General features: G+C 33.9%; 1 pseudogene; it reads right to left on the bottom strand.

The window, feature by feature from the left end:
- Positions 1-39,625: 39,625 nt before the first annotated feature.
- Positions 39,626-117,988, bottom strand: LOC124108825 (ran-specific GTPase-activating protein-like; annotated as a pseudogene).
- Positions 117,989-144,179: the final 26,191 nt, after the last annotated feature.

Raw genomic sequence — 144,179 nt, 5'->3', positions numbered from 1 at the left:
ATTTCATTTCTTTAAGCATTAATTTTGTTTTTTACATTATAATTAATAAATCTGATTAATCTACTATGTCACATTTGTATGAGTTTAAATGTTTATAAATACAAAAATATATAATTATATGAAATTAAATATAGTCTTTGAGCTTTAAGACATAATTAGATACAACTGCATATATTAAATTTTTAAATATTGCTCTATATTATATAATTCAATTTACCTTTCTCTAATTTCTTATATGATTCCATTATGAAACATATTTGTTCTAATGTGTCCATGTTTGTATTTCTCTGTTGCCATTTTATCTAGTATAGCATCAACCATTTGTATTCATTGTCACATGCAAAGTAGACAAATTTTGTCTCTTTTAGGAAAAACATAAAACACGGGGAAATCTTTACCTTGGAAGTAATATTTTTGAGTAAATATTTTCTATCACTTTAACAAATTTACCATGGTAAAATAACTTAAATAAAATCTTTCAATAACTTACAGATCTGTTTTAATTTCTTAACATATGAAAATAAGAAACAACTATAAATTATAAACATAGTTATTGACAAATATTTTCCTTATTTAGATAATAATGTCCAGGTGTGCAAATACAGTTTATCAATTAATATGATTTAATATTAACTTAAGGGCTGGGGATATAGCTCAGTTGGTATAGTGCCTGCCTTGCAGTACCACAAAAGAATAATAATAATAATAACTTAAAGAATTAAAATTAACTTAACTCTGGAAAAACAATTCAACTTAACATATTAAGGCTTTATGGTTTTTTCCTTTGGTATTATAAAATGTATCAAATGTAGTCAAAATTTAGGACATGTCATTAAACAAATTTACATATGATAGGAACCCTTACTTGATTCACCCAACTATTGTCCAAATATTAAAACTTTTAAACCTAAAAAAAATGAGTATTTCCTATTTATGTTTCCTTAAGTGTAGTGCTTTTTAAATTCTCATTACTACAAAAGCACTGGGAACAGCATTCCTATAACTTAACATCTTAAGTGGGGGTAGGACTAACAGAAACCTCATAAGTGGTTTCCCAGACTGAGTGTTTAGAAAAATCAAACATTTATATTTATATATAAATGATGTAGACTGTAATGAATTTGCTTATTTGAAACCTCTAATAATGTCAATGTCACAACCTTGAAGTGTGCCATGTAAGCAGCTTTGCATTAGAGCCATCTTGAATCAGATTGACCCTGCAGAAAGCAGGAGCACACAGCTCTATCTTAAGAAATCACTAGGAGTGAAAAATATGTTTGGGTGCTTTTCTGTAAAGATAAAGGCTTCAGTTTGATAGTACTAGATAGAAATAAACAAGTCAAAGCTTTGCTTTCTTAGTTTGCTTCAAATGTCTTGCTTTGGGAATGAACAGTACATTTCATGCTGGATACTATGACCCAAACCTCTTAAGGATTATATATATATAATATATTATATATAAAATATATAATGTATATAATATATAATAATGTGACTAACTTCCCAATGCATTTGATCACATTTGATAAAAAAACAAATTAATTTCCTATATTTATAACAAAAAGGAAGCTGAGTTATATACTAAAGATTTATAAACACCAAAAATCAGGGAATTAGGGAAAAGCTCTCCCTAGTGGATTCACTGGAGTATCTGTACTCTATGGCACAAGGCATAGGAAAGCAGCAGAGCTTGCCCTGGCTTCTTGAGTGGAATAACTTCCACGGTGGCATGAGCAAGAACTGAGACTGTAGCTGAAACTACATTTTGAAAGGATATTGCTTTTCTTCTTCAATATCTTCTTTTATCTCAATTAACTAAAGCTATGAATAATGCATACAGTTAGTGAAGAGTTGAGGTGCTGGTATCAATTAACATGGGCCATGATTAGGTTCTGCTAATTACTAGGTTAGATATTTCAAGCTGAGACTCAATTTAAGCATGAACTGAAAAGTAACAATGTTTACCTCACAGATTTAAAAAAAAAATAAGACCAGGTTTGTAAACTTCTTTTTTTTTTATTGGTTGTTCAAAACATTACAAAGCTCATGACATATCATCTTCCATATATTTGATTCAAGTGGGTTATGAACTCCCATTTTTTACCCCAAATACAAGTTGCAGAATCACATCAGTTACACATCCACATTTTTACATAATACCATATTAATGACTGTTGTATTCTGCTACCTTTCCTATCCCCTACTATCCCCCCTCCCCTTCCCTCTCATCTTCCCTCTCTACCCCATCTGCTGTTGTTTAATTCTCTCCCTTGTTTTTTTTTCCCCTTTCCCCTCACAAACTCTTATATGTAATTTTGTGTAACAATGAGGGTCTCCTTCCATTTCCATAGTTTCCCTTCTCTCTCCCTTTCTCTCCCCCCACTCGTCTCTATTTAATGTTAATCTTTTCCTCATGCTCTTCTTCCCTGTTCTGATCTTAGTTGCTCTCTTTATATCAAAGAAGACATTTGGCATTTGTTTTTTTAGGATTGGCTAGCTTCACTTAGCATAATCTGCTCTAATGCCATCCATTTCCCTGCAAAATCCATGATTTTGTCATTTTTTAGTGCTGCGTAATACTCCATTGTGTATAGATGCCACAGTTTTTTAATCCATTCATCTATTGAAGGGCATCTAGGTTGATTCCAAAGTCTAGCTATTGTGAATTGTGCTGCCATGATCACTGATGTGGCAGTATACCTATAGTATGCTCTTTTAAGGTCCTCAGGGAATAGACCGAGAAGGGCGATAGCTGGGTCAAATGGTGGTTCCATTCCCAGCTTTCCTAGGAATCTCCATACTGCTTTCCATATTGGCCGCACCAGTTTGCAGTTCCACTAGCAATGTACAAGTGTACCCTTTTCCCCACATCCTCGCCAGCACTTATTGTTGCTTGACTTCATAATGGCTGCCAATCTTACTGGAGTGAGATGGTATCTTAGGGTGGTTTTGATTTGCATTTCTCTGACTGCTAGAGATGGTGAGCATTTTTTCATGTACTTATTGATTGATTGTATGTCCTCCTCTGAGAAGTGTCTGTTCAGGTCCTTGGCCCATTTGTTGATAGGGTTGTTTGTTATCTTGTTGTTTAATTTTTTGAGTTCTTTGTATATTCTGGATATTAGGGCTCTATCTGAAGTGTGAGGAGTAAAACATTTGTTCCCAGGATGTAGGTTCCCTATTTACCTCTCTTATTGTTTCTCTTGCTGAGAAAAAACTTTTTAGTTTGAGTAAGTCCCATTTGTTGATTCTAGTTATTAACTTTTGTGCTATGGGCGTCCTATTAAGGAATTTGGAGCCCGACCCCACAATGTGTAGATCGGAGCCAACTTTTTCTTCTATCAGGTGCAGAGTCTCTGATTTGATATCTAGCTCCTTGATCCATTTTGAATTAACTTTTGTGCATGGCGAGAGAAAGGGGTTCAGCTTCATTTTGTTGCATATGGATTTCCAGTTTTCCCAGCACCATTTGTTGAAGATGCTATCCTTTCTCCATTGCATGCTTTTAGCGCCTTTATCAAATATAAGAAAGTTGTAATTTTGTGGATTGGTCTCTGTGTCCTCTATTCTGTACCATTGGTCCACCTGCCTGTTTTGGTACCAGTACCATGCTGTTTTTGTTACTATTGCTCTGTAGTACAGTTTGAAATCTGGTATCGCTATACCTCCCGATTCACACTTCCTGCTTAGAATTGCTTTTGCTATTCTGGGTCTTTTGTTTTTCCATATGAATTTCATGATAGCTTTATCTATTTCTACCAGAAATGCCGTTGGGATTTTGATTGGCATTGCGTTGAACCTGTAGAGAACTTTGGGTAATATCGCCATTTTGATGATGTTGGTTCTGCCTATCCATGAACAGGGTACATTTTTCCATCTTCTAAGATCTTCTTCTATCTCTTTAGGGTTCTGTAGTTTTCATTGTATAAATCTTTCACCTCTTTTGTTAGTTTGATTCCCAAGTATTTTATTTTTTTTGAGGATATTGTGAATGGGGTGGTTTTCCTCATTTCCATTTCAGAAGTTTTGTTGCTGATATACAGGAATGCCTCTGATTTATGCGTGTTGATTTTATATCCTGCCACTTTGCTGAATTCATTTATTAGTTCTAGTAGTTTCTTTGTAGACCCTTTTGGGTCTTCTAAGTACAGGATCATATCATCCGCAAATAGTGATATTTTAAGTTCTTCTTTTCCTATTTTTATGCCTTTAATTTCTTTTGTCTGTCTAACTGCTCTGGCTAGTATTTCAAGGACTAAATTAAATAGAAGTGGTGAGAGAGAGCATCCCTGTCTTGTTCCAGATTTTAGTGGGAATGCCTTCAGTTTTTCTCCATTTAGAATGATGCTAGCCTGAGGCTTAGCATATATAGCTTTTACAATGTTGAGGTAAGTTCCTGTTATCCCCAGTTTTTCTAGTGTTTTGAACATAAAAGGATGCTGTACTTTGTTGAATGCTTTTTCTGCATCTATCAAGACGATCATATGGTTCTTATCTTTAAGTCTATTGATGTGGTGAATAATATTTATTGATTTCCGTATATTGAACCAAACTTGCATCCCAGGGATGAATCCTACTTGATCATGGTGCACAATTTTTTTGATATGCTTTTGTATTCGATTCGCCAGGATTTTATTGAGAATTTTTGCATCTATGTTCATTAGAGATATTGGTCTGTAGTTTTCTTTCTTTGAAGTGTCTTTGTCTGGTTTCGGGATCAGGGTGATGTTGGCCTCATAGAATGAATTTGGAAGAGCTCCTTCTTTTTCTATTTCTTGAAATAGCTTGAAAAGTATTGGTATTAATTCTTCTTTGAAGGTTTTGTAAAACTCCGCTGTATACCCATCTGGCCCAGGGCTTTTCTTGGTTGGTAGTCTTTTGATGGCTTCTTCTATGTCTTCCTTTGTTATTGATCTGTTTAAATTGTGTGTGTCTTCCTGACTCAATCTGGGCAGCTCATATGACTTAAGAAATTTATCGATGTCTTCTATTTTATTAGAATATAGGGTTTCAAAATACTTTCTAATTATCTTCTATATTTCTGTAGTGTCTGTTGTGATATTGCCTTTTTCATCCCGTATGTTAGTGATTTGAGTTTTCTCTCTTCTTCTCTTCGTTAGCATGGCTAAGGGTCTGTCGATCTTTTTTATTTTTTCAAAGAACCAACTTTTAGTTTTATCAATTTTTTCAATGTTTTTTTTGTTTCAATTTCATTGATTTCCGCTCTGATTTTAATTATTTCTTGTCTTCTGCTATATTTGCTGTTGTTTTGCTCTTCCTTTTCTAGGGTTTTGAGATGTAGTGTGAGTTCGTTTATTTGTTGTTTTTTTCTTTTTTTGAGGAATGAACTCCAGGAAATGAATTTCCCTCTTAAAACTGCTTTCATTGTGTCCCATAGATTCCGGTATGTTGTGTCTGAATTGTCGTTTATCTCTAAGAATTTTTTGATTTCCTTCTTTATGTCTTCTATAACCCATTGATCATTCAGTAACATATTGTTTATTTTCCATGTGATGCAGGATTTTTCCTTCCTTCTTTTTTCATTGATTTCCAGTTTCATTCCATTGTGATCAGATATGGTGCATGGTATTATCTCCACTCCTTTATATTTACTAAGAGTTGCCCTATGGCATAATATATGATCTATCTTTGAGTAAGATCCATGTGCTGCTGAGAAGAACGTGTATCCACTTGATGATGGTTGATATATTCTATATATGTCGGTTAAGTCTAGGTTATTGATTGTGTCATTGAGTTCTATAGTTTCTTTATTCAGCTTTTGTCTGGAGGATCTGTCTAATGGCGAGAGCGGTGTGTTGAATTCACCCATAATTATTGTGTTGTGGTCAATTTGACTCTTGAACTTGAGGAGAATTTGTTTTATGAACATTGCTGCACCATTATTTGGTGCATATAAATTGATAATTGTTATGTCTTGTTGGTGAATAGTTCCTTTTAACAGGATATAGTGTCCTTCTTTATCCCTTTTGATTAACTTAGGTTTGAAGTTGATTTTATTCGATATGAGTATGGCCACTCCTGCTTGCTTCCGAGAGCCATGTGAGTGGTATGATTTTTCCCAACCTTTCACCTTCAGCCTGTGTATGTCTTTTCCTATCATATGAGTCTCCTGAAGGCAGCATATTGTTGGATTTGTTTTTTTGATCCAGGTTACCAGCCTGTGTCTCTTGATTGGTGAGTTTAGTCCATTAACATTTAAGGTTACAATTGAAATATGATTTGTACTTCCAGTCATGTTTATTTATTTATTTATTTTAGTTTGGCTAGTTTTTACTTTTTGGTTGTTTTCCTCCCCCTTTACTGAGATACCTCCCGCTGTTGGTTTTGGGCACTGTTTTTCCTTTCCTCTTCTTGTAGAATTTTTCCCAAAATGCTTTGCAGTGCTGGTTTTCTTGCTGCAAAATCTTTTAGCTTTTGTTTATCGTGAAAGATTTTAATTTCATTGTCAAATCTGAAGCTTAATTTTGCTGGATACAGTATTCTTGGTTGGAATCCATTATTTTTCAGCGTTTGAAATACATTGTTCCAGGATCTTCTCGCTTTCAAAGTCTGTGATGAAAAATCAGCCGTTAACCTAATTGGTTTACCCCTGAATGTAATCTGCCTCCTTTCCCTCGTAGCTTTTAATATTCTCTCCTTGTTCTGTATGTTGGCTATCTTCATAATTATATGTCTTGGAGTTGGCCTATTACAGTTTTGGATGTTTGGGGTCCTGTAGGCTTCCAGGATTTGGCAATCCATTCCATCTTTCATCTCTGGGAAGTTTTCTAGGATTATTTCATTCAATAGGTTGTCCATTCCTTTGGCTGGAATCTCTGTGCCTTCTTCTATCCCAATGACTCTCAAATTTGGTTTTTTGATGAGATCCCATATCTCTTGGATAGATTGCTCGTGAGATTTAAGCATCTTTTCAGTATTGACTATATTCTTTTCAAGGAGATAAACTTTGTCTTCATTATCTGATGTTCTGATTTCTACTTGATCTAGTCTATTTGTAATATTCTCGTTAAGAGTTTTTAATCTGGTTTATGGTTTCTTGCATTTCTAGGATTACTGTTTGGTTTTTTGTTTTTTTTTTTTTTTTAATCTCTATCTCCTGGTAAAGCTCATTCTTTGCAGTTTGAATTTGTTTGTTTAGTTCGTTTTCAAAATATACTTTCAATGCTTGGACTTGCTGTCTCATGTCTTCTCTAATATTCCGTTCCATCTGAGTTAGGTATGCCTTGATTTCTTTCCCTGTCCATGTTTCTGATGCTTCTAGGTCCTCCTGTAGATTTAAGTTGTCCTGCATTATCTGTACTCCTTTTTTCCCTGTTTTTTTTCATGTTGTTCACGTTACTTTCCAGCTCTGTTTGACTGCTTTGTAACTGCTTTCTCCTATACATTTGTTTTGGCTTTGTTTATCTCTGTTGTCTCTCCTTTGTGGTGGGAGATTATGCCTATAGATGTTGGGCTTTATTGTACTTTAGAGCTGATTCATTCAATTTATAAAGGGCTTCCGGATTTTGTATGCATATAGTGATTTGTTTTTTGTTCTTAGGACTTTAGGTTAGGTGCTATGAAGGTATAAGGGTTAGTATGTCTTGGCTACTTTAGAAGATTGCTCTACTGAAGGGGGATGCTAACCGTCAATTGGATCAGGGTGTTGGTAGTAGCTAGGTATTTAGGAGCACTATAGACGGCCTCGAAACATTCACCTGTTTGCATTTAGACAGTTACACGAAATGGAGGATGTAATGCTTGGGATGAAAGTTGGGGGGAAGGGGAAGGAAGGTGCTCTTGAAAAGAAAGAAGGAGAGGGAGTTAGATAGCATAGAGGAGAATGGAAAGAACAATAAAACTTGGAAGGGGAGAGAAAGAGGGAAAAAGGGAGAGAAAAAATAAAATAAAATAAGAAATAAAATTAGGTCTTAGAGATCCATTTTCTTCTCTTCCCGTAGGCAAAGCTGTGCCCTCCTGGATGAGATTTGCCCTCAATGTGTCAACAGCAATCCCTGTAAGGCGGCTCCTGGGAGCCTCTCAATCCTGTTGGTCCAGAGCTGTTTCACTTCTACGGCCCCTCCACCCCTTCCTCCTGCCAGCCAGCCAGGTCCTGTGCACCAGAGGAGGTTCTCCAAGGATTTGGTTACACTTTCAGCCCCTCTGAGTGCTCTATTTCCCTAATGACTGAGCACTCTCTCTGTCATTCATCTAAGCCCCAGTGCTGTGGAGCTGTGTTCTGGGAGTCAATAGTTTAATTTTTCAGGACCCCTTTGGTGGGCACACCTTCGGAATCTGGCGGCTAAGACCATTGGTGTCGCCACTGGTGGTAATGGGAGTTGGGGGTCGAGGATCCCCTCTGCTTCCCTCAGCCCCTACAATCACGACCACTCTGCTGGCGGTAGGAGGAGTTGGGGGTCTGGAGTGTCCTCTGTTTCCCTCCGCCCCTACCGTCACGCCCTCTCAGTTGGCGGTTGGGGGTGTTGGGGGTGGGGAGTCTTCTCTGCTTCCCTCCGCCCCTACAGTCATGCCCACGTCACTGGCAGTATTGGGAGTTGGGGGTCGAGAGTCCTTTGGCCCTTACGGTCACGCCCACGGAGAGATTTTGAAGTTTCCAGGTTGTTTGTATCTGATGCAGGTGGGAGTCACACACCTGCTAAAGTAGATTCCGCTGGGAAGGAATCTCTTTGGCCAAACTTTGGTGACTTCCCCTCTCTGCTATGGCGGGCCCCTGCCTCCTTGCTGGAGTGTCCGAAGGGAGGGGTGGAACTGGCTGTCTGACACAATCTCTGGTTTTAGTTCCCAGTTCGCTATGTCATAAAGGCTTGGTTAGATTCCCTTCACTTCGTCTCAGGGGGGGGAGCCGTTTGCCGGTGGGCGGGGCCGTTCGCAGTGGGGGCGGGGCCGTTTGCAGAGCCGGGAGGGCACAGGCCGTCTGCCGGGCCAGGCGGGGACCCTTCTTGCTGCGCAGGCCGCCAGGGGCCGCCTGCAGAGCCGGGCCTGCGCTGGCCGGGGGCGGGGCCGCCAGCAGAGGCGGGAGGGCGGGGGGGGGGCCGTTTGCCGGGTGGGCGGGGCCGTTAGCAGAGCCAGGAGGGCGCAGGCCGTTTGCCAGGCCAAGCGGGGACCCTTCTCGCCGCGCCGGCCGCTGGGGGCCGCTTGTAGAACCGGGTAGGCAGCGGCCTCGTGGCTAAGAGCAGGGCGGGCAGGGTGGCCAATCACAGAGCGAGCGGGGCCGCCAGGAGAGCCGGGATGGCGGGGGCCGTCTGCTGGGCCAGGCGGGGATCCTTCTTGCTGCCCCGGGCCACCAGGGGCCACTTGCAGAGCCGGTCGGGCGGTGGCTGCGGGATTGGACCTCTGCGCCCCCGTGGCCGGCCAAGATTCACTTGTCTGGGGCAAACTGTCACCTCTAATAAACTTACTAATTCCTGGCAGGTCTCCTTTCAGCGGAATTTTGCTAGAAGTTCCTCAGTAGGTAGAATGTCACTGTTTTAATGGGTGTTTCTGATCCGGTTAATGTGGAGATACTGAAAGTGCTGCTTCCTTGCTGGCCGCCATGTTGGATCCTCCTGTAAACTTCTTAATATGGTAAAATATGTGGCATGGTATGAAATACAAAACTGATAAATGTTATTCATGTTATTTATGTACATTATATATTTGGTAATAGTTATTATAAAAAGATGATCAGTTTTGAACCCACTTTTAGGTAGAACTAACAAAGACATTTAACAGAGACATTTAAAAAGAATTATACTGGATCTTTCAGATACTGCTAATTATCTAGGATGTACAATACAAAGGTTACTTTCACCATTTCAAGTCTCATTGGAGACTCTAAATATTGCACTATTGAGAAAAAGTTCCTCTTAGGGTTTCTCTCTAGTTGTCATGATGATCCTCATATTCTACCAATTATGAAAAAATAAATAACTATTAATCTCAGCATTTCAAAAGCTAAAGTACTTCTACTAAATGTACTGAATTAAAATATTGTAGGTGGATAATGCTCTGAGATTTCAAATCGATCTTGCTTTTCACTTCCCTTAAATTTTGTTAAATAATACCTTACCATTTCAGTATAAGATTTCAGATTTTAAAAAAAAGCAAAGTGAACCAATAAATAGGAGAAGGAAAGAAAACAAAAATCACAGCAGAAATATATGCACTAGAGGCTGAAAGGAACTGAATAAGATCAATGAAACAGAGTTGAATATTTTGACAAAATAAACAAAATTGATAATCTTTTAGCTGGGTTGAGGAAAAAAGAGAGTTAAATAATTAAACAGAGATGAAGAAGGAGACATTACAACTAATAGTACAGAATTACAAAGAATCACAAAAGATTAGATATTTCAGCTTGAAATTTCTAACCTAAGTAATTGGCAGAATCTAATCATGGCCCATGTTAATTGATACTAGCACCTGAACTCTTAACTAATTGTATACATATGAACCAACATAAGACTATGTTGACTACAAACAAATTTGAAGACTTGAAGAAACTGATGAATTTCTGGACCACATAACATATTGAAACCTAAAGAGATGAATAAAAACAAGTAGTGATATAATTAGTACTAAAATGTCTGCTGACAAAGGAAAGTTTAGGACTACATGGTTTCATGCTGAATTTTACAAAACTTTTTTTTTCGGTGTCAAGCATTAAACTCAGAGGTGTTTAATCATTGAGTCATATCCCCAGCCCTTTTTATTTATTTTTTTAAAATTTTTGAGACAGGATTACTTAGGGCCTTACTGATGAATTTCACCAAACATTTAAGAAAGAACTAATACTCATCCTTCTCCAACTATTCCAAAATATCAGAAGATAGGTGAAAGAAATCTTCCAAATTCCGTTCTATAAGAACAGCATATCCTTACATCAAAATGGCACAAAGACAAAAATACAATCATAGATAAAGAGCACTAATAAAAATTGATGCAAAAAATTATCAATAAAATAATTCCAGTATTAAGTCCAGTAGCATATTAAAAAAACTGATAATGATCAAGTGGGATTTCATTCCAATTTATGCATATCAATACATGTAATAAATCACTTTAAAAAACAAAAGAAAACTGGGTACATTGGTGTACTCCTATAATCATAATGACTAGAAACTGAAACAGGAAGATTGCAAGTTCTAGGCCAGGATCAGTAACTTGGGAAGACAGCCTCAAAAGCAGTAAAACGAGACTATTGAAAAAAATGAGCAAAGGACATTGGAATGGGCAAATATGTTTTGGAAAATACCCCAAAGCATAGGAAACAAAAGCAAAATTAGACAAATGGGAGTGCATCAAACTAAAAACCTGCTTGGCAAAGGAAACAGCATGAGGGGACTACATACAGAATGGAAGAAAATATTTGCAAACTATACACGAAATAAGAGGTTACTATCAAGAATCTATAAAGAATTCCAAAAAATGAACAGCAAAATAAATAATTAAAATAATTAAACACATAAATAAATAATTAAAAAATATATTAACCAGTGGCCAAAGAACCTGATTGAATAGTTTCCAAAAGAAGACACAAAAATAAATAGCCTATTATTCAACAGGTATATAAAATATAAATAAATGTTTAGTATCACCAATCATCAAGGAAATGCAAATCGAAACTACAGTGAGATATCAGTCCTTCCCAAGAAGAATGACTATTACCAAAATGACAAAATATAACAAGTGTTGAGGATGTAGGAGAAAGGGAATCTTTGATAGAAAACAGTATTTTAAATCTATTGATAGAAAACAGTAGGGAAGTTCCTCAAAAAATTTGAACTAGAACAACCATATGATCCAGCAATCCCACCACTATATATTCATGGAAAATTAAATCTATGTTGAAGAGACTTCTACACTCCCACATTTATTGTAGCTCCACTCAAAATAGCCAAGAAATGGAATCAACCAAAATGTCCATAAGGTAATTAATAGATACAGAGAAGGTGGTACACATACACAGTGGAATACTATTGAGCCATAAAAATAATGAAGTCAAGTTAAAGTCAAATAGGATCATAAAGTTTCACTGTGCTATTACACAGTAGGATGACTGTAGATTAAAAATAATAAACTGTATACATTTCAAAAAGCTAGAAGAAATTATTTCGAAAGTATTTACCATAAAGAAATGATAAGTGTTTCAAGAAATAAATATGTTTAACCTGATTTAAACATCATACAGTCTCTCTCTATATATATATATATTGAACATTACATGGTTCCCTATTAATATATGCATTTCATTTTTTGTTTGTATTTATCAGCTAACAGTACAAAAATAATTTAAAAATAAATATCTATATAATGAATAAATGATATAGGCACATATAAGCATTTATTTTATGAATAAATAAAACCAATTTAGTGCTCTTAAAAGAACATAAAAGTGACTTCTATAGTGTCTAGAAATAACTCTAAAAATATTTTTTTTAATTTTGGTACAAGGTCATAGATTACCTCATACATGCCTGACTATATGACAAGGAAATATAGTGTAGTGTAATTATCTGTGTTTTTTTGTTATCTTTACCAGAAGGCTGTGAAGTTTCAAACCAGAAATAAATGATTGCTTTTCTCTTTAAAATTTCAGGAGATGTTTGAGTATTTTTAAAAATGTATTTTATAACCTCAATAACGTTTGTCTTTTGAATAAATGCAAACAAGTCAATTCTGGATTGAAAAACTCCCAGAAATTAATTTAATAAAAGATAGGTACATTAATTCTTAAAGAGTGCTATAAAGAAAAATATTATGACAGATCAAGGCAGAATCTTGTTCTAAATGCAATACTATTGGCATGGGGGGTGGAATGTATTGTGGATTCAAAGCAGGAAGTCAGTATCTTGAGTTGAAAGCAGATTTGAAAAGAGCTCCATGCCTAGAAACTGGTGTCATGAAATAAAGAGAACACTGATTTATGGCAAGGATAGGCATACATTAAGGCTGGAAGGACTGAGTAGTGATTGCATCTTTATGAGAAGGAACAGATGCTATTGTTTCCTAAATGTCCGAATAGGTGGGAATAAGAAAACAAGGTTGAACAGGAAAATGGTCTAGTTTGACCTTGTCACTAATGGTATCACTTGAGGTCTTTAAAACCAGTTTTCTCTATTAATCATATTTATGAAACTGTTCAACTATCTATAGGTCACAGGGCAAGGAAAGAATTTAGGGACCTTTTGAATTCTATTAAAATTCTGTTTTTGGATATGAAGCCCTGGACTTAGGTGGTAATTTTAAGAACACCAAAGAAGGTATAGATATAGGAGGCAATGAATAAAATTAAGATTCAAGATCATTTGATAAAATAACAGCACAAAAATTATAAATATGATTTTATGTTAATTGGAAAAAAATTGGTCTTAATATAAATTTTATGAATTTTGAATTTATTAGGCTTATGCTGTCAAATATTTCTGCAAAATGCAAGTTTAGGGTAATAATAACAATTGCTATCTGAACACAATTACTTGGTTGAAAAAGCTTAAAATAGACAAGAAATAAAACCATAATCTTAACAGTTTTCACTGTGATATTCTAAGAACTTAATTTAACAATCATTATTTTTTAAAAGTTATTTGGTCACATAAAAAATGCCCCATTCTGCTCCTATATTTTTATGATATTTTGTATGACTTTAATTGGCATTTAGAAAATGTTGATCTACATCTAAAAGAATACATGTTTATAGCCTATTCTCAAATTGACAGTTTTACCCCAGTTGCTATTCATATCACTGCTGTTATTCATCTTATTTGTCTTGAGGATTTTCCCCAGTTTTTACTGGGAAACAAATCTGAGTCTGGAATTTGCATGAGTAAAAGAACCTAAACTTAGGAAACTAGTTTCCACATTGGTGTTTCTAACAGAAAGTTAATTGCTGAATTAAATCACTGCTATAATATTTTTTGGTGTTCCTATTTGTGTACATATGTAGTGGGTATATATTCATATTTTAAATGTAACAAGTAAATGGCATGTGCAAGTTGGTGTATTTCCATTGATACTTAATTAGTATTAAGTCACAAAATTAAATATGTAAATTTAAAATTAGTTATTGTTACTCTTATTTATTTTTTTCTTTTCTGGAAATATTGTATCATTTATTTGGGGGTTCTCTGACATTTTCAAACTCTACTCTATAAATTGTATTTTTCACTGTTCAGGTATTATCCCAAAGATGGTTGAGAATATAGTTTGGAAAGTCCCCTCTATGTACCCATTTTTTTTTCATCATGAGATAAAGCAGGAAATAAAGTAACTCTCTCAGCCAGGCTGCTCTGACATTTTTTCCAGCACTCAAACGACCTCATTCCTTAAGGGATACCCAAAGAACACAAAAGTCACATGTGCTGGCTATATATATTTTTATGCTAAATAGAATTTTAAATTCTTAAAGTGAAGAAAAACTGCTAGGACATCACAACCTAAAAGATGAATGATCTAAAATTGGTTTTCCAGTTCCCAAAAACATTAGCTTCAGAGTTAATCTCTGTGTACAGTTCTAACAGATCTACATACAATGCTACATTCCTTATGAAACCACAATATTGATTAAGAAATATTTTGTGAACTGTAAGTTATTTCTATACCTTCTGCCTTGGCTTTTCATCTTTTCCATTCCAGCAGCATTCAAGGCTTTCCCTATCCACAGGAGAAATGTTAAGTCTGATTCCTGACTTTTGGGGAGCACTTTAAATAGCAAAGGCTGGGTCAGTTCTTTAAGTTTCCATCTACTGTCAAGATCTACTAGTAGTCATTCAGAAGTTAGATCACTTAAACTTTATTTTTTTTTATGACATGCTAACCATTAATTTGGTAAACATATCCAAAAATTCAACCCAATCTAAAAAGTGGATATCTTACTCCTGTACATGACTCTAACACTGTCTTAAGATAATACAAACTTCTGCTTTCATTTCAAATAACTGATTTGAAATTGAAGTATTTTTTGTTCTTCTAATTAATGGTATTTTTGTGTTTTCTTTTATATTTTCAAACTTGGATTTAAAGGTCTTAAAACCATGGTTGCAATACAATTGCTAGGGGTGATAATGAATTATACTTTTCTCCTTTTTAATTTTATTTCATTTTTACATTTTGATAAAAGACCTTTATAAGCATTACATTTTAACACACAGCAATGGAAGAATATATTTTCTCTCAAGAACACCTTTACTTTGAATATTTGTTTAAGCTTTTGAGAGGGAAAGTCTACTGTACAATTGGTGGTGCCAGTAATTGTTAACCTCTCTTTTAAATTCATTTTTTGCCTTAAAAAGGAAATAAGCAGCATCCTTTTCCTGTCATTATACAGTTGTACAATAACAGAGGGAAACTTATTTGTAACATTTCATAATTCTCAGTTCCTTCAAGAGAGCCTGTGTACAAATATCCAGCGTTATACATATTGGCCTAGATCCAAAATATCATTGAGTCCATTAGCATCAGAAATAGATGCAGTAAACATCAAGTCACCACACACTAAGAACATTGGGACCATAGAAGGCATTGTACAAAGGCCACATGAGGGACTACACAGGTCTCTGATGGGCAATCATTTTCAAGGATTTGTGGAACTGTATTGAGAAAGGAATCAGAGCTTCAGAATACATATGCTGATAAAGACAAGTAGCCCTCCCGTGGTGCCCTGTCTGAGTTTGAAGCCTTCTGTGTTCATGAGACCTGAAATTGTAGACTGGAGAATAGGGACAAGCAGTAGCATATATCAGGATGTATGTCCTGATTTCTATATCACACTATTCTGAACTGATGTTAATACTTATCCTTTAGAGTGTGTGTCCATTTTTCTCCTTCATTATTTCATTCTTATTACTTCTTGCAGGATTATTGTTAACTTCCCTCATATGTCAAATGATTTTGGGGGACAGTATCATCCACCTTAAATGCTACATGTGTATTTTCCTCTTTAACATCTTTTCTTAACTACCACGTCCTGACTATCTGTCTCGAGGATGGTGCTTTATAGACACTTTGAACACAATAGTTCTAAAATAATCTTACCTCTAGACTCTAATCCCAAAATGTACTGTTTTCCTTTAAATTCTATAAAATGTAAGGCAAAGAAATCATTGATGTTGATAGTGTTTGCTTCTTTATACCATAGGTAACTACATTTTAGCCATCATACACTTTAAAATCGTTAATATATATCCCATCTCTGCTATCTTTACTTATCCTATTCCAATAACTCCTTATGGATAGTTCTTGACTTCATGTTGAAATTTCTTTTGTAATTGTTTTTCATTATTCTTGCAAAAAAAAATTGTACCTAGATTTTATTTTGCATTATTCCCTGCATATATGCTTCTAAGGTTTTCATCATTCATTCATTAATTTAAAATATTTACCCCATTCAGCACATAAAAGGTGGAACAGCAAAAATAAATTCAGTGTCTTTACTGAGCTGATTTTGCAGCGGAAAGAACGGGAATGACTTCATTTTTAGCTAAGATGATTTCATATTATGACAGTGATAGTAATTAATGCTAAAATAAAAACAAATCTGGGTAATAAAATAAGGTGGAGATAAGGGAGTTTAAAAGTATTACCACATGAAGCCCAAAGAAGAGATCTATAGGAAAGTGACTTTTCAATTAAAAACAAAAATGATGAAGATAAAGTCATAGAAAAGTGTGGTTAAAGAATGTTGCTAATAAAACAATAGAAAAAGCAAAGGTCCAGATAGAGTAAACTTGTATTCAAGTAATAGAAAGAGCCAGACATCATGAGGATAATGAAAAGCTGGAAGATTTAGGTCAGAGAGTGGCAGAGACTGCCTTCTTTAATCCTAGAAAAAACATGTGTTTACATTTTTTTTACTGTAACAGTAGACTTTTGCATACTTTGAAGTAAGGGAGAAGTAAGTTTTGACCTATACTTTATAAGAGTTATATCATTGTATGAAAACAAGAATAGACACGATTTTAGAGAACCATGACTGGGTGAATTAATTGCATGCTGCTATAGAAGTTTTGAATGTATTTATTAAGTTGACTCTGCAAGTACTTAGAGACCACTGGCCATATAATCAACATATGAAAGTTAAGCACTCCATTTATCTCATGATAATTACAGACAGATGAAGAATAAGCAGTGGAGATCTGCATAAATATCATTGCGAATGTAGTCACTAAGATAATGAGAAACGGCTTAATGGAGGGCAGGTCTCCACTGTAAAAACATAGTGGGAAGAACACATGAAAAATTAAATGGACAGTAAAAGAGGGGTTTTCAAAGAATTTCAAAGCAGGGTTTTTCAGTGTTATACAACAAAGCACTCTAGCAATAAATTGCCTTGGTTCAAATGTCAGGTCCTGTAATTAGTTGATGTGTAGTCTCTGTCAATCACTGAGTCCATGAACTTTGGTTTCCTCATCTATGAAATTAGTTAGTATGTTTACTAACTTACTAGCTCCTTTTAAAGATGAAATGCTCGTTTAGTGCATAGTGCACAACCTGGTAGAGACATGGCAATGAGTAGACAATAGGTATTACAGCTTATCATTATGGCTGATGTAGTGAGGTGTGTCTGTGGAAGAAGATAATTGAAATAAGTGGAAGGCTCAATCCAGGGATTGCTGTGTTTTCACTTCATTGTGATAGCAACTGGTAGCCATTCACAGTTTTCTATGCAAAAGCTATATATTGGAAACATTTCTTAGAGAAAGTTTGTGAGTTATATTGTGGAAAACAAGTTATATGGAAAATTTTATCAAAATATCCAGCTGGAAATCCATTCTAAAGAGATGACAAATGTTGAGAGTCTATACTAAGCAACAGATCATCAAGACAGAAAGAATGATATTCAGAGAAATGTTATGTATTTTACAGAGCATGGAATTTTATTGAATTTCTGGAATATGTGGGGGGTCAAGAAAAATAATAAAGAAGAGGTATGTTTTCACAGGAAAATTTGATTTACTTTGGGACATATGCAGTTAAAGATGCTACTGGGATATAAAAATGAAGAAGTTAATTATTTGTTGGAGCTGAGATATTTGCATGATATGCATGAGATGACTGAAATACCACAATTGTGCAATGGGTTAAAAGTTATTCAGGATGTAGAAGAACAAGGCTTTAACTTTGATCTGACTCCAGATTTATATTCATTACCATGTACCCTTTTTCATTGATAAGCTTGGCCATTAATATTTCTAGAAAGGATGTTTTTCATCCCTTGACTCTCACCAGAAAATTGTTTTTATTAATTCTGGCTGTAATTTGTACAAATGGCTGATAAAGCCCTAATCTCATTATGTTTCAACTCTTTGCTCAGTGTTTTTATTTTTATTTTTCCTGAATATTTTCTGTGTTACTTGGATTTTTTTTTCTGTGACTGAATTACCATATAAAAAGGAATTAGAGGAGGAAAAGTTTATTTTGGCTCACGATTTCAGAGTTTCAGTCAATGGTCAGCCAACTTCATTGCTTTGAACTCAAGGTGAGACAGAATATCATGGCATAAGGGTATGAAGAAGGCGACCTGCTTGGGATATGACATCCAGGAAGCAGAGAGAAACAAAGAGAGAGAGGGAGAGGGAGAGGGAGAGAGAGGGAGAGAGAGGGAGAGAGAGGGAGAGAGAGAGAGAGAGAGGGAGGGAGGGAGGAGCGGGTGAGAGATATGAGTAAGGAATGACATATATTATCCACCAGGCACCCCATGACCAACTTTCTCCAACCAGGCCCTACCTGCCTACAATTACCATCCCATAATCCATTCAAATTGTAATCGATCAAATGGATTAATCCACTTATTAGACTATATCTCTCATAATCTAATTATTTTACCTTCTACATTAACACAGGATCTTTTGAAGGACACCTCATGTTCAAATCATAATACTTTGGAAATGTCTAGAATTTTGGAGTTTGCACTCATAAGGACACAGAATAAGTAAAATTTACATATTCTGTTCCACACTGTGTTTTGTAGAAAAGATGAAGCTTGGACCCTTTATTGAATAAATTGAATAAAGACAGAATAAAGACAGAGTTAAACATATAGAGGACAGTAACTAAGAAAGTGGACTATTTTATAGAATCCTTTTGACAATGTCACCATTGTGTCCAACTATTCAAAGGACCGGTTGAGCTATCTGAATTCACAGCTCTGCCCTCATATATATATATATATATATATATATATATATATATATAGGTTTTACCCTGTAGAAAGAAAATCTCTTACATCTTAGAAGGCTGTGCTGAAGTTCATCGTATGCCATTCAATATCACAGCAGGAATATCACAGCCCATCACTTCTAAAAGTTAATGTACCATCCTTCACAAGATCCTCTGTAGACTAATATTGCCAAAGGTTAAATGACATTAATACAGAAGTTCATGACTGCATAATGCAGTTTATAATCCTGAGGATATACTTTAACAGCAACAACTATTCTTCTCATATTCCCCTTGTCTTTTAGATATAAAAACTGCTCTTGTGGAAAATTATCATTTCCCAGAGGTACAATTCTTGGTGATGGGGCTACATGGGGCACAGAATAGCTCAAACCTTCAGTAAGAAACAAAACAGAAGAAAACAACTATGATCTAACAACAATTCTATTCTAACCCTTTGTTTTCTTATGTTACAGTTTCTTTACAAAACAGAGCATGTGGAACCCTAGATTTTACTTATTTTTGAGTTACTGTGAGTGTATCCTGTTTGTGTGGCTTAAGTTTGTGTAACATTGTCTTTTGATATTCTTGTCATTCTATTCTACTGATGGTTGCAGATATTTGGTGTCTCCTATGTGGTTCTTGACCCCAAATGACCCCAAATGACTCTAAGACTTTGTTGATGCTTGCATTTGAGATATTTAAACTGCTTGAAATTCATTATTTCTGATAACATATATTAAAATTCTTGTGTACTCACCTACTTTCAAGAACTAGACTAGACATATAAAGACTTTAAGAAAGCTTTATTGAACTGATTGCAGAATCCTATGTCAGTGAGGAACTCTTCGGCATTCCAATCCTATGGATATTCCTTAGCATAGAATTGTGGTGGGTATTTTATTAACAGATGTTCTCTTTTATTAAAGTAATAGCTGGTGAAAAATAGAACCCTTCTACTATTAAAACTATAATTTCACTCTTCCTCCTAACAGCTTAACACTCTAGAATACCGACCTTAGTGAATGTTTTTAAACACAACTTAAAATTTTTATATATAGCAGTACATGCCAAGTTGAAGTTTGAAAATTTCCCTCCAAAATCTTTTATGTGCATTTGTACAATCCAAAAATCATGATTCCCAATTCAGACTATGACCGATAGTTACCAAGTATTAGAGTCAAGTGAATCATATAAATACAATTCTAGGGAATATTTAAAAGCAAACAATTCTCAACCTACTTGAATATTTTATTAATGCTCAATTTTTTCATGACAAGCGTTCTCAAATATTTAATGAAATTAAGTCACATAGAATTATGTTATGTTTTGGGTACCTTAAGGGAATTTTTGGTAACATGTTTCTTTAAAATAGAGTCCTATGGTCAAATGACTTCAGGAAAATCTGGATTTTCCTAGGAAAAAGTTACTCTTATGATTTCCTAGGCTAGGTTATAAAAGTCATTAGTCCTCCTTACTTCCTTTTTTCTCTTAGATTACTTGCTTAGAGAAATTCTAAATACTAGCTCATAAAGACATCTAAGCAGCTCCATAGAGAGAGCCAAATGACCAGAAACTGAATCCCTATGCTAATGATGTGACTGACTTACAGGACAAGTCAGCATACCACCTTGAAAGCAGATATACATCTTCAGTCAAGCCCCAGACAACATCCTTACTGAAAGCTCACAAGACACTGAGCCAGAAGCACCCAGCTAAACTGCTCCCATGTACTTGACCCAGAGAACCTTTGGTAAATAGTACGTGCTTATTTATTTATTTATTTAATTTAGGAATCTAAGTTTTGAGGTAGTTTTCTAGGCAGCAAAAAACAACAAATAAAAATTCTTCTATTTCAGAACTTCTCAGAGCTTTTAACATACTGATAAGTGTTTTCACTTAAAAGAAAGACCTAAAATATGGGTTTCACTTATATTGAGCACAAATATTTTTAACCCATGTGTCTATTTCTCAAGTATATTCCTTAGAATTATAATTTTATGGAACGTTCTTTGCATGGAAAAGTGCATGTATGAGAACAAATATATATGTTGGCAGCTGATATGTATCAAGAATCTTATTTTAACTACTAATCTACTTTCTGCCCTTATAGATTTTCCTATTTTAGATTATTTAAAATAAAGAAATCACACAATACATTGTCACTGGCTATTATTTCTTCAAACTTTTAACAGACCCATTTAAAATGATAAAAATGTTATGTAAAGCTTAGGATTGATTTCAGAATATTTTGCTTTAATGGTAACTAAGTATTCACAGATATAAAACTAGGAACAATTTCCTTGTAAACCAAACTTATGAATCAAATACAACATTACAAGAAAAACCTGGCTATTTGCAGTGTTGCTGTGGGTCCATTACATTGCTGTTCATTACAGGCAGGTTCCTGTGATTTCATCATGCCTGTAATACCATGTGCATTAAGGACTCAGGTCTCTCACAACCTTCCTATATGTATTTTTGAGAAATCCTGCTTCCTACAGCTAATGCTTCTCACATCTTCAGTTATTGTGATCATATTACACCTTGAGATTGCATCACCTTCCCTTTTCTCATCATCTGTTAAGATTCAAGTACCTACTGCTTATCTCCAATTCCCTCATAAGCCAATAGTAAGGGATAGTTTATGCAATAGTTTACCCCATAGTTTATGGGGTAACCAGATATTTGGGTAAATATTATGCTGCATGTTTCTCTAAGGGTAGTTTTGGGTGATATTAGCCTTTAAATCAGCAGACAGAGAAAGGCACATTGCTTCCCTGCTGTGGATGGGCTTCATCCAGTCAGTTGAAGCTTGACTTGAACAAGAAAGGCTAACCCTTCCTTGAGCAAGAAAATTCTGCCTCACTGCCTTCAAACTGGGAGACTGGCTTTTTTCTCTGTGTCTACAGCTTGTAGATGTTTGGATTGAAACAATATTATCAGCTGTCTTTGTTCTCAGGCCTTTGGAATTGGACTAGAAATAAACCATTATCTTTCCTGAGTTTCTAGCTTACTAATCTACTCTGAAAATATTGGGAGCTTGCTACTCTCCATAGTTGTGTGATCCAAATCTGTATATTATTTATATAATAAATATATTCACACAGTAAACCAATGATGTCATATAGCAATATAAGCATACTCTATGAAATATGCAAGATTTATTTATATTAAAAATGTATTCAATGTTTATCTGAAATCCAAGTTTAACTGGAAGCCCTATATTATATCTAGTAGCCCTATATCTAGATGATATAAAATAGGATTTTACTATTTGTTCAAATGCTCCCTAAAACTTGAGTATGGGCTTACAGACTCCAAGAGAGAAATTGCAATTACGTTTACATGAATGACTCTCCCAGGTCTTCTTCTCTAGCATCATTTTATCTGCTGATAATCTCTTTTGGTTCAAGGTTTGAGTATACTCTATGCAGTTGTGGCTTCTTAAACTCCCTCCAGCTCTATCCTACTTCTTGGGACTTTAGATTCATGTATATCATATATATCAAACCTCATATTTGATACTTCCACTTGTTGGTTGAATAAGTGCCCCATACTTACCTTCTTACAAATCTTGCTACTTTACCTGCCTGTAAACCTGTTCCTTCCTCAGTGTTCACCAACCTAGTAAATAACATTCATTCACACATAGGATCAGGCATAAATTTGGGGGCATATCTTGATTTCTTTATTTTCTCACCCCAAATACTCAAGTACTATTGAATGTCCCCCCCCAAAAAATCAATAATCTAAAACTTCTCTTCATTTTTACTATTCTACTTAGGAAGTATCCAACATCAGCTCCCTCCTAGATTAGCAGTAGCCTCTTAACTGGTCTCCCTGCTTCTATCCTGTTCTACTTTGTATTGTCCACTCAGCATCCAGACAGATTAGTACAGAATATAAATTAGATTGTGCTAACTGTGATGATTAATTTGATACATCAATTTGATTGGACTAAAGGATACCCAGATAGCCGACAAAATATTAATTCTAGATGTGTCTATGAGGGTGTTTTCAGAAGAAGTTAACATTTGACTCAGTAGGTAGTAAAATGAGTCTAAACTCAATCAAAGGAGGAACCAAATAGAAACAAAATGTAGAGGGAGGGTGAATTTAATTTCTTTTCTAGAACTGGGACAACCATGTTCTCCTGTCATTGAGCATCAGTACTCCTGGTTCTTGGGCCTCTGAACTTGGGCTTCCGCAATTGTCTTTTTAGATTTTCAGGCTCTATCAAAAATATTATATGTATAATATAATTTCTCTGTTGCCAAAACATTATAATACATTCTTAGCTCATTTAGCATTTACTAATGTGACTAAAGGAAAAAAATTCTATTCTTAGATAAGCTACAGTTGTTTACATGGTGGTGGGATGTAAATGTAGGATTTATTTAATATAATTATACAAGAGACAGAGGAGCTGGATTTGCAACTAACTAGATTTGGACATTGACTTTCTTAAGGTTAAAATGAAGAGACTGGATTTGTTGATATGTATAATATGTACATTCTTTTTTAGCATCACAATGTTGTAACTACACTATATAAACTAAAAATCAGAAAATATTGTATAAATATTTTTTAAATGTTTTTGTAGTTTTAGATGAACACAATACCTTTATTTTATTTGTTTATTTTTATGTGGTTCCCAGGATCAAACCCAGTGTCTCACACATGCTAGGCAAGCACTCTACCACTGAGCCACAACCCCGACCCTGTATAAATATTTCAATAGAGAAAACTCTTAAATTTTAAAATAATTTCAGATTTTAAAATGGCAAGAACCAACAAATTTGAATCAAAATTCATGGTTTTAAATTACTCTTCCAATCTACTATCTACATTAGATATTTCTATTAGAAAGTTAAAAAAAATCTGGTGATATAATGAAGATCCTATTATCCCATATTACCAAAGCAGATACAAGGTAATTTAGTGCTCCATGTGATGTAAAGGAGTCTCTTGACATGCTTCCTATGGCTGCTAGTTAGATATAGCAGCTGCCATCTTCACACTATAACAGAAATGCATAAAAAGGCTAGAAGCTGCTGATCTTCATCTTTACTAGAGCAAAGAACACATCTGCAGGATTCTACCTCCTATCTCATTAGTCTAAGTCATACCATCTCCATTATACCTAACCAAAATAGGAGAATTGCCAGGATTGGCTTATAAGTATTAACATTTAACATCCAGGTCTAGCCAGGTTACCATAAAATGTATATTATCTAATAACTGGATAAAATTAGAGGTATGATTTTTAAGCAAGTAATTTGGTTAGGCACTCAGGAATGCCTCATGAAATATAAATACAAATTATGAAGCATTGAATATTATATAATATCCTCTTTTTTCAGCTTCCTTATATGGTACATAAGAATAATACTTTAAAGGATTATTGTGATTATTACATGGGGTAGTGAGCTTTTAAACATGCTTATGAAGAAAATATATGAAGAATGAATTTATACACACACATGTATGTATAAATAATATTGGGCTTTTTATTTAATGGAGACTGGCTTTACTGTAATTTTTCTAAATTGGTAAAAAAAATTGACTCTATTTTGTTTGGCATAACAAACTCTCTTGTAATTTTCTGAATATATTTCTTCAATGTCTGTGATTTTCCTATATGCATAGTATCCGTTGGGTCCTTAAATACACCTAAAAGGTAAGTTAATCTCCATGCCAAATCTTATTCGCTTCCTTCGTTGCATTTTGAACAGCTGTGACGTGAAAGCACAGGTTGCTCCCTTGCTGCAAAAGTTCACTTGGGCATAGTTTCACAATGAGCTAGGAGGACAGGTGTTTTGAAAGTAGTCTGACACCTCTGTGCACCCAGGAGAATACATAGCAAATGCTCTACCATGTAGAGAGTAGGACATGAACTGAGCAGAGATCAGGGCCAACATTGGAAAGTGGCTGCTGTTGCTATTAGAAACACAATTATGAATTTCTGCCTTGAATAATAGAAATGCTGATTTAAAACTACTACATCTGATGAGAAGTCACATATTGTGGTTTTTAGCTCAGAGAAGAAAAGCAATCCTTAGTCTTGATAGTATTAAACCAGAAGGGAATATGTGAAGGACTGCTGGGTTATGGCATGAAAAGCATTGAAATGCCACTGTGTCATTAACTATCTTCCCAGTAGAAGAAATAGGAGATTGCTTTCAATTTTCTTATTTCTATTTTGCTTGTATATGTACTTAGTAATGCCTATAGAACAGAAATATAATCTATTTAGAAGTATTAGACCACATCAAGGTATGAAATAAATGTAACTTGACAAAGTAACTTACTAAAATATATGTATATATTCATTTAAAAGTAATTAGAAAGTGCTAAGTATTTAAATTGGTTTTGCTGAACCAACCCTTCTTTTCACACGATTCTCTTAAAACCAAGAAGCAGGAATGACCACAAGGTTCTATTTTCCAAATATATAAAAAAATGAATTTTTCAAGTGTTTTGGAAAATAAAACCTTTGTTATTGATTGTGGCCAGAAATGCTTACTTATATGTGTAGAATATATTTACATACTCTATTACATACTAAATTTCCCTATTTGCATATTTGGTCAGTTAAAGATAATTCAAAGAAAGATTGTTCAGTATTATGTAAAATAGTAATGCTCAAATTTATTTGACAAATCAATACCCTAAACTCCCTAAAAAAAAAGTTATACTCCAATTCTCTCTAATCAGACATATAAACTGCTTTTGTCAAAATCATAAGTGAATTTCAAATTATTACATTCAAGGTGTAATTTTTAGTATAACTTTCAGTGACACTTAAGCCTTATTTGATATAGTCACTTACTCCTTCCTCCATAAAAAAATAAAAATAAACTCATGATGTACCAAAACAAATCCTTCACTTTACTTCTGAGATTAACTTTCCTGATTTTCTTCTTTCCACCCTGGTTTCCCCTCAATCTCTTTTTCAGGTTTCTGATTTCTCACAAATAAACAAGTTTGGAATGACCCATGGATCAGTCATTTGTCTTTTTGTCTTATTTTTCTATGGTCATTGTAAACCTCATTTATGTTATTCATAGATTTAATTTCATACAATAAGGCAAACTAAAACTATTTTCTTATAAATTAATAAAAACACATACATAAAATGATGTATTTTGGAAACCTTTTATTTTGCGTCTATTTTATTTGTTTGTTTGTTTGTTTGTTTATACAACCAGTCTTTTCCTAAGAATTCAGCAGGAGAGTAAAAGCACAGAACTAATCTTATATAGAGTTTAGGAAAGAGGAGCTCTCAAGGGTTGGCAGATTTTGAAAAAGAGAGTGTTGAGAAATTGGTTGAACTTTAGATGTGAAATGAGTGTGCAACGAGAAGAATGTTTCTGATTAGCTGGCTTTTAGAAATCTGAGCAACAGAAAGAGACTGCTGCTCTCTGACTGATTTGAAGAAGTATACTACCGAAGGAAGTTGTCATTGACCAAATATGATGCGTTTAAAACTGACTCAGGTAGTTATTTATTGCTATGGTCAAAAACAATCAGTCTTTTCCCAGGAAGACAAGAGCTCATTTCTCTCAAGAGGAATAGAATACATATGTTTCCTTTTGTATTCAGCAGGTGCATACACATTTCCTTATATTTTCTTTTAAAAAAAAAAAAACCCTAAACCAAAACAAGGAATAGAATTCTGAACAAAAGTAAAAATGCATTTAATGCATGAATTCAGAAGAGGAGCTAAGTGCTATTGGTTAGTAGATTATTTCCACAAGGAATCCTGTAAGGAAAAGGGATATTTTTTTTAGTATTATTGAGAATAATCTCTGTGTGGGTGCTCACAGCACTTTTATTAATTTGACAATTTAAAGATTTAACAGACTACATATAAATAGATGAACGAGTATATATTGGTATCTGTATGTGTATTTATATTTATACATATGTATATATGCATATATACATAAATACTTATATGTATATATGCATATATATAAACATTGACAAAATATGAATTTTCAAAATTAGAAAAAAATGGCTTAGGAAAGAGTTTTTCAGTTATTGTGTATTTGCTTCATATATTTTACAAGTGTGGCTTAACCAAATTTTCATACCAAATTTTACCACTTATATTTTATTTTCTATTTAATTTGGGCATTTGAGCTTTTTTTTTTGTATTCAATGACAGTTGTGCTCTCATCATATATAAGGTTATCTAATACTAGTTTATTGTCATAATTATAATTCTAAAGAAATTCAATCCTTATTTTTTTATTATAAAAAGAATAATTTTCCATCAATAATATGAACAAAGAAAACATTTTTATATAATAGAGATACAGTGAAACACAGTATTTAAGTGTCTGGGCTATGCAGCCAAGATGCTTGGGTTGAAAGCTCAACTACACATTAATTTGCTATAGTACATTGGGCAGGGCACTTTATATATCTGAGCATTTGTGGCCACAAAAATAGAATAGGGTTAATACTGGCACCTATACACAAAAATTTTGGTGAGTACTAATGTGTGAGATTAATGCAAAATACTTTGCAATCTACTAGCACATAGTATGTAATCAGTACATAGTGGCTGTTTTTAAAACTACAATTGATTTTATTCATATTTAAATTTTTAACCAAGTTAAAATAAAAATGAAATGTGATTTCCCACCTATCCAATGGGCAACAATCCAAAAGTTGATAATAGTGTTCTGGGAAATTGTAATTCCTACGTTGCTGGTGAGAGTGTAGGTTGGTTAAAGGAAGTATTTTGTTCAAAAATTAGAAAATAATTTATTGAGGGTTCATTGGCTATATCAACAAATTGCTGTAACTGTTAACAGTAGTTTAGAGATTATTCATGGTCAGAACCATATGTAAAACATGTGGCAGAATCATGTTAGTGGGCATATAACTGCTCAAAACTCTGAACAGTAGTTGTAGATTCACCAGCATTAAGGACACAGGACTCCTATGGGCTCTGCTATAATCATTATGATATTGCCAAACTTAATACATTCTTGCCCTATAGACTGGTCGTGATCACCCCTCAATTTATTTCAAAATTTTCTGCCTTTTTACATTGCTTAGTCCTCATTCAAAGTCCCAAATAGGTCACAAACCCTCATATTAATACCATAAAAACCTAAAAATAAAGTTAACATTATATTTATTTCCTATACTGAGAAGTGCCCTGAGTTACATATAACATTTACTCTCCCTTTTCCCCTTGGCAATGTCCTTATCTGTAAGAAGCAGGGAGGAGACAGACCAAGAAAAACATAGCTGCTTAGGGCTTTTAATGGTATCATGGGGCCAAACACAAACAATGAAGTTCAGGGACAAACACTGAATTGCAGAGCTCCCAAAATAGTTAAAAGTTGAGAAGCTAAACTTCTGAAAGAAGGAGAACATAGAAGATATCCCAATATCCTATGTCACTATCTCAAGGCATTTTCATATTCTTTACTTGAGGTCAAGATAATAAGCAGAAAGCTGAAGCTGAGAGTTATCAAAAATGTGCAGAATCTTCATCTTACAATATTTGGGTTTTAAAAAGCAGAGTTTAGATCATGCCCTGCATAAGTAGCCCTAGTATGTATTCCAGGTTTCTAGTTGAGCCCACTGAAAAACTATATACTACTGATAAATATTTACTGGTCTCTATAAATTCTAAATCCTAGGCTCTACTATTCCTATTATAATTTAACAAAAGAAAAAAACTGATGAGAACTGAAATATAGGGAATAACAAAGTAGATAAAATAAAAAATTAAAACATGAAATATGGCAATTAATAATAAAAATTTTTACAGGACGGATGAACAAAAGAGAGATTTTGTAAACTATACCATAAACTAGTACAACATACAGAAAAGAAATGATGAAAAATAGATAAAACGACACCAAAAAAATTTGAGGCAAAAATGAAATTGACTATTATCCTAGTTAAAGCACAGACAGATAAGGTAAGGGGAGATGAGATAGGACAAAGGAAAGATTAAAAAGGGTTGTTAAACCCCAATGTTATGAATAAAAATAAAACTACAAATGGGAAAATCATTTGAAATTGACAAACAAATGAGAAAATCTAAAAAAAAAGAAAAAAGAAAAAAAGAAAACCAAAGCGAAAGCAACACTACCTCCAAATGAGCAATAATAAGTTGTCAGCTGAATTGTTTAAAAATAATCTGTGAATGGAATAATTATAATCATTGTTTATTATATTTACTTGAAACTGGCTCAGTAAATATTAATGTATTGCCTTATTAAAGCAACAAGTAATATTTCTTTTAGTAGCAGTGATGTTCACAATATCTTTATACCTCTTCAAGAACATGGCTTATTAATTCAACTACTGGGACTGTTATTGGTAAATAGAATTCAGCTGCCAACCTTCTCAAAAATTGCCTCCATTCCAGATCATGATGAAGATCCCTTGATCTTTCCTGATGAAGATTATTACCAAAGGTCATAAACTCATTATAGGTCGGGCTTCCTCCAGTAATTGTTAAACACAGGATTAAAATATTCAAATTGGGGTGTCTCTGGAGGGTTATCCCATATTTAGTACTTCCTGTAGAGATGGTGATTCCTTCCATTGAAATTGCACTATAGCTTAGCTCCTACCTCTGACTGATCCAACTTCCTCACTCATTCATAGCTCTTGAATATAGAACTCCCTAATAAACCACCTGCTCTCTACTTTCTATCTCAGCATCCATTTCTCAGGAAAACAGTTTGTGACAAGTAGGTTCCATGCTCTATTTCTCCATCTTTGGAGCAGGGTTTTATTATTTGTTAAATTGAAATAAATTACATCATGTTTTTCCCCTCTACCTATTTAAGGTATTTTATACCATCGTCTTTGTATAGAAATACAATAAAATTTGTATAGCCAAATGATAATACTAAATCAAATATTAATAAGAGAAAGTGTTAGAGAAACAGAAAGAAACATAAATAGAAAAAAAACCACATGATTTGATTGGAATTTCCCCAGATTCAATTCAATTTATTGATAAAGAGAAAATCAATTTCCAAGCATCCCCAAGAGAACTTTTAGGAGATTTTCAGTATCATTAAAAACGGCTGTATTTTACCAGTGATGTAGTTTTGAGCATCTGACCATCACTGTGACAGAGTATCAGAAATAATAAACTTGAAAAGAGGAAATGTTTATTTTGGACCAGTTTTTGAGTTTGCAGTCCATGGCCAGTTGACTCATTGCTTTGGGGGCTATGGTGAGGTGATTTATCATAGAAAGGATCATGTGGCAGGAAAAACTTGTGCATTCCATGGCAGTCAGCAAGAAAAAAAAAAATACAGAGAGAGAGACAGGTGCTGAGATCCCAATCTTCCCTTTAAGAGAAAACCCATAGAGATGTCAATTCCTTGGACTGGGCCCCATCTCTCAAAGGTTCTACCACTTCCTAATAAAGCTTGGACCGAGGACCAAGATTTCAACACATGAGCCTTTGGGGGGACATTGAATATACAAACTAAAACATCCCATCCCTTTCAACAAAAGCTTATCTCATAATACAAAATGCATTTAACCCATCTTAATGAGTCTCTGAATTTTTAACTGTTCCAGCATATGTCCAGGTCCAAATTTTCCTCAGAGACTCAAGGCAAACTCAGGTAAATAAATACATAAATTGCATACTTCTAAGACAAAATAAAGGATAAACATACCTATTCTGAAAAGAAGGAATAGGAAATTAATAGTACAAAGGAGTACTATAAGAACAAATCTCTACGGGGCAAACTTCTTACAGCTCCCTGTCTGGCACCCATGTCATTTAATGGTGTGATGTGAGCCTCAAAGTGTTTGGGTACCCTTGCCCCTGTCACCTTGCTTGTTTAGCTCACACAGCCACTCTCTTGGACTGGCTCTGCTTACTGCCTATAGCATTCCTCAATGGACAGTTCACATTATTCCTAGCATTTCTAATTTCCTGAAGTCTCCGTTGTACCTTCAATGTCACTCTCATAGTTTCACTATGCATTGTGCTGTCAAGGTTGGCTTGCCAGGATTCTAAAAGTTCCATATACTTTTTGGTCTTAAAGGCTTTCCTTGAAATCTTGGTGAAAGCCTCTTTGACCTGCTTATCTCTGATTCTGCATGCCTGCAAACTAGCATCAGACAGACAATGCCAATATTTTCTAACCAGCCTGAGCTATACCAGGTCTTTGTCTGAACCATAATTGCAGCAACTTCAAGTGACTTCCTGCCTGTAAAGAATCCCAAGGAAATGACATCTGAGGCAGTCTGGGATAGGGAATGCACTTTGTGCGTCTTTTATCAAAACTGTGATCTGGAAAATCTCTGACACAAGTTTGGATTTCCACGTCTTTGAACATACAATGGGTCAGGCCTTGCTAAATTCTGAGGTGAATTTATGGCATCTTTTCTCTTGCCTTGGTGCCAAGTGATTGGCTTCATTCTGATGGTGCTAATTTCTTTAGTAATTGCACCTTCCTTTGCAGCACCTTTAAGTGTGTTCCTTTACTGGCCAAACTGAAAGTTTCTGCCCTGAAACACTTTGCTCCTTGTTCTCAGAGGAAATTTTAATTCTAAGTAACCAGTAGTATTCATGCCACTTCCTAAAAGCTGTGCTGCCTTGAAATTTCGTCCACCAGATAAATTAGTCTATCACCTTAAATTCAACCTCCACATAGTCTCAGGTATGAAGAAAAAAAAAAAAAAAAAAAAAAAAAAAAAATATATATATATATATATATATATATATATATATATATGGGTGGGGATTGAACTCAGGGCTTTGAGCATGCAAGACAAGTATTCTACCAACTGAGCTATATCCCCAGACTTGCACCCATATTTTTTGCCAAAGTGTGACATGGATGGTCTTTATACTAATTTCCAATTAAGTCAAGTCTTTCCATTTGAAATCTCATGAGCATAACCTTTACTATCTGCAGTTTTATCAGCAACCCAGTCTTTTGTGTCCTTATCATAATTGCCTGTTAAGCTCCATTTACAGTATTCTAGACTTTCTTTAGTCAGTTTCTCCAATTTTTTTTCCAAAAGTATTCTTCAAACCAATGTAAGACTCTTCTATATCATTCAGGTGTATCATGGAAACAATACCACTTGTTAGCACCAATTTTCTATAGTAGTCAGCTTTCTATCACTGTGAAAAGTGACTGAGAGAATCAACATAAAAGGAGGAAACATTTATTTAGTATTATAGTTTCAGTCAATGATCACGTGACCCATTGCATTTGGGCCTGTAGTGAGGCAGAATATCCTAGAGGAGTAATTGGTGAAAAAGCTTCTTACCTCATGATGATCAACAAGTGAAAGACAAAGAAATGGTGGAAGAGACTGAGGTTTCAATATTTCCTTCAAGGGTATGGTACCAAGTCCTAACTTCCTCCTACTAGACTCTGCCTCTTAAGTTTCCCCACATATGATGATCAGAAGGTTCAGGGAGGTCTCTACTTGCCAGATAACAAATATATATCCCAAAGCCACGCCCCCAATACCCACCTTCTCCAGCCACACCCTACCACTTCAGTTACCACTCAGTTAATCCCTATCATCGGATTAATTCACTGATTGGGTTAAGTCTATCACAGCCCAATCATTACTCCTCTGAACCTTCTTACATTGCGTCACACATGAACTTTTGGGGGGACATCTCACATCTAAACCATAACAGCCAAGGATATTTAAGAAGTCTGAGCCATAATGTGATAAATGGATCATTAAAATTAAGATTGAGATGGCCAAAGATATATTTATGGGTGAGAAAGAGTAATAATGGAACATCATATCAATAGAAATAGATCTAGCAGCAAAGAGATTACACGGATTTTTTTTTAAGAAGAATCTGTAGAAGTGAGTTTGTATTATAATCTGTAGAAATGTGCAAGATGGGAAGCTCTTCTGCACACCATGAGTCAATAATTTGAGAAAAGGAATTAACTTTATTATCAAAAGCTAAGTTAAATTGATTTTTGGAGAGTTGTAGGGAAAATCCAAAAACATGAACATATATGAATATATATTTTATATATTATATAAATATATGTATATAATATTATATAATATATGTATATTTTGTAATTATAAAGTAGGAGAACCATATGGTAGGAGCAGCCTCATGATTTCAAAATTTATTCAATGATGGTTTATGAATGTTGACAAAAAGAATGACAGTTTATGTCACTAGGTAAAAAAAAGTAAAATAAAATATTAGATAATTTTCAAAATTCCTTCTAATGTTTATTTAATAATCTAGCATGGCAAAATATTATTTGTCAAAATCTCTATTGCTGAGTATGATAAAATAATGCTTGTCTTGATTGATGATTAGATTAGAAAATTTGAAAATTAAATTTTGAAATAGAAAATTTATATGCAAGTATAAAATACTTGGAGAAAAAGATTAATCACATTTTTAATGATTCAAAATTAGAAAAAATATATTTATCTTTTATTTAACCCCTAAAAAAGTTTAAAATAGGCAAAATAAGAATTTTCAATAATATTAAAATGAATTGTGATCCTAACAATCCTCAAATATTTATGAAAATAAAGCACAAAGACCTGAATATAAAAATAGTGTACAAGAAGGCAAATAAACAATTCATAAGTGGAGGAAGTAAATAAATAATACTTTGGGTACATCATATCAACAATTATTTAAAATGAAAATATTTGTCTGGAAAATAATGAAATAAATCCTCATTTTTTTCCCCTAACATTCAGAAACTAACAGTTTAGCATATTTTCCTCCTAGTTGGTTCTTATTATGCTGAATATTTTTTAAAATAACAGGAATTTGCGAGAGCTATCATGTGTTCAATTTAATGATTAAAGTTGTTGTTTTCTTTAAGGCTCTTGTATTTTGCTTTGTCATTTCATATTAAGATGAAGACATTTTAATATTTGTTTTCATATTTGCAATTTGATGTGTCAGGTATTAGAAGACAACATTAAATTGTGTTTTTTTCCTATTAACATTGTTCTTGTTTCTTCTTTTCTTTTGCTGTCATTCATTATCTTGAATCTTCTTTTAAGATGCAAATTTGGATTTATATGTATTCTATTCATTCTTCCTCAAGATATAATAAAGTTGTCATTAGGAGCTGGAAGTGTTATTTTCCGCATTTTTGTCATGTTATCAATGTACCATAAAAATTGCTTATTTGATGAAGATTGACAACAAAGATAGAGAATGCATTCTAGGAAATCAATGTAAAGGATCATCTTTTATTTGTTATCTGATTGCACAATGATTTAATGATATTATACATCATGTCAGTATCAAGTAAACAATGCAAATAACTCAACACTACTTTAAAGCATTTTACTAACTCCTTTTTAAAAAAATTATTCTCAACCATATGCAAATGAACTATAGCCAATGTTCAAGCTTAATGAATGAATAATTTATATTAACATGAATATGATATCCCTTATGCCAGGGGCATCTGAAAGTACACACATAACATCACTGCCACTTTTTGAAATCCATTTGAATGGATATGAATTATTCCTGTGGTATATAAGTAGTTAAGGAGTAATATGTGTATTGGAGAAGGAATGTATTTGAATGAAAGTGCTTATGTTTAAAGCTGATCTTAATCTTCGCCAATGATAGGCTATTTTAATTTTAACTTTTTTTAGTGGCTGCTTTCAGACTTGAGAGAATAGCAAGGATAACGGAATCCCAAGATGATAAACCTTCCTTAAGCTAGAATATGCGTACTGTGATAGATTGTCATCTGCATATCGGTTTCTTACCCTTCATCCTAAAAACTTATTTTATTGTAAACAATATTCCTTTAATGATTGATCTTATTTTTGTGATTTACATAGTATCCACTATTTTCAAGAAGTGACAAAATTCAGGATCTAGATTTAAATAGTGGAATTTAGTTTAAGGGACTTTCAAATTTATTATCAGCATCATTAAATTATGTTAAACAACTTGAGTTACACGTTAATAATCTTCATCTGAATATTATACCACTAGATGGAGTTTTGGGTTTTGTTTTAGAGTGTTTGATACATGCTATAGAATTTTAAAGAAAATGATTTTATATATTTATTTTAAATATTAGCAAGAATTTGATAGCAGGAATACCTTTCACTGGGCATTATTAGGATATAGAATAAAACTTAATTTCAAAATATACTTCTTTGGGTGACATACACTATTGATTTGAAGAACACTCACAAAACAGCATAGTGCTAACCTTGGAAAGGTGACACTAACTAAAATGTAAAACAGTATGAAAATATGTCAAGTTTAATGACAATCCAGAGCTAACAATCTGAAATGACATTTGCCTTTACTTAATAAATGTTTTAGTGAACACTGACCTCATGATTAAAAAAAATTAAAATAAAAAAAATAATAAAACCTTAACTGGTTAGTTATCAGGGCCAGCACATGGCCAAGTGAGTGCTGGTGACAGAAACCAGTAAATCACTTCATTTTCTTTCCTCACCAGAAATTGATGTAACTACAACTTGCTTGGTAGAATATCAAGAAGGAAGCTGTACTTAGTGCCTTCAACACAATATCGAGAATCCTTATTTCCTAGGAGAGATGGCGATAGATGACTGTTGCCTGCCATCATTCAAGAAAATCCATAATCAAAGTAAAAGGCAAGAAAATCTCCATGTAAGACTCTGTGCTTAGACGGAGAACATAGATACCAAAGTGTGAATAAGGATTTTAAATGAAAAACAAAATTGCTCCAAAAATTTAACCCAGTCCTGAAAATCTGAAAATTCTGTAAATCCCTAAATTTCTGTAATTGACCATGGCTAGTAATTTACATTTTTCTTACATAATTCTTTTGGGTAAGCCCACTCCCAGAGAGCAGGTAAATGAGACACCTGAGGTTTGCTGAAATCAAATTCTATTTGAAATGATTCATTTTTATCCTATTAATACACTTTTTTAGTAACACTCAGCCACATACAGCAAAAGCTTAAATGGTTATTTTAGAAATGTTTCAAGGACTGAACAAATGACTCAGGTGTCTATTCTGTTTTCATCAAAGCTGGAAAATGGATTCGGAGAGGAAAAGAAAGTTAAAAGCTGGCTAATCTGCTTCCTATCAGGACAGGGCAGAGGGGATTATAACTACTTGTGCTAAATGCCTGCAGGGCCATCTCTGCTTGAAATGACCTCTCCTACACACTTGATGATTTTTAATCTCTCAGACAGAAAGTCACTGACAACTTTGAGAAGAGTAAATGAGATGGCACCACACACAGCATATCACCCTAGACGGAGGTAATACTTTTTTTTTATATGTTTTAATGCAAAAAAAATGGACACATCAATTTTGGGCTAATATTTGTCTATTCATTCCTTCCTACTCTGTTCAATCCAATTGTTTCAAAATGTAATCTAGTATATTTTTGGCAAAAATTAAAACTAATAATGATAACATTCCATTAAACATAACTCAGTTTTTAAAAGAAACAAAAAAAATTTAAAAATTGAACATTAAAATTATAGAAGCCTTCTAAAACTTGTATTATAGTATTGCCTATTTTTACACTTTACTTTGGGATAGATTTTTCTAAAATACTGCTTTAACAAAATAGTATATAAAATAATAATGTATATATATATAGTATATGAAATAATTATATATATATAATTATATATATTATATATAAAATTATATATATATATAATATCTTTGGGAAAATAGTATGGTGAAACAGGTAACCCATACTATTTTATTCAACCTAGAAACTTCTAGACATTTCTTATATGCAGTCGCAAAACCAACTGAAACTTTCTTTCCTAAAATTTGCCTCCTTGAGATATAAGCAAACAAATAATGCTACCTCCTTTTAAGGAGAATAATTCAAAAATGCTCTACATAGAATACAAAGGAGTATTTACCTATAGAAAATGAGAAAGAAATGTGCATTATTAAATTTCCACAAAATCATATTATTTAAAAATGACTTTAAAATCCCATCAAACTAAGCATTAAAGCAAGTACTGAGACTCAAGATGCAAATACTTATAACTGAAGGATCTTTGTTTTATATGTATCTAAGTAGTATGCTTAGGATGACTTGAACTTATGATTAAAAGTATAACCAAGACGACCAATGCTAACATGATTGTGTCCAGTGAATTTTAGTAGGCTAATTCTTTCTTGAGTATAGTAATCCATATTGTTCGATTGTTTGTATCTCACTTCTATTTGTTAGATAATGGTTTTTCTATCTTTTTGTGACTGTTAATAACAAAAAAATAATTTTTGATGTTTTCAATAATAGGAAGAAACATTTTGGTCATTTAAACTCAGAAAAATTCAGTTTTATAAGTACTATATAAAACCAATAAAATTTTATTGGCCTATATTCATAACAAAATACTTATCAAACACCAATTTCATACTGGTAATTTAAGGGGTTCACATGTGAATACATACGTGACAGATTCAGAGTATTCTATGTAGTGATTTATTATTTTAAAAATCAGCAAAAAAAACTTGTTCAATAAACCCTTTTGTCAAATTAGTAGTCCTTCTATTAATAAAGCTCTATGGGGTGACGGCCAGCATCTCATTGGGAGGTTCTTCTTCCTGCCAAGGAGGGTTTACTGGAGCTAGACAATAAAGATGGCTCCAGCGGTTTATTGAAGGTGGTACATCAAAAGTAGGGGTAAGGTTTCAAGGGTGCAGTCAGCAGGTTGATTGGTCACCCCGATCTCAGAGAGGCTGTGCGACTATAGCAGATCACCCCATCTTGCATGCTGTGTGGGACATGACAGAGTGGAATAGGAATTCACAATGTCCCTGGGCAGTCATACACAGAAGAAATGTCCACTGGAAGTTCACAGAAACCATATGTTCCTATTCACTACGCTGTGATACATGGCGGCCCACATGTAGCCCATGGGTGGCTTGTGATATTTTGTATATTAAAGTCATTATGTTTGTTAATGAAGAGTTGAATTGTGAAATATGAAATCAGTCTCAATCATAAACAGAGCAGCCCAGTCACTTTTAGAAATAAATTGTAGTTGATATAGATCATTGACACATTTCCTTTTTCAAAACTTTGGTTTAAAATGCTATGAATAGCAGTGCTTGACAAAAAATAAAATAAAATAAATCCTTGTTTTCCAACTAAAATACCTTTGGAAATAAAGAAAATGAAGAAAACATACCAGTGCTGAAAAGTAGGTATGTGCATAAAATTACTGGTGGAATTGGCAAAAGATTTTTCAATAATTGGAAAACTGAGTGTCTAGATAGAAAATTAAAGACCAAATTATGCCAGATTGTAAGGAAGTATATCTGAAATAAGTAGAAGGAAATAAGTCTCAGATTTATAAATGCTGTTTGTAAGAAAAGGTTTGTTCAATTCTATGCAAACTTTTTGAGAATCTACATTAAGTGAATAATTTTCTAAGAAATTAGATTATATAAACACTGACCTTAAATTAACTTGAGTGATAAAAACCACACATAAAAGAAAATTCTTAAGGAATTTCAGCCTTCACCAGCTATAGACAATTGCATAGGAATAATTTATAGAACTTCTGAGAAACATTTCATTTCAGATAACAGTACTTTTTTTCTTTTTCATTTTTTAAATTTTTTTAGTTGTTGATAGACCTTTGTTTTATTTATTTATACACAGTGCTAAGAATCGAACCCAGTGCCTTACACATCCTGGGCAAGTGTGCTATAGCTGAAACAGCTCCAGCTCTTTTTTCTTTTTTTTATTGCACTGGGGATTGAACTCAGAGCATCACTCATGTTAGACAAGCGCTCTACTACTGCAATACACTCCTAATCCATTGAGTAGTCTGGAAGTTTTTTCTTTTTTAAGTTATTTTTTAAGAGAGAGAGAGAGAGAGAGAAAATTTTTAAATATTTATTTGGTGGACACAACATCTTTATATTTTATTTGTGTGTGGTACTGAGGGTGGAACCCAGCGCCCCGGGCGTGCATGCCAGCTGAGCGCTTACCGCTTGAGACACATCCCCAGCCCAGTCTTGAAGTTTTCTAAGAAAAAAAACTAGCGAACAGTTTCTAAATTTTTTTTGAAACTGTAAAATATTAATAATAATTTCATAAACTTAGTACAATGGGAGAAAATTAGAACTAATCTCATTATTTATATTGGTGAAAAATGATTAGTAAAAATTCAGTAAACAATTTTTTTTTTCAGGTTTCCAATGCATTTTTTATTCACTATCTTTGATGACTATAAATAAATTTTTCCACTATGGAAAAGAAAGTTAGCATAGTACATTTTCATGGCTGGGGAATGGATTTTCTCAAGTCATCTTCAATAAGGTAAAAACTTAAGGAAAAAACCCTGAATGTTGGAATTCAGTTCTTTATATAAAGTCCTAATGAAAACATAACAGAATAAAAATAGACCCAAAAGGAAAGACAGGGAAAAATTAAAAAAAAGAAAAAGAAGAAAAAGAAAAAGGAAAAGAAATTAAGACGACTCATTGCTTCTCGGATTTCTCCTCAGTTCCTTGTTCTCCTCCTTCACAGAAAGAGCTTCCAGCTTTTCGGTCACTTTTTCAGCATTATCATTTTTACCCAGTCCTTTCTTTTCTCTCTCTTCAATCGCTTTCCTGCGTTCTTCAAACTTTGTTTTGGATTTCTGTGCATTCTCAGCGTTTAGGAAGCGGATGGGGAGCAGCTCTGGCTTAGGGTACTCCTCAGCAAAGTCAGCATGGGTGTCCAAACCCAGGCACCATCACTGGCTTCAGTTCAATGTTGGCATGATATAGTGGTTGGCGCATATCTTCAGGGTCTTGTCCCTCCTCATGAGAAGGCGGATGGTTCCTTTCTCCTTATGTTTCAGGAGCTCCACATCACCAGTGCCTCGTTCCTTCCATTCTGGAAGATCATTCTCTGAAGCAAATCGAATTAGCTTTGCTGCATCTTAAGAAGTTCCTCTTCATCTTCCTCCAGCGTTTTAATTCCTTGCTCAGGGAACGAAACTATAGGCTCAAACTGGGGGTCGTGATTGGACTCATCTGCATTCTCAGTAGAGGTATCATGGTCCTGATGACCCAGGCCCCGCCCTCGCACTTGGGCTCCTAGCTCCACACGCCCAGAACGCACAGACTGGCCCGAGGTTGGTGGCAGAGGTGGTCCCAGTAAACAATTTTAATCCAAATTTAAAACATATTTCAGCATTAGAAAATATATTAATACAGCTCAACATAGTAATAGATCAATAGAAAACTCATACGATCATTCTTTGAAAATGTATTTGATAAAGTTAAAAATAATGCATTTTCAATTTAAAAGCTCTTAATCAATACAAATTAAGGAATACTTAATCATATCAACATACTAATTCATAAACCAAGACAGAGCTAGCTTAGAAAGGACCGTATTTAGATACTCATTTGAGTCCAGCAGATACTCAAGCTTTTATCTCACTCATAAGGGGCTATCAAATCCCTTCTATACATTCTTCAAGAAGGAGCCTTCTAATTCTACTCCTGAGTCCCTAATAGACCCTGAATGCTAGTCCTTCAAACTCTGGGCAGCTCTGACTCAGAAACACTAACTTGGGAAGTTAGTGTTTGAGTATAGAAGTAATAGGAGGCCAACACAGGGCAAGCTAAGGAAAAATTAGAGTGCCAATCCCACCAAGTACACTTTTACCAGGTTGAGACTGCTGGTTCTGAATGACTTCCTCTTATTACTCCTGGGGTGTCAGGCTTGGACATCATTGAAATTGTCTACTCTACATTGATCTTTAACTCAAAACAATATCAAGAAAGATTCCATTGAACCAGTGGGCAGATCAGGAAGGCCAAATGATCAATACCCTTCCAGATGCTGTATGTTCCCATCTACTTTTAGAGCCTGGATACAATTAAATAGTGACTGTGGAAGTGGCATTCATTAGTGCTAAGCTTAGTCTCTGTTTCCAGAATTTATCCCTATTCATAGTCTAAATTCTAGATAAGTTTGACCCGCAGACAGCTACTGCTAGAGGTGAAGTTGGAGGTTAACTAGGAGGCAGAGGCATTGAAATGGGTTTTAGGCTGAGGTTCTGCCTCTGGTAATCTATACACAATATAATAACTAAAATACTGATTTCAATGCAATTATTAGTGGACAGTGATGGCAGTTAATAGAGAGTCATCACGAGGCATTAGTGAACCTAACTCATTTAAAAATCCATAATATATTAATCCAGGTAAATCATGATAAAACAAATTTGCTATTAAATTGAAACGTATTTTATATAAAGGTAATGTGTGTTTATTATAGAGAAGTTAAAACACAAAGAAAACAATCATGAAAGCAGTTACTACTACCAGTCCTTTTGAATAATATTATTTTTAACAAATTTATTTCTTATCGCCTACTGTTATTTACTTTAGGTTACTTAGTATGTAGAAAATTGTTTAAACTAACCTAAAAAGTTTTTTTCTCAACGTATAATTTTAGATAGGTAAGATGATTCTATATACTCCAACTTCTAAGCATATGGAACACAAATATATTTCCCGATGTGAGTTTTCTATGATGATAAATGTGTGTCTGGTTGTTTACTGATAGTAAATAAGAAAAGAAGAAAAGATAAATATGCATCTGGTTATTTACTGATAGTAAATAATAAAATCAAATATAATTTAGGAATAGGCCATTCGAATTTCTTGAAAATTAAAATGACTATTTTAAACTTTAATTTTCATCTGTATAGCAATGATGTTGTCAATGACTATAAGAACCTGCTGCATGCACTGCAGCTTAGTTTAGTTGATTCTAGGAGAAAGCACAAGTTGTCATTCTAAGCAGGCATCAGGTAAGTGCACAGAATCTATCTACTGCACCCAACAAGGATGTGCTGATTGGAATACCTCCTGGTACCTGCAATGAAGCAAACACAAATAAGGAAGATAGAGACAGTCAAGCTTTCTTCTTGAAAATCCTAGTGGGTTTCACAGAAAAAGCTTCATAACACATATTAAAACTTGAAGTTTTACTAACAGGGATTTGGCAATTTTTCTTGCCATCAGTAACATTTCTTGTCAAGTGATAGGCATATTTTCCATGTTACAATTAGGAGGAACACAACCTTATCTATTTTTTAATATCTTCCTTTTTGGTTCAGTAGAGCGCTTGGTTCTAGCTTCACAAGAAATAAAGAATTATAGTTAGTTCTCTAGCAGTGAATATTTGTGTCAGTAATACAAACAAGTAAGAAAGAAACCTTACTGTTATGTTTCCATTTGTGTTTGATAAGTCAGTCAATCATTCTCTGCATCTATCTGTAACTGTTTGAATGATTGGGGAAAAATTTACATATATATATATATATATATATATATATATATATATATATATGTATTCATTCTCAGAATTCTGCATATCAAACACAAAATATAAACACACACACTTCCTATCTTTCTCCATTTCCTTTTTGTATTGCATTTATTATAATATAACTGGTTACATATTTTATCCTCTCATTGTTTCCCAACTAGATGTTAAGGTCTATGAAGGCAAAAATTCCTCTATTTTGTTACTACTTCAGCTTCCAGACCTAGACTATAACTAGTACACAGTAGGATACAATGATAATTCTTGATAGAATTATTACATGAGGAAAATTAAATTCTCAAATTATGAATAATACAGAAGCTAATTATTTAATAATTTGTACAATATCAAATAATTAGTAATAGGGCTAGAATTACACATATTCAGTAATCCAAAGTTTATGTTTTATTTCTAAACCATGATTCATTCCTGCAAAGGCGGAACTCTCCTGTACTTCATTTTCCTAAGGGTCCATAGTGAATTTAAAAATAGAAAGTGGGTATATTTGTAAGCCACATGCAAGAAAACTATTAGCTCTTCTTACTGTGTTATTCATTAGACTTTTTAGTATAACAGAGAGCCACTTCTAAATTTTTCTTTATGCTTAATAGTTTGAAAACAGTGATCAGCCCTATTTCTTATGCATATAGCTGCTAACAGGAAATTAAATATACATTGATACTAATTAGTCTATCCTGGCAGAAATTCTTTCACTGCTGCTCTTTTTATTTTACACTTACAATAAACTTAAAATGGTGAACAAATTCAGAGGTACAGATATAATGTGCCTAAAGACTCCCCCAACAGATTCTTAAATAGCATACTGATTCTTCTTTGCAAAAGCAGATACAAAATTGCAACCATTATGAGGCCATGAAAACAGGACAAAGAACTTAACAAACATTTAAATTTCCCCACAAAGCACTTCATCTTTGTCAGAATTTAATTTAAAACATTTTTGACATTCAATTATTCACTGTAGACAGACTCAGAATCAGATCATCTGCTGCCAAAGCTAAATTACCAAATAGAGAGACATAAACCTGAGTGTTTTCTGTGTAATGATAGCCCATAATGATAAAAAATTCTTCCTAAAGGCATCATGTACTGTAGATATTAATGCAGATTTCAAGAAGGAAATGAAAACCTAAACAAATATGCTTGCACACTCCGGAACACAGAAATATTTTGAGAAATAGGTTGAAACTCTTAGTAAAGATTTTAATTGGATCTAAGCTTGATTTAATAAATGTTATGCTGTTATTTTACCAGTGTCATCCATTTATTAACACCCTTTCAAAAACTGCCTTCTTATCTATTTGCCTTTTATCTTGTTGATAGGTTTTATTGAATATTCAAATGTGGTAGATTAAAATAGATTAACAACTAAATACAGCAATACTGCCACATATTAAGGGTGATATTATCATGCATTAAAATGGAAACTCTATTAACCACATGTGGCTTATCAACATCACAAAGGGATCAGATGTGTAACTGGGGTGTTTCCCAAACCCAAAAAGATACTAATCCCTTGTCCTTAACCTTCCTTTCATATGGATTGCATTTCCACAGTCTATCTACAGCATTTGTGTGTAAGATGGTACAATCCTAACTTTTGATCACTTGAAATATCTTGGGCACTTGATTTAATTTTGAATATCTTGGGCAGAGGTACCTGACTGCAGATAAAGTAATAATTGGTGTGAGGAATGCTTTCCTTGTCATTGGTAACTCATGGGTGTAATCATTAGGGCCAATCTTCCAGGCAGATCAATTTCTTCTATACCCACAACTCCTCACTAGTACAAACCCCGAAGTGACTTTTTATTTAAAGTCTGACCATATCACTTGCATTATTCAGCATTTTCTTCACATAAATAAAGTGTACATCTCATTTTTCATTTTTACACATACTTCTACACTTTAGTGCCATATTCATTTTCCATGGAAATGACTACCATATAACCTGAAAAAAAATAAAATGCTGATTTAAATTAAGATATACAAAAGAACAATTTAATTTGAAGGTATATGGTATCTCACAGAACTGAATGAAGAGATATGGCTGAGATTTAGGAATAAATAGATTCAGGAATTAAAATATTCTATAAATAACTCTCTTTCATCTCTGCTGTCTTTTAATATATTCATTCTTCCCCATCTCTATCAAATAAGCCAAAATTACAGCTGTCATCGTGTGTTAACCATTCTTTCTCATAGCCCACACCCAGAAATCACAAGATTTTAGTTATATTAACTCAACATTCTCCCTTATACTTCCATTTTTCTCAGCCTAATTCTTATTACTTGTACCATGGCAGCATGCTCTTACCTGAATTATTACAAGTCTTACAGTTGGTATCTTACCCTGGCCTTGCCCTCCTCCAATGTAGTTGCATGGAGCCCAGCAGCCAGGCCTAATATTTCTATTACAAATAACTGACCATATAACTCCACCACTTTAGATTGTCAATCATATTCCCATTCCTCGAATAACAGAGTAAATTTCATTTTCTAAGTTTCCTACTTAGTAAACCTATCCATTCTTCTCCTGTTATATACCTTGCCAGATTTGCTTTTTATAGTTTTAGACATCTTAATTTTATAATTTAAAAATATTTAATTATTGTCTCTTTATGATGTGTTATTCTACTAACTCCAGGACATTTGAGCACACTGTATGCTTTATTTGGACAGCTACGTTAGTTTCAATCTCTGCTATAACAAATTAACACAAACCACTTACTTGAAACAGCACAAAGATTGTCATAGTTCTGCAGTTAGTTGGTTCTGACTTTTTCAAATCAAGATGTTGGCAGGCTATATTTCATTCTGCAGGAACTAGGAAAGATGTGTTTCCTCATTTATTCAAGATGTTGGCAGAATATTTTTCTGTGGTTACAGAACAGAGAGCATGCTAAAAAACAATTAGTTGCACATTTTTAAAGAGTGAATTATACGGTTTTTGAATTATATTTCAATAGAGCTATTAATTAAAAATGGAAAATGTTGCTAAGTCACCTATTTATATATAGTAATCAATACTGACAAAAATATTTATAATACTAAGGAACCCCTTTGATGATTGATTTATTACTCTTGTTGCTTACTCACTACATTATCATTATCATTGAATTATTTATATGCTTTTTGTATAATCATTTAAAAGTATGCTACAACCTTCAAATGCTACTAAACTACTACTCAGCCCAGCATGTGATACAGGTTATATGAAGGTGATGGACTATAGGAGCTCAGAATATAGTATTTTTTTTAATGGGAAAGATATAGTTGGAGTGTGTCCCCCAAGTTATCTTGTGTTAAAATTCAACCCCCACTGTAAGGTACTAAGACAGTGAAAATGTAATGTGACTATGTTTTATAAGAGGGGATGAGAAATACATAAGGTCATTAGTATAGAGTCCCAATGATTGATTCCTGTGGCTTTGAAACTACAGAGACAGAGACCAGAAGACATACACATACACGTGACCCATTTCTTGCATGTGATGCCCCAAGTCACATCAGGACTCTGTGAGAAAGAAAAACATCAAAAGACATGACTCTGTAACCTTGCATTTGTAGAGTCATGAACCAAAACAAATATCTTTGTTTAAAATTTTCTCGTTTTGTGATCTTGTGTTATATGCAACAGAAGATAGACAAATAAAGCTTCCTAACCAGGGAGTCAGTGAAGCCCACATAGGAAGATACAATGGCTTCCAGGCAGAGTAAAGAATAATTCTCTGTCATGATATTTTTTTCAAACTGTGGAAGACTCTAACTTGTGAGGCATCGCAATGGTGAGTTTAATACATTGAAGGCAGAATAACCTAGAAACATGACACTCGAGTTTCTTTAGTAATCTCTGTGTGTCGGCAAAAAAGAGCACAATTAGGTTGGCAGCCTAAAGGTGGAAAATAAGTGATGCCTTCTAGAAATGTCAAAAAGAAATTATTGGCAACTTATCTACTCTCTACAATCAATTTCTATGCCTTTAATCAAGATTTATGAAATAAATTACACAATTGGCATAAAATATTGCCTCATGACTAATAAATTATACATTCTGGGTACATGCAATATTATAAATCACGTAGGGGAAAAATAGCTGTATTATTTTAATGTTATAACCTGGTCACATGGCAAATTTTCCTCAAGCAATATGGGAGTTTTGAAGTATTACAAAATGACTTTCCAAAGATTAAAGGGAAAAAGGACAAAGTGTGAAGGAGCATTACACCTGTGTGTCCTTAAGCTGGACAAGACAGGACCTAACTTGACCCTTCCCAGAATATAGTGCAGTATTCTACTTTATCACTTGTAAATCATTTGCAAAGCTTAAAATTTCCTCCCTAATTTATAGTTTAGAAACAAAGCTCTGAAATGTCACCCATATGGATGGCTGAAACAAAGAGGAACTTTATTTACATGGAGGGAACAAAGGAATATAAAAAATACAATATGAGCATACACTAAAATTTAGTGAAAACACATTGTTGTTTTAAAAAAAAATCACTACTGCACCAGGGAGAGGGTACAGAACATTAAGAAAAAAAAGACAAACTGTGCTTTTAGGTTGAAAGCAATGTTTGAAAAGGTATTTAAAAATGGAAGATCAGTTTAATACTTTTGAGTGGCCTATTCCTGTGGGCCAAGAAAAGAACAGGTCAGGTTGACAGATTTTCCAGGGATCAGAGTGAAATTGATGAAAATGTAACTGGTCATAATTGAATCTACAGTAGCAATTGACTGTAACTAGGAGTTCTGAGTATATAAAAGGAAAGCCTGTAGAATGGTGAAAAAGTTTAAAAATCTATCAGAAAAAAAAACCTAGGAGTTGACTCAGTGTCATGTTTTTCCTTACCATTTGCTCTAACAACAAAAATTTTGTGATTATCCTGCCTTTTATTCCTATTTTTAAGCAATACTATGAACAGAGGGAAGTGGTGAGCATGTTAATACTTTAAAGCCTCTGTGTAGTTAGTGTTTCTGTGTTTTTAATTCATAATTTCATTTTAAAAGTGATTTGGGAAACATCTATCTCATGACACTGGCTTTCATTTTTACTTATGCCATGGCCCTCTAGCTTGATACGATTCATAATCTCAATCAATCAGGAGAATTTTAAACAAGTTATTTAACTTCCATAGACCTCTGCTTCCCCAGTGGGAGATTAAATTTAATATGACTGCAAATGTTAACCATATTATCTCATGATTTGAATATGTATTACCCACCCAATGCCTGAATCCCCTCCAGAAATTCACTGTCATTGTGGTAAATTACTTTGTGAAAACTCTTACAAATATAAAATGCAGTCTATATTTGGATATTCTTAGTTGTAGTAGTAAATCATTTAAATTAATATAACATATAGATGAATAATTGATTGTAATAATTCTACATTGATACATTAGTAAAATGGATAATTTATCATTACTTATTGAAAAAAATTTTTCCAGTTCAATTTCTACTCCGCAGAGAAGGCATTTTTGTAACATATGAGAGAAAGGGCTATGAAAAATAAATGCCATTAACATGAAGGGTATTATGTTTAAATTCACTTCTGACAAATTAAATTAAAATGTCAAACTGATTTTAGACTGTGTAGTCTATTAGCCAATCTGCATATTAAAACCATATCCATTTTCTCAGGGAACAGATGTGAAGACCATGCTAAGCTTTTTCTTCTGACCCACTGACACTCAAGACAAGAATATGCCACCTCATTCTCTCTGTTCCTCTGAATTGTTCTCATTTATCTATGACTCTATTATTATATATTTTCTCTGCTAATATAGCTTTTCTACACATATAAAAAATCTTGATAGAGAAATTATCATATTTACTACTAAATTTTAGTTTATCTATTCTGCTTAGGAAGCTAACTAACATTTACACAACACTTCAATGACCTCCTTTATAGAAGTTAAAATATAAATATTCTTACTTCACTCTCACTAATAACATTGAGGATACAAAACAAGACAACATAAAAAAATTCAAGTTAATATAGCAAAACAAACAGAAAGCATTTTCTTCCTTAAATACAAGATCTGAATCTATAGATTTTAAAGAACAGATGTTTAAAGAAATGATGCTTAAAAATGATTAATGTAAAAATTTATTCTATTTTTTTTTATTTTGGAAGTTTATGGAAGACTTATACAGTAATCAAACCCAAGACAAATAATAAATATTTATAAGAATTAATAATTATGTTAACCTGTTCTTCTCTCCATAAAAAAAACAAACAAACAAACAAAACCTTTGTCTATATGCTAGTTCTGGGAAGACATTAAAGAATGAAAACAGAGAAAGAATAAAATTTTACCTGAGAAATGGATAGCAAGCTACATTAACTTTCTGCTGAGACCACACTGATTGCATTTTCCAATGTGTATAAGCATGAGGACTAGTACATCCATGATCCTGAACATGAACTTCAATTACATAAGGGTTGAAAGAGTATCCTAAAGAAAACTGACGCCTTTAAAAATAATTTAAAATATAGATTAAAGTACATAAACATTGTTATTTAATCACTGAGCAAAGGTAAGCAAATGTTAGATACACACACATGCATACATAAATAATGTAAACATTAAGCATTTGTGAATGAATAACAACTACAGTTTGGTGAAATTATTAGACTGTGGGAGGTATAAACTAATCCACTGACCTGGATTAACTGAGCAGTAACTGTAGGCAGGTAGAATGTGATTACAGAAGGTGAGTCACTGGGGGATATCCCTTTGGGGCTTATATTTTGTCCCTTGTGAGCAAAGCTATTTCCCTAATAAGACAAATTGGGTTTTAATTTTAGGTACTCTATGCCATAGTCTTTGACAAACTCCATGGTGAGTAGGTCAGTAGATCTTCTAATGTGTGTTAATAATTTATAATTTTGCTTCATTCTAGCAGGTGTATTTGTTTTAGCATCATTCAAGAGGTGGCAAAATAGCAAAATCAATGGATTGTTTTATGCTTAACATGCATATACTCTCACACCACACGTATCACACACTCACACATTTACACACACACACACACACAAAAAAAGACTGTTTTGTTCTCTTAAAATGATTAGCTGTCTCCTATAACATTTATTGACTGCTTTCCATTATCTGGATTAACTTTGAGTTTTAAAATGTATTCATCATTTCTCTTTTTGGTGCTAGGACTCCAAATATAAAATAAAAAATTCTCTATAACAGCTCTTAGTAAGAGCATCTTATTGAAGTCCAGAATGTGTGCAAATATTTATAAGATAAAGTTATATTCCAAAACAATAATTTTATATTCACTTTCCGAGAAAACCTTCCTCTGCTTCTATTGACACAAACCTGCTTTTATATTTTTGCAGTTATACATTCTATCATAATCATTATTTGTATCTGAGCTCACTATGGGTGCAACTAAGTTTATGTAGTCTCCTGATACAGCTTTCAAATACTAACAAAAATAAACTTGAAAAAAATAAACCTATACATATAAGATGATATGAATTTGGGGAGTTTGACTACTACACATTGCACTAAAATAGCAGTAATAATGTGCAAATCATTAAAGGAAAACACATATCCTCAAAAAACAGACCAATAACAAGGATAGAAATGAAAGAAGAAAGCAAGAAACTAAATTGCATAATCACATTTATGAAACATTGTAAGTTGGGAAGTTTTAACTAACAAGTGTTTATCCTGTTAAAAAATGTGACAAGAACAGGCCTTTATAATGGACATAATACAATCTGGATATGTGAGCTCTACCTAAGACCACCAAAGAATGAAAATGGAGAATGTGTTGGCCAGAATTCTTCAAATACCAGTTCTGACAGATTGGTATTGTTTACCTTGTGGAAACACTCTAAGGATGCATCCACAATAAAGTGCCATTACTAACATATAATTTTACCAGGATCAGAGAATGAGTCATAGTATTTATTATTCTTGCTATTCTATTAACAGGGGATATATAAAATAAACCAGTTGTGCCATTTAGTGAGACTGTAGTAGAATATGGGTAAGATTACTTAGTATTTAACTGGAAAAATTGTTATTATTCACAATAGTTAAGATATTAAATCAGTCAAAGCATTCATAAAGAAATAGATGGAGGGCTAGGGTTATGACTCAGTGGTAGAGCACTTGCTTTGCATGTGTGAGACACTGGGTTCGATCCTCAGGACCACATTAAAAAATAAATAAGTAAAAAATAAAGATATTGTGTCCATCTACAACTAAAAAAAATAAAAGAGAGGTAAAGGGATAAAGAAATGCAGCATCAATATACAATGGGAGAAAGAAAATTCTGCCATTTGAGAACATGGATATACCTGTAAGTGACATAAGCCAGGCAGAGGACAGAAAATACTATATGCTGTCAATTATACTTAGAATCAAAAATCTTTGACCCTACAGGTGCAAAATTAGAATGGTGGTTCTCAGGAACTGGGGAGATATTTTTCAAAGGGTGAAAAGTTTTAACTAGACAAGATGAATACATTTCTGATGTCTGCAGTATATCACAGTGACTAAAATTAATAATCATAATCATATATACTTAAAAATTTCTAAGACAGCAAATTATAAATATTCTCCCCACACACATGTGCCCATATAGGATAATGACCTAGGGTGATAAATATGTTAATTAGCTTGATTGAAGTAGTCATTTTACAATGCACATATATAAAAAAATATCATGTATGTCATAAATACATACAGTTTTGTCTATTATACAATAAATACAACTCTGTGACTCTGCTCTAGAAGATATGTTTCTCTTTTATATCTCTGGATTCCTGATAACCGACATGGTGAGTAGCTTGCTGAACTACTTTTTTGCTTAGAATGCACCCTCTTCCTTCCAAATCTTTCTCATAGGATAGTGCAAAGTAGATTTCCTAAGAAATTATGGGTGTGAAGGCAATTCAAAACTGCAAAACATTGTGAGGAGTCTCTGTGAATATTAGAGTTACTTAACCATTTAGCTGTTTCCTTTACAACTTTTCTGAAATTATTCACCAGAGTAGAAGTCATCAATTTGCAGACTTGTTGGCTCTCCTGAATGGGACATATGCAGTCTTGGTCCCATTATGAATTTCCATCAGTGCTACCTGAATACAAAGCATACCCAATATTAAGGGGGAGATCACCACCTTGATTAATTTACTCAAAATATTCATCTAACAATAGAAAGTGTTTATTTGGGATCATGTCTTATCTTCTCCATTTGCCTGCATCTTCAGGAATGTCTTCAAAAGGAGAATTTAGTGCATTGTTTAGGAGATGCAAAGTGAAACAGAGGCCTCTTACAAGTAACGGCAAAATATCATGGTACTTCATGTTATGCATGTTTTTTCCAATCATTTATTTCACTTAAAGCAGAAAAAAATATAACCCTTTGTCTAATTATGATGATTTTGTATGCAAAAGAAGTAAAGGAAAACAAAGGAAATTATATTTTTAGAAACAATGAAATGGTTTAAGGTGATTTAGGTTTCTGAAGCAAAGGTTTTCTATTAAGAAAAATAAGGGTCTATGTTCAGGTCTTTCTGCCTTACCTAGGTATGGCAGTACAATCTGTGACAGAGAGCTTCCTGATTACAACATGGGGACTAAGTAAGTAGATGTATCACATAAAATGATAAGCACTGAATCTTCAAATCATGTCAGCCCAACCTAAGAAACTGTGCACCTGCTTTCTTGCCTTCATTTTGAAAGGGGATTATTAAGCCTATCATATTTTTGAAGGAAATACATAGCTGGCTGAATAGTTCTTATGACAAATTTATTTAAGAGTACCAAGAATGGGCTGTTCTTCAAAATGATGTTTAATATCAGCTCAATATTCCAAAGAAAGCTGAAGTTACCTGAGCTCTTTTTTTTCTCTAAGATCTGAATGTCAGTAAGCCTGTTCACTTTTATTAAAGTACTTATTAGCTTCACTGTAATTACTGTCTCACTAACACAGAATTTCAAGTCTCACTAGAGCCAAACAGCCAACTGTGCAAGGAGGAGACCGATGTCAAACTAGCATCTCTGTAAGACTCCCCATTGTACCCAATTGTCCCTTTAATATTTCATAGGTCTATATGTAGCTTCTAAATTATTCAAGGCACCTTCGTTTCTTGAAAATCACATCTTTTTTTACATGGGTTTTGTCAAAGGACCTGAAATGTGGTCGTCTACAAGAAAACGTATGCCGTATTAAGATGCATGAGCTGAACTCAGGAGGAACTGACAGTCTTCCAGAGCACTAAACTGGCATTCTCTTGGTGTGCCTTTGCCAGCAAGGAGGATGCCTGCACTGGGAAAATAGCCTGTCCAACAAAGTATTGCTGTACTCAGAAAAAAGCAGAAAAGACTTCTCAATAAAATCATATAGGTGTTTGTCTTTTAAACATTCCTTCTAAAATATTTTCATTTATTTTATTCTAAATTATTAAATAAAAAGAGATATTTTGTATGGTAGTTGCTTTTGGTTTCCTTTTTTTTTATGGTTGTCTAAGGCTCATAAACAAGTTACATTGAATTATCAAGCCTGCTGTAACAATATATTTTTGAAGTATAGATAAACTAAAATCAAGGAAATCTTAGTCCTAAGTTTGGTCCCTGCATGAAAGAAGATAGCATCTGAACCAAATTTGATATGCTTAGTAAGCAGTCAGAAAGGATAAACCATATTCAATCAAATTGCATGGTGAAGTATTTCTCGAAACAATCTTCAGAAAGAGGATTATTCAAAATTATTACTTGATGCCTGAAGAAATTGAAGCTCAATGTAACAAATTTTCTTGATTAAGTCACAGTAAGTAAGTGGCAGAGATGGGAATAAAAATTATTCCCGCCTCCAGAAGAATATACATACATTTCTCCAGCTCTGATCTCTCTTATTTTTACCAGGATTACTGCAAATCAGCTACATAAAAAGGTAATTCAAACACTCCTAGCCAGGCACAGGGGCATACACCTGAAATCCCAGAGGCTGGGGAGGCTGAGACAGGAAGATAGCAACTTGAAAGTCAGCCTCAGCAACTTAGCAAGGGCCTAAGCAACTTAGTGAGACCCTGTCTGTAAATTATTTACACACACACACACACACACACACACACACACATATATATATGGCTGGAGATGTGGCTCAGTGGTTAAGTGCCCCTGGGTTCAATCCCCAGCACCAAGGTGGGACAGGGACAGGCTATTTCCTTATTGGGATAGGCTATTTCCTTATTGTGGGAATGGTCTGCCAAGACTCAGGTTCTACTGTAAATAATAAAATAGAAGTCTAAATCATAGTTGCAATAGGCAATGATCACTTGTGCTCTCAATTTATGCCCCAGTATTATTTATACAGGTCAGCATTGTCCTTCAATTTCAGTGGGTGTTTATTTTTTGGCAGGGGAGTACCAGGGATTGAACTCAGGGACACTCAACCACGGAGCCACATCCCAAATCCTATTTTATATTTTATTTAGAGACAGGGTCTCACTGAGTTGCTTAGCACCTCATTTTTGGTGACGCTGGCTTTGCACTCATGATCCTTATTCCTCAGCCTCCTGAGCTGCTGGGATTACAGGAGTGTGCCTCCGAGCCCAGCAGTGGGTGTTATTTTTGATGCAGGTTTAGTTTTTTGGGCCTGTGAAAGAATTAAGTTATATAGTTTATGTTAGGAGTTATTTGGAATTTTCAGAGCTTATTGTATCTAGTATATGAAATAAATATTTATTATAATTATAAAATACAGAACAATACCTTGAATCCTGCTGTCCATTGTTTGATATGTCATAGTCCAACTTCATTATTTAGCTAATAAATGTTCAATCAAGAGAAAGGAAAAGCAGATTTGAAAACCATAAGCAGAATAATTTTTGTTCCAATCATTTATTAACACAAATGCCTATACTGAAGAGCACTCCATGCAAGGTTTATGGTTAGAATGGTCATAATCTGCTAATGAAATTCATTGTCAATAAGTCAGTTTTCAAAAGAATGTTTACATCTTGGTAAATTCTCTAAGCCCATGTCCTTAGAAGCTAGTATTTTATTTGGGGCTTCTCATAGTAACTGTCATATTCTTTTAAGAGGAACTCCTTTTATTCTCACATATAAATCAAGTGCCTCCTATTTATGTTGAAGAAAGAATAATGGGTTTGAGATCAGGAGATCTTGATTTAAGTACAGATATCATGCCTTAAGTCACTTTCTCAGAATATTCACAGATATTCTGACGTTAGAATATTTAGAACTCATTCATTTTTAAAATTTATTCATAATATTCATAATCTGTAACTTATTCTTTAACAACTATGATGTTCTTTTCTGGGAAAACAAAAATTAGTTTCCAGAAATTTCCAAGAAATATGTCTATGGAAATCAGAAATTGTAGACTAATAGGTTAAATGGATTCAAATGCCAAAATGCTGCTCAGTGTCAAATTACTTATAAATTTGAGACAAGAAGTTTTATTACAGAGATCTGGTGAGGCTAAAAATCAACAAGCACTTTTTAAATCATAAGAGAACTATGCATTTAATATATGAAAGTTATCAAACAATAATTTTTACAATTTTAAATTCTGTAAGATTAATGACTAATGAAAATTACAAAATAATAAAATAAAATAAAATAAGAAAACAAAATAATAAAATAAAAAGTTCCAAGCACAGGGAGACTAGGTTTCAAGTATATAATCTATGAGAGTTTTTGAAAGAATTAATGAGCATATAATAACACCAGACTATAGGGTATCATTTAAATATTAATGTTAGCAGAAATTTTTATGTGATACTTGACATTAGTAAGCATGTCTAGAAAGTATAAGTAGACAGGTTTTTTTAAAGCAATTTATATTCAACATTTAGATAATTAAGAATGTCATTGTCCTTTGCCAATGTAAATTCAATTATAGGAATCTAGCATGAGTGACCAATTTTAAATGGAAAAAACATTTTATCCATATAACACTTCTTCAATGTTATATTTATAATAGAAAATGTCCAGTAATTTGAAATTAAAAGTCATATAATAGGAATATTTTTAGAAACTACATTAAATAAGAACCAAATTTATATAAATTATATATACACATACATAAGTCATGACAGCATCAATTTTAAGACTATAATACTTGTACATTAGTTTCATTAAAAAACTAAACAGGGGCTGGGGATGTGGCTCAGGCGGGCCTGGCATGCGTGCGGCCCGGGTTCGATCCTCAGTACCGCATACAGACAAAGATGTTGTGTCTGCCGAAGACTGAAAAATAAATATTGAAAAGTTCTCTCTCTCTCTTCTCTCTCTCTCTCTTCTCTTCTCTTAAGAGAAAAAAAAAACTAAACTAAATTTCTATTTTTAAATGCTATTGACTTTTCTATTGTCATTATTCATTCAACATATTTTTTGTGGGGGAGGGAGTTAGCAGGGATTGAACTCAGGGATCTCCACCTCTGAGTCACATCCTCAGCCCTATTTTGTATTTTATTTAGAGATAGGGTCTCACTGAGTTGCTTAGTGCTTCACCATTGCTGAGGCTAGCTTTGAACATGTGATCTTCCTGTTTCAGCCTCCCGAGCTTCTTGGATTATAGGCATAGGCCACTGGCCCAGCTCAACACATATTTTTGAGTATCAATCATGTACTAAGAGCTTAGCTATGGATATAGAAAGTTTTAGCAAAATTGGCAGGGTTATTTGATTACTTCCTATTTACCACCAACACAATGCAATCATGGGCATTGTGTTGGTGGTAAATAGGAAGTAATCAAATAAAAAAGTGAATAAAGATGCAAATAGGGATGAATATTACTGAATAAAATTATTCTATGTATTATTTGAGAAGGAGATTACTAGAGCATATATATAGGAAAGCTATTTTATATTGTATGATCAGGAAGGGCTCTACTGATTAAGTATTTTTAGGCACAAATTAATAAAATGAAAGAAGAAACCACACAGCTTACAGACAGAAGAAGCAGCAAGTTTAAAATCTCTGCTTTTAGATTCTACTTGTCCAAAGAAAGCAACAGCAAACCTGGAAGAGAATGAGGAAAGATATCACAATATCAGAGGAGTAGAGGAAACCCAGGTCATAAATATCCACTGAGTAGGATAAATAGCCACCAGAATATTTTGAATAAAACAATAACCTAATGCCTCTTGATTTTATAAGTGTGGCTTTGGGTTCTATGAGGATGAGGCCAGGAGACAAAATATGATCCCAAAATAGTCTACTGGCAGGTGCACAAGTTTGAAGAAAGAAACAGAAAGGTTCTGAGACTGTTTTAGTCAGCTTTTTTGCTGCTATGACTAAAATCCTGACCAGCACAAATATAGTAGAGGGAAAGATTTATTTAAGGGATCACAGATTCAGAAACCTTAGTTTACAGAAAGGCTGGCTCCATTCCTTGGGGCTCAAGGTGAAGCTGAACATCATGGAGGAAGAATGTGGCAGAGGGAAGCATCTCAAATAATGATCAGGAAGCAGAGATAGAGAAGTCTCCAACTGCCAGAAACAAATATACACCCCATAGTCACACCCCCAATGAACCAATTCCTCCAGCCTCATCCCAGCTGCCTCCAGTTACCACTCAGTTAATCCCTATCAGGAGATTAATCACTGATTGGGTTAAGACACACCCCAATCATTTCTCTTCTGAACGTTCTTGCATTGTCTCACACATGAACTTTTGGGGGACACCTCACATCCAAACCATAAGAGAGACTAAAATAATACACGTAGGAAATGATGGTGGCTTATACTGGGGTTGTAACAGTGGAGAAAATGAGAGATTTGCATATATTTGCAAGGAAAACTAAGTTAATTGACTTCATCTGAAATTCTTTTCTGATTATTATATGTTTTAGTTAGCTTTTTTGCTGCTGTGACTAAAAGATGTGACAAGAACAATTCTAGAGGAAGAAAAGTTTATTCTGGGCCTCTTGGTTTCAAAGGTCTTAGTCCAAAAATGGCTAGCTCCATTGTCTGAACCTGAAGTGAGGCAGAACATCATGGCAGAAGTGTGTGACACAGGAAAGCAGCTGGGGACATGGCCCCAGGAAGCAGAGAGAGGGAAGGAGAGGTCTTCTGAACAAGGAAAAAATATGTACCCCAAGAGCATGCTCCCAACTACCCACCTTCTCCACCCAAACCCTACCTGTCCACAGTTACCACACAGTGAATCCCTATCAGAGGATTAATTCACTGATTATATTAAGGCTTTCATAGCCAATCATTAATCATTTCACCTCTAAACTACCTGCATTGTCTCACATGTGAACATTTGAGGGTCACCTAATGTATAAACCATAACATTTCCCCACAGTGTATGTGAGATGTAAAGTTATTTGTAACTGAGATATTCTGGACCAGGTGCTTCAAAGTATTAGCTAAATTCTCTTTCCTTTGGCTCTCAGGATTATCTGCCTTAAATCATCATTTGCATGCAGTCTAGATAAGTCATGTAACTGAGATTTATCTGTTCAGATATAAGTGGAAATAATATATGTCACTTTTTGTTTTGTCCTAAACCCACAGAAATACAATTGTTAGCTCTTTCTTCCCCTCTCTAGATGACAAGTTACATAACGGAGGGAGACAGGTACACTTCATAGTCAAATGTTATAACTTTTGTGTGTTGGTTTTTTATCTCTATGACAAAATATCCAATAACAACAACTTAGAGGAGAAAAATTGTATTGGGGGCCCACAGTTGGTTTTAGAAGTTTAGTCCATGATGGGCTGGCTTTACCTTGAGGCCTAAGATGAAGAAGAACCTAATATTGGAAGGATGTGGCAGAGGAAATCTCAATTCATGATGGTCTGAAAGCAGAGAGAGAGAGAGAGAGAGAGAGAGAGGGAGAGGCCCAGGAGACAAGATATAATCCCCAAAGGAAAACTCCCAGAGAACAATTTCCTCTAGCCACACCCTACCTGCTTACTTTTACCACCCAAATATCTAAACTGACAGAAGAAGAGACAGAATATCCCTATATCAATTAAAAAAAAAAAACTATCTTTGAAATTTAAAATTCTCTCATTTTTTATCCCTTGTTTTTACTGGTGTATTCTACCAAATGGTTTTTTTTTTTTAAATGATGCCAATCCTACCCAACATTTTTTTTCCCAGAAAATAAAGAAGGATAAAATGCTACTCATTGCATTTCATGATGCCAGGATTTTCAGGCACATTTAATAGATAACATTTTTAATAAATCCTCAAAATCTCCAGTCCACTAAATACTAAGGTACCCAGATTAAGAAATTGGCCATTTATGAGTAAATGCAGATGCTCAGACAATTTAGTCACTAAAAATAAGAAGCTAAAATATATTAAATGCAACAAATACCAGGAGAGATATAAAAGTGGATCCAAGTTATTTAGTTGTGGATAATGTGACATTTGTGGACACTTTGTTTTATTCATAATAGAGGATTACAACAATCAAAATAGATGGATTGGCATAATAATAAATAATTCTCAATCTTGGAGTCTTCATATAACATGATTTCTGTTTTGGTTAGCTTTTTACTGCTATGACCAAAGGAACTGACAAGAACAATTTTAAGGAGGAAGAGTTTATTTGAGATTCATGGTTTCAGAGGTCTCAGCCCATAAACAGATGACTCCATTCATTGGAGGTGAGGCAGACCATCATGGCAAAAGATTGTGATGGAGCAAAGCAACTCAGGACATGGCCACCAGGAAGCAGTGAAAGAGACAGCTTCCCTCACCAGAGACAAAACATATACCTCAAAGACACACTGCCAATGACCCACTTCTCCAACTTCACCCCACCTGCCTATAGTTCCCACACAGTTAATCCCCATCCCTGGATGAATCCACTGGTTAGGTTAAGGATCTCATAACTCAATACTTTCACCTATAAATCCTCTTGCATTGTTTCACACATGAGCTTTCTGGGGACACCTCACATCTAAACAATAGCATTTTACCTCTCTCTTATGTCACAAAGTTATATAGATATATAAGTAGACATGTGTATTTGATGTGTGTGTGTGTGTGTATATATATATATATATGTGTGTGTGTGTGTGTGTGTGTGTGTGTGTGTGTGTGTTTTCCACATAAATATACTCCTTATAGTGTATTTTATATTAAACTAACAAGTTCAAAATTGAACATATTATTCCAATTTAGTGTGGTATATAATTCATTCTTACCTTTCCTACTTCCACATTTATAACCCCCTTATTTAAAGATGAGAATCCTGGCTCTCATTATCACATGGAGTATTTATGAAATAGTTTCATAACCCTTAGAATATGTACTCAACCGTTATGTTCAAAATTTACTTAATTTCTTCTTCCTAATTCTTAGTTTCATTTGCTTTTTTAATATACAATTTTCTTCCATCTCTTTTCTGTCCTTATTGATTTTCACTATTTTTAATTAAAGTTAAATTTGGTTTTCATCGATACCTAAAAACAAAATTTGTGCATATTAATGGGATACCATCTGATGTTTGATACTTGTATACATCATGTGATGCCTAATTTGGGTAAACATATCCTCAAACATTTATCATTACTTTATGGTAGTAGCTTTCAACATCCTTTCTCCTAGCTTTTTATAATATACAGTAATTATTTTTATTCATGTTCACTGTACTGTGCAATAGCACACCAGAACTTCTTGCTTTTTTAAAATTGCAGTTTAGTACCTGTTGATCATCCTTTCTCATTCCACTCTCTCCAATTCTCTTTTCCACCCCTGATAATCACTGTCCTTCTGTCCACGTCCATAAAATCAAAATTTAAGTCCCACATGAGTGACATCATGTGGTAATTTCTGTGTATCACTTTGCATAATAATCTCCAGTTTTTTCAGTGTCACAAAAGACAGAATTTTATTCTTTTTTATGACTGAATAGTATTCCATTCTGTATATATACCAGGATTTATTTATTCATTAATGGACATTCTGGTGATTCTACTTCGTGGCTACTGTGGATATTACTGCAGAAAGCAAGGGGATGTGGAAGTCTCTTCAGCATACTAATTACATTTCCTTTGTCTATACACCCATTAGTGTGATTACTGGATCAGGTGGTAGCTCTGCTTTTAATAGCATATCCACATTGTTGTCCATAATGACTATATTGATTTACATGCTCACCAATAGTTGGTAGGGAGTCACTTTTCTCCACATCCTCACCAATACTTGTTTTTTTTTTAATTTATATTTTTTATAGCCAGTTTTTCTCAGGTGATACATTGTCTCATTTTGGTTTCTGTTTGTATTTGTTGAGTTTTTTAGACTTTTTGTCCAATTGTACACCTTCTTTTGAGACATGTCTATTCAAGTCTATTGTACATTTCTTAATAGGATTGTTTATTCTTTACTATCAACATTTTTTTTAGCTTTGTCTATGTTCTAGATATTAACTTCTTGTCAAATTTATAGTTTGCAAATATTACCTCCCACTCTATAGGTATCTCTGCACTGTCTGATTGCTTCCTTTGCTATGCTGAGCTTTTGAATTTGATATAACCCCATTTGTTTGTTTTTTGCTTTGATTTCTTATGTTTTGGACTGTCCAGTAAATCTTTGCCGATTCCAATGCCCTGAAGTGATTTTTTCCATGTTTTCTTCTAGTAATGCCTTAGTTTCACATCTTAAATTAAGTCTCTAATCCACTTTTAGTTAAAGTTATACCGGGTGAGATATAAGAATCAAGTTTCATTAGTTTGCATGGGGCTATCCAGGGTTCCCAGCACCATTTATTGAAATAAATGTCTTTTCTTCAACACATGTTCTTAAAAACTTTGTGAAAAATCAGTTGGCCACGAATATGTGGTTTTACTTCTAGATTCTCTGTTCTGTTCCATTGGTCTATATGTATGTTTTTATGCAAAAACCATTTGTTTCTGTTTGATTACCACAGCTTTATGGTATGGTTTGAAGTTAGCTTTTATAATGCCTCCTGACAGTCTTTTTGCTCAAGATGGTAATGGTTATTAAGGTATTTCTTGGTTATCTATAAATTCTAAATTTGTTTTCTCTAGTTCTCTAGAAGAGTGATATATTGATAAGAATTACATTTAATCTGTAGATTCCTCTGGGTAGTATAAACATTTTAAAAATGTTGATTCTTTCAATCCATGAACATCAGTAGTCTTTCCATTCTTTTCTGTCTTTGATTGTGTTCATAAGTGTTTTATAAGTTTCATTGTAGAGATCGTTCACTTTTTTGGTTAAATTTATTCATAGGTATTTTATTTTTATAGTTATTGTAAATGAGATTGATTTCTTGGTTTCTGTTTCAGATAATATGCTATTGACATATAGCATCACTATTGACTTATTTATATTGTATTTTTATAGTGCATTTGTTTTATTGATAATATATTTATATATAATTATATATTTATACATCATACATACATATTTATTTATATTATACTATATTTATACTGATTTATTTATATAATGTTAGTTGTTGGCTTACTATCAATGATCTGTATTATGTTGAGGTACATTCTCTACCTAATCTGTTCAGCATTTTTATCATGACAGAAAGTTAAATTTTATGACATGATTTTTCTTCATCTATTTCAAAGATCTTATCATCTTTTGTTATTCATTTGGTTGTTGTGGTGCTTCTCATATCTTAATTTATGAAAGTTAAACAATTTGTGCATGCCTGGGATGAGTTATACTTTTATTATGTTGAATAATCTTGTTGAATAATCTTTTAAATCTCCTGTTGAACTTGGTTTGATTTTGGTATTCTATTGATGATTTTTGCATCTATATTCCTTTAGAATATTGGCATATAGTGTTTGTTTAGTTGCATATTTATTTGATTTTGGTTTGATGATGAGGAACATCACCATGATTGTAAAAATCAGAAATACATAAAAAGTTATACTTCAACAATGTCCTTCATTTCTTTCCTGGTCCCATCACCCTGTTCTTCCCTTTCTTTATACTTATTCCCATCTTATTTTATCAATGCCATTCCTTTTCATCATTTCAATGTAATATATTCATTATTTTTAAGTTCACCCTCTTCATGCTCTTTTAAGAGATGAGAAAACATTGCAAATTTTTCTAAATTTTCTTTTCTTTTTTTATTGGTTGCTCAAAATATTACAATGATCTTGACATATCATATACCATACATTTGATTCAATAATCCTATACTATAAATACACTTTAATTTTCAATTACTAAAATATCATTATGATGCCATTGGTGATATTTAAATATGATCTACATTTTAGTAGCATTATTGTTTTGTTATGTTTCCAACTGAAAAAAAATTCACACGGTTATGTAAAAAAGAAAATACTCACTTTAGGAAATATATATTTGATGATCAATATATGTTCAAAATAGCTGGCTCAGTGGTGCACACCTGGAATCCCAGTGCCTCAGTAGGCTGAGGCAGGAGGATCCTGAGTTCAAAGCCAGCCTCAGCAACAGCATGAGACCCTGTCTCTAAACGAAATACAAAATAGGGCTGGGGATGTGGCTCAGTGGTTGAGTGCCCCTGAGTTCAATCCCTGATACAAAAAAAAAAAAAAAAAAAAAAAAAATATATATATATATATATATATATATATATATATATATATATATATTAGATGGTAAATGTTTGTATGCACAATTTATAAAAATAATTAAGAAAAATAACATATAATTGTACACTTTATATAAATTTGTGTTTACAGTATACACAAAACTTTTTAAAACTTCATAACTAATATAAGATATAGCAAAAAATAAAATACACTATGAAGGACTAGACTGTTAAAATTTAATGGAAAAAATTATATAAATAATATCAACATATTAATAGGTCCCATTCATTCCATTAAAATAAAAATATTTTCAAAATGGAGAGTACACAAAATCATAACAAAAAAGTATAAGCAAAAGAAACTATAAATCATAATCTCTTTATTTGACTAATTTTTTTAAAATATTTATTTTTTAGTTTTAGGTGGACAGCATATCTTTATTTTATTTTTTTATGTGGTGTTGAGGATGAAACCCAGCGCCCCGCGCATGCCAGGCAAGCACACTACTGCTTGAGCCACATCCCCAACCCTATTTGACTAATTTTCAATCCAAAAAGCATTCAAAGAAACAAAGAAACACACTATAATATGATAGCTGTTAATTAATATTGAATGACATTATTAACTCAATAATACAACACTTCCATAAAACAAAGTACAGCTGATTCAAGAAAAATAGAAATACGGTAAAAAGAGAATTTGATTTAATTTCCTTGATGAAGACAGATGAAATAGAAAAATAAATTAGCAACTATAAGGAGGTTTAAACACCATAAATGATAGGAAGATTTTAACTGTCAAATTTTTAACTCTTTGGTTACATAATAATTTTCTTCAAGAGAATATGATGCATTTGGGAAAACTTACCCTACATATAAACCAACACATCTTAATAATTGTTATGCACTAGAAATAATAAAATGGCATTTTTATCATAATTTCTTAAAATAAAAGCAAATTAAGAGCAAAATTAAAAGTCCCTTTCACTTAATATGTTTTAATGTATAAATTTTTAAAACTTAGGTTAAAAGGAAATAAAAAGATGTATGATATCAGACATTTTAGAATGTACTGGCAATGAAAATATGACATATTGTCAAGCACGGTGGCTCATGCCTGTAATTCCAGTGACTCAGGACATTGAGGCAAAAGGATTGTAAGTTTAAAATCGGTTTGGGCAACTTAAAGAGGCCCCGAACAACTTAAAACTTGTTTCAAAATAACAATATAGGAAGTGCTGGGGATGTAGCTCAGGATGTAGCTCCTGTGTTTAATTCCCAGTACAAAAAAATAAATAATAATAATAATAATTTTAAAAATTATATATATATACACACACAGATGTAAAGCATCTGAGTAAATATTTGTTGCAGCAAAATAAAATAAAATACATGAATTAAATATCTAAATTTAAAATATGGGAAAAGAACATCATAGAAGAGAATATAGCAAAGATTTACTTAAGATAAAAATATCTTAAGCAAAAAGATTTAGAATTCAGGAAAGCAGTAGAACAAATAAATAGGCAAAGTTGCAATGTCAGGTATTTTAAGTTAAAATGTGGAATGCACAAATTAATTTGAATTTCAAAAAACAACACAAAATTTTTAATATAAAACTCAGAATTCAATATGTAGAATAAACTTATATTAAAAAATTACATGCTGTTTTCTTATGTGTCCTTTTTTTCTGAAAATCAGATTTAACTGAGACTCTTGCAATGTATCTAAGAAACCTAAAATAAATACAAAATACAATTTGTTGTTAAAAAGAAATTTACAAATGTCAAAAGCTGCTAGTAGAACCAACAAAGAAAAAAGATGAAACTTCAAAAACTTAAAATTGAAATTGACTTTGAAGAGTAACAACCAAAAAGAAGAAAGTGCAATATTGAAAGTTTACTTTGCCTAATTTTAAGTGAAAAATATACCTTTTTAGGGCTGGTAATACACTTCAAAATTTATTTCTGTAGAGACAAAAAATCTAAACAGACTTTAGTCATATCAAAAACCATACCAAAAAAAAAAAGGAATACCAAATAAACAACAAATTTAAATAAGCCCCAAACTCTAATAGAAATCATCTTTAAAAAAAGAAAGAAAGAAAGAAAGAAAGAAAGCAGCCCCCAACAGAAAGAGCCAAGCTCAGGCACTTTTCCAGAAAATTTTACCCATCTGTAAAAATAAGTTGTAAAGTCATTTATATTATTCCAGATTATGGAAATGGAAAAAAAAATTACATATGTTCTATGAAGCTACTACATATTGATTCCAAAACACAAAGAAAATAAAGTACCATAAAATAAAGTAGCAGGCAAACACATTTATGAATATTGATGCAAAACTCACATAAAATGTGTGCAAACTGAGAAGAGCACACTAACAAATAAAGCACTGTGACTAAACGAGGTTTATTCCAGGAAAGTGAAGTGTGGCTCCAAATAAGAAAGCATTAATATTATTTATTCCACTTTGAAAACTAAAGAAAAATCATTCTTCAATTGCATAGATATATTTCACATTGTTCTTCCTCCATAAATATTAGAAGCCTTTAAAAATGTAAAATTTGATAGAATTTCTTTAATAGGTGCATAATAAAATCATGAATACAAACTCACACAAATGGGTATGCAGAGTAATGCCAGATTAAGGACCAGTATATTTTATGTCACTGGATGTTTTTTGCTTAAATCAGACCTCAGCCAGAATTCCAACTATCTCCAATTCTCCTTCACATTATATTGTGGAAATTGATCAATGCTATTAGATCACATGAATCATTCCATCAACAACTCCAACTTTCAATATCTCCCCAATATTTAAAGAAAAATATTTCCTCCAGGTGTCGGAACAATTCCATGATTTCTAAATTTCTAGGCAAATGATGCATCACTTCATTTTATAATCTCCAAACAGTGATATTTCCATTCTCCAAACATTATCTCTCTATCTAACTACCTTTGTCCATAGTGTTTTCTCTGAAATCACTACTTCATCTTCACTCTATATTTGAGGAAATACTATGGATATGTTAAAGCCCAGTTTCCACAGAAAGGAAAATGACTCTTCCTTTGGTTAAATCACACAGTCTTTCTCTCTACTCTTTTTTGTGTTCTTATCATTTTTTGTAGATTCCAAAATTTGATTATCAACGTAGGTGATCCATCACCATGTGTTTTAAGATCCTTGCCTTACTTTGCCCACCAATCTACAGGTATATATCCTGAAGTCTACCCAACTCTCACCAGTTCCCCAACTTTTAAGACCTACTTGAAAATCATATAGCCAAGCCTTGAAAATATACAAATAGCACTCTAATTCCACTGTCTTCATAGACTACAAAGACACTCTCAGCATTGTATTTATTATTGAAATGACTTTAACTAGTTTCATGTAATTGATTTTCCAGTTATCTGTTAATATTACTGGAAAATTCTTAACATTCCAGGTACCTACCTGGCTATGCACTTCTGTAAATATTTTCTTAAATTCTAATGTCTCAGGAAAACTTTCCCTGACCACATTATTTCACAAGCCACGTTCTGACTCCTCCCCTACACCATTCAGCTCTCCTCCTCTCCTTATCAGGATAGTGTTTATGTGGCAGAACATCTATTTGTTTCTTCCTAAGGCCATATGGGTTTTGGTCTGAACTATGAAAACACTATTGAAATTCAAGCTTCATGACAGCAGGAACTATGATTGCTTTACTCACTAATCTGCATTCAGTTCCTGGAATAGGCCTCAACATTTAGAAAGTATTGAATTAATGTTTGGAGTTATCAGATTCTTTTACATAAATTAGATTTGGTAGCTAGTTACCAAGTCACCAAAGTTGTGTACTGAGCTATACTGGTAGAAAAAAAAGTTCTTTCCTCAGGCTTTTTTATCATGGAATCTAGAAAAACAAAACTCGTTTGTTGTTAGTCATATTTCTTCATACATGGAAAAAAGCCGAAAAGTGGTAGGAGAGACAAACACAACTGATAAAGAGAACAACAACAGAATGCACAAAGTTCATTGCTTGAATTCCCTGGTTTTATTCTTTCCTCAAATCTATTCTCATGAGTACATTTCTGACCATCCATAATACCAGTGCTCAAGACTTCTTAAATCTGTGAACAAATACACATTTCTTTATGCTTGAAATGTTTAAAGTTGTTTTTGTAGCTTGCAACTATACTCCTATAGGTACTAATTTAAAAGCAATTCACTTATAACTGTGCATAAACCAGATATACCTAAATGATGTTTTAGTCAAGAATCTGTTTCTGGAACTGGCATCCATGATATGGCAACAGCATGTGACCAGTTCTTTTCATGGTAAGTCAATAAATGTGCCAACTCTGGGCATTTGGTGAACATTTGCTGGTTCATATATTCTGATATTAATATTTCAAAGACTGCTCATGTTTTAAAACCACTTATAAGTATTTATATAAGATTTAACAATAATTTTGTTGATTTTAAAAATTTCTACTGTTTATATTATAAATGACGGAAAAGATGAAAAAAGCTTTCAGAGCCAGAGACATAACTGTACTCTATGTTAAAGTAGGTGCTAGATGAGGACGTTGACAGGCTGTAGGATTGCCAGAGCACACGTAGGATGCCCAGTTAAATTAAAAATTTGCAAAATAATTTTAGTATAAATATATCCAAAATATTGCAAAAGAAATGTATATACTGAGAAAATGCTTCTCTGAAATTCAAATTTAGCTGGACATCCTGCATATCCATTTATTATTTCTGGTGCTTTACTTTGGGAGAAGGTGATTCTTTTTACAGTAACTATAGCAGGTCAATAAAGTTCTGATTTTGGGGGGAGGTTGCTTTTTGTGATTAACAAGGGATATAAAGCTGAAATATATGTGGGTGATAGTGGTAGAAATCAACAAACTTAAAAACATGAAAGCAGTATATCATTTGTTTACATGGCTTTGTAGTACTCAAAGCATTTAGCATATACTTATTTCTTTCATAGGATGACAAAATACAAGAGCATCTGTTATGTTCCAGACTAAGCCTCAATCCCTGAGGCCCAGACATCTACAAATTATCCTGACCAGTCACCATGACCTTAATATTCCCAGCATTTGGGAATTCAGCATGATAGGAAAATTCCAGTGTCAGGCAGTTCCAACTAAAAATCATTCCTGCTGTCTGTTGAACTAACACGTTTTTCTCCCTGTATCTTCTGCCCACTAGGTACAATATGTCTCTGGAACAATAGGGAGAAAATTTAACTGCTCTGCTCTCATTCTATTCTTGGCAAAAACAGATCTCTAAATATAATATAACTTTATGCTGAATATAGAAAGATCTATATACATAATTACTATTTGTAACAAAATTTTTAGCATACATGAAAATGTTTATACATTTAAAACACATTTTTAATCTAAAAATATTGGGCTAAGCAAAATAACGTGGTAAAAAAGTTTGTATACTATATGATGTCTCGGATGGCAAAAGGATTATAGTCCATGTCCAGAGTAGGAGGTGATGCCCCTCTTGGAAATTTCTCTGTGCAAAGGCGCCAAGAAACCGCCCACTTGTCACTATACAAGAAATTCCTTGGTTACCTTGTAGTTTATCAGTTCATGACCTAAGTTTCAAATGCCAGCCACTGGGTGGGTGGGTGCGACCTGATGACTGTAATTGAGCTGTTCAAACTTTTGACCTGTGTCCTGTTTCAAAGTAACTTTCTGTTACTATTGCTCTGTAATATAGTTTTAAGTCTGGTATCGCACAGCATGGTACTGGTACCAAAACAGGAGGGTGGACCAATGGTACAGAATAGAGGACACAGAGACTAATCCACAAAGCTACAACTATCTTATATTTGATAAAGGAGCTAAAAGCATGCAATGGAGGGAGGATAGCATCTTCAACAAATGGTGCTGGGAAAACTGGAAATCCATATGCAACAAAATGAAACTGAATCCCCTCCTCTCGCCATGCACAAAAGTTAACTCAAAGTGGATCAAGGAGCTAGATATCAAATCAGAGACTCTGCGTCTGATAGAAGAAAAAGTTGGCTACGATTTACATATTGTAGGGTCGGGCTCCAAATTCCTTAATAGGACACCCATAGCACAAAAGTTGATAACAAAAATCAACAAATGGGACTTACTTAAACTGAAAAGTTTTCTCTCAGCAAGAGAAACAATAAAAGAGGTAAATAGGGAGCCTACATCATGGGAACAAATTTTTACTCCTCACACTTCAGATAGAGCCCTAATATCCAGAGTATACAAAGAACTCAAAAAATTAAACAATAAGAAAACAAATAACCCAATCAACAAATGGGCCAAAGACCTGAACAGACACTTCTCAGAGGAGGACATACAATCAATCAACAAGTACATGAAAAAATGCTCACCATCTCTAGCAGTCAGAGAAATGCAAATCAAAACCACCCTAAGATACCATCTCACTCCAGTAAGATTGGCAGCCATTATGAAGTCAGACAACAACAAGTGCTGGCGAGGATGTGGGGAAAAGGGTACTCTTGTACATTGCTGGTGGGACTGCAAACTGGTGCGGCCAATCTGGAAAGCAGTATGGAGATTCCTGGGAAAGCTGGGAATGGAACCACCATTTGACCCAGCTATTGCCCTTCTTGGACTTTTCCCTGAAGACCTTAAAAGAGCGTACTACAGGGATACTGCTACATCGATGTTCATAGCAGCACAATTCACAATTGCTAGACTGTGGAACCAACCCAGATGCCCTTCAATAGATGAATGGATTAAAAAAATGTGGCATTTATACACCATGGAGTATTACGCAGCACTAAAAAATGACAAAATCATAGAATTTGCAGGGAAATGGATGGCACTAGAGCAGATTATGCTTAGTGAAGCTAGCCAATCCCTAAAAAACAAATACCAAATGTCTTCTTTGATATAATGAGAGCAACTAAGAACAGAGCAGGGAGGAAGAGCAGGAAGAAAAGATTAACATTAAACAGATACATGAGGTGGGATGGAAAGGGAGAGAAAAGGGAAATTGCATGGTAATGGAGGGAGACCCTCATTGTTATACAAAATTACATATAAGAGGTTGTGAGGGGAATGGGAAAATAAACAAGGAGAGATATGAATTACAGTGGATGGGGTAGAGAGAGAAGATGGGAGGGGAGGGAGGGGGGATGGTAGAGGATAGGAAAGGTAGCAGAATACAACAGTTACTAATAGGGCATTATGTAAAATTGTGGATGTGTAACCGATGTGATTCTGCAATTTGTATTTGGGGTAAAATTGGGAGTTCATAACCAATTTGAATCTAATGTATGAAATATGATATGTCAAGAGCTTTATAATGTTTTGAACAACCAATAAAAAAAATTAAAAAAAAAAAAAAAAAAAACAAAGTAACTTTCTTACAATGAATCCCTTTAATGTTAAATCCTGTGTAGCAAAGGTGTGGAGCCGGCTTATGGACAGTCTCTTTCCCATCAGAAGTTTGGTTGGTCCACTGAGCCCGGCTTTCTTTATATTTGTGTCTGTCTGTCCTTTTTTCCAATCCTCTCATTGCCCTGTTCGGGAAACTGAATAAACATTTTCCAGGCAATGATAATATGGTGTAGTTTTATGGCAATATGTAAATCAATGGATGTGCAACTGATGTGATTCTGCAATCTGTATACGGGGTAAAAATGGGAGTTCATAACCCACTTGAATCAAAGTGTGAAATATGATATATCAAGAACTATGTAATGTTTTGAACAACCAACAATAAAAAATTAAAAAAAAAAACTCTAGAGAAGACAGGATTCATTTATAGAGTCATGAAGAAAATGGTTGGTAAGTTGAGCTGATTGTGAAGGGGCGTGACAGGATATGGTGGAGTGATGAAATATCTGAAGTTGATTGGAGCTGTAGCTACATGTGTATACATTTCTCAAAACTTACTGCATTGTACATAAATTGGGCACAATGATGTAAATTATACCTAAAAATGTCTATTTATAGATATATCAAACTGATAGATATTTTCTTCCATTTTTAAATATTTGCTACAATAAAATGATACCTTTAAAACAGGTCTCTTAAGAGAAAATATCCTATATATCAACCTTAAATTACACTGTGTATGTATTGAACTCAAATCGTTTATGTCTTAAGGCAGAAAATGTTAGGCTTACAGTTAAAGTACAGTAAATCAGGATGAAAATGTTTTTATTAAATTGCTATATGAAGAATATTTCAAAAATAACTTTCTCATAAACAGTTTGAAGTCAGCATTGTTGAAGTATTGTTAAAAATATTGGATTTATGTAATACTTTCTCTTCCACATGATATTTTTAGTCTTATTTTAAGGTTAGTTTAGAATATAATCCTAATAAATATGTTTGGGGCACACAACAGAATGTGACCATTCTTAGAACAATGCAATTATCATTTCTAACTTTGTTACATTTGTATTCTTCTAAATATTTAGGGAATGCATCCATTTTGTCAATAACAAAACCCAGTAGGTAGTAAATTTTAGGTGATTATATCAGGCTTCGGCTAGAATCCTAATTTGAGGTAATTTTACCTCTTAGAAAATATAACAGTTACTCTTAAATTGTACTTCCTAGGGTGCTCTAGGCTTTCAAGAAAAAAAAAATATTTTCAAAGAATAAGAAAAAAACAACTTGCAAGTTAGTCAAATAAATGGATATTATATTTACTAAATATCAAGGTAGGGTATTAGCAAATGCTAAAGGCATCTAAAAATCATTTCATAATTTGATAGAATGACTAACAGGTGATTATACTGCTGTGCAAATCAGCAAAATAAGGAATGATGAATAAAATGAAAACAAATCACTTTTTCTTACAAAAAAATATCTGGCTAAATAAGAATAAATGCAATTTTAGCATTAGTTGACAAGCATGAAAAAACAATCATATTTTATTTAATCCAGAAATTGATATTGGGGGCTTAGTATACAAGATAGTTTATAAAAATCTGTAAAACATACCATATTGGTTGTTTGTAACACCTGCATAGTAAAGGAAGTCTCTTTTATGTATGTTATGTATATATGTTCTGCTTCAACAAAAGTGTGTTTCTGTAAATATATTTGTCTAACTTTTCAATATCTTCTTAATCTGTTTCATATTTAACTTTGTACAATAGAAATATTCCTCTTTTCAAGTTTATGGCAAACTTAAAAAATGTAAACTCTTGCAATTTTCTCAACATATATTTTATCCTCTCATCTCTTCCAATACCTTATCAAAAGTCTTATCTTCTTAAAATTTTCTCCCTCCTTTGCTTCCATCATGTTATGTTTCATTGATTTACTTTTTATCACTTCTTCATTTCTAACAAAATATCTATTTTTAAGGCCTTCCCCAAAGATAAAGAAGCTCATATTTACTAATATAACCATACTTGGTTTCTGCAGAGAATAATCTTCATTCTCTCCTGTTTTTGTAAAATTGGGTGTTTGAATAGAATTTTATTAGCAAATAAAAGTAATGGGTAAAATAAATAAATAAATAAATAACAATTATGGGTAAAAGCTTATGGAATGAAACTATCTGCCTACAGAATTACAGAGAAATGTAAATTTGATAGATGTGGATTTATAAATACTGTCTTATAATGCTATAATGCTTGTATCCCAGTGTCTAATAAGATATTGCTAAGAACATTTGTTTAAGTTCCAGTACTCTTTTAATGATAATGCAAAGGCATTGTTCCATTAATTTGTGATGAGGAAAATATTCTTCCCCTATTCAATTATGCAGGATAGTACTCATGAAATTATTGAATCATTGAATACATTGATATATAAATTTATAAATAAATTTGTACATAATAAACAATCTTTAATCAATAATTTCAATATCGCTACATATTTTATTTGTTGTCAATGATACCATTTTATAATGGTGAGGTGATAAGTACAAGGACAAAGTTATAAACAATTTTAAAATTGTTCATTTATTTTACTAATTTAAGTATTCATCAATTTTAATGATGTATTTTGAAAATATTTATTAGCTATTTAATTAATAATAATGCACTATAAAATATGAAATAAATTAAAGACAACCAAATGTTAATATTTACAAAATGTCAATATTTTATATGGAAGAAAGGCCAGTATCCCATATCTCTGAAAGTCAATTAAATATTAAGTCAAAACTACTATAATGAACTCCCAGTTTCACTTTTCAGATGGCAAAAAATTTGGATTCTATGTAAGATCAAGAGTGTAGGGAAATTTATCCTCTTATATTTTATGAAAATTTGGTTAATGTATCTGAATTTAATTACTTTTGTTTTTCTTAATAATCTCATGCCTTCTACATACTTTACTAAATTCCATAAGCCAGTCTCTCCAGATGCTAAGCATATGTAGAAGAGGGAAAAGACAATGACCATCTACTGGTTTAAGAAAAAAATAATAATAGAGCTTTGGTAAACATTGATGTCAATTTAATTATTATTACCCTGACAACAAGATAGTAGGAATTATAGTCTTAAGCTTATGGGTTATTTTTATGGAGCATAATTTTATTTTTTTATTTGTTCTAATTACTTATACATGACATTAGAATGCATTTTGACACATCATACATAAATGGAGTATAACTTCTCATACTTCTAGTTTTACTTGAGGTAGAATCACACCAGTCATGCAATCATATATGTGCATAGGGTAATAATGTCCAATTCATTCTACTAACCTTCCTACCCTCTTCTCCCCTCCCCTCTTTCCACTTCCCTATGTGTAATCCAAAGTAATTCTATTCTTCCCTAGCCCTCTGCTTATTGTGCATCAGCATCTGCATATCAGAGAAAACATTCCGCCTTTGGTTCTTTGGGATTGGCTTATTTTGCTTAGTATGATATTCTCCAGCTCCATTCATTTACTTGCAAATGTCATACTTTTCATTCTTTAAGACTGAGTAATATTCCATTGTGCACAGGTACCACATTTTCTTTATCTATTTATCTGTTGAGGGCACCTAGTTTGGTTCTGTAGTTTAGCTATTGTGAATTGAGCTTACTAGAAACATTGATGTGGCTGCATCATTGTAGTACACTGATTTTAAGTCCCTTGGGTATAAACTTAGGAGTGGGATAACTGGGTCAAATGGTGGTTCCATTCCAAATTTTCTAAGGAATATCCATACTGCTTTCTATATTGGTTGACCAATTTGCAGTCCCACCAACAATGTTTGAGTATACTTTTCTCCCTACATTCTCGCCAACATTTATTATTGCTTGTATTCTTGATAATCACCATTCTGATTGGAGTGAGATGGAATCTCGGTGTAGTTTTGACTTGCATTTCTCTAATTTGTAGAGATGTTGTACATTTTTCCATATATTTGTTGATGAATTGTATTTCTTCTTCTGTGAATTGTCTGTTCAGTTCCTTAGCCCTTTTATTGATAGGGTTCTTTGTTTTTTGATGGTAAATTTTTGAGTTATTTATATATCCTGGAGATTAATGCAGAGCATAATTTCTTAAGTCTGATGTCTTGTCATATTCCCTTTCCATAAATTATTTTTTTCTGTAAACAGTTCTATTCTGAAGAGTAGGATCAGCTTTTTACCATTTTTATGAAATAGAGAATTTTTATACTTCTTATTGAATATTTGTTTAACTATATGAAAGTTATTTTAGTCAACTTTTTTGCTGCTGTGACTAAAGAATAGAACTGTTTACAGAAAAAAAGTTTATTTGAGGGCTCATGGTTTCAGTGCTCTTAGTCCATACCAGACCAGTTCCATTCCTCAGGGCTCAGTTCCTGAATATCATGGCAGGAGAGTGTGGTAGAGGGATGCAGCTTACATCATGGTGATCAGGAATCAGAGAAAGAAACTCCACTGTCCAGATACAAATATATATCCAAAGCCATGCCCCGATTCGCATATCCTCCAGCCATACCCTACCACTTCAGTTACCACTCAGTTAATCCCTGTTAAGGAATTAATTCACTGATTGGTTCAAGACTCTCACAACCAAATAATTTCTCCTCTGAACCTTCTTGCACTGTTTCACATGTGAGCTTTTGAGGGATACCTCACATCCAAACCATAACAGAAGTTATAAGGCTACGTTCTGGAAAGGAATTATTTAGAGAACAAAGCAGGCTTGGGAAACCCACAATTTCAATAGAAAAAAAAAAGAAAGAAAGAAAAAAATTATTTACATTAAAAAATTTGAACTGCAGAAATATGTATGTTGTATACCTTCTTAGTGTAGTAGTCACATAGTGGAGATAATGAATAGTTATAGATATAGGCATAGGCAAATTTACATAGTAATTCATTGCAACAGTAGATGTAGATTAACCCTATGTAAATGCCATCAATAAAAAGAGTGCTTATGAAATTCTGGTTTGTCTATATACAATGAAAACTATGAAGAAAATTTCATGTATGAACAGTAACATTTGTAAAACACACTCAAGACTATGCATACATGCACACTGTAGAACCATATGAACATTCTGCTTCATTCAACCTATTAAGCTTCTGCTAATTTCCATCTTGTTTCTGTACTGTCAACTCAACATTACAAGCATGTCTCAACACAGTTGATTATTCCACTCCAAGAATTTTCCAGTCAGCTTGAATCATAGCATACTATACATGACTCAGGATATGGAAAATGAAAGACTGAAATTACGTACTGTAAGTCTACCTCATAATCATCTTGCTTTGAGGGATACATGATACAGAAAACCTAAAAAAAAAGAAAAGAAAAAAAGAAAGAATTGAAATAAAATTGAGAAACTAGTGTCCTTAAATAAAATAAAACACTATTCTAAATGAAATGAAAATATCTTTCTGAAAAGGAAAATTCTACATGTGTTTATTAGAAATAGTTGGTAAAAAGATATGAAATTGCAGGTCTATAGTGATGTGATGCATGTATCTTATGTATAGCTTTTATGTTATATAATTTGTCTAATTAATGTATAATAGTTTTATGTCTGTTATCATTTACATATTTTATATACATCTAATAAAATATTTGGTATCCTATTGAAAGAATCAAAATTTATTTCTGCTCCATTAAGTGAATTAAACTTTCCAATATTTTTTAGTGTTTATAACAACTCCTTCCTTACCATTAGAGATTGTGATGACTCCATTTCAGCTCCTTATTTATCAGCATGAGTTTATTCCTGTGAGATTTGATTTAACCATAGTTGGGAAATATGCCACTTTCATTTCAGTAGCTGTCATTGAATGTTCATGTTAAACAGAAAATTACTGTCATGTAGTGACTACCAGAGACTGGAGTGGTTCACTTAGAGGTAAGCTTAGAGATTTTAAACCACTTGCATAGAACTCATGATCTAGATTTCACTATATTTTTAGTAGTTGTCATTTTGACCATCAGAACAATATTTTGTCTAGCTATTTATGTAATTTTAAATTAAAAATTTTTAAAAATGTTTTTAAAATTTTATGGTACTGGGGATTAAATCCAGGGCTCTCTCCCACTGAGCTGCATCCCCAGAACCTTTCATGTTTTATTTTAAAATATGAACTTGCTAAATTCCCAAGCTAGCCTCGAACTTGGGATTTTCCTGCCTCAGTCTCTCAAGTAGCTGAAATTAGAGAAGTGAGAACAGGTTTTTAAAGAAGGAAGAATAAAATGTCTTTTTGACTATTTTATTTTAACATATTCATGAAATAGAAGAAACTGTGAAAGTTGAAAGTCAATGATTTCTACGTCAAGATTTAAATCATGTGATTTATAAAATCATATGTTGTACCTAATTGAGATTTCATATTTTTATTTGCAAGAATATAATTAGTTCATTTCCCAAAGACACATTGCTGAAATCAAGAGAATAAAGCAATCCAACATGTTACTGTGGGAATGAAGAACAGCTACAAGTAGATTAACATTAAGAACTGGTAGCTTCAAATGGTCCAGAGATGGCATTCAGTTAATATAAATTATTTAGATTAATTATATTATGACAGAAACATCTGTTTAGGGAATAAAGAGATGTTCTCAACTTCAACTTTTATTTTATGAATGTAAGACATCAAAATACTTTGTACCCTTTTAGTTTGAGAGAAAAAGTAGGAAATAGAATGGATATTAAGAATTTTAAAAGCTGACTTTTAAAAAGCATGCTTTGGTTACTGTTTCAACTTCTTTAAAAACTATGGTGAAGTTAGTTGAGTGGAGTCTATTTCTAATAAGATAAATATAGGCCAAATTGAAATCCTATGTAACATCAGTGTAGAATTTCAATAGGAATGTACTGGACTCGGTCTGCTCATGCTATAGGGGAAGTGAAGTTTCAACAGATAGAACACTTTTCTAAAACCAGGGGCTTAATATATGACCAGTTATGGGAGGAAGGTCAATATTAAGAAGAATCAATATTTGAAAGTATTGAAGGCAAGGATTTTTAGGTGAGGGAAAACCCTGAATGTTGAATACCATTTATTCTGTTTCTCAGTTTTATTTTCATCCCACTTCTAAACATTAACAATCACTTCAAAGTCTTCTAAACTTCTTCATACATGGTTGGGTCCTATCCTCTCCCATTTAGGTCAAGGAGAAAGAAGGGAGTGACGCATGGCTGAAGCTAGGGAGGGAGATATTATTCTAAGATATTTGTGATTTCTCTGGTTCAAATCAGGAATATACAGGAGTCTTATGAATGGGTTTGAAACAGAAAATGGCCAACCAGAAGCATAGCCGTCCTGAGAAAGATTAAAAGTGGAACAACAAAAACATCTACTTAGGGAATAAGGAAATTTTCTTAACTTCAATTTTACTTTATTTATGAAAGCAGGGCTTATCAAAATACTATATATGAAGAAAAATTAAGTTAATAGGTTAAGAGTATTGACATGATATATCCAATGAAAATAGATTGAAAGATTATAAAGCATACCCAACTGGGTTTTGAACCCAGACCTCCTAGACTCCTTGGAATCCTAGGCATTTCCCTCAGTCCTCTAACAATAGACAAAATGATATTTCATATCAACTCGCAACTGGAATACAGCAATATGTATTTTAATTTCTTCTCCATGGCACTGTACAGATTCTGCTTGATAAGATTACAACTTTGTTTTCCCTTCATTTTATAGTAATTTTGCTAAACTCAGATCTAGTAACAGATTGCTAAACTAGTTAAAGTAATAATGAAGCTTCCATAAGCAAGAAAGTTAATTGTCTTTCCTCTTCCCATTCCAACTATTTATACCATTTTTAATGATCAGTACTATTTACATGTTGATACGTATCAATCTAGACCCTGCTTCTATGCATCATCTACAGTCTATAATGTGTTATATTATATCATTGTGATATACAATTTTATGAGGCAGAAATCCAGTTTTTACCCAAATTCCAAATAGTCCTCTTTTCCATATATTAAATCCCACATGTACATATGCAAGCTTCTCTTAAATAAAGGTTTATTGAAATAAACTGTAAATATGGTATTTGCAACATTAAAGTTTAACCATATATGATATAAAATCTATTTCCAAAGACATATGCCTGGCAAACATTATGTACTTGTTAATATTTTCTTTTGTATTAGAGTTTGTTATAGTGTATTAACAAATTACCAAAATTCAGTAGCCTAAACAATAAAAATTTATTATCTCACAGTTTCCACATGTGTGCAACTTAGGTAAAGGGTGATCACATGCTCTCCAGAAGCAGCAATCAGAGTAGAATCAAGGTGGCAGCTGAGGTTAGTATCCCATCTTAGGCTGAGGGTCTCCTTTTAACTTGACTGGTTGTTTCCAGAATTCAGTTTCTAGCTCTCTGTAGGTCTGATACACAAAGCTCCTCGTGGCTGCCCAACATTACTTGACATTTGGCCCTGTCTCATAACATGGCAGTTTGCTTTTCAAGGTAAAATAAGATGTCTCTAAGAGAACATCCTTTGTGTCGGATCTCTAGACCCTCTTGTAAAGGGTTCATCTAATTAGGTCAGGCTCCCACAGGATTATCTCTCTATTAACTTAAGGGAAGCTGACTAGAGACATAAACACATTGAAAACTTCCTGGACAGACTCTTCTCTCACAACCCTCAGAAAGAACCAGACCTGCCAATACCTTGATTTCAGACTTCTAGCTTACAGAATTGGGAGAAAGTAAATTTCTGTTGTTTAAATCACCCAGGTTGTGGTACTTTGTTACAGCAGCCCTAGAAAATTAACAGAATTCTGCCAAACACCGTTCCCACCTTCCCTGATTTTTGTTCCTATTGTTGGCAAACATGCACTTTTGTCATAATTCTCTGTGCTTGGGATAAGATGTGGTCCATCCTGCACAGCATAATTTGGGGACGATTATGTAAGGACTTTGGTTATATATTTGAAACGTGTTCACATAGAATAGATAATTGAAAAAGAATTTTTTTTTTCTTGGAATCAATGTGACTAAGAATTGTGTGAGTTCTGGTGGAATTTCAAGTGCCTGCCTGAAAAGAGAAAGAATGCATTAGAGTCAGCATGATTCAATTTCCCAAGCTTGGAAACAGCAACAACTAATATATATTGATGGGTTTCTTTGTGCTGAACAGGAGTTCCTTATATGTTGTTTTACAGGTGAATAAACAAGTCCCCATGAAATTAAACATTGTCCCAAAGTCACACAGCTAAAACATTATAGAGATTAGTTACTGAACATGGATATTACCCAAGTTTGCATAGTCTCATGTTAATCAAATGTATAGGACACTAATAAATCAATCACATTGCTAATATATTAATATGTGTAGGATATATTTGTCCTAATGTAGTAATTAGGAAACAAGAAGTTATCAGAAGGGTATTTTGTGGAGTTGGAGATCACAGTGAAAGTTAGGATTGGTTTCGGCTTTCATCAATAAAATAAAAAAATAAAAGAGTGAACAAGAAAGAATCTTCCATCTTCCTCTAGTAAAAAATTGTAAAGAACTAGTCACTTCAGAATAGATACAACACAAGTACTTCCAACTTTTCCATATTATCACTAAAGTGAAACATGTATCTTCTAGGCTCTAGCTATTGTATCTATATTCCAAATAGTATAATGGGTAAAAAAGAGTAATAACTCCTATCATTAAAGCATTCCTTCTGTCTTCTCCAATAACTTATTTATCCTAATTCTACATTGGCAAGGACTTGGATACATGTCCATACGTGAAAAACACAGAAGGGAACTTTTAGCTAACACTTTGATGCCCTGCATGCTTGTGAGCAGAGCGATACAAGACAACCCAAAGTTTTGCCACAGTCAGCTTTAAGTAGGAAGCAATCAAAACGCCAGTTCAAGTTGGATTAAATAGAAAGGGGTATGATAGTTTACTAGTTTGAAGTCCAAAGGAAAAATGCCCTATAGGCATAGTAAAATCCAGAAGTTAATTATAACATCAAAAATGCAGATTTTCTCAAGTCTCTACTCTCTTGCCTTGGATAACTCCTTCTTCCCTCCCTCCCTTCCTTCCTATGCTTGAGTCCCTATCTACAATTGTAATGTCTGTGTGTTTTCTATTCACACCCAACAGGAAGACTCTGAAATTTTCATCCATTATTCTTCCAATAGAAGGATTAGGCAGCTTTGAAACACATGTCCACTCAAGGGTCAATAAATCATCATTTGAATTTTATTAACAGATTAGTTAAAACTAAGGATGTAAGAGAATGTTACACAACCAAACATGTTGCTCATTTAAGTAAATTAGAATAAAAAGAAATGGATGATCTTGATTGACATTTTATTCAGGTAATGGCAAAGCCTGCTGATTTTTTGTAAATACATTTACTAAGGAGATAACTGCAATGCTTCTTGATACTGGTGCCTTATTTTTAAATATTACTGAAAATAAAATTAATATTCACTCATATCTGTGACTGTTATTTAAAACTGTTATCATAATGGTGTTATTTCCACTATTTATTGATGTAAGTTATTACTTAAAAGTTTCCTTTGCCTAAACCAATTAGATAAGACTATTCTGTTTCAAGAAATGTTTAAGTGTACCTTTTCTAATTTATTAAATATATTTTATTGACATGAATGTTAATCAATTAAGGTAATTTCTGGGATTTTTAAACATTGATTTTATTAACTTATCCTTTAGAATAGGAATTTTATTTTCAAATTATGATTATGGGTACGTGTTTTTTGTTCCATTTTCCAATCTGCAATTATAAGAAATTATATTTATTATAAATATTTCATATCATTCTAATTAAAAAAGTAAGAAATATGCCTAGGAATGACATCTTATACCCAGTAGGAATGTGAAGACTGGGGATATGGATACCATTTTGGTTTATTTTTGCCCTGGTATTGGTAATATTAAAACTATTGATGCAATTAAAATGTTTTAACTATAAAATATCATATTTTCAAGTAGAATGGAGATAATTCTTGCTTTAAAATTATTATTTTTGCTACTATAGCCTTATTAATGGAATGCAAACAAATAAAATAGATGAGCCTAAGAGTCTAAAACTTTGGGCTAGAGGAAATGTTGCTTCTTCATGGAACAAGTCAAGTCTCAAAAGAGTACTGTCCAGTTTTTTAGTAGTACAGAACTACATTTTGGGTTATTTTCTGAGACAATTTCTTCAATATTTATATGAAAGTTACATGATTGGTTATTACTTTACATCTTTATTTTAAATCAGATTTTTGGTGTATCTTAATATCAAGATCTCCCAATGATTGAAAAATTGCAAAATACTTCATAGTTAAGTAACCTGAAAGCAAATTCCCTTTCACAGGGACTGAAAGGAGGAGAGAATGGGAGTGATTGCTTAATGGGTAGGAAGTTTCCATTTGTTGAGGTGAGAAACTTCTGGATAATGATGTTGGTTGGGTGACATTGTAATGTTTCAAATGCTACCATAAGCTGCCAAATGGTTAAATAACACATTTTATGTTAGGCACACACAAAAAAGAGGGAAAGAGAAAGGGAGATGTATAAATTAATGTAAATGCATTCTATCAGCTGATAAAGAAAGAATAAGTACACTAGTCCGTGTGCTAAAATGTAAAGAGGATTAAAAAACAATAATTATTAGTAGCTTAATTAAGAATGTAGAAGGAGCTTTATGAAAATATGTAACTTCATTTAGCTTGTAGAGTATTTAAAAGGGAAAATAAGTATGTCTGTTCAATAACTGAACTATTTTATCTAAAATTTTTGAAATAACATTTTAAAAATAAAGTCTGTCAAAGCTGCTACTGCATCCTCAAATGGCAACAATCTACTAGTGCTATAGATTAAAAATTTGTAAATACTTTAAAATCATTTAGTAGGCTTGTTAATAACTATGATACACTCAACTGTATAACTCACAGCTATAATCTCAGTCCATTTCAAAAAATTGGACCACAGTGTCTTCTATCAGTGGAATGAAATCTGTCATATCAGTTTGGATGGTAAATGTGCATATTTTAAAATTCTGTGGAGGTGAACTTTAAAATCATTGTAACAGGTTATATTTTTGTTTCTAACACTTTTTTTCTTTATAGAAAATATGAAAGGGCATACTGGCAATGAAGTGTCAATGATGAATATGTTCTTTTTCCTACTTAGAAAAACGGGAAGATCTCTTCTATATTAGCAATCCCTGGAGAATTAAGTGCATAGTATTGTTTCTGTTCTCCTTCTCCTCCTTTGTCTTTGGAGATCTAGAACAGACTATACTTGAGTCTATGCTAAATTTTACTATATTGGGATTTTTCACTTCCAACATTCATGATTCTGTTATTTGTTCTAGGAGTAGAACAAATATTGGCCCATGCTGGGCGAATAATATTTTCAGGAACATGGAAATGTAAACTATGAGATGGCATGAAATATTTAAGAACACTAGTGTTAAACTCTTAAGGAATAAGTGAGCTCTAACCATTACCAAATTTTGAGTGTTGTCTTTGTGTTTCATGAAATATCTCTGCATTCTTAAAAATAATTTTTCTTGGTCACCTTGGGTACTAATACCCATAATTTTCCCCCTGTACTTGCTTTGTGCTCCCTTTGAGTAGGGATTTTATAGAGTCATCATTCATATATACAGTAATAGTAGACAAGCTAATTATGTGCCAATATAATAAGGTTTTAAAAAGTTGTGCTTTTTTGAGCTTTGAACCCAAAGATTAGTATATAAAATACAAATTATTTAAATAAGCTTTATGATAATAGCATACATTCTTCATTACTTCATTAATGTCCAAGTGTTTTATGTCCATGGTTATTCATCCATGTGGTTTAATAGATCAGCACAGATAGAAGAGTTTGTTCTTGATATTGCCTCTCAGGATCATTAGTGTCCAAAAAATCACCAAAGAAATTCTAGGAAAAAAAGTAATGAATCTCTCTGAATCTCAGTTATTGTTTGTAAAGTGGAGAATAAGAGAAAAATAAAATGATATTATTTGTTTTTCTCATTTTGAGTGTAACTTTGTCTACCTTATTAGATTTAAAAGAAAATAAAGCACTTCCTACCTTACTTATCTAGGGCAATAGAATGTGACTTGCTCACTTCTAGACCTTATGCTTTCCATAATAGACCTGCTTTTTCAATGCTGTGAAAAAAAATTGTTTTTGTTCCCAATTTTTATAATACAAATCTATAAATGAAGAAAAAGCTTGAATCAATGAATCTGTGATTCTTTTTTACTTCATGTTTTTCTTACTCCTTTGAAGACTTCAAAATATATTTTACATTGATTATTTTATATATATTGTGTTTCCTTTTAATAATACCCAAGGGCTTCCTATCTTTGTTTTAACATGACCATTATAAATTACTTAATTTGGTGATCTACAATTTATAAAATATTTTTATCTATAATATCTAAACCAAGACCTATTACAATAATGAAAGTTATTGTAAATAATACTATTTTCATTTTATAAATGAAAGAAAGTAATGTTCTAAAATTCACAATATAGAAAAACTAATTTACATGTATAGAAAATAAGCTCACAATGAAGGATGTGTGTGTGTGTGTGATTAGAATAAAAAGTTACATCAGGTGTAAATATATGCCATAAGGGGAATTTCTTTATGTGTGTTTGAGATAATCTAATCAGCTTTGATCTAAAAAAATTAAACTATATATAATCCTGTGTTTGCAATTAAAAATTATAGCTTTTCTACCTTTGTAATATAGAAATATTTGATTATTTGTACTGTACATTTTATTTAAAAATTAAATACATTTTTCTCATAAAGTATATTATTAATAAAGTTATCATGTATTCAATGAGAAGAGTAGCTGGAAAAATATTCTGTTTTAATCAAATTAGGTTTATGATACTACCTACTATAACATGGCTTCAAAATATTTCCGGCTTAGCACAGTACAATATTACTGCTTGTTCAAATCAAGGCACCTTATAGCTCATAGGTGATCTTTGATGCATTCATTTATTCAGAGGTCCAAGTTCATTTCATAGGAAGTTCCATAGGCATCTGCATCATCCTGGTGAACTGGCAAATGAGATGGGGAGAAGGGAAGGAATGGAGAGGATAGATGTACTACAAAAAGCTATACTTGAAAGTGAAAATTTAATCCCTTCACTTTCCATAAGAAGGAAGAACCAGACAGCAGCACCTAGATGCAAATCAAGGTACATTATAGATCCTTAAAGAAAAATAAAATAAATATGGGTTTAATAAAAACATAGCATAGTCTCTGTCAAGTGTGCCATGTCATCACCAAATGTGCCTTACAATCTTTTTCCTACCAAAGACCCATTTTAAATTCTGTGACTTTCATGAAAACTAAAGTTTTCACTAAAACTTGGAAACTTTTGGTTTTGTGAAACACCTTCTTTACAAAATTGCTAAAAATCTTATTTTAAACTCCATTGATATAAAAGGAAAATACATTAATACTATACATTAAAATAGTTTCTCTGAATTAAAAAATGATTTTCTTTTTGGATAAGAGAAAAACAGTTTTTGTAGACCCCTAAATATTGTAGACTTATGATTAATTCCCTAAGGAATATGTTGACCCTGTTTTCTACACATAAAATCTTATCTCCAATCCCAAGGTAGATGACCCAAAGCCCCTAACTATCATTCCTCAAGGTCAAGGTCCAGAAGTTCAGGTAATATGCAATTCTTTCTGTCAAGTATAAATATGGGTGTTTTTGTCAGGAAAAGTATGAAATAAATAGAGGTAGTTCTGCATATTCTATACATTACATTCTCTATTCCCAGAGGACAATTCTTTTTAAATAGGAATTTTAATTTTGTGGAATCATGGGATTCATTGTGGCCTATTCATTCATGTAAATGCCATATTTTAATCATATCCACCTTCTGTTTCCCTTTCCCTTTCCCTTTCCCTATCCCTTGAATACCTTCCTAATCTCTAATAGTTTCCCTGGAAAACAATTCTTTGATTCTATGATTGTAGAATGGTCTATAAAAAGATCTTTGGAATTTACTCAGTTAAGTAAATGCATTGCATTTGTTTTGAATTGAAAATTTTCTCATTCTTCAAAACCTGATCTTTTCTTTCATAAATATTAGTGCAGAAACTAGTCCTTAATGACTATTAGATGCAATTATCACCTTCTCTAGCATAACAACTTGCTGTCTGAGAAACACACCAAAGGATAAGGAAAAACATCCATCTATTCAACTCTGTGGTTTATTATTTGACATAATCAGCTTTGTACTGTTGATCTCTAAGGTTCTCCATTTTGTTTAAAGTTTAAATTCAATTAACTTGCACCTGATTTCTTATTATTCCTTCTTAGAAATGGTGTCACTTGGGGAGCTTTTGTAATTAAACTTGAGAACCATCACAAAATTGATGATGCTACCAGTCACCAAAAACTTCAATCGATTTTAACCATCCACACCAAAAAAGCCCCTATACTTTTTTTATTTGACTATCTCCAGGAAAGTTATATTGATGGTTTGTTGTGTGCAGGAGGATCAAAGAGAGCAGATCTTTCTCTCTTTTAGGGCATACATCTTCACCAACAAAAATATAGTCTTGAATGTTGAAATTCTGTTATTTCTATCCAAAATGTTTATTAAAGAAAATAGAGTTGATCAACTAAAAATGTTTCAATCTTTGTACTATTTATTTGAGATGGGAATTTAAATTGGTGTTTAGCTCCTCTTTATAAATATTCTCCAGGTTATGCATATGGAAGCTGTCAAAAAATTGGATATATATATGAAGATTACTTAAAATATTAATTTTACAGAATACTAAGATATAATTACACCCATGTCTGTATCTGGCATCTGATCAGTAAATCTGAAATCTGCAAGCTGATATATAGGAAAAAATGGCACATGTATAGAGTTTGGTATCATCCAGGATTTCAAGCATCCACTGAAGTCTTGGAACATTTCTCCCATGGACAAGGGAAGAAAAGTTGACCTCAATTTTTTTCCAAAGAGCCCTAACTAATTGGAGGAAGCTTATTTACATTCTGAAGGGTAGTATGTTTTACCCAAAGTCTACCAATTAAAATGTTAATCACATTTTAAAAATACCTATGCTGGAACATCTACACTGGTAATTGAATATACATCTGAGAAACATAGCATCATAGTAGTTAATTTTGTACATCAGTTGATTGAAACTAGTTTGCCTGCCTCTTAAAACACAAGGCATCTTTTCTGTCTTTGAGATGTTTCTAACAAATGACTATTCTCAATTATGATAGCTTGACTAAAAACAATCTCTACTTGTCCAGTAAATTTTCTTTATGAAACTACTATATTTCTTAAATTAATATTCGAATAAAATGATTTTTTAAAAAAAACATTTGTGTCAAATATTTCTTGAATATTCTAATAAAATGATTTAAAAAAAAACATTTGTGTCAACTGCTCCTTAGTGTAACTGAGAGTTTCAAATGATCTTCTTTTTTGCCTCATCTATATCAAAAAATTAAAAGAAAATTTCCCCGTTTTTTATATATCTTTTCTAAAATGAGTATATTTTAGTCTTTTATGTCAATAATTACCTTCACTTTTGTGAGTTTTCTCTTTGCCATCCATGAGTCCATTCATTTCTTCCACTGCCTCACTATTAATTAAAAATTTATTTTTGAAACTAACATTTACTGTATATATGTCTAAGTTCTAATTATTATGCACATCTGGAATGTGTAGATAAGTAAAGTAGTATAAGCCCTTCGGAAATTTGCCTTTTAAAATGAAAGACAGGAAAGATAATGTTAGATGTGTGATTGAACTAATACTAAGGTTTCATAATTATAGAATAAAAAGACTCTTCTCAGAAGGAGGGATCAAAGAGTCCACTTTTCAATCCATTCAAATCATTTTCAGGAAGATGTTTTCAAAAGAAACTTTTATATGTTGTAGAAAAGCCTGACAAAAATTTTTGTATTATCTTTTTTTTGGCCTCTATTTTTTTTTAATTTTAATTTGTTATATATGACAACAGAATGCATTACAATTCATATTACACATATAGAGAAAAGATTTCCATATTTCTGGTTCCACATAGAGACTTTACCTATAAGTAATTACTTATTTGAATAAATAATCCTTGATAGAAGCATTTCCTTAGTGCAAATATGAGTCTTCATATCTGAATTTGGAAATTCATTCAGCAACGTTTGACTTTTTTTTTTTATAATTAGGGTGGTGATTTGAGCGGCTGCAAGGTTTATTTGTTTAATTTTAGAAATGCCTATAATCAGTAGAAAATTTTTTCTAGATGATTCTTTTTTATAGTATTACAATTTTTTTTCTGTTTTCTATTTCAATGAATACCTTTATCAAAGCTTTAAGTCAAGCATTTATATATGGATAGTATCAATATCTGGTGCATAATTAATAGCTTATTATTGGTTTTATCTTTATATGTTTGATTGAATTGGGCAGTGGTCTGACTTTGTTAGATATTTGATGTCTACAGCTTCATTTCAGAATGATTCAAAGTGCTCTGCTAAGTGTTCAGGAAATATCCCATCCTCTCCCCCTGTTCCCAGGCACACATGAGGTTTTCATTTCTGCGTTTATTGAGGAAGACATAGTTGAGTATGGATGAGAGGTAAGTATATGTTCTGGACACTTACTCAAAACCTTCATTTTAGCTCTAATTATTCCTCTTTTAGTATGTTAATGTGTTTTACAAATTAGTTTATTGTTTCATATTTTGCTGAATATTTTATTGGTTTTCAGTGTTTCTCCTCTATTTTATAAGGGCTTTAGAGTGTCTTTTCAGTAATCTTTGTACCTCTCTGAAATTATGACAGTACCCATATTACTTTTAACAAAAGCATTGAGAAAGAACTGTAATGCCTCCTGACCATTTTCCAAATAGATTTATCTAAAAGCCACACAAATGAACACAATACCAAGAGAAATCAAGTTTCTTATAAGAGATATCTGGCACTGACATATTATTCAATAAAACTAAGTACTTCCCAAGGCAACCTATCTAGAGCATCCTTCAAGAGGAGCACATTACCAACTGCTGAGAGATCCCTTCTCAAAGGAAACAGTTTATAAACCAGGAATAGCAATGGCAATGGTAACACATCTTCCGTCACTAAGCTTTACTGTCAGGATAAAATGTAAAATATTATTTTAAAAATATCCATTATGCTTTTATGTGGCTAGTTGCATACTATAGTGTATCTTTGTCTCAATTTTCTTAATAATTTGGAAACATAATTACGATAGTTTTTATATTTTTCAAATTTTTGGTTGAAATTGTATTTCTTTAATATGATCTTGCATTTTACAGTCAAATATTAATAGTATAATTAAAAATAAATAACTTTCTACTTAATGTTTTCTTTTAGAAAACTGAAAGCTGTTTTTTTTATTTGTACATTAACAATATGGAGTCTCAAGTATTTGAAGTGCACCATAATAATTGTGAATAAAATGCAGCAATAAATATAAAGATATGTTTTGAACTCAATTAGGAATGTGAGTATGCACATGTATAATATAGGCACAGAATGGAGACAGGGAGAAAAAAAAAAAACATACTTGTTATGTGACTTAGTTTGGATGTTATAGAAAATTACCATAGACCAGGGGGTTTATAAATAATAGAAACTTCTTAATCATGTTTCTAGGGGTGGGAAACTTGAGATCAGAGTGCCAGGCACAGCTAAATTCTGGTAAAAACCTTCTTCAGGTTTGAGACTGCTGTCTTCTCTTTGTGTCTACACAGGACAGAAAGAAAGCTAGAGACCACTATAAAGAGTTGCAGGGCCCTTTAAAAAGGCACTGACCCTATTCATGAGGGCTCATGACCTAAAGTACTTCTCAAAGCCTCTTTCTCTTAATACCATAACACCAGGGATTCGGATTTCCATATATGAGCTTTGAAAGGATAAAAATCCTACCATTTTCAACAACTGCATTGACTCCTCATAGTCATCATGCAAAAATAGCCTATGTTTATATTCTGTACATCTTCTTCTGTCATGCACTCCTTATACTATGAGAAGCTGATTTACAGCACTCAAATTGTTCTTATCTGTGGCCTCTTGACTGTCAAATTCAGTATATATACTCTTCATCTCTGTACCACCAAAGACACTTGATCATTTCTTCTTCAAATATTTCTTTTTTCATTGTAATAACTGATGATGTAATTTGGTTGTCAATTCACTTTTTTGATTTCTTCATTTTCAGTGTACTTCTAGGTGGTTCACTTCCTAAACATGTGCCGATTATTGATTTTTAGTGTTCTTTCCAAGTTCTGTTTGAACTTAAATTTCCTAGACACAGGCATGCTTTGCCATGGTAGCTTCCACGATTATCTATAATCCTCATGACTTAAATCAAACAGTTACACTATCAGTGCTGATGTTCAAACTCACCAAAACTGTTTTTTTTTTAAATAAGTCCAATTGTTGCAAACACCATGAATCATGATTACAAAAAATAAATACAATTTCCCCCTTTAAAAGTTGCTCTTATTATTAAGGGCCATATCCTATCACATTCATTTGCACCAGATCTTTCCATCATAACTTGTGTCACTAAATTCAACTCTCATATATAGCCTCTGAAAGCACAGGATACTCCTTTAATTCCCTGGATTAACTCAACAACTTTCTAGGTAATTCCACTATCTTGTTTTCCTTTAATCCACACTTCACAGGGAGATCAGAATGATCTTTTAAAATGCAAATGTAACCATGTTCCTGTGCTCCATAAAACCTTTCAGTGTCTCTGCTTTAAAAGGTAAAAGTTATAGATCTTAATGATTGCAAGGTTTTCTCTATTCTCTTTGTCTTTCCATTTTACATCTAATCACGATCTCTTACTGTAAAATGGAATCTAAATGTTCTTCAGATCTAAATGCCTTATGCTTTCTCTCAAATCTGACCCATTGCTTTTGACTCTTGTTTGGAATACACCATGCCCCTGCCTTTAATAGGGTATGTCCTAAATTGGTTATTCCTGCACACTACAGTCCTACTCCCTTAAGATGCTATAAAATACAACAGTATTACAGTATTACTGTCATCTCTAAAATGTACTGTCAGTCAATACATCAGGACCATGATTTTCTTGTTTATTCTTACCCCAAAACTACCACAGTGCCTGGTAATAGTGGCAGCTCAGTAAATATGGAATAAGAGAATATTTGATCTTTTTAGTTGGAGTCAAGTATCTCAAATTTCTATCTATTTTTCTGTTTTATATAGATAAAGTCAATTATGAAATATACTGGGGAAATTAATACATGTGATACCTAATTCCTTCCATACCACCAGGTACTCTACTAAGAATCAGAGATGTCTATGTGAGTGTCCCCAGTGTTTTAAGCCAAGTATACTGAGATCTCTGTAGCCCACCTAAAATAAAGTTTGCCTTTTTTTAAAAAAAATATGAATAGTTACTATCTGAAGGTCACAAATTAATAGTTTATTTTTGTGTAACTCTGATATGTCACAGAAACTATTTGTTTCAAATTTCTCTTTGAAAATTATACTAACTTCCTTATTTACTTATTTAAATTAGGTATATATGACAGCAAAATGCATTTTGATTCATTGTACACAATCTAACTTCCTTTTTGATAGTAAATCAGGGAAAAATAACTATATATAAGCATGAATGAGGGTTGGGCAAGGTGCTGAGTGTCATCTTTCGGCTTTAATTTCCAACCTGAATGAGACAGTAAAGCCTGTGAGCAGTCAACCTCTTGTAGAACTCCAACCAATTCCCTAGCTGCAATGTTCAAGGTCACTTTACAGCAAAGGCAGAAAAGACCATTGCCAGATGTGAAACAATGATCTGTTTGGAGATGAAAGTTTATCACTTTAGGCAGAAAACTAAAGACTACATGGAATATGAAAGAGTAAAAACTTGGCATCTCATTCTCCTGATGTCTTATTATTCGTTTTATTAAGATTTTTAAGAATTCAGAATTTATTATTATCCAGAGAGGAGAGAGAATCCCTGATTTTATCATATCTCAGAAGAATTATGTGCCCTTTTTTTAATTGACAAATTTTCATTATGTCATTTTTTTATATCATGATCATTTTTCAGATTGTTCTTTAAGCCACAAATGGGAGAGAGAACTTATGGAGGTTTTTTTTGCATTTTAATTTTTTATTAGCATATTAAAGCTCTACATAATACTGGGTTTCATTTGGACACAGTTACGCGTGCATGGAATATAATTTGCTCCATTTCAGTACCCTCTTTCCTCCTCCCACTTCCCCCCTCTTTCTTCTGGCCCCCATTCCTCTTCTTCTATCCCTCTGGTTTCTCCCTCTCCATCTATTTATTGCTTTTATAGATTGTTACTTAATAGAAATGCATGAAAATGGAATTTACCATAGTACAATCATTCATGTACCACAGCAAAATTTGTTCAGTTTCATTCTGCTGTTTCTCCCATTTCTCATCCCACTCAATTTCCCCTTCAAACCCCGCTCCATTCCTCCGATCTGCTTTCCATTTTCATGGTGCCCCTTCCCCTTCTTTTTTCTCTTTATTTTGGTCTAGCTTCTCCATAGGAGAGAAAACATTCGCCTCTTGATTTTCAAGGTCTGGCTTACTTCACTTAGCATGATGTTCTCCATTTCCATCTTTTTTTTACTGGTAAATGCCATAATTCCCTTTTTCTTTAAGGTGAAGCTCCCATTTATATATAACATAATTTTTTATCCATTCATCTAAGGAGGAAATCTGGGTTGGTTCCATAGCTTGGTTATTGTGAATTGCACTGCTATAAATAACGATGTGGCTATCTCACTGTATGCTATTTTAATTATCTTGGTTAAATACCAAGGAATAGAATAGCTGTGTCATATGGTGGTTCCATTCCTAGTTTTTCAACAAATCTCCATACTGCTTTCCAGAGTGATTGAATTAATTTTTAGTCCCACCAAAAATGTCTGTCTGAGTATATCTTCTCTTCCACATCCTCACCAGCATTTATTATTATTTATATTCTTAATAATTTCCATTCTGATAAAGTGAAATTAAATCTTAGTGTAGTTTTGATTTACATTTTTCTCCTTACTAGGGATATTGAGCATTTTTTCATATATTTATTTGCTATTGTATTTCTTCTTTTGAGAAATATCTATTTCACTCTTTTGCCTATATCTCAATTAGTTTATTTGCATTTTGTTGTTAAATTTTCTGAGTTATTTATACATTCTGGATATGAAATTACAGCAGGGGAGTAACTGGCAAAGATTTTCTTTCATTCTGTAGTCTATCTCATCATGCTCTTAATTATTTCTTTTGCTGTCCTGAAGCTTTTAAATTTGATGCTGTTCCACTTATTGATTCTTGATTTTATTTCTTGAGCTTTAGGGTCTTGTTAAGGAAGTCAGTGCTGCTACCAATATAAAGCTAATCCCCAAATTACACATCTTTTACCCTCTAATTTTAACCAGGGAAAGTTCCGAATTATATAAATACAATAATTTAAAAACTTTCAATGCTATTTCTTCAGGCTCAAATACCATGAAGCAAATATTTATGTAGTAGCTACTAAATTCCAGACTCTACTATATACTGTTACTCTCAAAGAAATTCTTCACCACTGTAGAATTTCTAAGCCAGAGGGAGAATTTGGTGTAAAAACAAAATTGTGCGATTGCAAATTGAAACCCTGTGAAGAAATTCTGTAATAATAATTGCAGTTGAAATTTCTTGAACTCTTACAAGGTATTTTATTGAAGGTTTGTAACAGCTGTGGTACCAGATCTGTTTAAAGTTGTGGCAAGAAAAGTTGATATTGATAAAGGTAGCAAGAACATAAGTGAATTTGCTCTATTCTCTCCCTTCCCAGCATAGTTTTTTTTTGCATATAAGAGCCCTGATCCACAAGTGGATCAGGTTAGTCTTTCTGATATACTGGGAAGCATTATTTTATTTTTAAAATGCCTTCTATTATTATACAGACATAAGGATGTTTGTCTAATAACTTACCTAAAAATATATTACTTGAAAAAAAAAGAAATTCTTTCTTAGTCTGAATGACAAAAACTAAACTGAAGTATAGGAATGTGGTCTGAGGCTAATCAAACAGCCGAATTATGTGCAATATATATTCTTTTATTTTCCTTATTGATACACTACCTTATACATTTGTGGAGAAAGAAAAAAAATGGTGTGGTCCCATTAATATCTAATGCTGTTTGTCATGTTACCCCTCAGAAATTGTGAAGCTTTACTTTATTCATGCTGCTTTCAAAACATTATGAAAATTTTCTTTCTTCCACATCTCCAGTCATATTTCACATATGTTGATCAATTGGGGTATGATTTTATATTAACACAAAAATGAAAAATATTAATTTTTAATACACATATTAAAATGCATTATATTTCTTTTTGTCTCTTGGCAATCTCAATTTAATAACCTGCAATGCAGGAAATTGAGTAGTTAGTGTTTATTTTATTGTATCAGTTATACACATTTGGTATGGTTTCTTTTTATAATTATTTGAGCAGTTTACTTCTAAAATATCTATTCTTTGGCATATAAAGTGCATCTGGTATAAAATCAATTTGCATGGAAAGCCTAAGAGTGTGATTAAAGAATTATGCTTGGGTGTGATTGGGATTCCAATATATCACTCATGTTTATCCATTGTTTTGAAGATAACAGTGTATGCTTATTAGCAAAGCAATTAATTAAAAAAAGATTATTTTCAAATTCACTTATGTTCTTATTACAAAGAATAAAAGGTACATCAGAGACTGGGAATTCCTTTTGTAACTATGCAAAGCCTGCATTTTCCATCTGACATGCACTTGTGAGAATTTTCAACAGATACAAATACTGGGGTTCAGCCATTTGTAGAGTTGGTTCAATTATTCAATTAACTATACTTCTGAAGGTTTCCAATGCTCTGTTCTGGAGATTTGAGACCCTCAGTCTGAAAAATTAACTACCTGTTTCAACTAGAATTCAAAATAGAATGTATAACATCATATTAAAGAAACAATAGTAGAGAGGGAGAATGAAATGCAGTTTGAATTTTAAAGAACATATAATTTAGACTGATAGTAAATAAAATATAAATATTATGGTCCTAATCTGACCTATCACCACAGGAAAAATACTGAAGCACATAAAAAAGTGCTTGCCATTAAAAAAAGTCTTTAGCAAATATTTCTTACAAAAGTGGGAATATCTATTACAAAAGTAGGAATATCTGTTAACATAGTAACGGGAAACATCATGTGGAATAAAAAAACTAATCAAAATTGAGATGTGTACTCATGACTGTATCAAATAACTCGGCAGTTCAAAGACTCATATTCCAATTTAGTACCAGAGCCCTAATTAGAAATGTTGGTAAATGAATATATAAATCATTTTAAGGAAAATAATTTGGGACTAAATGCATGATTGAAATGCCAGTTTTGATTGAAAAATTAATTGAAAGCCAAGAAAATTTGAAGGTATGATAGTGAAGTCCAATGATAGTAAATTGTTTTACAGTGAGTAAATAAAGGCATGGAAATAAAGCCTAGAAAATCTTCAACAAAAGAAAACTACACAGAGGCACAGCCTTCTATAATAGTTTTCTAAAACTCCCCAAGAAGAAAAGCTGCTGCTCGGGTCAGCTCATCCTACCATCTTCCATGTCCCCAGTAAAAGGCCTACATTCTTTATGTGGAAAAATTCTGCAAATTAATGTGAACATTTATACATCAGAAGTCTGAGGAACAAGAAAACAGTTCACCATGAGAATTAAGAACCCCATATAATAGGTTTCTCTACAAATTCACTTGGTAGAGCTCAAGCTACTGTCATTTGGCCAATCACACATGCATGAAAAACTGACAAGAAAATGAAACTATCTCTAGCAATAAAGAAAACCTTAAAAAACACAAACCAACAGAAAACCAAAAAAGAAGTTAAAAGGAAGTAGACTTTTAGTAGTCAATAAGTACATGGGGGTTTCCAAGGAAGATCAATTAACCCAAGGACACTCTTCTCTAGTGGTTAACGATAAGGTAGGGTCCCAAAACTACAGGGACTAAGTTTGTGCTCTTCTTTTCAGTTTATGGGTGGGAATGGGAGTGACAGAAAAAAAACAAAAGTATGTAAAATTCAAAATCTGACACTCCCTGGCAATAAAATATAATGGGCCTTTCTCTAAGAATGAAAGATGTGCTGAGTCCAGCTGAGTACACCTCATAGAGGCCCCTTGATAAAATAAAGTCAGATCTCAAAGAATATACTTCAGGTCCACCAAACAAGGTTAGTCACCATCATCTAAAAATAAATTCAACCTAAAATATAAATTCCACCTTTAGTCTTATGCAGAAGGTGACAATCTCTCACAAAGTGCGAAATAATGTGTCAAATAATCATTCAAAATAAAGTACTATTTGATGTGATTTGCTTATTCAAGTGCAATGGAGAAAGAAGAAAAAGTAAACATAGCAGCATTCTTTTAAAATAAAAGAGAGAAATTCTACATGAAAAAAGAAAAGAAATGGTATTAGTGTATAGAAATGCTACTGATTGATATTTTATCTTGATTTTTATCTTAATGCTTTAATAAACTTATTATTTATAATAGGTTTTTTTTTTTTTTGAGCCTTGGGGTTTTCTATGTCCAATACGTGTTATCTGTACACAGACACAATTCAACTTCTTTTCTGATTTGAGTGCTGTTTATTTCATTCTTTTTAAGAGACTCAAATAATAAAATATGGCTGAAGGGCTTGAATGGATATTTCTCAAAGAAAACATGCAAATGGCTAATACATATACAAAAAAAATATCCATATCATAATCATTAGAGAAATGCAAATAAAACCTTACTGAAATGACACGTTGTTGCTAGAATGATCATTACCAAAAAGACAAAAGACGAAGAAAAGGGAATCTTTGTATGCTGTTAGTGGGAATATTTAATTCATGCAGTCATTATATAAACTAAACATTGAACTGCTGTATGATCCAGTACTCCCACTTCTGAATACATATGTCAACAACTGAAATAAGTATGTGGAAGAGCTACTGCACTGCCATATTGTTTATAGCTTCATTCACAATAGCCAAGATATGGAACCATTCTAGGTGTTCATCAGTGGATGAATGGATAAAAAATGTGGTAAATAAACAGAATGTAATACCATTCAGCTTTACAAAAGAAAGAAATCCTGTCAATTGTAACAACATTGATAAGCTTGGAAAATATTATGTTAAGTGAAATAATACAAGCACAGAATGACAAAAACTGTATTATCTTATGTTTGGAATCCAAAAAGATGGAATTCATTGGAGCAGAACAGAAAGTTGGTTACTGGGACAGAGTGGGGGCAGGAGTTAGGGAAGACATTAGACAAAGAATACAAACAGTTTCATTGTATAACTCTGGGACCAGAGTTAATAACACTGTAATATATACTTGAAAACTGCTAAGACAGTATAATTTTCAGTGTTCACATAAAAAAAAGCATATGAGGTAAAACTTATGCTAATTTGTCTGCTTTAGCCATTGTATAATATATTCATATTTGATCTTTATACAAATGTACACAATTCTTATTGATTAAAATTATTTTAGTGAGTGAAACAAACAAATCATAATTTAGCTATTAAATTTCAAAGCTAAAATTATCTGTGTAGAGAGAGATAAAAATCCTTACAATGCATTTTTTAAAATCCTTACAGAATAAAATGAGGGTTGGGGTTGTGGCTTAGAGGTAGAGCACTCGTCTAGCATGTGCAAGGCCCTGGATTCGATCCTCAGCACCACACAAAAATAAATAAAATAAAGCTATTGTATCCAACTACAATTAAAAAATAAATATTAAAAAAAGAATAAAATGATGCAAATATCTCAAAAACATAGAATTCTATAATTTAAGTAATAATATTTTTAATGTATTCCTTATTATAGTGTTTACATTTTATCACTGTGGGATGATATATATATTTACTAAAAATAAATAGGTCCTTTTATTTTTATGATATGACGTCTGTTATTAGATTGATCCTTTTGATGAAAAAGAGAATACAGTCTGAATAAGGCCTCCATTTGTAGGCAGAATGAACACAGGCTCAGGGACTTTGATTCCCAATCTAAAATAAAAGGAATTGAGAAAAGCCACCAAATCATACTTTTACAGACTGTGTCTATCAGAGATCTGAGGGCATGAAGTAAGTAAGTTTTAAAATCTCAAAAATGAATCCCTGAAGGGAAAACTCTAAGTCCAAAAAAATCCCAACTTTGATTTTCTGTATTGGGAAAACTAGTGGGAAAGAAACTGAACTTGATTAGAATATAAAATCTCCATGGACTATTATTTTTTTTTTTCATCTGTTATAGGAAAAATTAAACTTCACTAATTCTCTAAAATCTCTAAAAATGTATCAAAATTATTTACAGTTAGCACATAGATAATGTTTTCCTTATTTAGATCACCATCAAATGTGTAGTATAATGATTTTTTCTACATAATCTGTAATATTAAAAAATGCTGATGATAAAACACAAAGCTTCATGCTGTGACAGGTATGTGTATGTTATATCCCATTGCTATCAGTTGAATAATTTTAAAAGCCTAATATTTTACAGCAGAAAATATTAAAGACTGAAGAAATACCAAGATGTGTAATTTTCACTCCAGTAAGTTAAATAAATTTTTAAAATAGGCCCAGTAAAATTTCAATGAAGTATATTTATTTGAAGCATCATTACTCTGGTCAAATGAAATAACATTAATTCAGTGAATTGCATATCCAGTGCTGTAAATTAAACTGAATTATAATTTTTGTATTATTTAAAGTAATAATTTGCCATATGTTTTTGACCCAGACAAGAATATAATTCACCTTATATGGTTCTATAATATCTAGTAAAATTAGGAAGCCATTAGTTACTTAATGGAATAGCTACTTTTTTTTAACTTTAAGGATCATTAACTTTTGGGTTAAGTCAAAATTTTAATAACAAATTATTCAACGTATCTATCATATTTATTACATCTAGATACCATTACCTATATGATAGCAATGTTTTTTGAATACTCGATAACTACTTTCAGGATAAAAGGCTCTATTTTTATTAAAATAGTTTTGATATAAAAGATTACTGACTTATGTAAAGTCCTTCTATCTGCTTATTTCCAATTATTTTAATCATAAATATGTGTATATCATTTTTAATAAATTTAATTAATTGAAGATAACTTAGAAGTTTGTTCACTAATTAATCCTTTCACCAAGTTTAATTATCAAAAATTACATGACTATTTCTCCACATTCTAGCCATCATATTTTGTTTTTGTTTTATCTCTTGTTTTTTTTCATGCTGGGGATCTAAACTAGGGCCACATGCAATGCTAGGAGAACACTCTTCCACTGACATACATCGTAGCCCCTTATCCTATTTTTTAAAATATTACATAGTCAAATATAAATGGTTTTATCTTATAATTGATAAAGTATTTTATTTTTTATTTTGTTACTTTAACATCGTATGAAATCACCATTCCTGTAATTCAAAAATGTGGAATAAGAACACTGTCTTATGACTCAGCCTCATATTTTTGGCGAGGTTAAATTTAATGTTGAAAAATACAAGCAACATATGTGATATATATAAAATTTGGAAGGCCATAGAAAATAATATTAGTAATGTCTTATACTAAGAAATTAAGTATAATTTATAAAAGTCATTTTGCTTTACATATTATCCATGCTTCTAAAATGAACATATAGTACTTTTACAATCAGAATATCATAATTTTTGTCTGTCGGATATACTATTGAAAATGATGCAAGAATACAAAATCAGTATGTGTGGGTTGTCCCTTCAGCTGCTACTGGTTGTAAATTCATAATTATTTCAGCAATGAGATTTGTAAATAAACTATTTAGAATTGTGTGTATATAATAAATACCACAAGATGTTTCCCTACTTAATTCTTCAAGCTATTTAACTTTACCATTGAGGCAGATACTGTTTGCTCTTCATCAAGAAGTCACATTTCACTGTCCTGAGCATGAATGTAGACTACAGCATCTCATCTTATAGCTAGATATAGCTATGTGAACTGAGTTCTAGTTGGCAAGATACTAGTGAAAGTGATGTGGGCCTTCATAGGACTTTTAAGACATGTTGACTGTCTTCACATTCCTTCCCCTATAAACTGGAATGGTGATGCCAATAATTAAATCTGGCAATTCATGGAGGAGAGGTCCACCTAATTCAACCTGCTACATATGTGGTGAGAAAACAAACTTTGATCATATTGGAATAATTTAATGAGTCTAGACCATCCTTAACTTAATGTGTAATGGGAAAAGAAATGGTGTGTTCAAAAAGTCAATCATAACAAGGTAAAAAGTACCAAGACATTCCAAAATGTGTTTGAAAAGTTTGGACTTTGTAATTCATTATGTAAACTTTTCAAACACATTTTGGAATGTCTTGGTACTTTTTACCTTGTTATGATTGTCTTTTGGATTATTAACTATGTTTAAATATGGGAACTACTATTTCCTCTTCTGGCATAAAGTGGCTATGTTTTAAATCCATCAAAAGCTTTGATACAAATAAACTCACCACATTCAAAAATATAGCTCTTTACATTTTCTCAGTAATCACTTTACTTCCATTTATTTTACTATAGATTTATGTCTCTGCTATACAATTTGCCATTACCTCTCTCTCAAACCGTTTGTATGCTTTCAATCAACTCTCCCTCTATATGACTCCTTCTTCTGGGAATGATGAAAAAGCTTCAGACTAACAAAAACTTCTACTGTGCTAAACACAGACTAACAAAAGTACAAAATTTTTATGTATTATTTGAAGTCAAAGAAAACAACAGAGGCACTAAATCTCAAGGAACCCAACCTAGGGAAAGGGGACTGTCAAGGCCAAGGAAAATAATCTTTTAAAGCTACATTTTTCCCAAAATAAGAAAAAAATGAAAAATACCAGTCCTAGACTACATGAAAGACTGAGGATCCAAGCAAAATACCTACCAAACAGCAACTACAATAAGTAAAAACCTGTGCAGATTTTGCAGGATCCCAGGTAGACAGAGAAATTTTAGGGGAAGGTTTTCCTATAAAAGGAATGAAAGGATGAATCAGCTTTAATCTCTTGGAGAAGAAATGATCAGAGTTTGGGATTTAACTGACAAGAAACTCTGTGATCCTGCCAGACCCTGAGCTGAAAAACTTGGAGGATATTGCAATGAGGACAAACCTTCTGCAGATAGAACAAGACTGAAATCTACAAGTGAGATTTGAGGAGCCTCCGGGTTTTGAATAAGATTAAGGTGATTCTCCTCATCTCTCTATCTGCTTAACAAGAGAGAGAGGGAACTCTCTGTGGAGAAAGCTAACAAGAAAATCAAAGCCAAAGATAACATATTAAAAACAGCCAGAGAAAACAAACATGATACCTTCAGAGTTTCAGGGATTAAGAGTGTTTTTTAAAGTAACAATGGGAAGTTAAGAAATGAAATAAAATCTATAAAGTTCTAAAAAAGAAAACAAAAGTGTAAATTTCTGTACTGAGTGAAAATACCCTTTAACAAAGTACATAAAAACATTTCCAAATTAAAAAAAGCCATGTATTCCAATATAGCTATGCCAAACAGTGTTATGCTAAGTTTTTTCATACTAAAGAAAATTGTATCTGTCAGAACCATAAATATGCAGGAAGAGCAATATGAAGACAAATGTGGCATCAGGAAATAACTCAATATTGAAAGTGAAAAATAAACATATTTTAAATAAAAATATATTTAGAGTTAAAATTCATGACACCTGTAACAATGGTAAGAGAAGTTATACCGATTTAATATGTTTTAAGGTTCTAGCTTGTCAAGAAATCATCAAAATAATGTTTTTGCTATTGCATAATAAATCAAGAATGATAGAATCATTAGAAAGAATGAATCTAAGATGATCTTAACAGATACTAAAAAGCAGTGTATAATCTGTTAACTAATAAATGGAAAATATACTTAAATTTTTTTAAAAGTAGAGGGCAAGGAGAAAAAACTCTTCAAAGCATTTATTAGTAGATACACATACATATAATCCCATTAGCATAGCACTAGTGAACCAAAAATTCAAATAGAGAAAGATTTCAATGACAATCTTTGAAAGGTCCAATTATAAGCTTCTTATTAAAGATGCATTATAAAAATATAAAGCACATAAAGGAAATGTTTTCCAAGGATGCATCTTACAAACAATATCCAATGAAATGCTGGTATAAAGCCATGCAAAATCTCACTCATAGATATTATGTTACCATGTTCATCAGTAGCAAGCATGTTAATAGTAGCTCTTTCATAATAGAAAAAAACTCAATAATAGGTAAATGGATAATAATGTTCTATCATACAATTATACATTATAAAACACTAAGAATAAGCTATTTTATTGCAACAACTAGCACAAAATCCTCTAATGTAAGGCTAACCAAAAGAAATCAGACATCATAGGGTATATGCTATGTAATTCATTTATATTTACATTTGTTTTAAAAAGCTAATAATAGGCATGTCAGTGATTACATTTCCATGGAGGTAATGAAAGGAAGAAGATATGATGGGGATTCTAGAGCTGGTAAAATCTACTTTGCTGTTTTATTGAGATCTACATAGGTATGTTTACTTTAAGAAAATTCATTATGTTTTATACATATATGTTTTGTTCTCATCCATATGTAAAAGGTATACAATGCACCTAATGGTTATTATTGGTGTATTAATAAAGAGCCATATGAGACAAATTAATTAAAATTATTTTGCAATTTTATTCTTATTTTCTATGAATATTATAAAATCAACCTTCACCATATGAAAAAAAAAATCTTTTTGGGGGGCGAGGTTACCATGAATTGAACTCAGGGTCACTCAACCACTGAGCCACATCCCCAGCCCTATTCTGTATTTTATTTAGAGACAGGGTCTCACTGAGTTGCTTAGCACCTCACTTTTACTGAGGCTGACATTGAACTGTCAGTCTTCCTATCTCAGCCTCCTCAACCACTGGGATTACAGGTATGCGCCACTGAGCCCAGTAAGAAAACACTTTTACATATGGATTATTTTATTTTCTCTCAAATTTTCCTTTTGTTTATTTTCTCCTTCCTTTGACAGCTAATACTACAAATATAAAACATTTCTAATATTGAATTACTTGTGTTTACATCTTTACCTAGCTTCCCTCTAATAGGCAAAAATGGGAAAAACATGAGGAGGAATTTTTTTAATTTAATATTTTGGGTATATAACACATAACTGGATCTGTACACATATGCACAGTCACAGTCTGTATTACTTAGTCATATTTAATAGCATTTTGTTATGGAAGTAGTTATATTAAGTAATATTAGAGAAGTAAATCTTGGATTAAAATGAATGTTCTATTTTTACTTTTTAAAAAATTCAGAGACATTTTTGAGATTTTTTTTCTAATGTTGGCAGAAATAGAAACTTCATACTGTAAATTTTAATTCTATAGGTCAAAATTACTGTCATATCTAATATATATATATATATATATATATATATATATATATATATATATATATTAGAACTTATAGGCCTTCTGGTTCTTGTACTTTTCTCCAAAAGCTATAGGAAAGCCAAATGAGAATGACTTATTAAAGTAATTAAAGAAATCCTATTTCCTTCAATAATTAAAGATAGAAATCAGAATTTTCAATTGAACCTTAAATTGAGCTGGCACAGAACCCAGAGAACAAGAAAATGAAGGTGAACTGATTTTGGCAGTCTATTCTACCCTGTGAATCAATGCTGAATTCTGACCCATCACCATTAATTTCTAGTATACTTGTCTAGATAACTATGTTTTAGGAGACACTGATTAAAGGCAATGCAGGATAAGAGATAAAAATCAGTATAAAACATATATTATCCCAAATAATGTTTACAACAAGCTATGATATAAAGTTAATAAACTTTTGGCCGATTTTGTACATTTAAAACTTCATTGTGTCAAAGGCCAAAATAATTACCAAGTACACAATTACCACTAAAATTTAGAATTACCAAATGTGGGTTTTTAAATTTCTGCATTCATTTTCTTTCTACTACACTAAAAATGCAAGAAAATTATGTATCAATGTGTCATCTTCTACACTGTAAAAAACCAGTAAAGTTCTGGCTCAATTATATTTACTTGGAAAATATGAAGATATATATATGTATATATTTTTTTTCCTAAGAGTATGTATCAGTAATAACAAATTTCCTAAAAGAGTGACTTACACAACAGAAATGTACTGTCTCACAGTTCTAGAAGGCAGGTGTCTGTGATCCAGATGTCAGCAGGGCCACACTACTCTGAAACATCTTGATCTTTCTTTGATTTTTCCTGGCTTCCAACAGTTTTGGGCAATCCTTGGCATACCTAGGCTTGTAGATGCCTAGGACTTCACATGGAGATCTTTCTTCGCCTGTGTCTGTGTCTCTACATTTCCTTCTCCTTAGAAAGACACTAATCATTTGATTTGAAGTCCTCACTGCTCTTTATTTGATTACATATGCAAAGAACTTCTTTCCAAATAAAACCACTTCAACAGAGATGCTGAGGGACAGGACTTCAGCATATCTACTGGGTCAAAATTCACCCACTAGAGGAATCCAAGATGGCAGGCCAGAGGGAGGCAATATTCTGTGTCGTTCTGTCGTGACCCCCTCGCCAGCAAGGAAGACACGACACAGGATTCTTCTTTCAGCGGTTTATTCAGGCCTTAACTCTAGTCTTCTCTCAAGCGCGCTTGCTTCCGCGCACCCACACACAGCCTAATAAAGCTTACTCAAGTCCAATCCAAAGCTGCCACGCGGGGTTTTCTCATAGGGTATTGAGGGACAGCACGCCAACTCTTCCTAATAAGGAGTTGTTTACCAAGATCCACAACGGAGACCGGCGCCATCTTCTAATGGCGGCAACGGTCTACAAACACGGCTCACCACAGTTCCCCCTTATTTCTTAAAAATTAATGCAGGTGAAAGTAGAGGTCCTATCCCACTGTGCAAACATGGCTGTAAAGTATGGCTCAGTCCCAAGGAAGCGCCTTCCCTAGATCTGACACCATATCAGCCGACGCCTTTTTTCGTGGGACGGGGCGTGGACGTCAAACCCGTATGCAATAGGACATGCTTCCCTTGAGGTCCGGAGATCGGATCACTCAAGTGCAGTGCCTTGCCTCGCATCCTGCATCATGATGACGGCGAAAAGAAAGGGGGATTTTACAAGTAGCCGGTCAGTGACTATGAGGTTGGAAGTGACAACACCGTCTCTCAGCCCCTGAGAAAACGAAGGGTCCAAAGCATAAAGTGCAGCACCAGCATGGAAGCCCATCTGCGTGCAATGGCAACAAGGCCTGCAGAGTGCATGGGCCTTCCATAACTGGGAAGGCAGGAAGAGGAGGGCATGCCAATCCCAGTGCAATGTCAAAGATAACTTGGGGTGCAATGGCCAAAACCCAGGAAATTATTGCTTAAGTTGTGCAAGCCAAACTTGTGGAGAGATACCATTCTCTAGAGCTGCAAAAGCCTGGACGATCATAGCCTTTTCTTGGCTATGATGAGCTCTTAGGCGACAGAAAAGCCACAGACAAAGGACAACCCCAAAACAACACATCGCTCCAAAAATGCCTATTCCCACCCATTCCTTAAAGAAAGAAAAAGCAGAAGACAACCAATTCGTAAATTGGCCCAATGTCACAGGGTCCACACGAGTGTTGTTCAACATGGCAATTTGTGTCAGTTGGGTCTGGATCAACTTCTCTGCTTCCATGGACCAGTTTCCAGCCAGGTACTGTCCGATAATTTGAGAGGTATTTCTGGAATCATTAAATCTGAGAGATGTTATACATAGATGTGCACGATGATCAACACAACCCAAATGTACTAGGTCTGACAATTCCTCAATCTGAGCTTGGAGGAGATCCACCCTTTGATTAACGGCCAAAATTCCTTATAAAATATGTTGATTGATTTTACTTTGAGACTCTAAAATGCTGGAAGTTTGTTGGATGACCTGATTAACCGTGGCCGCAGTCTGCACTTGACTAGCCATGGCCACTCCAGCAGTGACCGCTGCAGCAGCAGACACTGCAACCGCTGTCACAATAGCTGCCGTGATTCCAAAATCCCTACGGCTCCTGAGCACCTCAACAATAGGGAAGGAGTCCGGATCCGCAGTAACCAGAATCGGGACGAAAGTCGGGACCTTCATAACAATTGCCGTGCTCCAGGATCCATTCCAACACTCAGACAAGACACATGTACAATTAGAACAGTCAATCATTTCTGATCCTGCAGCATTGGTATCATTGGTCAAAAGGAACAGAAACAGAGAATGAAGGCAGACTGCTGCAGAGGGCAGTGTGGCATTGGACACCTGAGAATTGTATGAAATGTTTTTAAGCCTCCTACCATTACCAGTGTCCTGTACAGAGCCAGACACATTAAACAGCCAGCTCTGGACTCCTCTCAATTGAGCCAGAGCAGAGACATCGGCTGTGGCCCCCTTTTCATTGGAAATCAACCATTGAAACCAAGACTAGCCTGTTCCTGTTGTGGAATTAGCCTTGGAAGAATTATACAAATACCTTTTAAGAGAAGGGGAAAGAGAGAAACCCATAGCAACTTGGCGCTTCTCCCAAGAATGATCTTGACAAGGCGTGAATGTCGGGGGGAAAGAATAGTACGGGGTACAATAAGGAGAGGCCTTAAAATAAGTGGCATTACTAGCGTTAGGAAAAGCCACCGGGACTGACACCTGGGAAGTTATAGCCAAAGTGGTGATATTCATTTCGGTCGAATTTGTAGTCTCTCCTGAGCCCTCCTGTGCCCCCTACTCTTAATACTCTCAGCTCCCTCGGACCTCTCCTCATGCAATTGTTCAAGAATCTCCTGTCCTTTGGTTAGGGCATCCTGACACCTACTGTCAGATAAACAACCCCTTACTAACTTCCATAAAGGAATCACCCCACCTTCGAGGGTCCCTTGTTCGTGTGCAAAATCTAAATCCTTGCCTAGTTTTTCCCAGCTGGGGGTCGTGAGACTGCCCGAGTAAGGAAACCACGGGGCCGCTAGGTCTACTTGTTTTAAGAACATCTGCAAAGTACTCTGTTTAACTTTTAAACCTTTAGATCGTAGCAGTCCATCCAGGGCTAACAGAATAGGGCTAGAAGCAGATGCGCCCATGGCGTTAATGCAGAAAGCGAAAGCAAAGAAATAAAGCGAAAGTCCAAAAAATCCCCGCTCTCTCTTCTTACAGAGGAGCGACCCACTTTTTCCACGGATTCCCACTTACCTGGGAACTTACTGGTGCACCACCCTGACCGCTGAAAGTTTTGGATCCTGGGATTGAGAGGTATTCGGTTCCCCGTACGGGCCACCAACTGTCGCGACCCCCTCGCCAGCAAGGAAGACACGACACAGGATTCTTCTTTCAGCGGTTTATTCAGGCCTTAACTCTAGTCTTCTCTCAAGCGCGCTTGCTTCCGCGCACCCACACACAGCCTAATAAAGCTTACTCAAGTCCAATCCAAATCTGCCACGCGGGGTTTTTCTCATAGGGTATTGAGGGACAGCGTGCCAACTCTTCCTAATAAGGAGTTGTTTACCAAGATCCACAACGGAGACCGGCGCCATCTTCTAATGGCGGCAACGGTCTACAAACACGGCTCACCACATCGCTCTGTGACTTAGGACTCAAATAGTGACAATACTGCTTGTCTGTGAGGGATTGAGGACACCCCCACAGCTGCTCCCACATAAGAATCACAGCCTCACATCTGTACAAAGGTCTAAGCCCCAGAGTAGGATACGTAATTACTCTCCCACACAGAACTACTGGGTACCCGAGCAAGACCACCAGCATCAGCATCTGTACAGAACTTTCAACCACCCACCAGAACAGAAATCCCAGACACTGCTCCCACACAGGTACCCTACCACTACACATGTGCAGGAACTCCAGCTGTCACTCCTGTGTGGACCCCCATCTACCAATTTGGAGCAACCCAGGGTCATCTCCATCTTGGGACTCTGCAGCAACTGAGATAGTTCTCTACACACTGCACACTACAGAGCTCATCTCTGAATATCCCACCCAACACCATCACCCAGCCCCCAACACCTGACCCCTCACCCCATTGCTGAAAGCAGTTGCCTCTATCTTGGGTCACCTTCATCACCATCTTTAGTGGGGGCAGCTCCAAGTTTGAAACTTCAGCTGACCAGGTACCCATAATTTCTAATACCCCCCCTCTCCCAAACAGCTATTAACCTGGCACATTGACTGCCCAATACAAAACAACTCTCCAAGACAGTTGTGCAGAAAAGTCCCTTATTACAAACTAGAAAGGGAGAGGGTGAGGGAGATACACTTTAGAGACTAAAATAGAGACCAGGAACTATGAGGTCTACAGGAAAGATAAGGAGATATGAAAAGGGGCCCACATCACACAATTGGACACAAAAGGAGATCCGTGAGGTACAGTATCCCTTTACGGACTGGCAGTGCCACACCCCAACTCCAAGTGCCCTAAGCCAAGACCAATCATCTTACTCTGGTGACATTCACCATCCTGAGGGCAGAGATACCTGCTAACAACTGTCAGCCATACCTATTGGGTGATAAGGGAAGCAGGAAAGATACTGATCTCTCAACAAAACAATCCTTATTTCTTCCTTTTAGAATTTTTTTTCCTTCTTCTTTCTCTCTATTTTCCTGCCTTCATATCCCCAATATATGTGAAACCAAGTACTTTGCATGAATTAGGATACTGAGGATTGGGACATCTGAATAGTATATTAAAGTTGTGCTGTATATTCATTTTTTTCTTCCATTTTTGCTATTTTAATTTTTCGTAATATATATGTGTATTTGTTTTATGTACTCTATTGTCCTCCCATTTATCTACCCAAAATTACTTCCTTTCTTCTCCTGCTAGTAACCTTCTTCTTTAGATTCCTCTTTCACACCTCCTAAGATATAATAACTCTATATCCTTACCTCCTACCTCCTAAGCATATCATCCTACACCTCACCCCTAGTTCTTTACCCACCATAATAAACTGTAACCCCTTTTGCAAACCTACTGATTATATTGTAGATAATAATTGAACTCACCATTTCTGTACATTGTGACCAAATTGTAAATGCAACTATTTGATTTAAGATTATATTATATATATTTTTTGGATCTGTTAACATTGTCCTTCCCCTCAAAAGATAGGTATTGGAACCGTACTGCTGGCAGCTGGAAGTGTTATATGTTTGAAGGAGATGTTGACAGCCACAGCCGAAGGGGCCCCAGCAAACTTCCAGCTGCCAGCAAACTTCCAGCTGCTGGCTGATGATTGGCTCACAGCGGCCCCAGCAACATCTAGCTGATTGGCTCCTCGGCCCCAGCAACATCTAGCTGATTGGCTCCTCTGCGGTGATGCTCATTGGGCTGTTTCCCTGCCCTTTCAGACCACGGAGCTGCTCATTGGGGGACTTTTTTGGCTCCGCCCATGTGACCCAGCCAATCAGCCTCAAGAGCAGGAGGATTGTGGGAGGTGGAGAGAAGCTTGTGGGGGAGAGAGAGGCTTGTGGAAAGCCGGTGGTGGCAGTTGAGGCTCTGAGGGTTTTTCCTGAGAGGCTGTTTTGTTTGGCGTGTGTGGTTCTAAAAATAAAGTTAGTTTCTTTTGACAAGTGGCTCCTGATTGTGCCCAGCCAGACTGCGGCATTTGGTGGCTCGCACGGGGAGCAACTGAGGGTAAGTGAAACTGCTCGCCCCTGAGGGCAGGGTGAGAGGATGGGTAGCCATTTTAAGATTCCTCTTTTATTTTGCTTCACTTTTGTTTTAAGTTGCCTGTCCCTGGAGATGAGTGAGATGGAAGAAAAACTGCTCACATCTGAGGAAAAACTATTTACGTCTGAGGAACAGATAGGGAGAAAGGACGGATGCACATGTCAGGAGGATAGAAAGGCTATAATGACTTTTTGTTGTTCCCTTTTTATTTCATTCTGTCTCGGTTTTGTTTGGCGTCATCTTGTTGGGTTGTATTATAGTAGAAATACGGGATCAGAAATTAGTAAAAAACAAACTGAAAGAGTGTTAAGTAAATTGTTAGAGGAAGGAGGCATCTCAGTAAAATCAAGAACAATCAGGGCATACGTTGGTACAATACAAAAATGTAGCCCATGGCTTTTTAAGGAGGAGTTGTTAAATATATCACAATGGAACCATCATGGTGAAGATTTAAAAAGAATAGAAAAGAAAAGCCCAGGGACTCTGCCAGATGGCACATTGCCATTGTGGACGTTCATATCTTGTTTGCTTAGTCCAAAGCCTTCAGTTCAGACAATGGTAGAGGAAGGAGAAGACATAATGATTCAAGTAAAAGAGAAGGTCTCTCAAGTTAGTCAGACAGAGGAAAAGATTCAAGTAAAAGAGAAGGCCTCTCAAGCTAGTCAGACAGAGAAAGAAAGTGTAAAACAGAAAAAGCCATCAGGGGGAAAGTTACAACAGGAGACTGCTACTAACACCTTTCTATCACCAGAGGGCGTAAGTGTCCAACCAACAGCGCCACCTCCATATGCTGGGAGGCCCCCAACCCCCGCAGTTGATAGTTGGGATCCTGAGACAAGATCTCAAATATTAACATGCCCTGTATTTGAGGCAGGAGGGCAGCGATTTTACCAAGTTTTAAATTTCAAAACAGTGAAGCAGCTAAAAGAGGCTGTAACAACCTATGGTCCTCAAGCACCCTTCACTGTAAGCATGGTCGAATCCATTAACAACTTGAACATGACGCCAGCAGATTGGGCTAATATGTGTAAAGCTGTGCTAAATGGAGGACAATACCTGTTATGGAAGGTTGCCAATGAGGAATTTTGCAAGGAGACGGCTAGGCGAAATACAGCAGCTGGTTATCCTCAGAGAAATCTAGATATGTTGTTAGGAAAGGGACCTTATGAGGATCAGCAGCAACAAATTGCATATGATCCTGGCGTATACGCACAAATTGCTGCAGATGCAATTAAGGCATGGAAGACTTTACAAGGACATGGAGGTTTACAAGGTCAATTATCTAAGGTAATACAAGGAGCTAATGAACCTTATGCTGAATTTGTAGATAGGCTTATTCAAACAGCTACCAGAGTTTTTGTGAATACAGAACAAGCAATGCCATTACTAAAACACCTGGCTTATGAGCAAGCGAATCGTTGGTGCAGAGATATCATTAGACCATGGAAACATGAAGATTTAAACACATATATTAAATTATGTAGAGACATTAATGAACAAGAGCAAGTCGTGGCAGCTGCAGTAAAACAGGCTTTAGATGCCAGAGACATTAATGAACAAGGGCAAATTGTGGCAGCTGCAGTAAAACAGGCTTTAGATGCCAGGCCAAGAACATGCTACAATTGTGAACAAACAGGACATTTTAAAAGGAATTGCCCCATTGGAGGAGGATTTAACAAAACTAGGTATCAAAGGAGTAGAATACCAGGTATTTGCCCACGATGCCGTAGAGGGAGACATTGGGCTAATGAATGCCGTTCTCAAACCACCATAGAGGGTACTCCATTATCAAAAAACAAACAAGGACCAGGTGTTTATCCACGATATCGTGGAGAAAGGCATCGGGCTCCATTGCCAAAAAATGGACAGGGGGGCCCAATGCTCCGGGGCCCAAAACCACAAATATACGGAGCACTGGAGGAACCCAGCAACCCCATCAGGGTAGTGCCCAGGACACATTGTCCATCAGATACCTCATCAGACAAACCAGAGGGAGCGCAGGGTTGGACATCTGCGCCTCCGCCAGAGCAGTACTAACTCCAGAGATGGGAGTTCAAATCATTCCCACAGGGGTGAAAGGACCTCTTCCCAAAGGAAGAGTAGGCTTATTATTGGGACGCAGCTCTTCTACTCTAAAAGGACTTATGATAAGTCCTGGGGTAATTGATCCCGATTATGAAGGTGAAATAAAAATTATAGCCAGTTCTCCAAAGGGTATATCAGTAATTTCACCAGGAGATAGAATAGCACAGTTACTAATAATACCCAGCCTACATGATAAATTTTCCAGCCGTACTGTAGAAAGAGGTTCCAAGGGATTAGGCTCCACAGGTGTAGATTGGGCTATGCTTTCTTTAAATTTAGATTCTCGCCCCATGCTAAAACTAAATATTCAAGGACATGAATTTAATGGGCTACTGGATACAGGTGCAGACCTTAGCATCATCTCTCGTCAAGAATGGCCAAAACATTGGCCATTACAACAAGCCACTCAAACGCTTCGAGGCCTAGGAGTGGCGACTAATCCCCATAGAAGTGCAATGGTATTAGATTGGAAGGATCCTGAAGGATGTGAAGGAACTATACAGCCATATGTATTGGATCATCTTCCCGTAAATTTATGGGGACGAGATGTCCTAGATCAATTAGGTTTGACATTAACAAATAACATCAACCAAAATGCACCCACTATTATGACTAGACAAGGTTTTAGGAAAGGAAAAAGATTAGAAAAACAAGAACAAGGTATAGCAGCACCAATACAAATAGATCAAGGAACAGACAGACATGGGTTGGATTTTCAGAAAGGGCCACTGAGACAATAAAAATTACTTGGAAATCAGAAAGACCAGTATGGGTTCCTCAGTGGCCCCTGACTAAAGAAAAGATACAAGCAGCCCATGACCTGGTCAAACAACAATTAGCAGAAGGACATATACAACCTTCTGTATCTCCCCATAATACTCCCATTTTTGTCATCAAAAAGAAATCTGGTAAATGGAGATTATTGCAAGACTTAAGAGCCATTAATAATGAGATGGTTATTATGGGACCTGCTCAATCAGGGATTCCTCAGTTGTCTGCTTTGCCAAAAACCTGGTATGTTTTAGTTATAGATATTAAAGATTGTTTTTTTTTCAATTCCAATTCATCCTGAGGATAGTCCACGTTTTGCATTTACTATCCCTGCACTGAATCATGAAGGTCCTGATCAGAGATATGAATGGAAAGTACTCCCTCAAGGGATGGCTAACAGCCCAACTATGTGTCAAATTTATGTTAACAAAGTAATCCAGCCACTTAGAAATCAAAATCCTGAACTACAAATATTTCACTATATGGATGATGTAGTATTATCACACAAAGATAAAAACACATTGCTAGAATGTTATGCCACACTTACAAACTTATTAAAAAATTATAATCTAGAGATAGCAATAGATAAAGTACAATTAAATTTTCCAATTAATTATTTAGGAGTTCTATTATCCTCAACCATGGTCTGTCCACCAAAAATTCAAATACGAGTAGATCAACTCAAATCACTTAATGACTTTCAAAAGTTATTAGGAGACATAAATTGGATAAGGCCTTATTTAGGTATACCAACAGGAGAGTTGGGACCTTTATTTGATATCCTAAAAGGTCCATCAGATCCAAATTCACCCCGAATGTTAACGCCTGAAGCAAGAAAGGCATTAAAAATCATTGAAACATATATGGAAAATATGCATTTGGATAGATTTGATATAAGTTTGCCTTTATTATTTATTGTACTACCAACAAAAAATATTCCTACAGGAGTATTTTGGCAAGAAGGTCCATTATTATGGATACATTTATCTTATTCTCCTAACACTATTCTTACTAGGTATCCTGAGGCTGTAGGACAATTAATACTCAAAGGAATAAAAGCAGCAAAGGGAGTGTTTGGAATTTCTCCCAATAAAATTATTACTCCATATACTATGAATCAAATTGATGAGTTAGCTAATGAGTTAAATACTTGGGCAATAATCATGTGCAAATCTAATGTTTCATTTGATAACCACTTACCATCTAATCCTTTATTGTCTTTTTGGTCATTGCATCCTGTAATTTTTCCAAAAATGACAAGAAAAACACCTATCATGAATGCTCCAAATATATTCACTGATGGGTCAAATAATGGTACAGCAGCAGTAGTTACCCCTGATCAAACTTTTACATTTTTAGTACCCAAACAATCAGCTCAAAAGGTAGAGCTTAATGCAGTTTTACAAGCTTTTGTGATGTTTAAAGATTCTGTATTTAATTTATTTTCTGATAGTCAGTATGTAGTTAATGCTATAGTATCTCTTGAAGATGCTGGTAGGATTTCCCCTTCTTCTACTGTTTTCTCTTTGCTTTCCACTACACAAAGTCTAATCTGGGACAGAAAAGATCCATTCTTTATAGGACATATCAGGGCACATACAGGATTGCCTGGAGCCCTTAGTTTGGGCAATGATTTAGCAGATAAAACTACACATGACATACATATTTTCTCTACACTAGAAGAAGCTATAAATTTTCATAAAAAGTTCCATGTCAATGCTAATACTTTACAAAAGCGTTTTAAAATAACTAAGGAACAAGCTAGACAAATAATAAAACAATGTCAAAATTGTGTGACCTTTTTACCACAAGTTAATCTTGGAGTCAATCCTAGAGGATTGATACCTAACCATATTTGGCAAATGGACGTCACACACTTGCCAGAAATTGGAAAATTAAAATATTTGCATGTTACAGTTGATACTTCTTCTGGATTTTTGATGGGCTCCCTTCATGCCGGAGAAAAAACTAAAGATGTTATAGCTCATTGCTTACAAAATTTTGCCACTGTGGGTGTTCCAAAACAATTAAAAACAGATAATGCCCCTGGTTATACTTCTACCTCTTTTAAACAATTTTGCTCAACATTTGGCATTACTCATATAACAGGAATCCCATACAATCCACAGGGACAAGGCATAGTTGAAAGAGCTCATCAAACTATTAAAATGTACTTATTAAAGCAAAAAGAAGGAATTGGGAAGGGGTATATATTCCCCAAAGATAAACTTAAAATAACCCTTTTTACTCTAAACTTTTTAAATTTGGATTCATCAGGACTTAGTGCTGCGGAAAGGCATATGTGTCCAAAAAATGTACATAAGCCCAAGGTACTTTGGAAGGATATTCTAACAGGACAATGGAAAGGTCCTGACCCAGTAATTGTCTGGAGTCGGGGGTCTGTTTGTGTGTTTCCACAGGGAGAACAGCAGCCGATTTGGATTCCAGAGAGATTAACCAAGGTCCTGACCCAGTGATTGTCTGGAGTCGGGGGTCTGTTTATGTGTTTCCACAGGGAGAACAGCAGCCGATTTGGATTCCAGAAAGATTAACTAAAGTGATTTCTACAGACCAAAAAGAAGATGATTTGGCTCAAATCCATAACAACTGATATCCAAAACTCCAGTTTGGCTATTCTTACATCTGCAACAGAACCAGGATGCTTTTTTCAATATCTATTTTATTATTGCCCTTTGCCATATCATGAAGTTCTATTTTGTTTTTTGAGCTCATACAGACCTAGGTTAATGTTTTGCTGATCAGTTCTATTTTTTGACTATAGAGTTTTTAAACATTGCAATGGAGATTTCACCTGTAAAAAGTTATAAGGCCTTTACTATAATGTTATGTGTTGTATGTATTATATTATGTGTGCACACTTGTGTTTTGTGTTATATGTTTGAGTGTACGTATGTCCATATATCATATATGATGAGCGCTCATGATAAAATGGATCCAAATATTTTTTTTTCACGTGATTTATATGGTTTAATTTAAATTGGGTAAACAACTGTTGAGGATTGTTTTAATATGTAAACAAAAAAGAAGGTTAATAGATCTGTTTGTTTACTTTCACCTTTCCTTTTCATTATATTTAATAATTCTCTTAAAGATAATGTAAATTGTTAAGAAAATTGTTTTCTTTTAGTGCCTTCTGTAATGTTACATAATTTTTTCTTTAGCCATTATTGCCAGAATTTCTATCTTCATCCCAGTGCTGGTGAAGACAATGTAAATTGTTAAGAAAATTGTTTTCTTTTAGTGCCTTCTGTAATGTTACATAATTTTTTTTAGCCATTCTTGCCAGAATTCCTATCTTCATCCCAGTGCTGGTGAAGTCAAAGATAAAACCAATCTACAGCTTCTACAATAGCCATCACTGAACTGCTTGCAGAACTTGCCTGGACACATTGTGAGCTCACCTGTATGCATTGTGAAATATCTGTTGGTACAGCGAATTGTGGTAGTGCTGGAGTATTTTTGCTGATGGTGTCACCGGTGGTACAATTTTTCAAAGGAGCCCTCAATTGGCTTAATGTCATGGCATTTTGCATCCTCCTCTACTAGTGATGGTCTAAAATTTGGGGGCCAACAGAGGTGAGGCAAAGAACCTCACCCCCCCACAGGTGCAAAGGCCTATCCACAAGTATGGCTGTATGCTGGACTGGTAGTCAGTGACGGGTATGATCCAATTGCAGTGGTACCAACCTAAGACAGGAGGCTGACGCCTAGAGGTCAGTTCATCCGATGACAGGTAAGGACCATATGTTGAATTGGACTGCCTAACAGGCACGGTCCCTAAGCCACATGCTTGTTGTTTAAACAGAGAGGGGGAGATGTTGAGAGCCACAGCCGAAGGGGCCCCAGCAAACTTCCAGCTGCCAGCAAACTTCCAGCTGCTGGCTGATGATTGGCTCACAGCGGCCCCAGCAACATCTAGCTGATTGGCTCCTCGGCCCCAGCAACATCTAGCTGATTGGCTCCTCTGCGGTGATGCTCATTGGGCTGTTTCCCTGCCCTTTCAGACCACGGAGCTGCTCATTGGGGGACTTTTTTGGCTCCGCCCATGTGACCCAGCCAATCGGCCTCAAGAGCAGGAGGATTGTGGGAGGTGGAGAGAAGCTTGTGTGGGAGAGAGAGGCTTGTGGAAAGCCGGTGGTGGCAGTTGAGGCTCTGAGGGTTTTTCCTGAGAGGCTGTTTTGTTTGGCATGTGTGGTTCTAAAAATAAAGTTAGTTTCTTTTGACAAGTGGCTCCTGATTGTGCCCAGCCAGACTGCGGCACCGTACAGGGGCACTATAAGCCTTTAGGGTAAAAACGGTAATGCCTGGGATCCACACTGCTAGAAGGTAAAACACACAAGCAACATGAAAATACAAGGAAAGAAAGTGCCCCCCCCCCCAAATCAAGATACCATATTATTAGAATCCATGGCCAGCACCACAGTAAAAATGACAGAGAGGGAGTCAGGATGTACATAATTAAAATGTTCTGTGAGTTAAAGAATGATATAAAAGAGCAAATACAGGCAGCAAAAGATCATTTTGATAAAGAGCTGTATAAGCAAATACAGGAAGCAAAAAATTACTTCAATAGGGAGATGGAGTTTCTAAAAAAAACAAACAAACAACAACAACAACAACAACAAAACCACCAGGAATCCTTGAAATGAAAGAAACAATAAACCAAGTTAAAAGTTCAATTGAAAGTATCACTAAAAGATTAGACCACTTGGAAGACAGGACCTCAGACAAAGAAGACAAAATATATAATCTTGTAAAGAATGTAGATCACATAGTGAAGATGGTAAGATAAGAAATGATAAGTAGAACTTTCAATAATTATAGGATAGCATAAAAAGACAAAATTTAAGAGTTATTAGGATAGAGGACGGAATAGAGTTCCAAACCAAAAGAATGAGCAATCTATTCAATGAACTAATATTAGAAAAATTTCCACACATGAAGAATGAATTGGAAAACCAAATACAAGAGGCTTACAGAATGCCAAATGTACAAAATCACAGCAGATCCACACCATGGTTTATTATAGTGAAAATGCCTAGTATACAGAATAATGAGAGAATTTTAAAAGCCATCAGAGAAAGGAATTAGATAACATACAGAGGGAAACCTTTTAGGTTATGTGCAGATTTTTCAATCCAGACCCTGAAACCTAGAAGATCGTGGAACAATATATATCAAGCTCTAAAAGAAAATGAATGCCAACCAAGAATCTTATATCCAGAAAAAATAAGCTTTGTATTTTATGATGAAATAAAAACCTTCCATGATAAACAAAAGTTAAAAGAATATACAACTAGAAAACCTATATTACAGAACATCCTCAGGAAAATATTCCACAAAGAGAAAATTAAAAAAAAAAAACACACACAATGAAAATCAACAGAGGGAGGTATTACACTAAAGGAAAAACTAATCAAAAAAGAATCCAAGTCAAGTTAAATAAAAGAAAGAAACAAAAAATGACTGGGAATACAAATCTATCTCAATAATAACTCCAAATGTTAATGGCCTAAACTCACCAATCAAAAGACATAAACTAGCAGATTGGATTAAAAAAATTCTGCCTGCAAGAGACTCATCTCGTAGGAAAAGACTGTCAGGAGCTGCCTGTACCTGTGATCACTTTGTGGGGGAGGGGTTTACATCAGCTAGAAGGTGCATATGTGTGAGGCTTGCACTAGGGATGCTTTCCCCTGTGATGAGCTGCAGGTCTCTGCCGCTACTTGCCACCCTGTGGCTGCCCAAAGTAGGGTTCTTCTCAGGGTAAGCGCTCTTGAAGCTTCCCCAGTCGGTCACTCTTCGTCCCATCCATCCTACTACTTTGCCTGTACTCCCTTTGAGTTAGCACCATGCAGATGACCACCAGATCCCAATTCTCCATGACATATTTCTACCAATCACAGCCAGTGTTAGCACTCCAGAAAAGCAGAGCCATGGATAGTTTCTGTCTCTGTGAATCCTGTCAGTGTTAGCACTCTCTGAATGGAGGGTAGCTACAGTTCCCCAGGATAAATGAGCATCTCTTGGTGTTGCCCTGTTGTCGTGCCTGGGCAGGATCCTATAGGTGGGCAGCAACTTGTGCACTGACATTAGCACTTTCCCAGTTAATGGACTGTTTCCCTGCATCTTCTCCTACCAGTGCGTGTTCTCCCACTTTTGTCTTAGAAATCTTTCAACTGAAAAAAGTGCTCCAGCAACAGACACTGATGTCGTTTGTCCTTAGGGCAGCCTGAATTTGTTCAGACTAGGTTTTCTAAGAAACAAAATATTGCTAGTAATATGAGATAGACATCATAACCCTAAGTACCTGTATAAAGACATGAATGGTGCAACTATACTTTGTGTACAATTGGAGACATGAAAAATTGTGTTCTATGTGTGTAATATGAATTGTAATGTGTTCTGCTGTCATATATAACAAATTAGAATGAAAATAAATAAATAAAAATTCACCCACAATCCTAAGTAATTCTAAGGATTTTTGTATTTCTGAAAAAAAATCAAGGCAAAAAATAATTTATGGAATTGATTTTATATTAGTCAGGAACTAAACTGTAGTATCTATTGCACACAGTAGAAGCAAAATTTCTGGTACAAAGATTTACTTTCCAACCTGCTTCTCCAGATTTGTTTAGGGTAAGGAATTGATATATGTGTGCATGGATATATTTGTGCTAATATATGTGCATGGTACAGTAGTTGCCTAATAGGGGGTGATATTGATAGCAAAATATTGATTTGTTTATTGGAAGAAACACCTAAACTGGGCCACAAACTTGTACTATATTGCCCAGCAAGGGGTATTTTTAAAAAGTCTTTTATTTGACTTGTTATAAACATCACAATAACCATTTTATTTTAATATTCTAAGGGAATTTGAGTGCCCACATGATCTTGTATTTTTAGAAATTTTTAGTTATTTTGACCAATTTATAATTAATTATTATTTAAGTAAATAATTTATTTAATTGACTTGCTAGTCAATCATGTTGTTCTTTTCTATTTGATATTATTACATAGGTCTCTATTTGGTACCATGAACCCCTGCAATATCTACAAATATTTGTTTAAATAACAAAAACTCACTTTTAAACATTATATTTTTCTTTAGACTGGTATTTTCCCCATTTCCTTGGAATCCAGATTTTTTGTTACAGAATACTTCCATACATTCTTTTGCTTTTATGGTTTGTACTAATCTACAACTTTGCTAGTTTTTAATTAAATATTTGATACATTCAGATGGACTCATATTGGCACATTTTAAAATTACCCTTTATGTATATAATTTTCAAATTTTATTTATTAGTTCTTGTTAGTACTTAAATTTAGTTGCAAGGAAAAATATCTTGAGAATTTTGCTCTGTAATATTTAATTAGTAGGTAAAGGAATTTTAAATTGTTTCTACCAGTGCTTAATATTTTTGTTTTTGAACTTTCAAATAAAAGTAAGAAGTATATTTGCATGGATTTTGCAAACCACCTCTTTTAGCAATCTAAAATCTGTGCAGTGCCATTAATCTCACTTCACTGAAGGCCTTTCCTACAGCTGAATGTTAGTTCTAATTACTTGTGTTTTGCTAAACTCCTTACTTAATTTTGTTCCAAGAAGTAGGAAAAAAAGTATAATAAATTTGTTTATTTATTTATTTATTTATTGGTACTAGGAATTGAGCCCAGGAGTGAGCCCAGGAGTGTTTTAACATTTAGTTACATCCCCACTGCTTTTTTTTAATTTTCTTTTTCTGTTTTTTTTTTTTTTTTTTTTTTTTTGAGACAGGATCTCAATAAGTTGCTGAGGCTTGCCTTAAGCTTGAGATCCTGTCATAGCCTCCCAAGTCACCAAAATTATAGGCTTGTGCCAGCAAATGTGTTAAACCTCACTTTTAAACATTATTTTTTATACCCATTTGCTCATTATAGGTGGCTTTGAGTTAGAATAAGTTACATTCCCTATCTTACAGTTTTTCTAATATTCAAATACTTGTACTTATGTAACAAATATTAGTATTAACCTAACTGGGGTATATTATCCATAACTTCTGGGTGACTTACTAGTATTTATCTATTCAGAGAGTCCTAGCAGTGAGACCTAGATGATGAGAGATATTGATGTTAAGCAGACAAATATTTAGGGAATGCTACTGTCTTACTCTGGATATTCTATAGAAGAAGGAAAGAGAAAGACAAGTATTTAAAAAAATTAAACAGGACTGGGCTTTTGGCTCAGTGGCAGTGCACTTGCCTTATACATGTGAGGCACTGGGTTTGATCCTCAGCACCACATTACATAAAAAAATGAATAAACAAAATAAACAAATATAGATATTAAAAAGTTTAAAAAATTAAATTAAATTAAATAATTAAAATTGGCATTAAGAGAGTCATATCATTGAGACAGGAATCAATTGCAGTTGGCCCTGGGAAAAGAATTTCAGGGGGGCACAAACAGACTATTGTTATACTGCAATAGCCCAAAATGTTTAAAGAAGGTTTGGAGTATGACACAAAGAATTAGACTGATAGACTGAAGTATTCCACATAAATGAACTGTTCTTACCTGTAATAATGAAATATTATGCCTATGATCATAAAAATATCTAAGAATTTTGCTTCTGAGATAATCATAAATACCTTCTATGAAGACAATCTTAACAAGATTGGACTTGAAGGATAGGTTTACTGTATGTTTCACTATATGGTTAGAATGCTGACAAATCAGAGAAATTGAGCTGGTTTTATAGACTATGGCAGCATCACAGTAACTTGCACAGAAGTTGTTGACTCTTTTGTCCTAAGGTATTCTGTTCCACCTTGTTCATGTATTGTAGATGTTGTCCTTTCATTCTGACAGTATTTATTATCTTCAAGGAAGAACAAAGGCAACAAATAGAAGGTAGTAATAATTCATTATACTAATTATATCAATAATTATTTTAAATGTAAGTGGTCTAAATATGCCAATTAAAATATGTCTATTATAAGCATGGATAGAGTCAAGACTGAACAATATACTGTCTACAGGAACAGTAACAAATATAGAAATATACATCATGCTAATTAATAGTAATCAAAAGAAAGGAGTAGCTATTTATAATTTCATACAGGGAGACTTCAAAGCAAGGAACAAAATTAGGAAAATGGAAGGACATTACATGATCATAAATAGGTCAATTCTCCAAGAACACTTAATAATCCTTCACGTCTATGTGCCTAATAATATAGTACCAGAATGCATGTGGCAAAAGTACCTGATAGAATTGGAAGGAGAAGTATATGAATTTCTTATTCTAGTTAAAAACTTCAACACCCCTCTGTCAGGAATGGACACATCTGCCAGCTAGAAAATTAAGAACAGCATAGTTCTTAACACCATAATAAATTGGATATAGTTGATATCTATAGCACACTTCATCCAACAATGGCAGAATACACATGGAGTCCTGAACATGATAAATCACATTCTAGTCAATAAACTGTAATATAAATTTGAAACAGTATAAATTATAAAATATCTTCTCTCAGATGACAATGAAATTAAAACAGAAATCAATAATAGAAAGGTAACTGAAAAATACCCAAATGCATAGAGAATAATTAACACACTTATAAACAACATATGGATCCAAGAAATATCAAGAGAATTTTATCATGAACTAAATGAAAACACAATTTATTAAAATTTGTGGACTGCAGCAAAAATGGTGCCTACAGGGAAATTTATTGCACTGATTTTCTTGCATTCAGTTTTCAGGTTCTGTTAATGTACCAATTAAAAGACAGAGATTTTCTGTTTTACAATACCATGTATTACTCTGTGTTTTAAAATATATTTAAAAAATCCTTTTGCTAAAGTCTTCTATTCATCCTCAAACTCTTTTTCCCATTTGATTTTACATAACTATTCCACTTTGAAAAATTTAACACTTGAATTTTCACTCACTTTCTTTCATAGTTTAGGAGGGAACACATCCAGCAAGACTTTCACCCTCTCACAGTTTCAGCAAACTCTGTTGACTTAAACTTATGGCTCAGCATGGACCTTATATTAGGGAATATTCTCCTCCTGAACTAGAACATACTTTACAGAGGAAGGAAAGATAGCAAATATTTAAGAACTTTGACTCTAGAACCAGAAGCACTGCATTAAATCAAAATTCTGCTCCTTACTCTTTGTATAAACATAAACAATATTACTTAACCTCTGTGTTCTCAATTTTACTTTGGTTTAAGCTTTAACCTGGAAAGTAAAACTAATAATATTTACTTTAAAGGATTTTTAGTAAGGTACTTGGAACGATGTGTTCTCCATAAAGATATAATAAGTACTAACACTTTTTTATTATTATTACTTTATCCTGACCATTTCCTTTCAATTGCATCAGCTCTTTGATTTTATTATTGCCCAAGAGTTAACCTCACTCTATTACTTTCTATTTCCCTTACCCCCTCATAAAAATCTGAAGTATAATTTATATTGTTCCTGAACATATGATGGGTACATTCAAAATCATTCTTGCTGCATTGTGCTTTATTTTCAATTTAGTGCAAAATAATTTTTAATATACTCCTCCCCATGGACCATGCTATGGCTTGCACAAGTGTCTCCCTGAGGTCTATGTGTTAAAGATTGGTTCTCAGCCCATAAAATTATTGGGAGGTGATGGAACCTTTAAGAAAGGATGCCTAGAAGATGCCACTGCCGTGCTTGAAGGTCTTTTCTCTGGGAATGGCCTCGGCATCCTTGGTGGCTACTTCTGACACTAGCTCTGTGGTCACTGCAGCTGAACTGAAGTCTCCTGTTAAACAACTGCCACCTGCACCACCATCACTACTGCTGCTGCCTCTGTTTCTGCTGCTGCCAGCCTGAGGTCATCTGAAGGTCTTCTTTCTGGGTGTTACTGCGCTTGAAGCTGCTGCTGCCACAGAAGACACCACTGCTCTAGATGCGACTAATGCCGACAGTGATGCTGACCCGCTGAGATTGCCTGGTGATGCTGCCCCCTCAGCTGCAGTTACAACTGCTGCTGCAGCCACCGCTGCTGTTGAACAGCTGTTTGTTGCCAACAACCACTGCCACTACCACTGCTACCATGGCCTAGAGGTCTGCTGTGGGGGAAACTCCAGGTTTGGTTGCATGTGGCTGCACCCATTTTGGGACACCAGCCAAGGCCTGGGGCCTGGGTACCAGCAGGTTTACCACCACAAGAGCCTCTGTCTGGGGACTTCAGCTGGGACCTGCAGGTTCACTGTGGGGGTGCCTGTGGGTTTGGAGGAGCTTGGAGTCTTTCTGCTGAGAGTGCTGGTGGCCCTTGCCTTGCTGCTGCATCTCAGGATTTCTCCTTTGTATGAGTGTATCTCTGGTAGTCTCTCTGCAAGAAGGAGCAGCATTGAGATCTTGGGACTGCAGCTTCGCCAAGACTGAGGTATATGAAACCCAGATCAGTGGGATAGTGACTGGGTTTGTGAGGGCTGGTCTGGGTTTGGTGATTTTGAGAGATGTTAGAGACAGGGCTGAAAAACTATTGACACTGACAGAGACACTTTGACTTTCCAGCAAGATATTTTTAATTTAATTTTAGTTTTTGATTCACTAATATCTCTACCATATTAAGAACAGGATGTTTTTTATGCCTCAGTCTGTGGAGGACGATGATATATGAATGGTGATTTGCATTTTTGTTGTATTCTTATGTCTTCAATTTTTTTTTCTCTTTGTTCATATTCTTCCTTTCTCTTGTCTATTTTCCTGGATTTTCTTTCCAACTTTTCTCCAGCCAAAAGCCAATCTGTGTCAGCTTCTCTTTCACTCTTCCTGTGAATTTCTACTTCTAGCTTCTCTCTTTTTCCATTGCAAATATCACATACTATGCTACCTCTGTTCTCTCATCCACCATTTGAAATTGTAAAGCATTTTAACAAATTTTCTGTTTATATTATAGATCGTTATTGAACTCATCATTTTGGTTTAATGCAAGAAAGCAGTAGATGCCTTAGTGGGAGCTATTAGGTTAAAGGCTATGTATTGCATACACTGAGTACTGTTGATATTGGGCTGTATGTGGCTGCACCCATTTTGGGACACAGCCAGGGCCTGGGACCTGGGTGCCAGCAGGTTTACCACCACAAGAGCCTGTGTTTGGGGACTTCATTTGGGACCTGCAGGTCCAGTGTGGTTGTGCCTGTGGTTTTGGAGGAGCATTAAAGGCAAGGCACTGGAAACCCTCAGAGACACTATATTTCTACAGGGTAGAATTTATGCAACTTTACATCATAATTTTAGATGGGAAAAAACACTAACAACATAAAAAAGTGAATAAAGTGCCCCCATACAAACCAAGATGCTTCAACAACAGAAGCCACTGATAACACAATAGAAGAAAAGTCTAAGAAGAAGTTCAGATTGTACATAGTTAAATTGATATGTGAAGTAAAGGATAGTACAAGGAGTGAAATCAAGGAAAAAATACAGGAAGTGAAAGACCACTTCAATAAAGAGAGATCATGAAAAAAAAAAGCAGAAATCCTCAAAATGAAGGAATCACTAAACCAAATTATAAATTCACTAGAAAGCATCACCAACAGACTAGACTACTTAGAAGACAGAATCTCAGACAATGAAGACAAAATATATAATATTGAAAAAAGAGTTGACCATGCAGGGAAGATGATAAGAAACCATAAACTGAACATCCAAGAATTAAGCGATAACATGAAAAGACCAAACTTAAGAGTTATCAAAAGAGATGAAGAACAAAGATACAAACCAAAGGAATGCACAGTCTTTTCAATGAGATAACAGCAGAAAGTTTCCCAGACCTAAATAATGGGATGAAAATCAAATACAAGAAGCTTATAGGACCCCAAATGTACAAAATTCCATCAGACCCACACCAAGATACATTGTAATGAGAATGACTAACACAGAGAATAAAGATAAAATCTTCAAGGCTGTAAGAGAAAAAAAAATCAATTTATGTATGATGGGAAATCAGTTCAGATCTCAACTGATTTCTCAACCCAGACCCTCAAAGTTACAAGGTGATGGAATAGTATATTTCAAGCTCTGAAAGAAAATGGATGCCAACCAACAATTTCATATCTAGCAAAATTAAGTTTCAGATTTGAAGATGAAATGAAAATTCTCCTTGATAAACAAAAATTAAAAAAATTCACAACTAGAAAGCCTACACTATGGAACATCCTTAACAAAATATTCCATAAAGAGTAAGTGAAAACCAGTAAAGGGGGGGATCTACACTAAAGGGAGATTCAATCAAATGAGAAACTAAGACAAATCAAAACTAAGAAATAAATTAAGAGATCCACCCACACTGGCCTGAATGGGACCTAGGCTCACAGTAGGCCCAATCCACCTCTCCACCAGCAGGCACCCATCTGAGCCCAGCCTCTGGCACAGGAACACCACTATAGACCAGCAGACTACCACGGGAGGTAAAGCCCAGCACCCCAGAACCTCCCACACCAGCCTGTGTGTAACCAGGCTCACAACTACCGTGGGAGCCCAGGACCAGCCCAGATCTGTCGACACCAACTTGCACAGGACCCAGGTGGGTAGATCTGAGTTAGACCACACCACCACCTGGGAGCCTAAGACTAAACCACTTGCATCTTAGGACACTGTGGCCATAGCCTTCCCCACACAGTAGCCCTTAACTTTTTGACAACAGGGCCTAGAAGCAGCTGTATCTCAGAGCAGGCATTCCAAAGAGTGTGAGGCCCACCCTTTTAGCCCCATCTCTGTAAGACATTGTTTTCTTCTTGGAGCACCTCAACTATTATCTCGAGTTACCTCAGCTATTGCCACCATCACCATTAGATGCAGTATCATACATTGAGGGACACCAGCAGGGTCTGGAAGCCCAACATCAGGGTGAGGTACAGACAATCTGCATGGGCACTACAAGAATATAGGGTAGAAACTGTAATATCTCAGATCCACACTGTTAAGAAAGGAAGACTCATAGACAACATGAAAAAACAAGGGAGGAAAGTGCTCCAAACAAACCAGGACACGATAACAGAAACCATGGACAGCAAAGTTGATGAAATTTCAGAGAGGGAGTTCAGAAGATTCATAATTAAAATGACCTGTGAATTAAAGAATGATCTAAATGAGCAAATACAGGCAAAAACTGATCATTCCAACAAACATATAAGACAGCAAATACGGGTAGCAAAAGATTAGTTCAAGAAAGAGATAGGGACTCTGAAAAGGAATCAGTCAGAAATCCTTGAAATGATGAATACAATAAACCAAATAAAAAACTCAATAGAAAGCAAAACCAATAGACTAGATCACTTGGAAGAAAGAACATCAGATAATGAAGACAAAGTATACAACATGGAAAATAAAGTTGATCACACAGTGAAGATCTAATAAACCATGAACAGAATATCCAAGAATTATGGGACAGCATCAGAAGACCAAATATAGGAATTAATGGGATACAGGAAGGCACAGAGTTTCAAACCAAAGGAACACACAATCTCTTCAATGAGATAATATCAGAAAATTTCCCAAGTACAAAGAACGAATTTAAAACCAAATACAAGAGGCTTACAGGACACCAAAAGTACAAAATTACAACAGATATGCACTGAGGCACATTATTATGAAAATGCCTTGCATACAGAATATGGATAGAAGCTTAAAAGCCAAAAGAGAGAGGAATCCAATTCTATAAATCAAAATAATTCCTATACATTTGCGATGAATCCATTGAAAGAGAAATTAGGAAAACTACTGTATTCACAATAGTCTTAAATAAATAAATAAATAAATAAAATACCTGGGAATTAATCTAACAAAAGAGGTGAAAGATCTCTACAACAAAAACTACAGAACACTACAGGAAGAAATTGAAGAAAATCTCAGAAGATGGAAAGATCTTCCATGCTCCCAGATAGGCAGAATTATTATTATAAAAATAGTCATATTTCCAAAAGCATTATACAGATTTAATAAAATTCTTATTAAAATACCAATGATATTCTTTATAGAAATAGAAAAAACATTCATGAAATTTATTTGGAAAAATAAGAGAACCAGAATTGCTAAAGCAATCCTTAGCAACAAAAGTGAAGCAGAAGGCATCACTATACCAGAACTTAAACTATACTACAAAGCTATAGTAATAAAAACAGCATGGTATTCACACCAAAATAGACTTGTAAATCAATGATACAGAATAGAGGACATAGACACAAACCCACATAAATACTGTTATGACATAGTAGACATTGCCAAATACATTCACTGGAGAAAAGATAGCCTATTCAGCAAATGGTGCTAGGAAAACTGGAAATCCATTTGTAGCAAAATGAAATTAAACCTCTGTCTCTCACCCTGCACAAAAGTCAACTCAAAGTGGATCAAAGACTTAGGCACCAGAACAGAGACCCTGTGCCTAATAGAAGAAAAAACAGTCTACGTCAGCCTAGGATCTGACTACATTAACAATACTCCTAAAGCACAAGAAGTAAAATCAAAAATCAATAAATAAAATGAATTCAAATTAAAAACCTTCTCAGCAAAGGAAACAATCAAAACTAATATGAGGAGAGAGCCTACAGATTGGGCGAAAATCTTTACCACATGCACCTCCAATAAAGCAATAACCTCTAGAATATATAAAGAACTAAAAAAACTTAACACTCCCCCAAATAAATAAATAAATAACCCAATAAATAAATGGGCTAAGGAACTGAACAGACACTTTACCCAAGAAGAAATACAATTGATTAAAAAATATATGAAAAAGTGTTCAACACTCTAGCAATTAGAGAAATGCAAATCAAAACTACTCTAAGATTTCATCTCATTGCTATCAGAATGGCAATCATCAAGAATATAGGCAACAATAAATGTTGGCCAGGATGTGGGAGAAAAGTACACTCATACGTTGCTGGTGGGACTGTAATTTGGTGCAACCACTATGGAAAGCAGTATGGAAATTCCTCAGAAAACTTAGAATTGAATCAGCATTGGACCTAGCTATTATACTATAACCAAAGGACTTAAAAATCAGCATATTACATTAATGCAGCCAAATCGATGTTTATAGCAGCTCAATTCACAATAGCTAAACTATGGAACAAACCTAAGTGTTTTTCAATAGATGAATGGATAAAGAAAATGTGGTATATATACTCAATGGAATATTACTCAGTTTTAAAGAAGAGAGAAATTATGGCATTTTCCAATAAATGGATGGGTTGGAGAATATCATGCTAAGTAAAATAAGCCAATCCCCCAAAACCAAAGGCTGATTGTTTTCTCTAATATGCAGACGCTAATTCACAATAAGGTGGGGGACACTAGAGAACAATAGCATTATCTTAGGTTAGGTAGAGAGAAGTGAAGGGAGGGAAGGAGAGGGGATGTGGGGATAGAAAAGATAATATGAAAGAGACATTATAAATTTATGTATTATGGGACTGCATCACCAATATGATTCTATAACATGTATACTCAGAAAAATTAGAAATTATATCTTATCTATGTATGATATGTCAAAGTGCATAAACGAATTCTACTGTCATATATAACTAATTAGATAAAATTTTAAAAATTAATTTAAAAAAAGAAGGGAGGCCTAGCGGGAGGTTTATAAGTCCTTGAGGGCATGTCCCAAAGGAAACTATGGAAATCTAGACCCTACTTCTACTTTATTTTTAAAATATTTTGACTCCCTGGCTATGAAGTGAGCCATTTTTATTCTGTACCCACTTTCTGTCATTGCTATCTGACACCCCCACCTGAAGCCCCAAAGAGATGGTTCCACCTATCACAAACTGGAATATTTAAAACTGAGCCAAAATTATCTTTTAGTTTTAGAAGTTGATGGTCTCAGCTATTTATTATAGTGATGGATAGCTGGCTAATACAGATAATATAGAAGTGAATTATTTAATCTCTAAATATTTGAAAATTATCCAAAATTTTTCATATAATTACTTTATAGTATAATTTGTTTCAGTTCATAGACATCTTCTTTATTTCCATATGAATTTATTTATTGGTTTAAGTGACTACTCCATGCATTAAGCATTTGAAAACCACTGTGTATTCTGTTGATGCTGTGTGGGATGCTTCATAAGTGTCAACCAGGTCATTTGATTTGACAGTGTCTAAGTTTTCCATACCTTTACCAATGTTCTTTGTTTATTTCTCTCTTAATTGTATATAAGTATGTCAACCTTCCACTGTCATCATGAGTATGTGTCTTTCCTGTTTTGTCAGTTTTTATGTAATATATTTTGAAGTTCTCTTTGTGTATACACTTGTTTAGGATAATTATGTCTCCTTGATGACTTGAATCCTCCTGTAATAAACAATTTACACTTTGGCCTTGATCCTTCTGATATAATCATATACTCACTACAGTTATTGCTATTTATTTATTTTTTTATTCTAATTTGTTATACATGACAGCAGAATGCATTACAATTCATATTACACATATAGGGCACAATTTTTCATATCCCTGATTGTATACATAGTATGTTCACACCATTTGTGTCTTCATCCATGTACTTAGGGTAATGATGTCCATCTCATTCCATCATCTTTTTTACCCCCATTCCTATTACCTTTCTCTTCTACCCCTCTTCCCTATCTAGAGTTAATCTAATCCTCCCATGATCCACCTCTCAACCCAAATATTAATCAGTCTCCTTATATCAGAGAAAACATTCAGCATTTGTTTTTTTGAGATTTCTAACTTCATTTAGCATTATATTTTCCAACTCTATGAATTTACCTGCAAATGTGATGAGTAATATTCCATTGTGTAAATATATACCACATTTTCTTTATCCATTCATCTACTGAAGGGCATTTAGGTTGGATCCACAGTTTAGCTATTGTGAATTGTGCTGCTATAAATATTGATGTAGCTGTGTCCCTGTAGTATGCTGTTTTTAAGTCCTTAGAGACTAAGGAGTGGGATAGCTGGGTCTAAAGGTGGTTCCATTCCAATTTTTCTAAGGAATCTCCATACTGCTTTCCATATCGGCTGTACCAATTTGCAGTCACACAAGCAGCATATGAGTATGCCTTTTCCCCCACATCCTTGCCAACACTTATTGTTGTTTGTCACTACAGTTATTTTTTTATGTTAAGTTTTACATGGCTTATTACTTTGGTTCTTTTACTTTTAACTTATTTTTTTAATTAAATTATATTTCTTGTATAAATCTTATACTGGAATGTTGATATGTTCATGGTTATAAGTTTATGAGAGTAAAATTTACATGTAAAAATATTACGCTTTAATGCAATCCATTAGGTTTTAATAAATTATAGTAAGGTAATCATCACATATTTAAAATAGCAGAAACATAACACCTTAAAATGTCCCTAATGATCTTTTGGATTTCATCATCTCCAACCTCCAGTTCCTAGTAACCAATGATCTAATTTCTGTCTCTAGAGTTTTATAATCTTTAGATTTCTAAGTACGTAGTCACTTGTGTTTGACTTTTGTCCCTTAGTACTGCTTGAGATCTCTCTATTGTGTTGCATGGAACAATAGTCTTTCTTTCCATTATGTTGAGTGGTATTATTGGTTTTTAAATTTAACCTTATATGCAATGTCTTTTAACTGTAGTTCTTGCAACATGCACATTTTTTTTAAGGTATTGGGGATTGAACTCAAGGTGTTGTATTTGCTGGGCAAACACGCTACCACTGAGTAACATCCCCAGTCCAACCAAAAATATTTAATGCATGTATTAAGGTGGTTGAGTGTATGTCTAGTGTTTTGCTATTTTTCTTCTGTTTTTTTTTAATTTGGTCCATTTTCCACATTTTTTTTGTATTGAGTATATTTTGCATTCCATTTCATCTCTCCCATTGGTTCCTTTAAGTATTCTTCTTCAGTTTATGTTTATACTGACTCATATACAATGTTAGATCCGTACAACATTATACTATCACTATACAGTGATTGCCACCCCTACCCTCACTCCCATCATGTATACTATTGCTGTACCTAAATAATAAATTTACTTGGATATTTTTACTTGTCCCTATATACTAATTTCCACCATACTTGGTTATATTTTTATTTTAAGTATAAAACAAAGTACTATATTAACTTATAAAAGTGTAATAAATGAAACCAATCTTCTATATTATCACAATTTTTATTCTCTCTATTCCTTTTATGGGTATCATAAGTTTTCATGCAGAATTTTTCAGTTGAAGAATTCTCATTTGCATTTCTAATAGTGAAGTTCTAATGATAAACAAAACCAAAAAAAACAAAATCCCTCATAGCTTTTGTTTGTCTGAACTAAATACATGTTTCATTTTTATTTTTGAAAGCTGTCTTATTAGAATTCTAGGTTGAGATCTCTTTTTCTTTTGAACTCCTCCAGGATGTTCTGCCTTGCATAATTTCTGAAGAAAAGTGTATTTTCATCCTTTGTTCCTACCTGTATTATATGGCTTTTTCTTCCTGACTAGTTTTAAGATATTCTATTTGTCTCTTTTATTATTATTATTATTATTATTATTATTATTATTTTAGAAAGCAGTAATTACAATGTGTCTTTATCTGTGTTTTTAAATTTTTATTTGGTTTATATGTTTTTACACTTAGGAATAAATATTTATATTATAAGATATATTTTTTTCCACATTTTTAAAATGTTTTTGTTTTTGTACCTTTGGACACTTGGAATTTTATGTTGACCTGGGTCTGAAGTTTGTTCCTTTACCTTAAAGAATAATTAACTTCATCATTTAGAATTCTTAGTTACTTTATATTAAATACTCATTTGTGTAGTCTGCAAGAGTGGGTTGGCAACATTCTTCCTCTGGATCTTGCTTATCCTACTACCAATGTCTACAGATCCTAGAAACAATTACCTTAAACACAATTACAAATATTACATCTAAAATAATTTTAGTTAAGTCACTTTATGGACACTTCTCCCATCCACATAAACTTAAAGATTATAGTAACTGAAGATCCTATTATTTATTTATATGCCTATCAATAAAGAAGAGATAATATGTTTAAATTAAGAAAAATCACTTTGATCCCTGACTTTACAAGCTTTTAGCAAGATATGTTCTTCATTTTTGTTTTCTTTTAATATAAATATGTCTAGAAGAGTATTTTTAATTATTTTTTATTTACATATGACAGCAGAATGCATTAAAATCTTATTACACATATAGAGCACAATTTTTCATATTCATATCTGATAACCCCTATACTAAACACTTCTTTTTAAGTTCTGAGTTGTTTTGTTTTGCAATACTGAGAATTGAACCCAGAGCCTTGCACATACTCTGATTTAAAAAGTAGCTGTGTATGTCTACTTTATTAAAGATCAAGAAATGTTTGTGCATTTTAAATTTTATTAGTCTGAGGATCTAGGAATATAAAAATATTATTAATTCTTGCACTGTTATCTTGACTAAATTACAACTCTTTAAGTTGTGTCCCTATTAATAATTTAACAATGTTTTCAAGCCAGTAGACAAAAGTGAAATCTGACCAACCATCAAAAATGAGATTGATACATATTAATTTATTTTCATTTTAAGTTAATTAAGAAAAAAAATAAGGATCTAGATTTTTTGGATTCATATTTTGTATAGATTGGATTAAAATTACCCCTTGAAGTAAACAATTTGCTTATTCAGAATGAAGAAATTTAAGAAAAAATTTCAGACTCTCAATTTCTTAATATAAAAGATAGCTATTTCAATTTTCAAAATTCTTAAGATGTCAGTGCAATTCAGTTCATATCCACCCCTTCCATCCTATTTTCATTCTACCTGCATGGAGTCTCACACTGAATAAAAACATTTTAATTCTTAGTATGTTCATATAATCCTATTTAGCAATAGGAATTAGCCATCACAGGTATTCAAGATCAACTGCACTATCTTATGTGTTTTAAGGGACCCCGAACCATAGAAACCACCTTTCATTTTAAGAAATGTAACAATAGCAATACAAGTTTTCTAAGGAGTATCCTAAAATTACAGATTTCATAGCAGCTTTATAATACAGATTTACTCTGTTCATTCCTACAGCTCTGCAAGCTCTGCTGAAATAGCAGGATTTTGAAAATGCCTGTGAAATTATATTTTTCTACTGTGAGCAGTGAGAACTGTTATCAGTCTAATCTCTAAAAAAATACTCATGATATGTTTCAATTTCCCCTGAATATTATCTCTGATCATTATATGCAAAGGGTGGTATATAAATTAAGGTTGACTTTTGTGCATTTAGGAATTTTTAATTAGAGTATGACCTGAGCTCTAAAATTTCTTTCCTCTGACAACATTTTATGAAATCTGCACCTAATAAAAATAGTAAGATATTAACTTAATACGTAGTAAAAATTAACCTGTATTTCCAAAACAAGTTACATTTTCCTTCAAAGGACTTTTAATTGGTTATTCATGGAACTGAATATAAAAGGACTTTCTATATTACATTTCTGATTAGCCAAAATAATATGCAAACACTGTCTCCATTATGTTAGTGTTTGTGTTTATACAAGCTCATCACTTACATATGTAAATTAGAGTTCAGGTCTTGAAGTCACACAAAATTATGTTCTAAGTTGACTTTGTGTCTCTTGTTTTGTTAGTGGAACGTTGTATCAACTGCCAAAGATACAGCACTCTCGTCTATCAAATAGAGATGAATGTAGTCACTTATTCTTGAGACTGTGAAGATTAAGAACAGTAATTTAGATATACTCTTTAGAATTTAATTTCTCTTTTATCCTATATGGTGTCCAAAGACAGTCATAGGTGATGGCCAAAGGATCAAAGCAGGTGTTCATAGGGAAATTCTGACCTTAGTGACAGCATGCCTCACATCAATGATGTTAACCCCACAGAGCCAAAGAGTGATAAGAACCTCAGAACAGGATAAGTATGTTAGAAATAGAAGCAAATGGATTGGAACCACTTGAACAGATTTTAAAATTACATCTGTATTAAAGCCATTGGCATGAACACTAATGGAGCAAAATCAGGGGTAGCTATATGAATGAATACAGAGAGAAATTCCAGAATCTGAACAAAAGTTTTTCCATCTGAAAACTGATAGAATGACTTTACAAAGATCAAAGAGTATTTTGTCAGTGCTAGAAGACAGACAGTTTACCAGGAATTAAGTTGAAAGTCACTTAGTTCCCATCCTGAAGTCCTCTTCCTCTGTTCAGGAAATGAAAGTTTAGAATCCATTTAGAATTGGAGCAATAGTCGTTATTATTTGGCTGCTGGATTTGGTGAGGTAATAAAATGCTGTTCATTAGCTCCCATCCTATTAGTATTTGTCTTTCTAGATCTATACTGAGACTGAAAATACCAGAAAACAATCAAGGGGGAAAGTTCAGTATGCAGATTTAATATGCATGATGTAATCATGGGAAAGTCCATGAAAAGCCACCCACACCTCCTTAGGGTCTATACTCTAGAAATACATTTATGATTAAAAGTAAAAAGAAATTTACCAGCCTTCAGACAGAAAAGAAGAAAGGTGGTAGCAAAAGAGAGATGGGACAAATAGCTTTTAAAAATAAACATATACTTAAGTTTCCTATGTTTGAGGTCATAGGAAACAATTACTCTATTCGAAGGAAAAGGAAATATTGACACTGTCTTTGTATGATATTCAGAAAGATATGGCAAAAGTTTTGTGTTTTGTAGAGTCTTGAAAACTTGAGGAGTTTATACTGTCCGAGGAAAGATAAAAAGGCCTGTTGAAATAGGTTCTGTGAAGCCTTTGAGGAGCACACACCAGTAGCACATCCACCTCAATATCTCAAATATAAATATATATAATGTCATTTTGTTTTGTTTTGCTTTGCTTACACCTCAGATTGAGTCATACGTTTCTTATGAAAGACTGTATTTAAGTTGTAGAGCTAGTAACATTTTCTCTTCATTTGTATAAAAATCACTATTATTAGAGTTTTTCATGGTACCAAAGTATTTCTTAGAGCCATCACATTTTACAAATGATTTGCTACATCCAGAAAGATATGGGGCAGAAAATATTGGATTAGCAATGCTAGAGACAAGTTTAATATTTTAGGCTATTTCCACATGATCTCATTACAATATTATAACATGTCCAAATTTACTTTCTAAGGTGTCTGATCTTTTCATTGGCTCTTACCCTATCACTATCATAATGATGACACCATCTAAATCATAGATGTTATGTATATTGAGGACTTTGTTCTCTAATTGTAATAGAAGCTTATGCATTTGAACTGCACAATTGCAGAACACAACAATATAAAATAAATATATTAGATTTGTTAAGCAAAGCATTAAAAAGCAGTGGATATAAATTGAGAAACATGTCCATTTTGTTGTAGTAAAACCAGCAATTATTTCTCCAATAAAGTTGAAATAGAACATTTTCAAATAAAAAATGTTTTCAAACAAAGCTATTACCAGAGCTCTCCAAAATGGTCACTACCAAAATGAGCTTGAAAAAAAAGCAGCTTTAATATGAAAAGGACAGGAAAGTAGCAGGCAAGGGAAATGCAGGCTGATGAAAGCAGAAGAGTTTGAGGAGTTTCAACAAGTTAATTTCAGCAGTCATCAGACATGTTCACCTTTTTTGTTTGTTTGTTTTTTGAACTCATGGGCATTTGACCACTTAAGCCACATCCCCAGCCCTATTTTGTATTTTATTTAGAGACAGGGTCTCACTGAGTTTCTTAGTTCCTCGAGGTTGCTGAGGTTGGCTTTGAACTCCATCCTCCTGCCTCAGCTTTCTGAGCCTCTGGGATTACAGTCCTGTGCCAATGCACTGGGCCTTGAGATGGTAAATATGAGAAGAGAATAACCCCTTCGTAAAGTAGACTATATGTTTTCATTCTAGTAATAATTAGTATCTTTATAAATAGATACACTTAGAATTTTATTCTGTATAGGCCTTTAAAGAGTTTCTCTCTGAAGAAATTTTTGAGGGTTTTTGGTTTATTTTTGACAAGTTCTGATTGATAACAAGGGAAAGATGGGTGCAGATGAGCAGTAGTCATCAGGAGTTGCAATGAGTCAACAGCAAAAAAAATTGGAGATTATTTTTCTCTTAAATTTATTAAGATGTTTGAGTTAAGATTAGAAACTATGGTGGGGTGAGGGTCACACAAAAATCCTACATCACTTGGAGAATGAACAATATGTTACTGAATGATCAATGGGTTACAGAAGACATAAAGGAGAAAATCAAAAAATTCTTAGAGATAAATGAAAACAGACACAACATATCAGAATCTATGGGACACAATGAAAGCAGTTCTAAGAGGAAAATTCATTGCTTGGAGTTCATTCGTCAAAAAAAGAAAAAAAAAAAACAAATAAATGATCTCACACTTCATCTCAAAACCCTAGAAAAAGAAGAGCAAAACAACAGCAAATGTAGTAGAAGGCAAGAAATAATTAAAATCAGAGCTGAAATCAATGAAATTAAAACAAAAACAAATTGAAAAAATTGACAAAACTAAAAATTGGTTCTTTGAAAAAATAAATAAGATCAATAAGAAAAGCCCAGGACCAGATGGGTATACAGCAGAGTTTTATAAAACCTTTAAAGAAGAACTAATACCAATACTTTTCAAGCTATTTCAGGAGATAGAAAAAGAGGGAGCTCTTCCAAATTCATTCTATGAGGCCAACATCACCCTGATTCTGAAACCAGACTTCAAAGAAAGAAAACTACAGACCAATATCTCTAATGAACACAGATGCAAAAAATTTCAATAAAATTCTGGCAAATTGGATACAAAAACATACCAAAAAGATTGTGCACCATGATCAAGTAGGATTTATCCCTGGGATGCAAGGCTGTTTCAATATACAGAAATCAATAAATGTTATTCACCACATCAATAGACTTAAAGATAAGAACCATATGATCATCTCAATAGACACAGAAAAAGCATTCAACAAAGTACAGCATCCCTTTATGTTCAAAACACTAGAAAAACTAGGGATAACAGGAACTTACCTCAACATTGTAAAAGCTATATATGCTAAGCCTCAGGCTAACATCATTCTAAATGGAGAAAAATTGAAGGCATTCCCTCTAAAATCTGGAACAAGACAGGGATGCCCTCTCTCACCACTTCTATTCAACATAGTTCTCAAAACACTGGCCAGAGCAATTAGACAGATGAAAGAAATTAAAGGCATAAAGATAGGAAAAGAAGAACTTAAATTAGCACTATTTGTGGATGACATGATCCTATACCTAGCAGACCCAAAATGTTCTACCGAGAAACTTCTAGAGCTAGTAAATGAATTCAGCAAAGTGGCAGGATATAAAATCAACACTCATAAATCAAAGGCATTCCTGTATATCAGCGACAAATCCTCTGAAATGGAAATGAGGACAACCACTCCATTCACAATATCCTCAAAAAAAAATAAAATAAAATAAAATACTTGGGAATCAACCTAACAAAAGAGGTGATAGACCTATACAATGAAAACTACAGAACCCTAAAGAGAGAAATAGAAGAAGACCTTAGGAGATGAAAAGATATATCTTGTTTATGGATAGGCAGAACTAACATCATTAAAATGTCCATATTACCAAAAGTACTCTATAGGTTTAATGCAATGCCAATCAAAATCCCAATGGCATTCCTCCAGAAATAGAAAAAGCAACCATGTAATTCATCTGGAAAAATAAAAGACCCAGAATAGCTAAAGCAATTCTAAGCAGGAAGCGTGAAACAGGCGGTATAGTGATACCACATTTTAAACTATACTACAGAGCAATAGTAACAAAAACAGCATGGTACTGATACCAAAACAGGCGGGTAGACCAATGGTATAGAATAGAGGACACAGAGACCAATCCACAAAATTACAACTACCTTACATTAAACAAAGGTGCTAAGAGCATGCAATGGAGAAAGGATAGCATCTTCAACAAATGGTGCTGGGAGAACTAGAAATCCATATGCAACAAAATGAAATTGAATCCCTTTCTATCACCCTGCACAAAAGTTAACTCAAAATGGATCAAGGAGCTAGGAATCAAACCAGAAACAAAAGATTAGAAACTAATTTGTATTAGCATCTTAAGAGTATAACTATTCTCAGAAAAATTCATACCGACCTTAAATTTTTACAAAACTTCAGTCTTACATCTTACTATTTCTGTATTCCACAACAACCACCACAACACTGGACTCAATTCACCCTTGGTCCAAAGGAGAGTACCTGGCACTTAGTAAGCACTCCATTAATATATTTTTCATTCTTGCTGCAGAATTTCTGGTTTAAGAAAAAAGATTCAACTCTATGTTTATACCTCATGGAAATTTGATACTGGTAGCAAATATTATCACTGACTTAAGTATCCAAACTTAGCACATAATTACTAGATTAAGCATGTGATTTGAAAACAGCACTAGTGATACCATGGGTTATACCAGAGAAGCACGCTGAGGCAAGTGTAGAATGTAAGGTAAAAAGTTTTACTAAAGGAGAGCAGAAAAGACTTCCCCTGGAGGAAGAAGGGGAGGAGGATGGGGCAATCTCATCACTTTTATATCTAAGGTCTTCTCTTGTCCTCCTAAATTCCTGTCCTTTATCTTGCATATCTCCTTTTGTCCTGCATGTGATGGGGGATGCAGTGGAAAAGATAAAAGGTGGAAAACAGGTTTGCTGATGGAGCCTGGGAAGAGTGATTCAGGCAGGAAAGGCCTAGGGTGATTTGATTAGCACTTCCCTATTTGCTGGGAGCTGCTCCATTAACAGTTCTTTGGGATGGGCAGGAGCCTTGGGGTCACTAACATTTCAATCTCCCAGGTGTGGTTTCTGATTTCTGGGACTCGGATCGGACTCCATTTTCTTTATTAGACTAGACTCCATTTTTGCTCTATTAGACTCAATATCTGACCCGATTTACTTAGCTACACTAACTACCTATCTTTAAATCTGGCTTCACTAGGATCTTTTCTCCTGTACCTTTTTTTTTTTTTTCCAGGAGGGGAAGATGAATAAACTGAAATATTTCATCTGTAAATTTATAACATCTTTTATGAAGCAACCTCATAGAATCATGGAAGTTATCAGTGACTGTGAGAGAGAAGAGAATTGGAAAAATGATTAAACACTTTCAGTCTACAACGTACTTCTTGGTTCATTTGCAGTAAATCAGACTGTCTTGGGAAGTGAAAGGCCAGTGGATAACATTGACAACAAAAGTCCTGCCTGATTTGGAAACCAGAATGCAGGTATTCAATAACCCTGTAGGTTCCCTATTTCCAGCAGACACCCACATCCTTTCCCCCTCCTTTTCACACAATCTTTAAGTGCACAGATTTGAATGCTGGAAATTCCTCTTTCTAATTCTGGGAGATAAGAATTACAGACTTTATGTCTGGTCTCAGTTGCCTGGGTCCCTATTATTTTCTTAAAATGTGTCTGAGCTGATTCACAATGGGGAAAATGTACTTAAAATCAATTTAATTAAAAGTTTAGCTTTGACTCATCACATGAATATAATACAAATAAATCAAGAAAGGGAAAAATTGCCTGCTCTCTTTTTACTAAGGGTACTTTTAATGGCAGCTGAAACAAATCTATTCAATTCCTATAATATGAGTGACATTCTTTCAAACTGGGTTTCCCAGTGGACATAAAAGACCTCTCTGCCATTTCTTCAGTGACATTCTCAATTAGAAACAGCATGGCTGTTAAAAGCAGGTATGCCTTCAAGTTGCTGATAACCACAGGACAATGCCTGGTGGCTGCTGTTCAAATCTACAGCAGTCTCCTAGCACAACTCCTCAAATACCAAGCCAATGAAACAAGTGAACAAAACTATCCTTTCTCAATAACCAAAACATCATATTCATAAATGTAGCTATCATTTTCCAGTGAGCACTGAGTCACCAAAGTCAATTAAATTTCTATTCTTAATTTTGACCTACAGATTTAATTAGTATTCATGTAGTTTCTATAGGATTTTCTGATTCCACATTTAATAAAATACTTCCAGTTTCATTTAAGGATTGGAAATTTTAAATCTCTGGGCTAATTGGAACTACAAGAAATACAAGAGAATGCTCAAATGCAAAGCAGCCTCTTTGCAGTTAACTGTCTCACATCTTCATTATTTTGCTTACATGATATTTTGGAAACAATGTTGGGAAAGAAGATAAAGAGCCAGAGAAGAAGAAAAGGAGAAGAGGAAGACTGAATGGTTTTGTAATTTGCAGGCAATTTACACTCTTTCTTTCATTGATTCCTGGTATTGTTTGTTCAGACCCACACAGTAATAACTCATAGTGTGGGTCCCTTCTTTCCACGAAGTTCTATGCTACTCCCTGGCCCCTGTCCACAGTCTTACTTCCTCACCTAAACTCAAGATTTAAATAGAAAACTTTCTGTCTGATACCTTTAGTTGGATGTCTCCCTGGAACATGCATCTAGCTCTTCATTCCTAGAGCTCAGATGCAGATGCTTTCTTTAACTTAGAGCTTTCTTGTTTTGATTTTTTTTTTCTCTTCACACAGCTAAGATCCTTAATTTTGCCATCTTGGTTTTAATCCAATTAGTAAAGAAGTTCTACTAATTAAAATATCAAAATGTCTTTGCACTCTTCTCAGTTACATACAGGCCTTAATCTCCAATGGTTATCTCCTAACTCTCTTTTCTAGTCTCAATACTCTTTTGCCTCCTTCAGTATTTCCCTAGTCGGATGAAATTACTTCATTCTTGCCTAATTTTAAAAATATTGATGGAACTTTGCTCTTTATCTCTTTAGGGGAAAAATTAAATATTATTTAGCAATATATTCAATTACCTTCATTAAACATTTGTCCAAATTTTTCCTAATTAATTTTCCTGTGTTTTCTTCTTGATGAAGCTTCCTTCAACAATAGTGTCTTTCACTAAAAATGTACCAACATTTTCATCACCAGACATGTAACATTTTTTTTCTGTCTATGATCCCCTTCTCTAGTACTTTATATCTATATAACTATATAACAAGAGCTGGCTTAAGTGTTAAGTGATATTGCTTCCTACTGGTGTCAGAAAAAATAATCCCATTTTCTTTATTCAAACTCTATTGGGGTAAAATTCTCCAGAATTTCCTCACATTTCTGGATGTCTTGCAAATTGAATCACTAATTGTCTTTGCTCTGAATCATTTTTTAAGAATGTTTTCTTAACCAACAGCCCTGTTAGGCCAAGATCATTTCTTCCTTTGGGGTAAAGGGCAGGCATGTTTACTGCTCATAAAAGGTGTATGTTCCCTAAGCTCAGATATCCTCTTCTATAGTGCAAGCCACCGCATATGCACTGTCACCTAACATAGTTTGTGTCACCCTGGAAGGACTTGAGCAACCAGTTCAGAAAAATGTGGATATTTTGGTCATTATTACTGTTATAGATAATAAACTTGTTCTTTATCTCTGACCCAGGATTTTATGTCTTTTACCAACATCAATAAAATTGTGGTAGACTATCATATTAACTTAGAAGAAAGATAAAATATCAAAGATTCACTTTTCTAAATAACTACTAGCGTATGTTGTCTCCTTATGCCTTCCTCCAGGAACACATCATATTCAATTCTATTCAAGTTTTTAACATGTATTATGTTAATGGATGACTGAGCAGGCCCCAACGTGCAATACATATTTGTTAATAACTGGATAAATAATTAATATTATTATAATTTTCAAAGTCAACTCATTTAGTTTTTCAAATGTATAGCTAGAGGTAATTTCAGTGAACTATTTTGGTGGAAAAGAAATGCCACAGTCTGGCTGGGCACAAAATCACGAGCCACCACACAGCTTGTAGATTCAAACAGCAACTCTTTATTCCCGAACTCACACCAGCCGTCTACAATCACGTTCTGGGGAAATCCAAGTTCTCTGCCCAAATCCACGTTCTCTGCCCAAATCCACCTCCACTGGGCATCTATCTCCAAAATATACTGTCTGAATCCCTTGAGAACTCAAGGGGAACTCAGGCAGCAGGATAGGCCCTATTCCCAGCAGGAATAATCTTAAACCTTAAACCTGGAACCTAAACTGGGAAGGCCCTAATCCTCCTTGGTCTTTGAACAAGGTCACCTACATTCAATGTCACTGCAACATGGGGTACGCTGGCAAGGAAATTGTCATACCTACTTGGCTAATGGCTCCCAGCAAAGAAATATATATTAACAATAACTTGTAGCTCTACTAGACTCACTTAAATTCATTTTCTATCAACATACTTTGATTCTTGATGTTCCATCTACTTCAGTTGCCTTTCCCTACATTTAAGACTCTTATCATCTTTTATAATCTATCTGAGAAGTCATGCCCTCCGTAAAATATTTCCAAATCATCTAATTACATGCAATCGTCTCCCATCTCTTTGTTTAATTTACTCTGTCTATAGCTCCCTGATAGTGCTTATTAGAATTGACTTGGTCTGTATACTTTTCTTATCTCCCTTAGTAGACTGGGAGTTCTGACAACACAACACAGTAGTTATGTTCCATTGATCTTTGTATCACCCACTGTGCCAAGCACAGTGTGTAATAGGAGTTCAATAAATACTAATTTAAGTAAATGGAGTAAAGTATTACCTATCAAACTACTAATTGATTCTCATTTCTTTGGCCACTGTATACCTGCTTCCCTCCCATTTACCTCTTTTCAATTTCATTATTTTCTAATGTAAGTTAAAGACAACTGATTCTTTTCCAGAAAATGATTTCTTTCAGGCCTCTAGACAACTGGAATGCCTCAAACCAAAACAAAAGAAGAAATACAATTCAGTTGCATTTGAACATCTGTGAAGACAATGGAATCTAACAGCTTTTCGACCAGTTTCAGTATGCATGTGGAGAAAAGAGCAAAAGTCAAATCCTTTGGACTTCTGCAAATGGAAACACTATGGGAACTAAATGTGGACAGGTAGTCAAATCTTTTTTAAGGATAGTGAGAAAGAAGAAACCAATGTAGAAAACTTGATGACTTTAAAATGTTTGAGATGATCATGTTTCATATGAACATTTATTATAATGTTATTATTTGAGTGAGAAGAATATTCAGTGATTTCTTTTACTGTCACAAAAAATATATCATTTATAGTGCTTATTAGAATTGATGCCAGGTAAGTCGCCTAAAAAATGAAACATTTTGACATAGAAATCACACTTAAATGTCTTTTTTTTTCTCCAATAAATATGCTGATTAGCCTGAGTTTTCCTGTTTTCTTGTTATTCAGAGGCTGACATTTCAATATTTTGATTGATTAGAATGGTGGCTGTCAAATCAAGTGCAATTTTAGATTATATTTTTAGAAAGCAATTACTGAGGAGGACTTAGTATACACATGATTTACAGATTACTTCACTAACCATCATTTTCTACATTTCTATTTATAAATTTAACTAAATATTTCACATATTACTTTAAGGACACTTTTGGTAGTTTGGCATTCATTTGATATGGAAAACCAACAATAAAAATGAAATTTTTATTTGCAGGAAAACAAAGGTGTTTATAACTAGTACTCTGGCCTGGAATCAAAGAAAGTTCTTTAGTTCCTATTCTCAATAGGTATATTGATATTTGGATCAAATATCACTTTAGGTAATTCCATACTTAGATGTACTGAATGCTATCATCTTATACAATTTATAATATAGAATAGTTTTTTTCCACCTTGTGAACTCTTAAGTGAGAAATAGTAACATTAATGTTTTTAGGAATTTTTATAAAGTATCATACTTCTTAAAAAAATCAAAGAATAATAAAAAACTTATAAAAATATTTATTACTTGTAAAGTGATTATTAACATTGTAAATTGTATGAAGAAGTTTGTTTTATTCTTCTAACATTTTACATATGCTAAGACTTTTGCAGGTCAACTGCATAGAAGGAGATAATTTGCTTTTTTTAATACTTTTTCATTTTTAAGTTAATAGACTTTATTATAAAGCAGTA

The sequence above is a fragment of the Marmota monax genome, unplaced genomic scaffold (assembly GCF_021218885.2).
Source record: "Marmota monax isolate L192 unplaced genomic scaffold, Marmota_monax_Labrador192_F-V1.1 WCK01_AAM20220418_F8-fsc00033, whole genome shotgun sequence".
In the NCBI taxonomy this organism is placed as follows: domain Eukaryota; kingdom Metazoa; phylum Chordata; class Mammalia; order Rodentia; family Sciuridae; genus Marmota; species Marmota monax.
The sequence above is the reverse complement of the archived record's forward strand: the minus strand, read 5'-3'. Positions and strand labels throughout refer to the sequence as shown.